At 36.4% G+C, this 144,179-nt stretch overlaps 2 protein-coding genes across 4 annotated transcripts; one reads left to right on the forward strand and one right to left on the reverse strand.

Annotated features, from left to right (window-relative positions):
* Positions 1–9,024: 9,024 nt before the first annotated feature.
* On the reverse strand, positions 9,025–38,158 carry COIL (coilin). Of its 3 annotated transcripts, XM_074261854.1 has the most exons (8): positions 37,463–38,158; positions 36,740–37,116; positions 23,032–24,115; positions 21,275–21,361; positions 20,328–20,375; positions 18,265–18,334; positions 17,914–18,002; positions 9,025–16,834 (listed from the first exon to the last, which is right to left on the reverse strand). In XM_074261854.1, exons 2-8 carry the CDS (start codon positions 36,982–36,984, stop codon positions 16,751–16,753), a joined length of 1,707 nt encoding a protein of 568 aa, XP_074117955.1. In that variant the 5' UTR covers positions 36,985–37,116; positions 37,463–38,158; the 3' UTR covers positions 9,025–16,750. The 3 variants fall into 3 exon arrangements, 2 of the variants coding, with proteins under 2 accessions (XP_074117955.1, XP_074117954.1); XM_074261853.1 differs by having other exon boundaries at positions 36,740–38,158; XR_012481254.1 differs by lacking the exons at positions 9,025–16,834; positions 17,914–18,002; positions 18,265–18,334; positions 20,328–20,375 and having other exon boundaries at positions 22,499–24,115; positions 36,740–38,158.
* A 3,838-nt stretch (positions 38,159–41,996) lies between these two features.
* Positions 41,997–71,091, forward strand: SCPEP1 (serine carboxypeptidase 1). Its single transcript, XM_074261856.1, has 13 exons — positions 41,997–42,163; positions 46,858–47,006; positions 50,906–50,995; positions 52,170–52,325; positions 53,272–53,346; positions 57,148–57,220; positions 59,683–59,720; positions 61,487–61,615; positions 61,729–61,822; positions 63,125–63,238; positions 66,024–66,161; positions 67,481–67,644; positions 70,189–71,091. The coding sequence occupies exons 1-13, from the start codon at positions 42,103–42,105 to the stop codon at positions 70,255–70,257; spliced, it is 1,350 nt and encodes a 449-aa protein (XP_074117957.1). The 5' UTR covers positions 41,997–42,102; the 3' UTR covers positions 70,258–71,091.
* Positions 71,092–144,179: the final 73,088 nt, after the last annotated feature.

Genomic DNA, 144,179 nt, shown 5'->3' on the forward strand with positions numbered 1-144,179 from the left:
AGTCTTACCTATTATCAAAATTGATTTCAAAGTTTCATCTTTTAATGCTATTTTGTAATAAGTTTATGTATTTGATCTTTGAAAATGGCTTTTCACATAAATAGGTGCTGGCAAATACTTATATTAGTCCATCAGCATATAGTTTTAATTGTGCATATTTATTGGTTAGAAGGCATTTGTAGAATTCTATTTGATTTTTTTCTTGATATTTGCCTTTTACCATGTTATTAATCACTTCCAAATGATAGTTAAATGGGAGTTCCTCAGTTGCTTAGTTTAATGGATTTTGAAATATGCATATTTCCTTTACAATTATATTGAGGTTAAAATTACTACTGGAACTGTAGTTTGAACTCAGAAAATATGTCCAATGCAAATTTGTGTGGGAATGGAGATCTCAGTTTTTGAGAATATGAGAACTGTTTAAAGCAGCTTGCCATTTCTTGTGAATTCAAGCAATGCTAATTGTTCTAGAATTGACTTTACCACAGTATAAGTTTCACATATAAATGCTGAGTTACTTTGAAATTTTAGACAATTCATTAAGAAACATTATCAACTCTGTAGCAAAGGCTAATTATTTCCAAAGCCATTTAGTATTTTATAAGAGTGGTTGCAGATAATTCTCATTCACAAAATTTTCTATATTAACCCTGAACTAAAAAAAAAACAAAAAAGTAATAAATACCTTTTTTCCCTCTTTTTTTGGGTAGGTTCTCTGTCAATATGATGTGTAGGCCTAAGTGTCAGAGCTCTGTGACTTCTTATGTAAGGTCCCTTCTCCACTCCCAGAAAATGCCATTACAACTGCTATTTTGTGATATATAATCATCGTCAAGTCTTTCAGTGGTCTTTGCCACTCAATAAGAGTGAGAAAGAGATTAAAGGAAGTAGAATAGGTAATGAGGAAACCAAATTATCACTCTTTGCAGATGATATGATGGTATACATAGAGAACCCCAAAGATTCAACTAAAAAGCTATTAGAAATAATCCACACCTTTAGCAAAGTTGCAGGTTACAAAATAAATCCACATAAATCATCAGCATTCTTATATGTCACTTATAAAGTCCAACAGTTAGAGTTACAGAGAGAAATTCCATTTAAATTAAGTGCTGATAGTATAAAATATTTAGGAATCTATCTGCCAAGGGAAAATCAGAAACTATATGAGCAAAACTACAAAACACTTTCCACACAAATTAAGTTCGATCTAACCAATTGGAAAAATATTAAATGCTCTTGGATAGGGTGAGCAAATATAATAAATATGACAATACTACCTAAACTAATTTATTTATTTAGCGCTATACCAATCAGACTCCCAAAAAACTATTTTAATGACCTAGAAAAAAATAACAACAAAGTTCATATGGAAAAACAAAAGGTCAAGAATTTCAAGGGAATTCATGAAAAAAAAATCAAATGAAGGTGGCCTAGCTGTACCAGATCTAAAATTATATTATAAAGCAGCGATTACCAAAACCATTTGGTATTGGCTAAGAATTAGACTAGTTGATCAGTGTATAGGTTAAGTCCAAAGGACAAAATAATTAATAACTCTAACAACCTAGTGTTTGACAAACCCAAGGACCCCAGCCTTTGGGATAAGAACTCAATATCTGACAAAAATTGCTGGAAAACTGGAAATTAATATGGCAGATGCTAGGCATTGATCCACTCTTAACACCATACACCAAGGTCAGGTCAAAATGAGTTCATGACCTAGGAATAAAGAATGAGATTATAAATAAATTAGAGGAACATAGGATAGTTTACCTCTCAGACTTGTGGAAGAGGAATGAATTCATGACCAAAGAAGAACTAGAGATCATTATTGATCACAAAATAGAAAGCTTTGATTATATCAAATTGAAAAATTTTTGTACAAACAAAATCAATGCAGACAAGATTAGAAGGGAAACAATAAACTGGGAAAACATTTTTACAGTCAAAGGTTCAGATAAAGGCCTCATTTCCAAAATATATAGAGAATTGACTCTAATATATAAAAAATCAAGCCAATCTCCAATTGATAAATGGTCAAAGGATATGAACAGACAATTCTTGGATAAAGAAATTGAAACTATTTCTAGCCATATGAAAAGATGCTCCAAATCATTAATAATCAGAGAAATGCAAATTAAGACAACTCTGAGATACTACCACACACCTGTCAGATTGGCTAGAATGACAGGGAAAGGTAATGCAGAATGTTGGAGGGGATGTGGGAAAACAGGGACACTGATACATTGTTGGTGGAACTGCGAATACATCCAGCCATTCTGGAGAGCAATTTGGAACTATGCTCAAAAAGTTATCAAACTCTGCATATCCTTTGATCCAGCAGCGTTGCTACTGGGTTTGTATCCCAAAGAGATCTTAAAGAAGGGAAAGGGACCTATATGTACAAGAATGTTTGTGGCAGCTTTCTTTGTGGTGGCCAGAAACTGGAAACTACGTGGATGCCCATCGATTGGAGACTGGCTGAATAAATTGTGGTATATGAATATTATGGAATATTATTGTTCTATAAGAAATAACCACAGGATGATTTCAGAAAGGCCTGGAGAGACTTACATGAACTGATGCTGAGCGAAATGAGTAGGACCAGGAGATCATTATATACTTCAGCAACAATACTGTATGATGAACAATTCTGATGTACGTGGCCCTCTCCAACAATGAGATGAACCAAATCAGTTCCAATAGAGCAGCAATGAACTGAACCAACTACATTCAGTGAAAGAACTCTGGGAGAAGATTATGAACCACTACATAGAATTCCCAATCCCTTTAATTTTGTCCGCTTGCATTTTGGATGTCCTTCACAGGCTAAATGTACACTATTTCAAAGTCCAATTCTTTTTGTTCAGCAAAACAACTGTTTGGTCACGTATACATATATTGTATTTAATTTATATTCTAACATATTTAACATGTATTGGTCGACTTGCCATCTGAGGGTGGGGGGAGGGGAAAAATTGGAACGATGGTATGGCAATTGTCAATGTTGTAAAATTACCCATGTATATATCTGGTAAATAAAAACTATTAAAAAAAATAATAACGCCACTGTTGTGACCTAGGATATTGGAAAAATGGTGGTATTTTTGATAGAATAAAGAAAACTGAAAGAGATAAACATTTGGGAAAAGATAATGAGTGCTGTTTTGGACATTCTGAGTTTGAGATGCCCATGAGAAACCCAGCTGGAAATTTCCAATAGAAAGTTGGGAGGTATGTGGTCAGAATTTAGGAGCTGAGGTTGGATATAGAAATCTGGGGTGTCATTTCTATAGGAATGCTATTTAAATCCATGAAAGCTGATGGAATTATTAAGTTATAGAAGGTAAAGAGAGAAGAGAATCCTGGACAAAACCTTAGGGTATAGTTAGAAGATTGATATAGTTGATGAGCCAGCCAAGTAGACTAAAAACAAATTGCTTCGAACCAGAAGATCACTGTACACTGCAACAACAATACTGTATGAGGATGTATTCTGATGGAAGTGGAAATCTTCAACATAAAGAAGATCCAACTCACTTCCAGTTGATCAATGATGGATAGAAATAACTATACCCAGAGAAGGAACACTGGGAAGCGAATGTAAATTGTTAGCACTACTGTCTATCTACCCAGGTTACTTATACCTTCGGAAACTAATAATTAATGTGCAACAAGAAAATGGTATTTACACACATATATTGTATCTAGGTTATATTGTAACACATGTAAAATGTATGGGATTACCTGCCATGGGGGGAGGGAGTGGAGGGAGGGAGGGGATAATTTGGAAAAATGAATTTTAAAAAAAATTGCTTCAAAAATAGAACCAGGTAGAAAGAGCACCAGAGGAGTAGTGCAATGAAAAACCATAACAGAGAAAGTATAAGTACCAAATGCTGCCCAAAAATATCCCAAAAAAAGGAATGAGAATCAAGAAAAAAATAAATTTTACAAAAGATTATTGGTAATTGGAAAAAGCAGCTTCAAGTTGAGTAGAAAAGCCAGATTGCAAAGAATTGAAGAATTGTGGAGAAAAGAGGAAGTAAAGATAAAAGAGTAGGTAGATTTCTTTAGTTAGGTTGTGAAAGGGAGGAAATCATTCTCCAGATTGGAAGGTTAGTTATCTTTAAGGACCATCCTAATTTATTAAGCAAATTTGAAGGAGGTAATCTGCAGGACCTCCTATAGAGCGTGTTCTGTCGATTTCCTGTTCTGGGAATTTCAGAATGAACTTGAACAGTTTTGCAAGGAAGAGTTTGGGTGTTTTTGTTTTTGTCCCTTTTGGCATTATATCTATGATTTTATAAAAGTTTGATTCTAGAATATCCCAACATTATATCTTTATACAAACTGAGTGGTAAAGCAATTAAATCTGTAGTGAACCAGGTTGGGAGGAAAATAACAAGAATCTTAAGAAAAGTCCAACCACCAAAAATAACCTTCAGATGCTGCTCCAGTCTTTTCCACTCTTCCCACACATACCTATCTGGAATAGTCAATGATTAGATGTGACACACAGACATTATTAGAATTTCAGTATGTTTTTCATAAGCATTGAAGTAAATAGTGCCCCTATCATTTTTATAGTTTCAGTGATTTGTTCCTTGACCCACTCATCATTTAGGATAACCTGATCTTAAAGCAGGTTATTTAATTTCCAATTTTAATCTATCTCTCCATGGTCTTTATTGAATGTAATTTTATTGCATTATGATCTAAAAATGATATATTTAATATATCTGCCTTTCTTTATTTGATTATGAGTTTTATGCCCTAATACATGGTCAATTTTTGTGTAGATACCCCATGCCACTGGAAAAAAAAAAGGCATATTTTTCTTTTCTATCCCCAATTTTCTCCAAAGGTTTTTAAAAATTCTATTCATCTTCTTAAATTCCTTCTTCTTTGTTCTTTTGGTTAGATTTGTCTATTTCTGAGAGGAGAAAGTTGAAGTTCCCCACTAATATAATTTTACTATTTCCTTCTATTTTCTCACTTCTTTAAAAATGTGGATTCTGTAGCAGTTGATGCATATATGTTTGGTATTGAAATTATTTCACCATCTGTGGTACCTTCCTTATCTCTTGCTTTGTCTCAGATCGTGATTGCTATTCCTACTTATTTTTACTTCAGTGGAAACATAATAGATTCTGCTCCAGCCCCTTACCTTTATTCTGTTTGTATTTCTCTGCTTCAAATGTGTTTCCTATAAGCAACATGTTGCAGGATTCTAGTTTTTAATCCACTCTGCTATCCATTTCCATTTTATGGATGAGCTTATCCCATTCCTATTCACAAATGTAATTATTTTGTATTTCCCTCCATCCTGTTTTCCTTCATTTATCCTTCTCTCTTCTTTTCCCCTGTTTCTCTTCACCAGTGTTTTGCTTTGGACTATCATCTCTCCCAATCTGTACTTATTTCTATTTTTTGTTTAGCTCTGGTTTTTACATCAGAAATGTTTGAAAGTCCTCAATTTCATTGAAATACTCTCTTTTTTTCATAAAGGATCATACTCAATTTTGGTAGGTGGGTTGTTATCATATTGTTTTTGCTCTCTGGAATATTATATTTCAAGAAGCTCTCTAATATAGAAGCTGTAAATCCTATGTAATCCTGCCTATGACTCTATGATATTTGAATTGTTTCATTCTGACTGCAACATTATTTCCTTGACCTGTGAATTCTGGAATTTGGCTGTAATATTCCTAAGAGTTGTCATTTTGGGATCTCTTTCAGAAAGTGGTCAGTGGATTATTTCAATTTCTGTTTTACCCTCTGGTTCTGGATATCAACATAATTTTCTTTGATAATTTCTTAAAACAGGATATGCAGGCTCTTCTTTTGATCATAGCTTAGTCCAATAATTCTTAAGTTATATCTCCTAGATCTATTTTCTAGGTCAATTGTTTTTCCAATGAAATATTTCACATTTGGCAGGCTTTTTTTGTAGTGGCAAGAAACTGGAAACTGAGTGGATGCCCATCAGTTGGAGAATGGCCGAATAAGTTATGGTATATGAATTTTATGGAACATTATTGTTCTATAAGAAATGATAAGCATCAGTTCAGAGAGGCCTGATGAGACTTCATGAACTGATGCTAAGTGAAATTAGAACCAGTAGATCATCGAACAAGGCAAGATTATAAAGTGATCTATTCTGTTGGATGTGGCTCTGATCAACAATGAGTTGATTTGAGCCAGTTTCAATTTTCAATGATGAAAAGATCTCATCTACATCCAGAGAGAGGACTGTGGGAACTGATGTGGATCACAACATAGCATTTTCACTTCTTTTCTTGTTGTTTGCTTCAATTTAATTTTCTTTCTCATTTTTTATTTTTTGATTTGATTTTTCTTGTGCAGCAAAATAACTGTATAAATATGTATGCCTATATTGGACTTACAAATATTTTTACCATGTTCAATGGATTATTTGCCATCTAGGGGAGGAGGAGAGAAATTGGAACGCAAAGTTTTGAAAATGCCAGTGGTGAAAAATTATCCTTGCATATGTTTTGAAAATAAAAAATTTCACTCACTTTTCAGGACTGGAGAAGAATGCTTGTCCAGGTGAACCAGAACTTCCAAGATCTAAGTTAGTTCTCAAACTCTATATTACATTTGTATATACTTTGAAGTTAGTTGCTTATTGTATCCTATCCAGAGAATTGAAACTCTCTGAGAACAAGGATTTATTTTGTTTTTGGCATTGTATCCACACAAGATAGTAGATAAAACTATAAATCATGAATAAAATACACATATTAATGGGTCTTGGCTACAAATTGAACTAAATTTAATGGCTACTCAAGGGATCTAAAAAAAAAAAGAAATATTTCACATTTTCTTCTAACTTAAATGTTTATTTTATTATTTCTTTTTTTCTTTTCTTTTCTTTGTTCTTCTTTTTTTTTTTTTTTTTTTTTTTTTTTTTTTTGCTGAGGCAATTGGGGTTAAGTGACTTGCCCAAGGTCACACAGCCAGAAAGTGCTAAGTGTATGAGACCAAATTTGAACTCAGGTCCTGCTGACTAGCTGCCCCTTTATTTATTATTTCTTGATGTCTCACAAAATCATTAGCTTCCATCTTCCTAATTCTGATTTTTAAGGAATTATTTTCTTTAATTAGCTTTTCTACTTCCTTTTCCATTAGCCAATTGTTTTCTTCGTAAATTTTTATACATCTTTCCCTATTTTTTGTGCTTCCTTTACCAAGATGTTGACTTTTTTTCCCCATGATTGTCTTGCATAATTTTCATTTCTTTTCCTATTTTTCTTCTACTTCTCTTATTGGAAAAATGATTTTTGAGCTCTTTAAGAATTTTTTTTTGGGGGGGGGAGAAGAAAAAGAGGGCCTGAGATCAATTCACATTTTTCTTTGAGAATCTGCAGATAGGCATTTTGACATTATTGTTGTCTTCTTTGTTTTGTGTTTTGATTTTCCCTGTCACCATAGTAACTTTCTATGATCAGGTCCTTTTTGTTTTTTGCTCATTTTCCAGGCTATTTTGTGATTTTTAAAATTGAGCTCTGTTCCTGAATTTTCTGAAAGCTATGATCAAAAGAAGAGCCTGCATATCCTATTTTAAGAAATTATTAAGGGTGTGTGGGCAAGTCACTTAGCCCCAATTGTCTCAGCAAAAAAAAAAAAAAAATTATCAAGGAAAATTATGCTGATATCCCAGAACCAGAAGGTAAACTATAAATTGAAATAATCCATTGACTATCTTCTAGGGGTGAAGGGGGGGGTCTCTCTCAAGCTTGTTGCTCTGGGAGAGAGGGGCCTCTCAGATAGACATGTGCTGGGGACACGGGATCTGGCCTTCTGTGTAGGGCTGGGGGGTCCTGATCACTGGTTTGCTGTACCAGGGCCATGGGGTCTGACCTGTGCCTGGACCCAGTCCCTTATCCTTGCCTAATGTTGGCTTGGTTGGCACTATCTGCACTGAACTCTTCTGCCTCTTTACCTGAGACAGACCTTTCTTGCTGATCTTCTAAGTTGTCTTGAACTAGAAAATTATTTCACTCCATCTTTCCTTAATTTTGCTGCTTCAGATTATTTTACCTGAGGGTTGGGGGGTGGTGGTGGGAGGGGGTGGTTAAAGCAATCAGGGTTAAATGACTTGCCCAGGGTCAAATATGTCTGAGGCTGAATTTGAACTCAGGTCCTTCTGACTCCAGATCTGATGTTCTATTGAGCCCCCTACCTGCCCCTCCAAAATTCATTTAGAGACATTATTTTGTAATTAGTTAGAGGTAAATTTACTTAGAGGTAAAATTACTCCACCATCTTGGCTCCATCCCCAGCTCTACCTTTCAAAAATATTTATTCCTAATTTAATTTTTAAAATCTTTTTTTTTTTTAGTACAATTTGAAGGATCACCTCACACCTATCAATGTGTTTTAAATTACATCCCCTTATTATTATTGAGATTGGAAATCTTCTCAGATAATTATTTCTAATCCTTCTTTTATCTTTTTGTTCATTTATCCATTAGGAGCATTGTTGGGCATCTAAAAAAAGCAGTCAATTTTTAACATTTATGAAACACTTTCTGTGTTGGGCACTGTGCTAGGTGTTAGAGATAAATAAAGGACACAGTTATTGCCCTTAAGGAGCTTATAATTGAACAAGAGAAAACAATACACAAAAGGAAAGAGAAAATCTTAGTGGACTTGGAACAGAAAGTAGAAGATAGGAGTGAACAAGTATGTTGGAAAATCCAAAGAATTGCAGCCAAAGTCTGGGTATGGAGTTCTCAGCTCCACCCTCTAATTTGAGGGATTCCTGGAGTCTTATGAAACAGATGAGATAGGAATAATAAGGCTGATTTGATTCTGTAACATTATGAGTAATCATGATGAAGAAATACGGAGTTTTAGTCAAGTGGGAAAACAAAATACAGTGTTTTCAAAGACAAGCAACAAAGTTTTTTTTTTAAACTTTTTATTTTCAAAACATACTCATTGATAATTTCCAACATTCATACTTGCAAAATCTTGCTTCAATTTTTCTCCCTCCCTTACCCCCACCCTCTCCCTTAAATGATAAGTAATCCAATATAAGTTAAACATGTACAATTCTTCTATACATATTTCCATAATTATCATGCTGCACAAGAAAAATCAGATCAAAAAGTAAAAATAAGAAAGAAAACAAAATGCAAGTAAGCAACAACAAAAAGAGTGAAAATTCTATGTTGTGGTCCACCCTCTGTTCCCACAGTCTCTCTGGGTGTAGATGGTTCTCTTCATCACTGAACAAGTGGAACTGGTTTGAATCTTCTCATTGTCGAAGAGAGCCACTTCTATCAGAATATATCCTCATAGTATTGTTGTTGAAGTTTATAATGGTCTCCTGGTTCTGCATTTCACTCAGCATCAGTTCACGTAACTCTCTCTAGGCCTCTCTGAAATCATCCTGCTGGTCATTTCTTACAGAACAATAATATTCCATAACATTTATATACCATAACTTACTCAGCCATTCTCCAATTGATGGGCATCCACTCAGTTTCCAGCTTCTTGCCACTATAAAGAGAGCTGCCACAAACATTCTTGCACATGTGGGTCCCTGTCCTTCCTTTATGATCTCTTTGGGATATAAGCCTAGTAGAAACACTGCTGGATCAAAGGGTATGCACAGTTTGATAACTTTTTGGGCATAGTTCCAAATCGCTCTCCAGAATGGCTGGATGTATTCACAATTCCACTAACAATGTACCAATGTCCCAGTTTTCCCACAGCCCCTCCAACATTCATCATTATCTTTTCCTGTCATTTTAGCCAATCTGAGAGGTGTGTAGTGTTATCTCAGAGTTGCCTTAATTAGGCAACAAAGTTTGTAAAAGAAGATGTCTTCCTGACAGCATTGCTATTTTCAAATATTTGAAGGGAAGAGGATTTTGGACTTACCTGGTGGTATTGTAACAGAGAACAATCGCAGGCCCATCAGTGGATGGAAGTTAAAAAAAAGGTAGGGATCACTTTAATGTAGAGAAAATTTTTAATAATTAAACATGCATTTAGTTAATTGTCTCCTATATAAAAAGCACTCTGTTAAGTGCAAGAGACATAGAAAACTAAATGAATTAGTTAGAATTGTGAAGTAATCAACTCCCCAACTGTGGAAGTGCTTAATAAGCATCAAAATGTTATAGAGGGATTTCATGTATCTGGTGAGCTAGATAACCTTCAAAGTCCCTTCCAACTCAAGTATGACATGATTTGGAAAAGGAAAAAGATATTCTATCCAAAGTCCAGATTGATGAAGTTGTATTTTGGAGTTAGCCAAAATACGAGAGGTTGGGGCTATAGAAATAGTTAAGGCATTATCAGTCTAGTCAAAGTTGTAAGAACAATGACTTCTGCAGCCTCCCACTCCCCACCAAAAAAGGAAAAAAAAAAAAAAAAGTTTTCACAGAGGGACAAACCAGAATGAGGGAATTGACAACTGGACTTAGGATTGATTTATTCCTGTGCATTTAGAATGTTATTAACTCAAAATGGGAAAGGTAACAAAAAAGAATGACGGAATTAAAATGGTACATATATTAGGGCAGATAATTTAGGAAGGATCTCTTGATGTTAAAAGGGTGCAAGTTTGAGGAGGAAGGAAAAGTACATAATATCATTCATTGATTTACAGACTCTAGACAACATTTCTCAGCCCAGCATTCAGTGTTCCACTAATCTGATTCTACTTCTACCCAGCCTTCTCTACCACTATACCACCAGGAGAGCTCTCCACTTAATCAAGATAGTTTCCTTGCTGTCCCCTGAACCTATTATCTATTATGATTATTCTGATAGTACTTTTATTTAGTCTGCCTGCAAATACTATCTTCTCCCTTCCTTTCAACATGTTCAACTAAATTGCAAATCTGACTCTTATACAGTCTTCCTCAACATCCTGAGTTCAGTGTTCTTTTATTTCTCTTTCCACCTAATTTTGCATTTGGCTGTCGTGTAATGAAGATTTAAAACTTACATGTCTGAACGGGGCAACTAAGTGATGCAGTGGATAGGATGCTGGTTCTGGAGTCAGAAAGATTCCTCTTTATGAGTTTAAATATTGCCTCAGATACCGTGACCCTGGACAAATCACTTAACCCTGCCTGCCTCAGTTTCCTCACTTGTAAAATGAGCTGGAGAAGGAAACAGCAAATCACTTCAGTATCTTGGCCAAGAAAATCCCAAATGGGGTCACAAAAAGACAGACATGACTGAAAAATGACCAAACAAAACCAGGACTTTTCCAAAGAATTGATAAGCACTAGTTGCCTGCTATGTGTTAGGCATATAAATATATAATATAAAAATAATAATGAAAATAGACCTTAGTGAATTTATATCTATTGGGAAGAAACAGCATCTAAACACATATACAACCAAATACACCATGTATACACACACACACACTATAATGTAATTATTTGTAGGTGGGAGTGGGGTAGGAGTAAATGAAGGTCTTATGTAGGAAGTGGCAATTAATCTACATCATTGCTATCCTTGAAAGGAATCTCCTTGGAAGGTTATGTGTTTATTTTTAAAATACCATTGCTTAAAAATCTGTTTGCAGATCCTCTTTGAGAATTACCTTATGAGCCAATAAGAACATCACATATAAAAGTTATACATTTTCTTTTCTTTACCAAAATCAGTACCATCAGTTTCATCTCCCCCAATCTAATCCAATCCAATCTCAAAAGATTAACAATTGAGATGTTATTCAAATGATTTTAAAGATAATTTTAAAAAAAGAGGGATAGAGGAATAGAAAAGACAAAATATCTCTCTTCTTCTGTGATTGCAGGAAAAGATGTGATTAGGAATAGGTCTAAAACAGAAGGGTTAAATACACAGCTTGTAGGTGGGCCTTGTTGAGTACAACTGATCTAGAGTAAAAACTAAAAGGAAAATATTTAACAAAGTAAATAAAAATACAATAAAACATAGATAGCATTGTCTTTTAAAAACTTACCAATATGCAGTCAACAAGGATCTTTATGGAAGGCTACCATTCTATTTGAGTTTGACACCATTGCTATAAACCCTTATATTTGGAACATGCACTAGTAAATCCTTGAGGAATACTACTAATTGGGAAGTTAAGAAGGGCTTTGTTTAACTTAGTGCCTTTCCTTTAGATTATCTTCAATTTATCCAGCATATACATCTTGTCTGTATTAAGCTATTTCATGCTGACTCCCCTTATTAGATTATGAGCTTCTTAAGAGCAGCAGGAAGTTGTTTTTTTGTCTTTCTTCCTATCCTCAGTGCTTAGCACGGAACCTGGCACACAGTAGGTGCTTAGTAAATGTTAGTTGATTGACTGGGAAGGTAAAAAGGCAACAAAACACAGGAAAGTGTCAGGTGGGATATGAAGTACTGGGAAAAAATAATGATGCACAGAGAAAATTTACTGAAAATTTGTGGGATAGAACAGAAGGCAGAAAGGGACCTAGAGAAACTGTAGTTCTAGGGACTGACTGGCCAAAAGACTTTGTATATACATAATAGTTTTAACCACAGGGTGGAGAAAGTATTACCAGACATTAGCCTAAGAGAAGAATTAGGAGGATATACTAACTTTAACAGATGGACTGGGAAAAATTGAGATGGACAGAGTCACAAGGAGGCCTTCTTGGCTAAAAGGTCAGACAATGAAAAAACGTCTGAGGGACCTTTCCATAAGTCACCAATCTTGACAAATGAAAAGGAAAATGTAGAAACAAGCCAAATTCCTGAAGTATGTGCTTGGAAAGAAATTTGACCACTGCAACAGTTTATTGACAGTATATTCTTCTCCAAGTGAAGGAAGTCTAGATAATAAATCCTTTCTAACCCAATGAAATAACTCAAGTAAATCGCTTTCCTTTGCTTTTTTTAATTGAAAAAAATTAACAAAGCAAATGCATGAATACAATTCTCTCCCAAACATTAAGCAAATCATTGATACACTGGAATATTTTTGTAATTTTTGAGGTCTGTTGAAAGTAAGATTGTATACTTTAACAAAGTAGTCACAAGGATGCCCATTGTACGGAATCTGAGTTTTGTTGCCATGTAATGTATGTAATCCACATGTATGTAGTCTATGTTATTATTCTTTTAGATTTGCTTTCTTTGCTCTTCATCCATCACACAAGTTTTCTTCCATTACTTATAATTCTTGAGTTACAATTTCTTAAAACATGATAATCGTCAATTATTTGCATGTTACATAATTATTCTAATTAAGAAATAGAATAAATTATGTAACATGCAAATTGTGTGTTTCTAATTGTTTGAATTACAAAAAATGGCTGCTTTGAATAGTTTTGTTATGAGAATCTTTTCTTCCTGTTAATGACTTCTGAAAAGAATGATTTATTGCACCCCCTATTTTAATCCAGCATTAGTTTAGTGTGACTCCATACGGTAATGATAGTCAAGTCTAGTCAACTAATATAAGTATAGAAATTATATATATTAATGCATATTACATATGTATATATTTTCATATGTACATATATATATATACATATATACGTATACATATATATGTATATATGTGTATATATATATATGGACCTTCTCAGTGATTTTTTGATTTTGCTATTTTTTAGACTTGACAATTTTGGATGATTAAATGGTGGATGAGTCAAAAATGTATCAAGAATTCTGTAACTTTTGTTATGTAATTTTATATTACTTTCTAAAAAGGATGGTCCAATTCACAATTCTGTTATTAAAGAATCAATGTGCTTATTTTCTCAGTATTGCCAACGTTAAATTTTCCCATTTTTTGCCATTTTGTAAATTTAATGGATTTAAACTACTTCAATTTTAAAACTGTATTTCTCTATATATTCACCAATGTTCTAGTCTGAATTCTTCACATTTATAACTGTCAATTGCTGACAATCCTCACTATAGAATCACAGATTTAGAAGTAAAAATGACCTTAGAAGTCATCAGTTCTAATCCCTTTCTTTTACAAATAAATAAATAGAGGACCAGAGAGGTTAACTTGTCTATTGTCATAAAGAAAACAAATATCAGAAACAAAAGGTTTTTTCTTTTCATTTTTGTCTTGCTGCTGTGATACCCATATGTGAATTTTTGTTGTTCAGTCATATCAAGCCTTTCACGACCCCAGGTGGTTTTCTTGGCAGAGCCATTGGAATGGTTTGCCATTTCCTTTTCTAGCTCATTTAACAGATGTGGAAACTGAGGCAAAGAGGGCTAAGTGACTTGCCCAAGGTCACAGAACTAGTGTTTTCTGAAGCTGAATTTGAACTCAGAAAGAGGAGTGGGCTAGCATCCTATTTACTGCACCATCTAGCAGCCCTCATAGATAATCACAGCCTAATCTGGAGCTTGAGGGGATCTGGGAGAACATAAAGCCCAACCTCATTACTCTACAGAGAAGGAAAAACAGGCCCAAGAGATTGGGGTGACTTACTCAAACTAGAGACATGTATGGACTTGAACCCAAGCCCTCCTTCTCTAGATTCAGTCATTTTTGCAGATGATATTTCTGTTATTAGGAGTCAGTTATAGAAGACTTCTGCTCGATTGTCTCCAGATGACAAGATCAACAAATCAATTTATTACTGAAATTACTAGATATAGTTCTGGCTCCTTGATAAAGTTCTATAGTTACAAGGGTAACAATGAACATGCTTAGAAGTTTCAGTCTTATGTAGCTGCATTGTCTCTCAGGATAAAGTATTTTGGGGATTTAACTTCCAGTGTTTGTCTCTATCTAAAACAACTGTAAGAATGACCATAGGATTCTAGCTCAGGCAAAAAAAAGGACAGAGACTAGTACTGGACTGGATGAAAACTTCAAGAATATACCCTAAAGTTTAAACTTGAAATCAGGGGTGGCTAAAGATTTAGTTCTATTTTAAATGAACATAGGAGTGAATCTTTAGAGATCTTTGCCTATTTTTTGAGGATTACAAAGAAGGCAATAAAATAGCAGTACAATAAGCAATTTGTCAAAAATCTTCCAAGAACAAACAGGTTTAGAGATCACTGAAACCATAAGTAATGGCGGTGAAGGGAATCTTGTCATATGTTAATAGGGTTAGGCAGCTGAACTTAAAAAGTTGTTTTTAAAATGTATGATCATTAATTAAAAAAAAAAAAAACTGTTTGGATTTCACAGTAGACACACACAGAGTGAAATCCAAACAGTTCTAAATGTTTGCTGACTTCTTGAACTAGTATTTTCTTAATACTGGGAAAATATAGCTATTAAAGCTTTTTTGCTGTAGAATTAAGAAACAACATTTTGACAGTTTGGTAATCTAAAGTCCTTGGTTTCACTTGAATTAAAGACCTAGTCAGTTTTTAATAACTGAAGAACTTAATTCTTTAAAACTAAGATTAAATGGAGGAAAGCTTTCTTAATAAAAAGTGTCCCTGGATTCATCATGAATCAACTCAAGAGAAGTAATCCTTTTCCTTCCCCTGGACATGACTGAAATAATAGAAGTACCTTTGTTTAATTCAATTAAGAATTTTATCTCTTAATCCATCTTTGAGGAAACAGAGAGGAACTGATTGGAAGACATGGGGAAGAGAGAGTGAATGATTTTAGAAGAAATGTCTATGTGGGTCCAATGACATTACTGTTGTTTTGTTTAAGCAAAACAAAAACACTATCCCTAAATTTTGTGCTTTACTTTATCTTGCTGTGATACTTTTGTCTTTTGGTTAGTATAAGATTAAGAGAATATTGCTTGCATTGGGGACAATTTCAAATTTTAGGAGAAACTTGCTGATTTCTTTAAAATGTTACATATTTTAAAGTGTTACTAGAATGATACCTATAATCCAGTTCTTCTTCCAAGCAGGAATGTTGAGTAATAATGCATGGTCTCTGACAAGCTTATGGTCAAAACAGAGAGGACAGAGTTTTTCTTCTATGATACAAATAGGAAGGTGGTCATCTTCATGATGAAGTCAAACATCTAGATTGTTCACGAAATCAATCTAAATCTGATGCCATAGCATTTCCCATGCTAACTATTTCATAGTTGAGAACTAGTTCTTTCCAAATTCACATTTCCAAAGTTTCTTATGCTAACTTCTTCAGACAGGGTCTCATGAATTCTGTACTCTTTTTCTCACAGGAAATGTGAAAAGTTCACAGAATTACTCCCTAAATATCTGAAAACATTTATATAAATACTCATTATCTCTTGAGATAATCTGTCTATAAATGAAAATAAAGTTTTAAAAATTTTTTCAATGGACAGAATTATTAGGATGGGGACTTTGCTTTAGTGGTTTAAATGCTACCCAACTGGCATATTTAAAAAAAAAAAATAGTCTCTTATATTACCACCCAAGTGGCCAAATAGTTTATTAACTTCATAACATTCAATTGTTATGTCAAATTCTGTTATGAAAGTTGTGCCACTTCTAGGATTTGAAGGTAGGATTGAGGGAAGAAATTACATATCAGTGATCCTAAAACTATGATTAATTTAAGATAACTATCACTTCTGTAACATACAATGTTTTAAAATGACTACTTTTACTATTAAGAGGTATATTTTTCATAAAATACTTAACATAAAAAATATACTAAAAATTTTATTCTATGTTGTTGAAATATTTTATTTAGAAAAGATCCAACCTATAGTCATTTTCACAAGGTCATAAAGCAAACAAAAATTATAAACTATTTGAAACTATATATTTAGTCCTTCATATACACTGGGTGGAATGATAAAGGTCAGGCCTGTTCTGTACTTGGAGTGTCAGTGTGAGGCTCAATAATTAGTCTTGGTTCGATCAGTTCTTTCCAACAAATAGTTATCTGGGAAAAACAAAAGACAATCAATATGGTGATATTATCTTTCCAGCAGACTACTTTAGTGAAGTAATTCATTAGCAAATATAGTCAACTTTCATATGACCAAAACAATGAAGAAACATTTTTTTTCTAGTAGCTAAATATGCTGGCTGAGTAATAATAAAGTTTATGTACAAAACAATAAAAAAACTAAAAAAACTCTCTTCTAAATTAAGCACAGGGAACATATCCTAGCTAAACTCTATCTCACCAGAATATTTTGCATATAGTAGGGACTTAACAAAACTTGGACTAAATTTATCTTTAATTACTCAGAAGGCTCTTTAGAACCTTGTTCCTCAAACAGAGGACATCTGTTCCCCATGGTTATCAGATGGCAAAGTAATCCCCTTTTTTTGCCACTCTGCATCCCATAGATCTGTCCTTCTTTAAAAAAAAATTCATTTTTTGTCACAGTAAAGCATGCATTTATCAATATATATCAGCTTTCCTAAAATTACAATGACATTGGCTTTATTAATGATGTCAGAAGCATTACTTAATAGCAAAAACCCCAATAACCGTAAATGCATAAGCAGTACATAGAGGAAATTTATATTGCCTATTATCTACTTAAAATTTAAATTTCCAGAAATGTACTGCAGTAAAATGTCTATGTAGTAAAATAAGAAGTACAACAGATTGGGCTAGTATATATTCATTCCAAATATGTATCCTGAAAGTTGAACTTTTAAAAAATAAAATGAGAGCTTTCTACCTCTTTCATAAAATATAAAAAAACCTATGTGTTTGACTATTTAACTATTTAAATTTGGGACAAAATAAGGGTTTACTATTTATGAAGTTCACTTGAAATATAAAACTTTAAAATAGAGCATTGTCTTAATACTCTTAAAACAGCAATCTTCCTAGTTTAAGCAAATAGAATAGAAAACAAATTATGCTTAATAGAATTACAAAATAACATTATTAACAGAGAAAGTTTACCACAACAAAAATTGTGTCATTATGTTTAGAGTAAAGCATTAATAAAAATTTTTTAAAAAGAATGATACCAAGTAGCTCCCAGAATAGAAGCATACCCTTTTATCCTGTGATACTGCATACTCTACCACTTCTGTTCCATTTTCATTCTGGTACACCAGATCAAACTTCCCGGGCTCTTTGACCACTGAAACCATAGGTAAAGGGGAGAGGGAGAAGAGGGGAAGGAGGTAAGTCTGTGCAATTTCTAGGAAATAAAGATATTCTGCTAATTTCTATTTTCTTCATTTTACATAGAACTGTCAGCTAGTTAGTGTGAAGGGAAAAAAAAAAAAAAAAGACAGTACAATTCTAATGCCAACAAGATCATTCAAAATTCAGCAATCTCTATGAAAGTTATTCAAAAGCACTATAGAAACCCACAGCCAATTGGCTCTAAAAGGACTTACCTGGTAAAGATGAAAGGATTTCTATGTCTACTTCCTGAGCATCAGGATTGTAGTTTATTATTTTCCCCTCCTTCAAAAATAAAAAAGTTCACATCAAAGTAGTTTAGTAAACATCCCATTTCAATGACACTGGCATACCTCAATACAAATAAAACAAAAATTCATTTAAGTCAATATATGTTTACATCCGGAAGATTAGAAACAAATGAAACATCAGCCAAATGTTGAGAAGCTATGTACTCATTTCAATAAGGTGTCATTACTATCAATCTCTTTGGAAAATTCTCCAAAACTGCTTTATGAGCAGAGGATGGTAAACTATAGGAAGAAACAGGGAGGCAGCAAAGTTGTGGAATTGATCTCATATATTTTTTAACCTGTACATTTCTTTCCTCACAAGATTCCATCTTGTGTTCTCCCCCAAACATATATTCTGGTACTAAATGTTAGCTTTCCTGTAGTCGTTAACAATGACTGGCCACTAAGACTATGCTGATTTATTCTGCTCTGGCCAGGAAATTGCTACTACACATGGCATGGTGGCAGTTGTTGGGCAGAGAACTTTCTAAATAAAAATCTGCAGGACACACTAAAACACTGATGACTCCTCATTCTTGCATGGGGGTCTCCATTACAATATGACTTGAAAAATTAACCAAAATTGTCAAGAGAGAAAAGAAAAAGAAGAAGAGGAAGAAAGACAGAGAGCCAGGGAAAGGGAGTGGGGAGAAGAGGAAAGTTTTTATCAAGATTTTATTAAACATCAAAATCTTGAAGACATGTCCTGGAATTTCAAAGTCATCAATTTTTTTTTACATTTTTCATAGCTATTATATAAGAATATAGCATAATTGACATTTAATGCACTGGAAAAATCACAAGAAGCATAGTACTAAGTGCATTTGCTAAAAAAGTATACTATTATACCTTAGAAAAACTTGTAATATTTTTTTTTAAAGCAGATTCAAGATAATCAAGTATAAGCAAATCAACATATTATTTCCTGACCATTCTGGTTAAATCAAAGTTTTACTAAAATGTAATATATAATCTGCCAATAGAAAGTCTCAAAGAGATATTAAATAGCTCAGTTTCAAAGAATTATAAAATGACAACTCAAAAGAAACACGTTAATGTAACTATCATTAGTATAATTATGTAAACTGTAATTTTAGAATTATCTAAGTTTTTTAACAACTTTTACTTAACTCAGGTCAGAGTTCATAATGGAAAAACTGTGTTCTAAAAATGTGAAAAAGATTGATAAGGCTAATTCCAAAAAATTCTTTCTTTGGATGAAAATATTCATCCTTTATGAATTACATGGAAAAATTCACCCATTACTAGACTTAAAACAGAGATGGCTCCTAAAGAAAGCAAGCCAGTCATTTTGTTGATAAATTAATAATTTTTTCATTCATCTATTAATTATATTCCTCAGCTCAATCTCCTATATTGTCTATATCTATTAGACTATAAAGAATTGGCATGAAAAATAACTGTAAGGATATGTATACATATATTGTATTTAATATATACTTTAACATATTTAACATGTATTGGTCTACCTGCCATCTTGGGGAAGGGGTAAAGGGAAGGAGGGGAAAAGGTGGAACAGAAGGTTTTGCAAGGGTCAATGCTGAAAAATTACCCATGAATATGTTTTGTAAATAAAAAGCTATTAAAAAAAAAAAAAGAATTGGCATGATATAGTAAATATAGCATTGGATTTGGGAGTCAAGGGCCCTGAATTTGAAACTCATGGCAGACAATTATGAGCTATGTTCACTGGCAAGTCACGTTAGCTTTGAGTCTCTCTCTAAAATGGGGATAATAATACTCAGATCACATATTTCGATGGTTATCAGGAGAAAGTCCCTTTTAAATTTTTAAAAGTTCCATATACATGTGATTATATTAAAGTATATATAATAACTAAAAACACCAAGCATCTTGAAGTATTAAATTCTATAAATATGGTTTATATATACAAAGATTAGTTTTTTAAATCATGTGTTCTAAATACCTTTCCTTTCGTCATACAATTTTAAAATAAGTAGTACCTTGTAACTAGACACATCAGGAGAATAATCTGCTGTCAATTCCAAAAGCTAAGAAAGATAAACAAACAAAAAGATATATAACTGTTCAGTTTTAAAATTTTTAAAATGCTGCTAACATGACAAGAACATTTAGCCACTCCACTGTGGATAACACAAGATGAAAGTTAAAAGGTTTTCCATATCACTAAGTAATATCCATTTGCCATTGATATAACATATAGGATAGAAGGGTAAAACACTGAAACTAGATATGGAAAAAATGGAATCCAGATTATGGCTGTTCTGGATCTTCTCATTTCTAAGAAAGGCTGTCTTACAACTTCTTACTTCTAATTTCTCAAGGCAGTTAGTAGTGTCAGAATGCTGATCTCTCCTACTTCATCTGCCCTACCAACATCTCTAACAGATGAATGAGTGACAGAGGTGGAAATAGGAAACAATTTTAAGCTATTTTGTTATGAATTCAATAAACACGAAGTTCTTCACTTTTTGTGACATGGCTTCCTTTGAAGGCTGGTAAAACCTGTGGACTTTTAAGGATCATTTTTGAATAAATAAAAATAAAATATATAGGACTGCAAGATCATTTATACTGAAATTTGAGACTGTTAGTTATTTTAATTGTGTCCAACCCTTCATGACCCTAACTAGGATTTTCTTGGCAAAGAGTTTGCCTTTCCATTTTACAATGAGGAAATCAAGGCAACCCGGTTTAAGTGATTTGCCCAGAGTCACACAACTAGGACATGTTTGAAGCTAGATTTGAACTCATGAAAATGAGTCTTTCCTGATGCCAGACCAGACACTCTATCCACTGTGCCACATGATTATAAAAATATATTTTTTTAAAGTTCACAGACCCCCCCCAAAATCAATGGTTCTGAAATTTAGAACCCCAATGATATATTCTAATTGGTAAGACCATTTAGATGTTAGAGGAAATATACCTTAAATGCAATCTTTTCCCCCACCTGTGGGGGTGCTGCTAATTGAGGAAGTAGACTGTAGTCCTTCTGGGGCGTCTCCACTGGATTCTACAAAAGCAATGGTAGCTATGAAGAGATGACCCCTATTACCAAAGCCAACAAACTACATTTATTCCTGATAACAATCTCTTCCCATCTTTCCTAGAAGACTGCCAGGACTATCATCCTGTACCTTTCTTAAATCCTTAATTTCTCCACATTTAGTGGTTCCTTCTCTGCTAAGAATCATACTCAAATCTCTATCACCCTCTCATTAGATCATGCCTTTCCTTTAAGTTTTTTCCTTTCCTTTCCTTCTCAGCCAAATTCCTATTAAAAAGCTGGCCACATTCATTGCCTCCTTCTCTCTTCAACCCTTTGCAATCTGTCTTCCAACCTCATTACTCAATTAAAATTGCTTTCTTCAAAGTTACCAATGATCTTAGTTGCTAAATCTGATGACATTTTCTCAGTCTTCATCCTTTCCAATTTCTTTGCAGCAGCCTCACACTACTCTCCACCTAAGCTCTCCTGCTACCTGTATGACTGTGTTTCCTCTCAGCCTCCTTTGCTGGGTCATTAACTTTATCATGGTGCCCAACTCTGCGCATACCAAGAGAGGTTCCAGGGTTCTCTATGCTCTTTTACAGGCTTAATTAAAATTTCTATGACTCCCAGATCTATACAATCACATCTATCTCTTGGACTTTGGTCATGCAGCTGCAACTGCTTAATGGACATTTCCAATAAGAAGTTTAGTAAGCTTCTCTAACTCAACAAGTCTAAGACAGAACCCTAAATTCCCTCTAAATGCACCCTTCTTCCACATTTTGTTATTTTGCCAAGGACACCACCATTATTCAAGAGGTCTCCTAGATTTATAACTTTAATATTCTCTCTCCTCAATGTCTCATTCTGTCTCATTTCTTATACCTGATTAGTTATTAAACCTTGCTTCTCCCTCTACAACATGCTGGTTTAGGATCACCTCAGCATCTCAGTATGGATTACTGATAATTCTTCTAACTAGTCTCCTAGTCTCAAGTGTCTCTCCAATCCATTCTCCACACAGATGTCCAAATGATTTTCTTCAAGAAAAGGTCTAACCTTTTCCTAACTCCAAGTCTCACCTTACTGTTTCTAGAATCAATTGTAAACACCTTCTGTTTGGCTTTTAAAGCACTTCATAGCCTGATGCCCACCTACCTTTTCAACTTTGTTTTATATTATTCTTCTTCCCGCACTGTTCTGTGTCCAACTAGATGGGCCACCTTGTTGTTCTTCACCCAGGGCACTCCATCTTCCATTTCTGTGCCTTTGCACTGGATGTCCTCCATGTGTGGAAAGCACTCCCTCTTCACCCGAGCCTTTTAAATACTGATTCTTTCAAAACTCAGCTCAAATGCTTCTACATAAACCTTTCCAGATTTGCCTAGTTACTTGTGCCCTAATCCCCCAAATTAATTTCTATTTATACTTAAAACACACATACACACAGAAACACCATCTCCCCCCAATAAAATTTTTAATCCATAAGGGTAAAGTGTTTCATTTTTGTTTGTATCCCTAACACAATGGCTGGCATATAAACAGATACTTAATAAATGCTCAAATATTGACTGATTTCATTAACAATGATAAATACTAATAGATAAACTCCAGGCTCACCATGTGTCAGGCTGATTACATATGTAGGTAATAAAAATAAAGAGATAAAAGAAGAAAGGAAGGCTACATACCTGGATAATAATGGAAGTGTTTTTTACTACTTCATTTAATTGCTGCTGTTTCTGGGATTCACCATTAAACACATAATTAATGTTTCCCCCTCTCCCTCGTCCTCTGATTCCACGAAAACCCCGTCCCCTAGGTCCCCTCCAAGGGAAAATGTCTTCCCCTCTTCCCCTTCCCCTTCCAAAACTGCTGGGGTGAGGAGCTGCTTCTGCAGTCAGAGGGGTTGGTTGTTTCCCACTATTTCCCAATACTGGCTTATCCCAGAGATTAGAGTATCGCATCTCCTGTCTTGTTCCTAAGTGACTGTCTGTATCTGGACCATTTGCCTGGGAAGATCTTGGAGATCCTGCTGTTCCCATTGAGGGAGGAGCTGGCACTGGAGCTCTCTTGGGCATCCCACCCTGGTCATCTGAACTGGAACTGGAATCCAAACTAGAGGACGAGGCTTGAGTTCCTTTGGCCTTGGCAGTGCCGGTAACAAGTCTGTCTGCTTTTGGCTGGGAACCAGTTGACTTTGATGTGATGAATGACTCCTTCTCTACTGATTTTTTACCACCAAGGCCTGTCTTGCTGTGGCTATCATCTGACGATGTGGTAGAAGAATCAGATTCTGATGAGATGTCAGGCTTGGCTTTAGCAGACAAGCCAATATTCTTTTTCCTCTTGGTTTCAGCTGAATTATTTTTAATAGAAGCACTCTTCTGAACAGCACACCTCTTTTTGGTTCGCTCTGGCAATGTCTTTGCTTTAGAAGACTTTGGAGGCCTTTTCTGTTTCTTTTCTTCAGCTTTTCCTCCCTTCTCTTTCCCTGATTTTTGGGGGGTCCATTTTCCATTATTTTCACTTCCTCCTTCATTCCTTTTTCTCTTCTTGTTTTTTTTCCTTGTATCTTGATCTGGTTCCAGAGAAGAGGTTTCACTGATCTCTCCCTCTTTCCAATGCTTTTCTGTGTATTGATCATTTTCTGCATCTGACTCTTCTTCTTCCTCCCATGTGGTTCTCCTCTTTCGTGCTTTTTTATATGAATAACTGAGTCCATTACTGACTGCTACAGAGTTCTCAACAATGTCAACATCTTCTAATTTAACTCTGTCAAAAGAATAAAAGAAACTTAAGTCACTGAGAAACCTGTGACAATTTCTCCATATAAAAACGCTATTGACTACACAAATCCTAAATCAACATTGAATAGAAAATGTACCAATCTCCAAGACTCCAGTCATAAAGGCTTTCATGAATGTGATTTAGGTAATCAAGTCCTAATCTTCTAATGATGAAAAGAATAAGCAACTGAAATAATCACAAAGCTTAATATGAAATTGTCACTTATATTTGGCTTTGGACTGCAATTTAAAAAATCTCTACAAATTAATTTTCATATCACATATTTACCACAATATTAAATTCGTTAGAACTTGAGTACATTCCCTAATCAAACAGAGATAATGCAGAAAAATATACCATGACATTTTACACAAACATTTCACAAACAAGTTTCACTTACTATTTTACAATACTCAACAGGATCTACTACGGTCCAGATACTGCAATCCCTCTATATCATGGCTTCTTAAGTTTTTTTCCCACTCATGACCATTTTTTGCCCAAGAAATTTTTACATGACTTCCAGATACATAAGTATATAAACTAGGTATATAAATATTTACTGTAATACATCATAGTTCCATGACTCCCACATTCAATTATAAGACCCCAAGTGGGGGGTTCTATATAACCCACTGTGGCATATCACAACTAGAAGACAACCTTAGCATACCTTCTTATCTAGAGATCTCCTCTGAATAAGATGCAATTTGCATTTTGATTAACAATTTTTAATAGTCCATAAAGGATTGCAGAATTATATTTTATAAGTAAAAGAAGAAATATTAGTTAAAAATGTAAATGAACTATAGCTTACATTTATATCATGCCTTACAATTACAAAACACTTTGTAAATATGGTCTAATTTGATCTTCACCAACAGCCCTTCAAGGCAGTTGCTACAAGTATTATAATCTCATTTATGAACAGAGAGAAATCAAGAGATCAGCCTGGGTCACATAACAAGTAACTGAGCTAGGTATGAGTTTAGATCTTCTCATTCTAAATCTATCATTATTTCAACTAAAATGATAAATAAATGGATCACAAATATTCTCCAAAGAATAAAAAACAAATAAACAAACAAAAAAACACTAGAAGGCTATTATAAAAAAATAATAAATACACTGAGATAGTCATATAGGGGGCAGTAGGTGATCCAGGGGATAGAGTGCTGGGCTTGGAGTTAAGAAGAATCATTTTTATGTATTCAAATAACAGACACTTAATTGCATGACTCTGGGCAAGCCACTAAACATTGTTTGCTTCAGTTCTTTCCCTGTAAAATGAAGTGGAGAAGGAAATGGCAAAACTTTGCCAAAAAAACCCGAACCAAAATCCAAATGGGATCACAAAGAGCTGGACATGACTTAAAAGTGACTGAACAATATAAATTTATGTGTGTAGCATAGCCTCAAATTATCTACAATAATTCTCTAGGAATTCACAGTACATAAGTTCATAGATATAAACAAATCAAGAGCAATATAAAAGCAACAAGATTAATGAAATGAAGACTAAACTATACGATTTTGAAATATCTGTTCGAATAATAAACATGTTACTCTTACCACCGTACAAAAGTAATAAAGCTGTCCTAAATAAATTCATTTTCCAGATAATTCAATAAATAGCAAATATGAAGTCCTAGAAGCATAAAGATTTAAAGAATTCTTTAAGAACAATATGTATGTTCTGCATGATTGAAATGAAGTGTTGCGTTTCAGAAAACAGTGAGGCTAATATTAGTGGATCAGAGAGTATTGGGAGTCAGGGGAGATAAGGGGCATAAGATATAAGGAGACTAGAAAAGTAGGGAAGAGTAGTTTACATTTGAATGTTAAACAGGGAATTTTGATTTGCTATTGGATCCTAGAAGTGATAGAAAAATTAGTAAGTAGTAGGAGGTAGGGGGAGAAAAATTATATGGCTTGTGCTTTAGGAAGATCACTTTAACAGCTGAATGAGAAAGGAAAGGCTTGCAGCAGAGTATGGCAGCAAGAACAGAAGAGGGCATATATAAGAGAAGGCAAAATTGACAAGTCTGGCAATTGAGTGGGTCTAGAAAGGTTGAGAGAATGACGGGGATAATACCTAGGTTGCATGCATAAGGAACTAGAAGGGTAGTGGTTCTAATGATGAAAACACATTATTAATAATAATCAAAAATAATAGGGAAGTTTGGAAGGGATGAATTTTTGGTAAGAAAGATAAAGAGTTAAGCTCTGAAGGAATTTAAGATGTTTACAAGACATTTAGTTGAAGATATCTAATATTGATAGACACAGTTGCAAAACTGAAGGTCAATGGAAATGATGCTAGATTAGATTTCCTAGTTAAGTAGATTTGAGAATCATCAGCACAGGGATCCTAATTTTTATTAGACTTGATAAGATTAGATAAGATTAGATCCTTAATAAGGAATGAAGACTGAGAAAAAAAACCATTGGATTTGGCCATTAAGAGAAGCAACTTTGGAGAAAGCTGTGGTTGAATGATGAGGTCAGAAGTCAGAATGAAGGAGTTAAGAAAAAAATGTAAAGGAAGGAAATGTAGACACCTATTATACACTGCCTTATCCAGGACTTTAAGTACAAAAGGCTAGCGAGATATGGGATGTTAGCAGAGATAGATCACCCAAGTGAAGGTTTTTGAGGATGGGAGAGATATGGACATGTTTGTAAGCAGTAGGTAATAAGACAATAGATTCACATAGAAGATTAGTGAGAGAGTAGGAATGATAAAGGGGAACAATCTGCTAGAGAAGATAGATGGAATGGAATCATTTGTGCAAGTGCAAGGATTAGCTTTGGCAAAAAGAGCCAACTCTTTATGTGTGATGGAGTAGAGGAAACAGTGACAGAAGACACTGAAGGGATGTGAGATAAGAACAGAAGAAGGAACTCCCTGCAAATGACCTCCCTTTTTTTGTGTAAAATATAAGGCAAAGTTCTCAACAGAGAGGAGGAGGGAACATGGAAGGCTGAAGGAGGGACAAAAAGGTTTGGAAGAGCCTTTGTGGAATGTGTGACAGTGAGCTGATGAGGGACGTACAAGATTGTCTACAGCAGTGAGAATCCAAGTAAGCTACAGAACATAAATTTGTAGAAGATCCAATCATCATGGTTTCATAATCTTCAGTTTCAATCACCATGATGTGCACAGGAGTGAAAACAGCAGATGGCGTGAGTGATCCCAGGCTGAAGTTTGGTGGAGCAAGACCAAAGATACAAGGAGGAAGTTGCAGTGACTCCAGAGGTCAGGGAAGAGGGGAGATAGAAAGGATGGAGGGAACTGACAAAGGAGAGAAGACAAAGCTGGACCCATCTTTTTGTTTACATTTTTCTCTGTAAGCACAATGATTTTTACATTAGAAATAACTGAAGGAAAAAAAAATCTTGCAGATGATAACTTAAGACTAAGCAGGAAGAGAAAGAGAGAGTGCAGAGTTGCCCTTGATGATGAATTCAAAATGAATGGGCCCAGATGAACTAAACGATTAGGGTTTGAAAGAATCGGCAGATGTGACTGCTGAGGCACTGTCAGAGATTCCCGGAAAGATCATAGGAAATGGGAAATAGATAAGGTCAAATGGGCTGATTTTTCAAAAAGGGAAGAGAATACAACCTGTAAATTAAATGCCAGACAACTTGACTTTTGGTTCAGCAAATATCTAAAAAGGGAAGAGGTAATAAACAATCAAAGAGCCGGTATGGAGTCATCAAAATTAGGTTATGGCAACTTTTTTTTTTTTTTTTTTGGCTTTTTCAATGAGTGGGGGAAGAGTGGATGGGAGAAACAATTTAGAACTAAAAATAGAAATTTATTAATATAAAATAAAACTGGAAAAAAATTAGGACTAACACTATATTTCCTCTCTGGGTAAGATTACTGAATTAAAAGATGAGGTAGGGGCAGCCAGGTGGCGCAGTGGATAGAGCACCAGCCTTGAATTCAGGAGGACCTGAGTTCAAATCTGGTCTCAGACACTTAACACTTCCTAGCTGTGTGACCCTGGGCAAGTCGCTTAACCCCAGCTTCAAAAATAAAAAAAAGATGAGGTAAATGGTATAGAGATAGAATGTTTAGATTTTAGCAAAGCTTTTCATAAATTATTTTATACTATTTTTGTATTTAAGATGGTGAGGAAGAACTAATACATGAATGACAAAATCAGAATCCAAAACAATCTTTTTTTGTTGTTTTTTTGTTTTTGTTTTTTTGAGGCTGGGGTTAAGTGACTTGCCCAGGGTCACCCAGCTAGGAAGTGTTAAGTGTCTGAGACCAGATTTGAACTCGGGTCCTCCTGAATTCAAGGCTGGTGCTCTATCCACTGCGCCACCTAGCTGCCCCCCAAAACAATCTTATTTGGTTAAAATATTGATATCTAATAAAATATCTAACAAAATTAAATTCAATAAAGATAAACAGTTTGCAGTTGGGTACCAAAAAAAAAAAAAAAAAAAAAATCAACTCCAGAAACATAAAATTAAGCAGGAATAGATAGAAAGCAGTGAAAGTTTAATGGCCACAAGCTCAATGAATCAATAGTGTGAGATGGTAGGCAAAAAGGCTAATGTAACTTTGATCTGAATGAGAATTTTGTTGTTATTTAGTGATTTTGGTTGTCTCCATCTTTTGGGGATCCCATTTGGGTTTATTTTAATAACAACCCTATGAGAGAGATGCTCTTATTAACAGATAAAAACTGAAACTGAGAGATTAAAGAACATTTCCATAATAGCCAGTATATGAACAAGAAAGGATTCAGATCCAAATGTTCCTGACTTAAAATCTATTTGTGTTTATCACAACTTTAAGTCAACCTATTTCAATAAGCTGTTAACTTTAACACATGGGAAACAAATAAGAGTAAAGATATTAACCTTAACTTTCATCATTTCTTTTTAAATATATTTCCTCCCAATTACATTTATTTTAAAGTTTTGAGTTTCAAATTCTATTCTTCCTTCCCCTTCCCTGACCATTATCAGTTATCAGTGATACAATCATGTTAAACATTTTCATATGACTGTCCCCCACTTCTATAGTTTTATTTCTATTTCCTCCTATAAATCATTCTACTTCTCCCTTAAAAATTTAGTTGCTATACTATTTGCTTCATTGTCTATGGTAACTTTCAACAAAATAGTTTCCTTCTTTAGCTCTTTTAATTACATCTATTTTTGCTTTTGCTTTGTCTGAGATGATGATTGCTACCCCAGCTATTTTTGCTTCAGTTGAAATGTAATAGATTCTGCTCTAAAATAGGTTTTACCCTGTTTCAAATGTGTTTCTTGTCAACTCCCTCAGACTTCTGATGAAAACTGCCATCTGTATCCAGAGAAAGAATCATAGACAGAACGCATATGTAAAGCATACTGTTTTTTCTTTTCCTTGTATTTTTTCCCTTTTGTTCTGATATTTTTCCCCGCAACATGATTAATCTGGAAATAGGATATCAGATTGCTTGCTGTCTTGGAGAGGGGGAAGGGAAGGGAAGTAGGGAATAAAAATTTGGAACTCAAAATCTTACATAAATGAATATTGAAAATTATTTTTACATGTAATTAGAAAATACATTACTATCTACTAAATGGGGGAAAATGTGTTTCTTGTAAACAACATAGTGTAGGATTTTGGTTTTCAATCCTTTCTGCTGTTTCCATTTTATGGATGAGTTTATTCTACTCACATTTATAGTTATAATTGTATATTTCTTTCTAAGCTTGTCTGTCTCTCTCTCTCTTTTCCTCCTGACAATTATTTTGCTTCTTATAGCACTTCCTCAATCTGCATTCCCTTTTATCAGTTCCAGGACTCTTTCTAGTGTTTCCATTCCTTTTTAATCCCTTATAAGGTAAGATTTGTAACCAAATGAGTGTTACTTCCTTCCTAGAGACAATTCTGATCAGAGTAAGGGTTAAACTTCTTTTATATGAAATAATTTTCCTCATTCTATTTCCTCCCCCTCCTTTTTCCAATGCAATTTTTTTTCTCATGCCTTTACTTATTTTTTTTTTTTGGGGGGGGGAAATATCCCATGGAAGTTACTTATAGCTATACTCTTTGCCAAACTCTGTATAATTCTTATCAAAGCACCACGATATTTCAATTGTTTCTTTTTGGCTGCTTGCAGTAAGTATTTCTCCTTGATCTGTGAACTCTGGAATTTGACTACAATGTTTTGGGGAGTTTTCATTTGGGAATCTTTCAGGTGATCAGTGAATTTTTCAATTTCTAATCTACTCTGGTTCTAGTATTAGCAGTAAGTCACGAAATTCTTAGTGCTCTAGTCTAGCCAACACTATGCTATGCCATTCTCCAATTGATAAATGGTCAAAGGTTTTGAACAGATAATTTTCAGATGATGACATTAAAACGATTTCTACTCTTTTGAAAAAGTGCTCCAAATCACTGTTGATCAGAGAAATGCAAATTAAGACAACTCTGAGATACCACTACACACCTGTCAGATTGGCTAAGATGCAAGAAAAGATAGTGACCAATGTTGGAGGGGATGCAGGAAAACTGGGACACTGATACATTGTTGGTGGAGTTGTGAAAGAATCCAACCATTCTGGAGAGCAATCTGCAATTATGCCCAAAAAGTTATCAAACTGTGCATACCCTTTGATCCAGCAGTGCTACTACTGGGCTTATATCACAAAGAGATCTTAAAGAAGGGAAAGGGATCTGTATGTGCAAAATGGGGCAGCCCTCTTTGTAGTGACAAGAAACTAGAAACTAAATGGATACCCATCAATTGGAGAATGGTTGGATAAATTGTGGTACATGAATGTTACGGAATATTATTGCTCTGTAAGAAATGACCAGCAGGATGAATGCAGAGAGGCTTGGAGAGACTTGCATGGACTGATGCTGAGTGAAATGAGCAGAACCAGGAGATTATTATACACTTCAACAACAATACTGTATGAGGATGTATTCTGATGGAAGTGGCTCTCTTCGACAAAGAGAAGATCCAATTGATCAATGATGGACAGAATCAGCTATATCCAGAGAAGGAACACTGGGAAATGAGTGTGAACCGTTTGCAGTTTTGTTTTTCTTCCCAGATTATTTTTACCTTCTGAATCCAATTCTTCTTGTGCAACAAGAATATGATTCTGCACACATATATTGTATCTAGGATATACTATAACATTTAACATGTATAAGACTGCCTGCCATTTAAGGGAGGGGGTTGAGGGAGGGAAGGGAAAAGTTGGAACAGAAGTGAGTATAAGGGACAATGGTAAAAAATTACCCAGGCATGTGTTCTCTCAATAAAAAGCTATTAAAAAAACAAACAACAACAACAACAACAAAAGAGAAATCAGAAAAAGAAAAGTTTAAAAAAAGAAAGAAAGAAAGAATAGTGTAACCTCTCAGATTAGCTAAGAAGACAGGAAACAATAATGACAAATGTTGGATGGGGTGTGAGAAAACTGGGACACTAATACATTGTTGGTGGAACTGTGAAAAGATCCAATCATTCTGGAGAGCAGTTTGAAACTATGCTCAAAAAGTTAGCAAACTGTGCATACCCTTTGATCCAGCAGTGTTACTACTGGGCTTATATCCCAAAGAGATGCTAACGGAGGGAAAGGGACCTGTATGTGCAAAAATGTTTGTGGCAGCCCTCTTTGTAGTGGCCAGAAACTGGAAACTGAGTGGATGCCCGTCAATTGGAGAATGGCTGAATAAATTGTGGTATATGAATGTTATGGAATATTATTATTCTGTAAGAAATGACCAGCAGGATGATTTCAGAGAGGCCTGGAGAGACTTACATCAACTGATGCTGAGTGAAATAAGCAGAACCAGGAGTACAATGATTAATTCTGATGGATGTGGCTCTCTTCCACGAGATGATTTAAACCAGTGCCACTTGTTCTTCACCCAGAGAAAGGACCATAGGAACTGAGTGTGGACCACAACATAGCATTCTCACTCTCTCTATTGTTGTTTACTTGCATTTTTGTTTTTTTTCTCAGTTTTTTTTTCTTTCTTCTTGATCTGATGTTTTTTGTGCAGCAAGAAAACTGTATAAATATATATACATATATTGGAGTTAACATATATTTTAACATATTTAACATGTATTGGACTACCTGCAAGCTTGGGGAGGGGGAGAGAAGGAGGGGAAAATTTGGAACAAAAGATTTTGCAAGGGTCAATGTTGAAAAATTACCCATGCTTATGTTTTGTAAATAAAAAGCTTTCATAAAAATAAATAAAATTTAAAAAAGAGAGAGAGAGAGAGAGAGAGAGAGAGAGAGAGAGAGAGAGAGAGAGAGAGAGAGAGAAGCTATGGATGACGCTAGTGAAGAGATTAGATTCAGGGAATCAAAATGATGAGATTAGGGTTCCTGGTGGTCAGGGAATTAAATGATGAGGTTAGTGGCAGATTCAGGGAACCAAAAGAAGAGGTTTTGCTCCCCTAAATCCCCTTTAGGAATCTGTGCAGGGTAGGGAGTTGTGGAAACCCCCCCCCCCTTCTGACGGCACAAAGGTCCTTTGTAAAGGAATTTATGAACGGAAAAGCTAGGCTGATAAAAATAAATTTATTATAGGCATTGGGAAGTCAGCCTTTGCTATGCATGAATAGAAAGGCTGAATTCCTTAGTGGCAAGGTCCCTACAGAGAGAGATATAAAGTCTTGTTAGGGAAATAGGTGAGGGAGATAAAGAGAGGGTACCGCTGAAAGAGAATATTATTTCAGTGGGCAAAGGTTTCCTTGTCATACCATGGCATGGCAGGTCCTCTGTGAGGATTGGGTTTAAAGTTGGCTCTTTTTATAATAGAGGCCTTTGGCTACAAGCCAAGGCCTGCTTCAGATGAGGGCTGGTGGGTAGAGTTTGAGCTGGAATTGAATAGAAAATCTTACAATTGAATGCATGTTTCTTTAATTCAATGGACTCAGCTTGCCTCACCTAGATAATACAAGGAAACTGTCCTGAGGCCAGAGGCTAGAATTCAAGGAGACTTGCTCCTTCAAGGATTTTAAGAGAGTATTGGGGCTCCCTTGTCACTAGGGTTGTTAAGTCTGGGAGGAAAAAAAAAGGATGGTAGGACTCTGGACAGTAATAGTGAAGATAAAGAGGGGACAGTTTGGGAGAAAGATAATAAATTCAGTTTGAGACATGTTGAGTTTAAGATTTCTGTGAAATATCTGATTCAAGATGTTCAATAAAGCAGTTGAAGATCTGAGATTGGAAATCAGCAGAGAGGGCTGGACAAAAAGATCTAAGAATCATTTGCATAGAAAGAATTAAATCGAAGGGAATTAATGAGATCAACAAATAAAAATCATATATAGAGAAGAGGGTCCACGAAGAGCCCTGGAGGGCACCCATGGTTTAAGGGGCATGCTTAGACAAAGATCTGGCCAAGAAGACTGAGGAGCATTCAAGTAAACAAGAGAAAAGCAGTGTCCTAAAAAACTAAAGAGGATAAAGTTATCAGGGAGAAGAAGATGATTGACAGAGTCAAATGAGTCAAAGATGAAGATGGAAAAAAGATCATTAGAGTTGGCAATTAAGAGATCACTGGTAACTTATGACAACGTAGTTTCAGCTGACAAAGGAAAACAGGACCAAATGGCAGAGAGTGAGAAGGAAAAGAAGCACCCCTCACAGACTTCTGCAATACAAAAGAGAAACAAAGGATTAAGGGAGTTTTTTGAAGCAGCAGACTTGGGCAGGTTTGCTGGTAGAAGGTAAAGAGCGAGCGGACAGGGAGAGAGAGAGATTAGTGAGTGGGGAAGGCAGAAGGGATAATATGCTGGAGAAGATCATTTGTGTATGTTTGCCTAATAAGGAGAAAGGCCAACTCTTCATGTGTGATGTTTTTGTTTGTCCTTTGTTCTCCTGAAGAGGACCAATGCTGTCACAAGGGTGATGTCTCCACTTATGAGTGAACTGGACTTAAGTAAGGCAGAGCTGCACAAAGCTGTCAGATTCATTCTCTTCTCCAGTCATGGAAGTTGACTGGCAATGGCCTGGCACGTGGTGGATAATCCTAACCTTTCTACATCAAGGTCTCTCCCAGGCCAGTTTGTCTGAGGCAATGCCCTTTCAATGACTAAGAACTGGATAAAAATTCTGACAGCCTCTGACAGAGGTGTAGATGATAGTGGCAAAAGGCAAGACTGATGTGAGATGAGGGAAGAAAAAGCTCTTGTCCAAAATTTCAACTTTTTCAATAAAATGTGAGGCAAAGCTGTCAGCTGAGAAGGTTGGGGGAGGGACATGAGAGGTTTAAGGAGAAGTCTGGAAAAGCTGCTGTAGTGAATCAATTAGGGAGGCATGAAAGGATCACCTTGCCACAGTGATTCGGGATCATGTAACAAATTTGTAGTGAATCCAGTCAATACAATTTTGTTATTTTTTTTCCATCCTCGTTGAGCAGCAAATGAATAGGAACGAAGGCAGCAGACTATGGGAATAATAAGAGGCTGAGCTTGCTAGGGCAAGACTATTAATGGCATAAGGGAGAAAGAGCCTCAGAGGACAATACAGTCTGCAGGGGTTCTCTAACTCCGGCCCGGGCCACATGCAGCCATGAGGACGTTTATGCGGCCCGCCGGTTCTGGCAAATGGGCTGAGGGCGCAGACAGTGTCCGGCCCTCCCAGTCTGAGGGACAGGGAACTGGCCGCTACTTGACCGCTGGTAGAGGTTCAAGATGGGAAAGAGAGGAAGAGTACAGATAGAAACAATCTGAGGAAGAAACGAGGAAGGAGGATTGAAGATTACCACGAAGACAAAGAACAGGGTTAGGTGATGAGAGACAGTGAGACAGTAGAATGAAACAGACAATTAAAAGAATTTCAAAGTTCACAAACACAAAAGTAAAACATGTGTGGGAGACGGCAAGATCAAGAATATGAACATCTCTGCAGATAGCTGAGCTGGTCAAGAGAAATTAATAAAGGAAGGAGTATCACAATGCACTATAAAGTCTTCCATTATGAGGGCAAGAATTAGAAAAAAGAGAAGAGTCAGGCACTGAATCCTTTAAAGAAGGGTGTTGGGTTCTTACTAGGGGCTAAGTCAATACTTAACAATTCTCTAGCTCAGGGTTCACCCCTTTAGTTCACACTTTTAAAAGGAGCAAGTCCATTGGCTGTAGGAGTTCCCACAAGCCCCTGGGAGTACCCACAAGCCCATTCTCTGGGAGGATAAAAGAAGAGGCAGTCTGGAAGGAAAGAGTCTGGATTGGGTCAAGAACAAGACTTCCCGGGAGAACTTCAGGGAAGCTGGAGGAGATTCAGAGCCAGGATTCAGGAACAAGAGGATTCAAGATTCTACCTTTGCTCTGGCTGGAGGTTCCAGAAGCTTCCCAAGAAACCTGCTCCCAGAGAAAAGGTTTTACAGAAAAGAGACCTCCTCCCAGAGAAGGATTACAATTGAGAGACAATGGAACATTACAGAAGGGGAAAGAAATTGTTCTGGGGGTTGGTAAATAATAGCTATCAGAATCTTGACTGGTTGATGAGTGTGAATTAAATGACCCTCAAAACAGATGAGATTACTGAATGATGGTGACGGGAGAACATGGAGTAATGGGGAGCAAGGAGTACTCTAACTTCCTTATCAAGATCTGAATTATGAATGAAAATGTAATTAACACCAAAAAAAAAAAAAAAGAAAAAAAGAAAAAAAAGCAAGGGAAGCTGCATTGGCGGTTTAGTTAGAGAAATGACCTCAGTGTGTAGGGTTTAAGCTAATTAAGTACCTCCTACTTACAAGGGGTGGGTGAAATACGCGCTGGTCAGGAGTCATGAAATCCAAGCCTAGCCTCAAACAGAGTTGCTTTGTGACCCTGGACAAAACACTTAACCTTATTTGACTCAGTTTCCTCACCTGTAAAAATTTCCTCACCTGTAAAATGGGCTGGAGAAGACAATGACCAACCACTCCTGTGTCTTTGCTAAGAAAAAAACATAAGTGGGGTCATAATGAGTAAGACAGGGCCGAACAACAGCTAGAGAATGATCTCCAGAAAGCAAGGCACCAACGCGGGATTTTAGCAGGGCCCTGGCGTCAGTTAGAAGTGGGGGCGTATAGCAGGCTTGCGTTCTATCACTGAAGGAACCCGGGGCATTTAGTAGAGAAGGGCCGAGGAGGGCCGCCACTCCCCCTACGACCCAGGGCCTGGAAGGGGCGTGGCGGGCGAAAAACTGAGGAGGGAGAGCAGGCTGGCAGAGGGTCGAAGGCTGATTAAGCCAACCAGCAGTTAGAAAATGTAAGACACGTGCTGCAGCCGGCTCCCACGCCCACATTCGCGGACTTCCGAATCTAAGCCACGTCCTCACGTGCGCGAGTGTTTCCAAGCTGGACTCGGCTCCAGAGCGTCCCTACCGCGGCTAGAGGGGCGGGGCGCCGCCTCCCCAAAACACATGGCCCCGGGGCCTCGGTGCAGGTGGGGGTAGGGAAGGGAGAATGCTACTTATACTTTAATGGAGGAAGGAGTCCCAGAACCCGAACACGACGTGCGGAAACCGCTAAGTGCGCACCCCCCCAGCCAAGTCTGCGTTCCGCTCTACGAAGTCGGTACCAGAGGCAGCCTCCCGCTGCACATCACGCGCACGCTCACGCACCTGAGGCAGTCGTTGTCACGCACTAGGCGCGCGCTCTCGGTGGGGGGGAGTAACCCCCCATCCAGGTAGAGCCCCAACGCCGCCCCGGAGCTAAAACCGAAGCGATGGCGGATGAGGCTGGCCAAGTCAGTGACCACTCGGCATTTGGTCAGGTCAGCCAGGAGCCAGAAGACTGAACAACGCGGAGAGGAAGGTGGCGGGTAGTCGAAGTGGAGCCGCAAACGAACAGTCTCGGAGGCCGCCATCTTGCGCCGTGCTCGACGGAAGCCGGGAGGCCCCGGCAAATCTCAGCTACGTGAGGACGTCACGGCGGGCCCCTCGGTTGCCTTGGGGATGATATTGCCATCTTCTGACACCATATGGATACTGCAGGCTCTCTAAGGGAGAGAATGACAGGAAAGAAGGCGGGCTCTTTGGAGAGCTCCCCGTAATTGGAATGGCTAGGAAACTAAACCTAGAGAGCTCACGGTCTGCACTCGGATGATCCTCCCAAAGAAACTAACACAAGTATAGACTATCCTAGTCAGTTCTAGAACCGATGATTTTAGTGGAAAGTACAATGGGCTAGTTAATGGCTCCTTAGCAACCCTGCAGCCCCGTATTTATTAGCTGCGAGATCCTGAGCACCCCCGTCTGCCTCAGTTTCTTCTACAGAATGGGTATAATAACAGTACCTACCTCCTGGAGTCGTGAAAACCAAAAGAGATAACATTTGTAAATTACCTGGCACTTATTAATGCATATTCCTTGTTTTTCCTGCCCTTAACTTTCAAGTCTTGGGTCCCGGTTTTCACAGCGTGCTTCCAGCCTATTACCACAATGTTACTTCCCTCCCAGCACCTGCACGTCAGACCTTCCTGCTGTCTCTCACACGCGGAGTTTCAGCTCTCGCTCTAGCACGCATGCCTCGCGTTCACTTGCTCATCTCTCCCTCTTAGAATCCCTGATTCAGGGCTTAACTCTGAAGTCCACACTCTCATCTGGGCTCAGACATGTGGGAGGTGGGGTTGATGAAGGATGAGGCCCAGGGCCAGATGCACCCGCTGAGGGCGTTTATGCGGCCCGCCGGTTCTGGCAAATGGGCTGAGGGCGCAGACAGAGTCCGGCCCTCCCACAGTCTGAGGACAGGGAACTGGGCCCTATTTAAAAAGTTTGAGGACCGCTGGATGAGGATATCGATGAAGAGGTTAGGCAGGAATAGGTGGGGCTCCTCCCTAAAGCCGGAGTTCGCTATACCCGGAGGTTATGGTGGTAAAAAGCTTTGACTTGAAAGAAACACCAAGAGGGATTTAACTTCATTTTGGCCCAAATAGATTCACTATTGAATTTTAAATTCAGAAATTGAAGCTGGAAGTAGGTTTGTAAGCTGCCTCAGCCACAAAAAAAAAAAAAAAAAAAAAAAAAAAAAAAAGAAAGAAAGAAAATTACATTTGCCATTCTTCTTCTCAGTTATCCAGCACTGACCCATGGGACTTGCCTTCCAGTTACAGAGATATTTCAAAGGTTTGGGGAATCACAGTGATTTTATTTCTTAACCAGTTGTCCTCCACCCACATGCTCCACATAGTTTTCTCTTTTTAGAAAAATGATGACCTAGAAGCGATCAAGAAGAGAGCATGGGTTTATCTCTTGCCCCAGAAAAAAAATTTTAAATAGTCTTTAAAAACATTCCAGAGACACCAGGCTCTTCAGTCCATGTTGGCTAATTGTACAACACATTTTCATTCACACGTCTGGTCATTTGCAAAGATTTGGAGTTGGGAGGAACTTTCAAGATCCCTCTATCCTCTCTTTTTACTCATTGTAAACTGGACATTAAAGATCTCCAGCTGTTTATCTGAGAGGAAACTGGGAAAAGGTAGAAAGGCCCCTCCTTAAACATGGAGTTAAAAAAAATCTATGCTCCCAGGTGCACAGAATCAGCAGTGTTTCAATAGGGAAGTTAATCTGACTCAGTTGTCAGAGCAATGAATCCGCCAAACTAAAGAAATATGCTATTTTCTTCTAATCTAACTCCTCCCCCTGATAAAGCACAAATTCAGGTGTAACAATTTTGGGGGAGACAGGAGGCTGAGGAATGTCTCCCTAAGAACTCCCCCAAGCCCTCACGGGAACTTCTTTCATCATTACCCATTCAAGATCAACTGGTACTAGAAATTACTTTTCTTTCTACAATATCCAGCCCAATTAGTTTCTCAGTCTCAATCTCTTCTTTTCTCAATCTACCCTCCAGCACGTTTATCAAATATTCCTGAATTATGTCTGAACACATCACTCCTCTTTAAGAGGCTTCTTATTCTCATACCAAAAACATTGTTTGACATTTATATCCCCTTACAGTCTGTCCCTAGCTTACCTTTTCAGATTTATTACATATTAATTCCTTCCTACATATTTTACTGGCAGCCAAACTGGCCTTTCCCATGTTCCCTATATATGACATTTCATCTTTTTTTTTTTTTTTTTTTTTTTTTGCTGAGGCAATGGGGGTTAAGTGACTTGCCCAGGGTAACACAGCCAGGAATGTTAAGTGTCTGAGATCAAATTTGAATTCAGGTCCTCCTGACTTCAGGGCTGGTGCTCTGCCCACTGCGCCACCTAGCTGCCCTGACATTCCATCTTTCTTCACTGTACCCTGATACTGGATATGTCTCCAGAGCTTGGAAAGCTCTTAGTCTACTTAGAATCTCTCACTTCCTTCAGAGATCAATTTCCAGGGCCAAATCTTATAAAAGACTTTTCCTTATTCCCTCCTGACTTCTATTTGCTTCCTCACACCCCTGGAAAAACTACTCTGTATATACCATTTATATGCTTCAAAAGTCACTTGTCACCTATGTGAAGCATTTGTATAGTGGCTAGAACAACAACTCTCAGAGGGTTCCTTGGGATTCACAGGGTGAGCAATTAGTGAAATTGTCATTGTTGTGACTGGTTAGTGGTTGCTGTCCTTCCTTCTCTAAGAACCAAAATGACATTAGTATTAGAGTCAAGTTACAGGGTGTTTGTGACTGATCAGACCAACATGAGCTCAGAATGCTTTTCCACAGGGTGGGCACAGAGCCCCCATAGACATTGGGCATGGCCTCTCTAACTTTGCACACCTCAAGTTTTTCTGAGCTATTTGGAGTCTGTTTTGCTCATAGAACACAGCACCTTTTCTAATGAGGGCACACCATGCTGGGTGGTCCTGTGCCAGTGTCTCTGGTGTCACAAAATCAAATTTAAAGTTCTGAAGAGAAACCTTGGGGGCATCGAGGTGGCATAGTGGACAGAGCACCAGCCCTGAAGTCAGGAGGACCTGAGTTCAAATTTTACCTCAGACACTTAACACTTCCTAGCTGTGTAACCCTGGGCAAGTCACTTAACCCTAAATGCCTCAATGAAAAACAGACAAAGAGAAAGAAACCTAGAGAGTATTCTTATATCACTTGTTCTTACAGGAAAATTTATAAATTTTTGGGCAGCTAGATAGAAGAGTGGAAGGAGCTCTGGGCCTGGAGTCAGAAAGACTCCTTTTGTGTTCAAACCTGGTCTCTGACATTTCCTAACAATGTGACCCTGGGCAAGTCACTTAACTCTGTCTCAGTTTTGTCATCTGTAAAATGAGATGGAGAAAGAAATACCAAAACAGTCTAGTGTTTTTGCCAAGAAAACCTCGAATGGGGTTACCAATAGTTGAACACACATGAACAACACAAATAACTTAGCCACATATTTTATTTACCCACCATACTTAGTGTGGTAAGAATAGAATTCAAAAAAAAGAAATAAATAAACAAAATTCAACTATTACACATGAATTAAGCCCATAACAGATCAAAGTTTTTGCTCACCACAAATGAATTAAAAAAAACTGTTCTGATGATAGGAAAACTGTCCATTTGAGGCTCTCCAGGACTTTGTTCACTCCAAAGTTCAATGCATAGGGATTGGTCACAGAAAAGAAAATTGTATCATGGACAAAATAAGTTGGAGAACCACTGGAAGAAAGAGCTAGGTAGATCTGAGTTTTGAGTTCCCATTCTGATACATAATAGCTGTGTGACTCTGGACAAATTCCTAAACTCTCAGTGCCTCACCCTTCCAAGATTCTAAGATGAAGAGCAGATGCTGTTCAGTGATCTGCAATGGTAGAAGCAATCTCTTGAGAGAGTCCAATGAAACAACAGATCTATTAAACCAATCAATAAACATTAAAGAGAAAAAGGAAACAATCTCTGTCCTTAAAGAGCTTACTTTCTCTGGGTCTAGGAAAGTGGGAAAAGTATGCAAGTACTACTCCTACACCTCCTACTCTTGCAATTTTAGTTATCCCTTCTACATCAAGGGACGTAGGGAATATTGGGGGATGGGGGAGGAGGATTAGCTAGAAATTTTTTTGGTCCTCTCTTCTTTACCAGAGAAGTTTTGATTATTTTTTTTCCCCATTTAGGGGATATTTACAATACCTTACTGTAAAATTTGGGTTAAGTATTTGCACAGTATCATCTGCTGGACTTCACAAACTTCTGTGGCTTCTGCAAACTCCAAAATTCCCATTTAAATTCTTATGCCAATCCATATTATATTAAAACCACAATGGGGAAAGTTGAGAAGTGGAAGGAATAAGAGCACTACCAAACATTACATCCTACTATTACGCATTTGATCATAGGATCATACACATTTTTTAGAGCTGGAAGAAACCTTAGAGGCACTTGGGTCCAATCTTTTCATTTTCTAGATAACTATGGCAGAGAGAGCTAGAAAGTATGAGGCAGGATATGAATATACGACTTCCTGATTGCAAGTCAGCACTCTTATCTTGTACACCAACTATATACACATACACACACACACACACACACACACACACACACACACACACACACAAGGCCATTTCAGTGCCGAGGTCAAGGTTTCTGTCTCAAGAGTCAGAGACAGCCAAGTTTTACACATCCAGGCTTAAAAAGAGAATGAGATCTAGGGCCCCTTGTGGGTTTCAAGCATCCTTGAATGTCCTCTTTCCTCGCCCTCCCCTCCCCCACCCCAAATACATTTGCAAAAGAGGGGTGGACAGTTTATTTGCAGTTCTTGAAGCCCAAATCTCTACTCCACGCCCACCCACCTCAAGTATCCCCCGGAGCTTAACTGAGGCTTTTCCGTCACCCGCCTGTAGTAGCCGAGTGCAAGGGCCAGAGGGAGCTCTGGAGAAAGCGTCCCGACATCCCAACCAAAACCGGTCCTCCCCAGCCCCAGTTTTCTCCTCCGCCCATCCGGTAGGTCATATGATCGCTGGGTAAAACTGCAGTCCTCTGCTGCTGTCGCCCCGCTGCTGCTGCTGTCGCCCTGCTGCTGTTGCCGCCGCCGCCGCAGTCCTCATGGAGCTGGTCCCCTGGCATTGGCCTGCCCTGCTGCTGCTGCTGCTGAGACTGAGCCCCGGTAGGTCTGGCGCGCTCTTTGCTGCTGGTTCTGGCTCGGAAGAGGGAAGTTGCTGCTAGTCCTTCTCTGCCCTTTAGCTGCTTTTCACCTACTGTACTTTTACGGGAGTTAGACTGAAAACTAGCTCCGCTAAGTAAGACTCGCCTTGTTCGGGGAGGGAGGCAGGAGACCTGAGCTCCAGCCCCACTTCCCCGGGAGAGTCACGGTTTCTCCCATCTCTAAACAGGGAGGTCCATTATGTTTTTACTACTTACCCCCCTAGAAAAAGAACTTTGTAAAAACCTGAAGGCATCCCTAGTAAATGAGCTGCTCTCAGGAGACCCGGTGGAAAGAGCCCTGAACTTTAATCACAGGGCATGAGTTTGAATGCTGACTCTGTCAATGTTATCTCGTTACTAGAAAGTCACTTCCTTAGTGGACCTCAGCTATCCCATCTGTAAATGGGGATGGGGTCTTAGATGAGTTCTAGATCCCCATCTCTGATCTTCTGAGAACCTGAATTCAAGTCCTTTTGACATATTCCAGCCTCTACTGAAGATAAGTCGCTTGAAGTTTTTTGGGCCTGTTGTTTAACTATCTGTAAAAAAAAAAAAAAAAAAAAAAAAAGTATGTATGCTCCCCATCCCACGGGGTTATTTTGAGGGAAAGCCATAGTGGTTATTCTTTCTCAGTGTGGAAGAGCTGGTAACTACATGCTCCATAGTTACAACTCAGGACTGAGACTTCCCTTTTTCTGCTGGGTTTGAGTGGGCTGGGATAAGTGATGTTCTTTCTTTTCTCTCAAATCTTGAGTTGAAAGATCTAGAGGAAGAAGAGATCTTGTCACCTCAAGACAAAAGAAAATTTTCCACCTCTGTGTCTCCTTAATGCTCTGAGAAGCAGCGTGTGTAAGATAGACCTTGGATTCCAATCCTGCCTTGGATACTAGTCATGTGATCTGAACAAGTCACTTACTGTCCCAAGGCCTTCAGATAATTGTACTAGGGATTTTCCGTAGTTAGAAAACTGGGAGTCCCCTCCATTTATGAAATCTTAAGAACCCTTATTTTATTCCCACCTGTTTACAAACAACATCAAAACCCTCATTCTTAAATTTCTCTTGCTTTACAAAGGCGTAGTTAACACAATTTATTTCAAGAAGCATTTTGGATTTAGCCAAAGCTTTGGATCATTTTTAGTAAACATTTTTTGTTGTCATGGACTAAGTGGTTCATGGAGAGAGACAGACTTGGAATCAGAACTTTTGTGGTACTAATCTGAGGCCAGATATGAACTCAGGCCTTCTTGACTCCAGGCCTGGCACTCTATCCACTGTACCTACCAGCTGCCCGCTGATAGCGTCCTGTCATGGATAAGGGCCTAGACTTGGAATAAAGAAGAGCTGAACTCAAATTCTGCCTCAATCACTTAGTAATCTCTGAGCCCTACTTTCTTCATCTATATAATGGGGATAGTAACATACCCTATCTCTCTAGCATCCATGTGAGGTTCAAGTAAGATCATGTATGTAAAGTATTTGTAAATCTTCAAATGCTGATGTATCAAATGGCAGCTGTTATAGTATCTGCAAAAGTGGGGATAAAAACTAGAAACTCAGGGCAACAAGATAGCACAGTGGATAGAGCACTGGCCTTAAAGTCAGGAGGACCTGAGTTCAAATGTGACCTCAGACACTTAAGGCTTCCTAGCTGTGTTGTGAGACTCTGGGCAAGTCACTTTAACCTCAATTGCCTGGAAAAAACAATATACAAGAAACCCTCTATCTGGATACTTCCTGCCATCCTCCTGATGAGGGCCACTTTCTGTTCCCCTTAAGTTGTCTTTATTCTTATCCAGCCTCACTCAACTACTAACGCTTCCTAAAAAAAACCTTGCCACATTCCCTCCTCCTCACTCAATAAACCGTGAAGACTCCTCATTATCTCCTGGTTCAAATATAGAATTCTGGGCTGTAGCTCCTTACTTCTCAGCCCTCATAAACCTTCTTTCTAATTGTGCCTCTGGTCCCTGAACAAGATATTCCAGCTCCTCCTCTGGCCTTTTCACTAGCTACCCCCCATTTTTGCACACAGTCCCTCCTCCTCTGTCTGCTGGCTGTCCTTGGTTTCCTTCTCTACTAAAACCCCACCTTCTCCAAAAAGTCTTTCTGGTCTTCCTTAATGATGTCTTCCTTGGGAAAAGTCCTGCCTTGTGCCCTATACAGTAAGTGCATAATAAATGCCTTTTGGTTGACTGACTTTTCTGTTCCTCTGTTCACATTTTCGCCTCCCTTTACTTAGCTCTCCTCATATCCAACATCAGCACCATCTGTATGTTCTTTTTCTGCCAAAGAGACATTACAGTGTAGTATGGAAAAAATGCTTCCTAAATTTACTAATTATACTTTTTGACTCTCAGTTTCCTAATCTATAAGATGGGAATAATAATGCTTATTTACTTTATCTCATAGGGTTTTGGGGTGTCTCAAAAAACAGTAAGTGAAGCCTTTTGCACATTCTAAAGTGCCGATGTCAATTATCATTATTATTCTTTCTGTTACTGAGTGAAGGTTTGGAGATAAAGGGATTAAGAAATTAAAAAAACAGAAAAATCAAGTCAGGAATGGGACTTTAACAAAACTTCCTTTTGCCTTTATTTCTGTTCCACTTTCCACCCTTTATAAAAAGGCCATGATGATATGAGGTGAAAACATTTAATGGTATTTGGAAGCAAGTTATGTGTTCCACAAAAGGAGGTGTTGTAGGAAGTGGATTTAGCCTGCTACATGAAAATTTAGATTGGATTTACGAAATAGCTTAACAAAAAACCGCAGGTTTTTAGATCAAAAACAATAACAATAAACTGGCAAATATACTTTGGAAGGTTTAGAAAAACTAATGAAATCCTAATCCATTGAACTTAGTTTTGGTCCTACCTAAAGTCTTTTGAACATCAGCAATTCTTAAGTTCAGGTTCTATCATTGAGGTGTGGGGAAGAGAAATTTTAGAATGCAAAAGCACAATTGAACTATGGTCTAAATGGCATAGTAATTCCAAAGTGAATGTAGCAGTGACTTGGAATCAAAAGAATTGTTTTCTAGTCTTGTGTGCAGTGAGAGAGAGAGGGAAAATAAATTTATTTTATGTACCAGACTATGCTAATTACAGGGGATACAAATACAATTAAAAAAAAAAAAAAAAGGCAATTCTTGCCCTCTTATATTCCAATGGGAGAGAGTAAATAAAGAGGCAATTGAAAAGAAGATTGGAGGACAGCACAGACTAGGGGACAAGGGAAGGCTTTGGGAAGTCATGGCCTGAATCAGGTTTGGAATGAATATGGCTGACTTGGAAACTATTTCAAATGGAGATTTGGGGACATGGTCATCAATCAGATAAATAGATTACCGAGGTGAAACATGGGTTAGCTTGGAGATAGAGCTGTGGACAGAAGACTAGAAGGTATCCAGAAAGTCAGGGCCTGAGACAGGTTTAGAATATGTGGCTTTGGCCAAATCATGGAACATTCTTCAGTCTGTTCTTTAAATAGTAATACTAGTATTTTCCAATGTGAAGTTCAAAGGTCAGTTTAAGCAGTTTTTGTTGTTGGTGGTGGCTTTATTTCTATTGTCTTGACCTAATCAAATTTTTCTCCCTACTGCTTTGGATATAGGGGTGGAGATGGAGACAGCTAGATAGTGCAATTGATGGAGAGCTAGGCCTAGAATCAGAAAGGCCCAAGTTTAAGTCTAGCTTCAGACATTCACTAGCTGTGGGACCCTGCTTAAGCGACTTAACTCTGTTTCCTTGCTGTAAAATGAGCTGGAGAAGGAAATGGCAAACTAGTATCTTTGCCAAGAAAAACCCAAATAGGGTCCTAGAGTCAGGAATAACTAAACAACAAAACTGCCGTACACCAAGAGCATGATGGGATTCTGATTGTTGCCCCAGCCCAAATCCCCCAGAAATCCTCAATCATTAGCTGACAGATGTAGTCTACATGGTTTGTAATTCCATCGTCCATCAAGTTTAGGCATCAATCAATAAGGAAATAGCACCAACAGGATGTAGACCAAGAACCACAAGCTTTAACAAAGTCATTACCATATATTAATACCACCCCTCCCCGCAATGGGCTTTTTTGGGTGCATTCTAAGTGACCACAGTTCCCTCTAGGCTTTAGGAGACCCCCATTTTAGCAAATTCCTCCCATAACCTCAATCTACGTATTTTGGGATGTCCTCGGATTGCATATATATTTTTGTCTTGCTTTGCTGGACTGCTAACTCCAAAAAGAGTGCAGGAGTTCCAAGTGCATGATTTTCAATAAGTATTAATAAATTCCTTTTATTTGATTTGGAGAGGACCTGAGTCTTGATTATCTGCTTGAACCCCAAAAAAGTATATTCCTAGGTTAAGTGACTTATCAGGAGTTACACACTCAGAGGGGCTTGAACCAATCTTCCTAATCTCAAGGCTAATTCTCTGCTCCTACAAGCTGCTTTTTATATAAAATATATGGGGAAAGGAGAAGAAACTGTTTGCTACCATGATGAGACCAGCACTCTTCTAGTAGTATTATTGGGGGAGGGAGAGTGTAAAGCTAAAAGTCTGAAATCTGGGGGGAAAAAAAGCCCAAGTCAATGTGTTCTATGTGAGCACTGTTCAGCAAATGAGAAGATAAATAAATAGATAACTGTACCTTCCTCTTTTAGGCATTGCTCTAGTTCAGCCAGTAGAGCAAGGCAAGGAAATCTGGGATTATGTGACAGTCCGAAATAATGCGTCCATGTTCTGGTGGCTCTATTATGCCAACAACTCCTGCAAAAACTTCACAGAATTGCCTCTGATCATGTGGCTTCAGGTAAGAGGGCCCACATACTTCTAACTAAAGATGAGCTAAAGCTTTTTGTTTTCCCCTGCCCTAATCAGGTGCTTTGGTTTCCAAAATAAGAGGGGAGAAGCCTCAACAATGGATGGAGAGCTCTTCATTTCACAGGACATTATGGGGCAGTAATCACTTGGGGTCCTAGCTATTGTGGTTTCAATTCTTAGCTCAGCCGGCTATGGCAAAAGCTATGGTAAAAGCTATGGCCAACTTAGCCGTGGGACTTTGTGCAAAGAATGAATTTAGTCCCAGATCTTGTGAATTTTTAATTTCCATTTTTAAAAGAACTTTTAAAGGCCTTTCTGTTTAAAGTGCTTTTTTAAAAAATGAAAATATTTTTATTGGATTACTTGCCCTCTAGGGGAAAGGGTGGAGATAAGGGAGGGAAAAATTTGGAACACAAGGTTTTGCAAGAGTGAATGTTGAAAATTATCCATGTATATGTTTTGAAAATAAAAAGCTATAATAAGAAAAAAATAAAATTAAAATGTTTTATTGTTAAGTTAATAATAGCATGGAGCAATTGAAGAAAATGAGGAATGAAGCCAAAAAATTCATCCATTATGGTGCAATGGAAAAAGAATTTGAGATCTGAAGATATGAGTTTCTATCCTACTTCAATCACTTACTATCTCATGATCTTCCTTATTTGTAAAATGAGGGAGTTCGACTAGATTTTAGGTCATTATCAGTCCTAAATCCATGGTTCTACATTTTGAGGGAAGAGTATAAAACTTTTTAAAAAGTTACCCTGATGATTTATTTATTATGTGTTTCCTTAAAGTCATCAAAAGCATTTTGAAATAGATGGCCAACTGTTGGTTGAAAGATTGTTGCTCCTTGCTTCTCCCAGTTCCCCTTAAGGCATTTTGTTTTAATTATAGGATAAACCCTGCTCTATTGGAAAATTCTGAAGATAGCATTGTGAGAATGACAGTGGCTTCCCTCTTCTAGGAATATTTTCAGTTTCTTTCTTTCTCACTTCCTGCCTTCCTCCCTCCTCCTTTCTCTTTCTTTCTCTTCTTCCTTCCTTCCTTTTTCCTTTCTACTTGTGGAATTAAATGCTTTGTCTCCTGTTAAAGGTGTTTCCCACAGGAGGGTAGGGCAGGACCGGATTGAACCTTTCCAAAATAATAGCACCTCCCCCATGAAGTCCTCTGGCCACCAGGGTGGAGAAGAGAAATATGTTTCTGGGTAGAGTTTAGGATTGTAGTCATGCTGTAGATCATGGGATACCTAGACATGACTTTGCCCCTGTCATCAGTACTACTAGTAACCAATGTAGCATTCTCTCTAGATATGAACTAAAAGAAATAGAAATCAGAATTACAAAACTCGCCCTTTCTTTCAGTATCATAAGTTGACCCAAACCATCTCATGAGCTGATGAAGATTAGGCAATTTATAGAGCATTATTCTTCCAGAACAATCACCATACTTGAATTCTCTGATAGATTAACAGATGATGCCCAGGTAGAATACCTGACAGTGGAAGTACTGAAAACTTCTCTGGGAGAAATGTCCTTGGAGTATATCCATTCAGAAAATGTTTCTTCCTCCTATCTAGTAACACCCTGCTTCTCTGGGGGGAAGTAGAGATAAAACTAACTGCATCCTAAGTCTAAAGAGCAGCTGAAAGCCAGGCAACTGGGCAATAAACATTTGTAAGCTATCTTTTTTTTTTTTCCCCTGAAGCTGGGGTTAAATGACTTGCCCAGGGTCACACAGCTAGTGTTAAGTGTCTGAGATCAGATTTGAACTCGGGTCCTCCTGAATTCAGGGCTGGTGCTCTATCCACTGCGCCACCTAGCTGCCCCTGTAAGTTGGAAAATAGCACTTTAAGGATTCAGAGTAGTTTACATATAAATAGGTGCTAATAATCAACTTTTCTCTAACATCTCAGAGGACTGAAACTAGAATTAAATTTTAGTTGAAACAGGAGTTATATGAACATGCAGAAGAATTTTCCCATAAGGATAATTTGCAGTTCTAGAATGGCACCTCTTGGTGGTCTATAAGAACAACCTTAGAGACTTGGCAAGAGGGGACTTGACCATCTGATTAATGATTAAAGTTCTGCCTAGTTCTGGGATTCTAGAATCCTGTAACATTATATCATCACTGAAATACTAGTTTTCATTAGGAATTTTTAAGTTTTAAACTCATTCCACAACAGGCATCTGACTGGAGTGTCAATGTTCTGTTTATTCCTTTCCACTGAGGAGGAGTCAAAAATGAGTCAGATGTTGCATTTCTGGATTACTGGCAGGGTGATAATGCTCTTGATAGAAATGGGAAAATTAGGAAGAGGGATAGATTTGGAAGGAAAGATGATGAGTTATCTAGACATATCAAGTTTGAGATGTCTATAGGATATCTAAAGGGAAATGCCTAACAGACTATTGAACCCATTTTATCACAGCTCTCCCATGTTCTGAGGTCCCCTCAGCAGTTCACAGTTATTTTTGTCAACAAGGTTTTTCACTGTAAAAGTATGATTCCAAGGGTAGTATAGTGGAAAGAACAATGGGCTATGAGTTAGATTTTTGCTTGCAATAAAATTGGAACTTCCTAGGGCAGGATATATAGGATAATATGTCAGCTGCATATCAGAATATTGCTACTAATTTGACTGTGGAATTTGGGGATAATCAATTAACTTGTTGGAGCTCCATTTTCCTTCCCTTTTGAATGAGAGATTTGAACTAGTTCCTTTCTAATATCCATCTCAGGTCTTAAAACTGTATGCTTACTCGTGGTCATGCAGCAATGAAGTACTAGTCCTATTTGTAGCCCATAGCTCTAGGGAGCACTAATAAATATTTAAGGTCTATTCTTTTCTTAAAATAAAATTAGCATTAAGATATATTCATTCAGGTAGCTAGGTGGAGCAGTGGATAGAGCATCAGCCCTGAAGGCAGGAGGACCTGAGTTCAAATATAATCTCAAACACTTAACCCTTCCTAACTAGGTGATCCTGGGCAAGTCACTTAACCCAATTGCCTCAGCAAAAAAAAAAAAAAAAAAAAAAGACATTCATTTTTTGAACCTAGTTATTTCCATTGCAATATGCAATTTTTTTAAAAGTGAAGAGAAGAAAATAGATTTCTCTTTATTTTTATTTTTTTTAATTAAAGCTGTTTATTTTCAATAACATATGCATGGATAATTCTTTAGCATTAATCCTTACAAAATTTTGTGTTCCAATTTTCCTCCCCTTGCTCTATCTCTAGATGGCAAGTAATCCAGTATATGTTAAACATGATAGAAATATGTGTTAAATCTAGTATATGCATACATATTTATGCAAGTTATCTTGCTGTACAAGAAAAATCAAATCAAACCAGAAAAAAAAAATGAGAAAGAAAATAAAATGCAAGCAAACAACATTTAAAAGAGTGAAAATTCTATGTTGTGAACCACACTCTGTTCCCACAGTCTTCTCTCTGGGTGTAGATGGCTCTCTTCATCAAAAGATCACTGGAATTGGTCTGAATCATCTCACTGTTGAAGAGAGCCACATCCATCAGAACTGATCATCATATAATCTTGTTGTTGTGTACAGTGATCTCCTGGTTCTGCAAAATATTTCACTTAACATCAGTTCATGTGTATAATTTTTTTTAAAGAAAGTTATTGATATCTTCATTTTTTAATACACCCCTCTCCTCTTTTCACAAAGAATATGAAAGAAAAGAGATAGAGCAGTTCAGCAAAACTAATCAACATATCAGCTAAGCTTGACTATACTTAAAATGTACTACACCCACAGTTCTCTATCCCCCAGCTTTGCCTTCTTTTTATTTGAATTATTGTGACTTGGCTATATTTTTCATAGATTTATATATTCTTTTATTTTCTATTTATTTATTACAGGGGGGTCCAGGAGGTTCCAGCACTGGATTTGGAAATTTTGAGGAAATTGGTCCCCTCGATGATGAACTCAAACCAAGGAAAACTACTTGGGTATGGTAAAGATTATTGTGATCTGATCTTTTATTGTTCAGTTACTTCAGTTGTGTCTGACTGCTCTTGACCTTATTTGGAGCTTTTTCATCATAGATACTGAAATAGTTTGCCATTTCCTTCTCCAGTTCATTTTATAGATAAAAAGCTGAGACAAACAGGGTTAACATAGATTTGAACTCAAGAAGATGAGTCTTCCTGACTCTGGGTTCAGCACACTCCATTTTGCCACCTGGCTGCCCATTGATTTTATCTAGTCTCACCTTATTTGTAGACAAGCAGTTAAAATGAAAATCCGAGCATGTAATTTTAAATACTTCAGACACTGGAATGACTTAGTGAATCTTAATACACATTTCTACTTATATTTTATTATAGGACAGCTCTCTGATGGTAAAGGCAGTTTCTTTCCCCTTTTAATACTTAGAGGACCATTTTTATTTCCTTCCCAAGTCTCTCAGAGGCAGTGTGGTATTGTGAAAAGAAAGAATAGTATAGGTGGGACGGAATTTCAAGCCAGCTCATTGGTTACATGATTTTAAATACGTAGCCACCCTTCATTCTGGGCCTGAGTTTTCACAACTGTAACCCACGGGGCTTAGATCTGGGTATCTCAGATTTCAGCCAGCTTTGAATCTCAGATTCAGCCAAGAATCTTTAGAAATGTCTTAGAGCATCCTGGTTAATAGGAGTCTGACTCTGGAAGGCAGGAGGCAGAGGTAGGAGACAAGCGACTCTCTCATTTTAGTCCTTGCATATGTCACCACTGCTCTGAAATCACAGGTCAAATGGCTTAGCACAATTTCACATGGACCTTATCAGGTATACTCTGCCACTCACTATTTGTGTGGTTCTGGGAGAGTCACCTAACCTCTCTGGGGCTCCCTTTTTTGTGTAAAATAAAAGCAGCAGACTGGATGACCTCAGTGTCAGCCTTAGATCCATGACTCTGATCTGGGCTATTCCAAGGGGTACAGTTTTACCCTAATTTTCTTCTCTCCCCACTCACATCTGCCTGATGGGAAAAAGTTTCAAGGTCTTAATTGTGAGATCTCAGCTCAGTGGGAATGATTCATGATGAATCAGACTTTTCACGGGGTGCTAGCTGCTCAGAAAATATTCTGTCTTTCTGGTTGATGGTCTTCGCTGTTCATCTTTTCTCTTGGGCATACAGCTACAATCAGCCAGCCTTCTGTTTGTGGATAACCCAGTGGGCACTGGATATAGCTTTGTAAATCAGAGTGACGCATATGCTACAGATCTTGACATGGTGGCTTCTGACATGCTGGTTCTCCTGCAAAATTTTTTCGATTCTCGGCCAGAATTCAAGGTAAGCAAAGGTTCTGCAATGGTCAACTCTGATACAAGTGGAAGCAATATGGCTTCTTTCAGAACAAGTATGTCTTTCCTTGAGGATGAATTTTTGAAACACCCAATCCTGTGACATAATTTGGGGCTAATTTCTGCAAAGATTAGGATATCAATTATTGTTAAAATTGACATTAGCTTGACTCAACTCTCACCCTAATCAGGTTTTGATTGCACCTTAATTAGAGCTCAGAAGAAACCAGAGCAGCTTTGTTTTGCTAACATACATTATAAAGTAGAATGAACTTTGTTCATTGAAAAGACCTTTGGATATGAGCAAATGTGAAAAAAAACTCCTTCCCTGGGGAAAAGAAAGACAAACTCCTTGGAGATCATATTTTTCTTCTAATTTCATTATGTTTTTAAGCAGTGACAAAAGCTCACTTTAAAATCTTTCCTGAGAAAAAATAAGAAATCTATAGAGGAAAATTTATCAATCTAATATTCTGTAATGGCTACAGTCTCACTTTTGACTGTTCCTTTTTTCTAGTAAGTTAATATCTTTTGCAAATATGCTTACTAATTTTTTGGGGAATTTTTATTGATGATTTTAAGCAGGAAAAACTGCATGAAGATTAGAAAAAAACTATAACAAGAAAGTAAAAGCTTATGGGACTTAATGACAAAAGATAATACATACACTGTTTTTAATTATTTCTGAATCCTGAAATAAATTTTTGATCTCTAGTATTTTATATTACCTTTTATTCTTGATGATTCTATGAAATATACAAAGGAGAAAATAAATGTTCTTAATCATTCAGCATGCTAAAAATTATGTAGTTAAACAAATCACAGAATGATACAGTAAAAAGCATATTTTAATAAAATAATTACATCTTATGTAATTGGAAAAAAAAAAAAGACCCATGGAATTTTGACTTTTCTACAATTTTTTTCTCTGCCAGACTATTCCATTCTATATTTTCTCAGAATCCTATGGAGGAAAGATGGCTGCTGGGATTTCCTTAGAGCTTTACAAGGTAAAGGGAGAAGACTTGGCTTTTGGTTTCTGGCAGATGCTTAAGGAGGATGCACTTTGCATACTATTTTGAAACTTGATGCATCTTCATTGAATGGTTGAGAGAATTCTACAGGCTAGGTAACCTGAACTCTTGTTTCCATTCTACTATGTGATTGTAGGGTAAGTCATTTATTTAACTCTCTGAGCCTCAGTTTACTTATCTGCAGAATGGGAATCATTTTTACATTTCATGTATGTCATACATATATCAAGAACACCTGAAGATCTTTGGGCTCTTCTGAAGAAAGATACCCTATAAATTAAACTATTTCATCATTGTTGCCAATCAGGCATTTCAGTACAATCTCTTAAACCAGTATTTGCTAATACGTATGTGTTTTGTATACCCATGTTTTCTCCCTCAGTAGAAAAGAAGTTCCTGGAGAGTAAAGCCATTTTTTTCTTTGTAATCCATAGCATGCTAATAAACAGTAGGTACTTACTAAATACTTATTGGTTGGTTGATTAGTCAATCTAGGTTTTTCTTTAAACATTTTTTAGAATCAGTCATACAATGGAAAGGAACCGGAACTTTATATTTTAAACACCTTTTTTTAATATCATGGTCAAAATGGCATGGTACCCTAAATAATTAATAATGTTATTTAATATTTCCTAATCTTAATATTATGATAGGGATCAACAAACGAGCATTTCCTGTACCTAGAAGAAAAAGGAAAAGAGAATTACATATAAAGTTGTAAATCTTTACTACCTACAGCCCATGGAGTTTTTGTTTTTTAATGTTTATTTAAATTTAACATGATGGTTCTAATAGTTCTTGTCTGAATGTCTCTTTTCTCTCCTGACCTTTCCTTTGCTCTTTTCCCTTAAAAAAAAAAATGATTCATCAGCACCTTTTTCTCTTGATTTTTTTTCTTTTTTTTTAAGCATCACTGTCACTATTCCCTCTTATAGTTTTTTCCTCATTCCCCAACTGTCTTTCCTTATAACAAATAAGTAGAGTCCCATAAAACCAGTCCATACACTGTAGTTTAAAATATTTGTCTCATTCTATATACCTATGGTTCATCATATCTTAAGTCACAGGTGGAGAAGTATGCTTTATCATCAGTCTTCTGGACTTAGGCACTGGATCATAAATAATAATTAATAAGTTTTTCTTTACCATGTTATAATCATAGAATGAATTATTCATCTATTCAATTTTTATTTATTCAGTTTTTCTCATTTCATTACTTTGTATCAGTTCACAAAATTTCTCAGGTTCTGTGAATATCTATCACTTTCATATACCATAATTTGTTCATTCCTTCTCCAACTGGTGGGTACCCTTTAAAAGTTTCCAATTCTTGTTACAACAAAAGTCCTGGAACTATTTTTGTGTATATGAGTCCTTTGCCTATCTTTGACATCTGGGAAGTAAATGCAAAATAGTGGTGTTTCTGGTCCAATGATTATACACAGTTTAGTGATATTTGAGTCTCGTTCCAATATTCTTTACAAAGTGATTAGACTATATTATTGTGCTACCAGTAGTGCCTTAATGGGCCTGTTCTTACATAGTGTCTCTAATATTTGTCATTTTCCCTTTTTGATCATCTTTGCTAATCTTATGGGTATGATGAGGAACCTCAGAGTTGTAAAATTTGCATTTCCCTAAGTATTAGAATTTGAAGCATTTTTTAAAAATGATTATTAAGAGCTTGAAGTTCTTTTGAGAACTACCTGATCATATTCTTTGGCCATTTAACTACTGGAGAGCAGATTTTTTTCTTACATATTTATAATAATTTCCTATAAGCGTGTCCAAAACTCTTCATGAAATTTGTGTAATTTAAAACTGAACTAGGGCACTGCATATATCTTGAATACTGATTCTTTGTTAGAAAAGTATGCCACAAATATTTTTTCCCCCAATTTGCTTTTTTTTTCCTTATCCTAACTGCATTAATTTTGTTTGTGTGAAAACTTTTCAATTTTACATAAACAAAACTGACTCTTTTCCCTCTCGATTTTTGCTGTCCCATATGTGTTTATTTAAAAGCTGTTCCTTCTATTTTTAAAATTCTATTTTATTTTACTTACAGTTTTAGATTTTCTTCCTTACTCCATCCCTCCTCCACCCATTGAGAAGTCAAAAAATACAATATTCATTACACATAGTAAAACATATTTCTCCATTAACCATATTTGAAAGAAGAAAGGAAGGAAGAATAGGAATAGGGAAGGAAAAAAAAAGGGAGGGAGGAAGGAAGAAAGGAATTGAGCATCTGTAATTGTACTTTGGATGACTGTGTTTGAATCCACATCTCCCTCACTCCAAGTCCAGCCCCTTTGTTAGACTGGTTCTCTGTCCAATGTTAGTATCTATGATGCATTGGTGTAGGCAGTGGTCCTCAAACTTTTTAAATAGGGGGCCAGTTCACTGTCCCTCAGACTGTTGGAGGGCCTGACTATAGTAAAGACAAAAACTCACACTCTGTCTCCACCCCTCAGCCCATTTGCCATAACCTAAGGGGCTGCATAAATGTCCTCAGCAGCCGCATCTGGCCTGTAGGCTGTAGTTTGAGAACTCCTGGTGTAGGGGCTTAAGCCGTCAAGGTGGTTTTCATAACTTTTTGTTGCTGGACAATTACCCTGCAGCCAGGCTTGGTGCTGAGCTCTCTGATCTTCGCTAGACCAGTTCTCAGGTGACACATGTACATCTATGACTGGGTCCAGCCTGGAAGGCTCTTCCAGTGAAGGCTTATTGTTCTCATCTCTCTATCACAGTGATAATTACAGCTTATATTTATGGGGTACCTTATAACAACAGTAATATATTTTACAAACTGTTTCATATATACATTACCTTTTTCAATCCCTGCAGCCACCCATAAAGTAATCAGTACAAATGTTGTTTTATAGGTTAGGAAACTGAGGCTCAAAAGAGATAAAGTAAAGTCCCATAAGTTGTAGGACCTGGATTCACCCTCAGTTCTTCTGAGGTCAGCACTCTTTTCACTACATCATAGCTCCTATGTGAATGTCCATCAGATCTATCCATTGGCATTTATGAAGCACTTATATACCCAGCACTGGCCACGCTTTGGGGATACAAATACAATTCCTATTCTCAAGGAACTTGCATTCAATTGGGAGATAAGACATTTAAGTGTATGGAAAATAAATCCATTGTCATTTAACGTAGGGTAGTAAGAAAAGGAGGGCTTTAGTGTTGGGAGGATCAGGAAATGTTTGTTATCTTATGCAGTGCTTGTTCTTATCTGGGGGAAAAAAAAAAAAAAGATTCTCTTCCCAGGTGAGAAAGGAACAAATTGTAGCAAAGGCAAAAGCAAAGAAAAATTTTATGTACTTAATGGGAGAGGATAAAGACTTCTTTCTCTTCTTCTACCAAAGAAAGGACGACTGGATTTTAAATTTGCCTGAGTGTGAGAAAGATCTGCTGGAAAGGACTTCATAAGGTCATCTAGGCCAGGAAGAAAAGAGCAAATTTGCATACTAAATGAGATGCTTGTTTATTTTTACATAAAGAATTGAATCTTGGTGGAATTTGTGATGCTTTTTACTGTTGCCAAATATTTTGCAATGCCTACATTCAGTTACTTGATCCCAGATAGCATAGCCAGCCACGGATTAAGTAGCTTTGAACTAGTCCATCCCATTCATTCACTTTACAGATAACAAAATTGAGGCCTAGAGAAGTTAAGTAGTTTGCATAGGTTCATTCCGAGAGTAGCCAAGACATTCTGAACCAAGGTTTGTCCTCTGGCACTTATATACTTTTTCCCCTCAGGCTATCCAAAAAGGAAGTATAAAATGCAACTTTGCTGGTGTTACCCTGGGTGATTCCTGGATATCTCCTGTAGGTAAGGTTTCTCCCCCATTTCCCATGTCATAAGTTTTTAGTTGTGTTCAAGCCCATGACTAGCATGATATCTTTCTTGATTCTGACTATTGAAGAGGACAGCAGCTTTTGACCCATTGTCCTCCTTCTCCAATATTAAAAAGATTTCCAGAGCTGGAACAGAAATTTCCATTTGTTTTAGAAATTGCTGCTTAGATGCATAACAGATGATCTTTTTTCATTCTTCCATTTATTAGCTTCCTTCTCCCAGTCACAAAAAAGTTAGCTGATTTTATATTTAATTTGAATACTGAAGAATTGGAGGTGTAATTTCTAGAGTCTGTAGCAAATAGATTTTGGTTTAGTGCTCTTCATATCCCTCCTATAACTAAGCCTGTCTTAAGAAAATATAGTAAATTCACTTAAAAGATAGCTTTATGGTTTTACATAGGACGTCTATATGTTTTGAATAATGAATAATTCTTTACCCTTATATTTTCCATTTCTGAAATAGATTGAAAAATCACATGAAATGAACTGTGAATCACCACTAAGATCTATTTTTTTTTTTTTTTCATTTGGAACTCTTAAAAGGAAATTAAGTTTTAGTGACCTTAAAATATGCCTAAGACCTGAAGGGCTTCCTGCTTGATCATAGAACTTTTGAATAAAAGGTACCTCAGAGATCATCTAGTCCAATTTGCAACCTACAGCACTATACCTCTGAACATTTCCAGGGATGCTTGCAAGACATCCCATCCCACTGCTGGATAGCTCCAGTTGTAGAAAATTTATTCTGTTTTGAACTAAACTCTTCCAGCTTTAAGCTACTACCTGTTTTTATTGGTTGTGCTTTCTAGAACTACATAGAGGGATTGATTTGGAATCTAATTAAAGGAACTAGAATCTCCTAATCTCATTCCCCCATGACTGTTCTTCAACTATTTGAAGATGACAATCACATAGTTGCCTTTTTCCCCTTTCCCCTTCCTTATATCTCTCCCAAAGTCAACAAATTGTCCCTCTAGCAGGTCCTCAAGTAACAAGGCCTTTAGTTTACTGCGTAAAATCTGGCACTTAGACTCAAGACAATTCCAGAGAGTTATGGAGACTGAATGTAGATCAAAGTATAGTATTTTCACCTTTTTATTGTTGTTTGTAGCTTGTTTTTTCTTTCTTTCTTGTATTTTTCCCCCTTTTGATCTGATTGTTCTTGTGTAGCATGACAAATATGGAAATACATTTAGAAGAATTGCACATGTTACTTGCTGTCTGTGAGAGGAGGAGGAAGGGAGGAAGAAAAATTTGGAACACAAGTAATGAGGGAAAGGAAAGGGGGAACCCCATTTGTCAGTGCATAGATCCCATGAGGCAGTGTCCCCTGTAAAATGAATTTACAGGCCCGAAAACCTAGATTGATAAATAAAAGGTTTATTGTAGGAATTTGGAAGTAAAGCTCAGTTAGAAAGACACCAGGGCCAAAGGTGGCCGCTGGCGGCAGGGACCCTTACATGGCTGGAGGATACCATGTGTTGGCTGGGAGGGCTCCTGCAAAGAGGGCGTTCCAGCTTGTTTCTTTTATACCTAGAAGATGATGGGCGGTACCCAGTTCTGGCGGGCTTTTCAGTTAGCTCAGATCAGGCGAGGGCTGGGGGAAGCTGAGCTGAGGGTGAGGTCTGGGCCCGGATATTCAAAGGGTGCCTTTGACCAGGATTTGTGAATCAAGGTCAGTCATGGGTTGGGCAATTAGGAATCTTAAAGGGACCCTAACCCTCATCACAAGGATTTGCAAAAGTGTGTATGTTAAAATATCTTTGCACATATTTGGAAAAATAAAAAGTTATTAAAAATAGACTGGCACCTACTATTGGACCCAATATTCTAGATGTGCATAAGATAGCAAGGAATTTTCCTAGACACTGACTCTTTGAATTCCTGAAAGGTTTGTTTATTCTTCCTGTTTAAAATTACAAAAAACAAAACAAACCAAACAGTTTGCAAAGTGAATGTCAGTCATTTTGGTGTTTTGTGTTAGATCTGCCTCAGCCTTCCTTAATTAGTTCATTCTCTGAAACAGTAGCCTTGGAACATAGGGAACAAACAAGATATAGGTCAAGCATGTGGGGATGAGCAAATATTTAAAACAATTAGAAGACTGGGAAATAGGCAGAGAAGTCACAACTTGTCAATTACCTTTCTATAAAGATACTTAATTATTTATGACGATGTTTATTAAAACATGCAATTAACTTCTGCTATTCAGCTTTGGAGCATGCAACACACCCTATCCTCATCTTCTAACCACAGAGAAATTCATGAGTATCACAGGGAGTATGATTCTAAGTTAAGGAGACAGGAAGTTATGAAATAAACATTTCAAAATTCTGTTTAGGGGTGTAAGATTGGTTTGGCTTTTTTTCTCTTTAAAACAAAGCTGCAACCTAACTTACTTTATTCATTCTGGATATATGTGATTCTTTTTAGATTCTGTGCTTTCCTGGGGACCTTATTTATATAGCATGGTAAGTATTACTTCTTTCATTTTCTTCATTACGTCTATCCACTAAATTCCTTCAACTGGAAATATTAAAGTCTGGAATTGTGATTGTATTGAATTATCTTTAAATTTCCATTTCTTTTATCAATCTGACAACCAGTTTATTTAATTATTCTTAGGGGCTAAAAGAGATTGGTGATTCCTTTGTTTTTAATGAACAACCAGTTTCCTGGATGCATTAGTATATAAATCAGATTTATCATTTTTCCAGTCCCATGAACCACTTTTCTTGCTTTAACAGTCCTTAATTGAAGGCAGTTGTCACCAGTTAAATACACTAAACTTATTTTATATTAAAATTCTTCCCTTGAGAGAGTTTCCTTTAATTGATGCCCTTTATTTTTTACATTATAGTCATATGTAGGAAGAAGCTTCTCCCATTCCTCTGCTGCTACTACCACCCTTACCCCCATATTAAAATCTCCCTAGTACCTAAAAAAAAACCGTTGAAAACAACCAAAACACTGAACCCTCCCATTGATAATGACATGTAGTCTTGTGCTCTCTATATCCTTCTACTTCTTTGAAGGGGAAGGAAGCATGTTATATGATCAATTGGGAGGAACCAAGAAGTTCCTTTTAGTTTTTGTTTCATTTAGATTATTTTAGTCATTGTATATATTTTCTTGATTTTTTTTTCTACCTTTCCTCTGTGTTAGATGATCAAAGTGTGCCCATGTCTCTCTAAATTCTAGAATTTAGTCATTTTTCATGGCAAGATAATATTGCATTATCTTTATATGTCCCAGCTCATTTAATTATTTTACAATTAGCAGGCTCTCACTTTGTGTCCAGTTCTTTACCACATAGAAAAATGTATTTATGAATACTTTGGTATATTTGTTGTCTTTGTATTCACAGTGCTTATCCCTATGTCTGAAATAAAGCAAAGGAAATTTAACAAATTGCTTGTTGAGTGACTAACTTTGACCTACTCAGGATATATATTTCAGTAGTGAGATCTCTAGATTAAAGGATATGAACAATTTAGTAATTTTCTTTAAATAATTCCAAATAGTTTTCTGGAATGTTGTGCCAATTCACAGTTCTACCAATAGTATCTTATCTTCCCATAGACTCTTTAATATTTAACTAATTTTTTTTGTCACATTGTCATTTTTTAAAAATGTGAAGCAAAAACTCAGAATTATTTTAAATTACATTTCTATTATTAGTGAATCAAATAATTTTTTTGCATCATCATTTAACTTGCATTTCTTCTTTTGGAAACTTTATTCATATGCTTTGACCACTTATATCTTGGATGTTAAAACTCTTATCAGTAACATTTGACATGAAAATTTCTTCCCACTCAGCAATTTCTCTTTTATTCTGCTTTCATTGAATTTTATTTTTATTGATTTCATATATTCAGAAGCTCTTTTAATTGAGAGAGTGTGTGTGTGTGTGTGTGTGTGTGTGTGTGTGTGTGTGTGTGTATACTCTTCTATTACTGTATTGGTAAAGAATTCTTCCCCCAATCACAGATCTTAATGATAACGTCTTCTATTTTCTATTATTTTTGTAAAAAATATAACATTTTATATTTAAGTATCTTTATTCCCTCCCCCCAAATTCCAGACAATTGCCTAATATTTATTTTTTACATTTTTATTTTACTATGATAAATAAGATTTTCTGTGAGATCAACAGGATCCTCATTCCCAGAGCATAACAAAGGTTAGACTTTTAAATTAACAGTGCTCTTTTCCCTCTCTTTTTGTATTCTAGTCTCTCCTAGATGACAAAAGTCTAATAGAGTTGACAAAAATTGGAGAGCAACTTATAGATGCTATGAATAAGGGACTATTTGAATGGGCTACCCAGCTGTGGGCAGATGCAGAAACACTTGTGGAACAGGTGAGAAATCTGTTTATGAATCAAATAAGCTATCAGATACAGATTCAGAATCTAAAGAAAAAAAAAACTACAACAAACAAGTAAGAGTAGCATGATTTCTAATTTAATTTCAGGACACAGATGGAGTGAACTTTTACAACATTTTAAATAAAAATCCCCCTGAGTTTGCAAAGAAGATGAGCCAAGAATTCACCCAGCATCATCTAGGTGAGTTAGGCCTGGTGACCTTAGAGCATACATATTCTGAAAAAATAACAGAGACTGTTTTTGTCTTTGTATCCCTAACTTATAGTAGAGTGCCTGGGATTCAGTACTTATTTAATAATGTTTGTTGATTCACTGACTGATAGTTTAGTACTGCAATGGGAAATAGATTTGGAAAATTTCTGTCTGCTTTAAGCCCATTATTATTTACTCTTTATCTAGCTTAAATGTTGTATTGATGCACAATTTCCAAGCTGAAAGTACATTTCAATTGAGTTCTCACCTCTTTGCAAATTAATTGAATTTATAGGTATGCTGTTTTTTGCTAATTCTTTTTGCTTCCATTTGTATCTCCAATGCTTAATACAGTGCCTGACACATAGTAAGTACTTAATAAATGCTCCCTGAATTGGCTTCTGGCATAAGACTGTAGCCTTCTCTGCCTCCATTATTAACTAGTAAGGACCCAAGTCCAGGATTTAGCCACATCCTGAATCTGACCTCATAGTTTTTTTTTTAAACTACATTTCATTCCATTTTGGTATCTGGTGTGTATGGGTATACACATAGTCTTATGTGGTGCTCAGGGTCTGACTCCCTGTCCCCTTTCCCCAGCTCAAGTTCTAAATACACTGCCAGGGCTCCCAAACTCTGCACAGGCACTAGTATGCACTAACTTAGACTTTTCCCAGATTATTTCTGCTATTAACTTAATGATCTCCTAGGAATACATACATGAGCAGAACAAATTCTTTCTGTTCTACTCCATTCAGAGATCTCCCAAATTCCAATCAGCACATACCAGCTTCTAGGCTATTTCTGATGCTCCTCACTATTCCCATGGATTGCAAATCCTCTCTTCCCTCAATCACTTTCCACAAATGTCCCTCAATGGGTCAGCCACTTGTCTTTTCTCCTCCCAACCCCACAGCATCCTTGTTCCTAACTTCGCTTCCCTTTGAGCATAAGCTCAAAAAACAAAGGAAAATAAGCAAAATAAACATAAACTCAAATAAACAAAGGAATGGAGTTCACTTTCCAAAAGTAACAATTATCTCTACTTTCACCTTGTATTTCTTTGGGGGACAGCCAAGATACTCCCTTTACAAGCATAACTTCTTTCACCAAAATTCTAACCCTACCATGACAGGGTCTCTGAAACTATGAAACTTTATATTGATGTTTGCAACTTGATATTTCAAGTAGTTTCACCTTGGAGTTTTTGTAAGGAAGAGGCTATCATACAATTTTTCCTTTTGGATTTCTTTTTGGTTCAGTGATTAATGCAAAGTGGTTCTGTTTCAGTTCGACTTGATAATCGCCATGTGAGACAGTTACACAACAATAAATTAAGTGCACTCATGAATGGACCCATCAGAAAGAAGCTCAGAATCATTCCAGATTTCGTCACGTGGGGAGGTATTAGTTTGTATTATTAGGTTCTGTTTGGAGAAGATAACTTACATTTATGTTTATGAACTTTAAGATTTGCAGTAAACGTTTTCCTTCAATATTTTATCAATGCTTGTTGCTTAATTCTCAATATCCTCCCCAACTTTGAACCTGCTTTTGTAACAAAGCAATAAGAAGTACAGGTTGAGAAACTCGTCAAGTCTGGCAATATATGCAACATTCCGCTATCAGGAGGTTCCTACCTCTACTGAAAAAAGGGATGAGTAACATGTTCTCCTTTCTCCAAAATTGATTTCTACTTGAATTCAGCAAGTTTTTAATGTTATTTTCTCTATTATTATATTGAGTATGTATGTTGTTTTTGTGATTCTTCTTTCTTGACTTCATAAAAGTCTTTCCACATGTATCTGAATTTCTCATACTTGTTATTTCTTATGGCACAATGATATTCCATTACATTCATGTGTCACAATTCATTTAGTAGTCCTCCAACTTGTGGGAAACCCCTTTGTTTCCAGTGTATTTGCTAACATAAAGTATGTTATCACAGGTGAATTTTTTTTTTCATGTACTTTTCTTTCTATAATTGCCCTTCTTAGAGCATGTGCTCCTAGTGAGAACTTTGAGATAAATGGTAGAAACAATTTCATCATTTTTCTTGCATAATTTCACATTTTTGTTTAGACCAACTTGTTACTGTACCAAAAGTGTATCAGTATGCCTCTTTTTAAAACTCCTCCAATATGGATTGAGTTATTCTTTATCATATTTATTAATTTATGGCAGATAAGGTAAAACTTGAGTTGTTTTAATATCCATTTCTCTTATTAAGGCCTTGAAGCATTTTTTCTTATAATTATCATTTGCATTTCTGCTGTAAATTCTCTGTTCAGATCTTTTGATTACCTATCATGGTCTTCATCTTATGTTTATGTCCATTGTCTATGTGTCTTAGATAAGCTTTGATCAGCAATATTTGATACAGAAGTAAAGATTCTTTTCCCCACTTGACATTTTCCCTCCCATCATTTATCACAGTGCTTGGCACATAATAGGCATTTAAAATGCTTGTTGACTTCTTATCCTAGCTCCATTGATTTTGATCTTGCAAAAGCATTTTAATCTTATGCCAAAAAAATTGTCTGTTTTATCTCTTATGACCACCTCCTTGGCTAAGAATTTCTCCCTAAGCCCTTGATGTGAAGTCTTCTTTCTTCCAATTCCATGTTTTTATGGTGTGATCTTTTTTATTTAGGTCACATGGAAGGTGATTGTGATATATAGGATAAATGCTGATTTAAATGTAATTTTTCTGCTAAATTGCTTTCAAGTTTTGCCAGTAGTTCTTGTTATCATACTTTGCCCAGTCATTTATCTTCTTGGGCTTATCAAAGTAATGATGACATTTTTGTTCTTCTCTTTCTCCTCCTCTTCCTCCTTGTTTCTCCTCTTCTCCTTTTCCTTTTCCCTCCTCCTCTTCCTCCTTTCTTTATAAAACTTTGTGATATAAATTGTACAGCTATTTCCTTTAAAAAAATTCCTTTAAAAGGCTGATAATCATAATGGTGTGTATTTCTATAGTGCTTTATATTTCTTATAGTGTTTAAAAATGGGGGTGAAGACTGACCATAAAGGCTGAGAAATCATTGATTTGGCCCTGCAAAGGCAAAAACAAGTGACAGCAACCTCCCACTGCTTGAGTTCTTTATGTTGAAAATTTTGTATAACTCACAAATATCCAAATGGACTCATGGCGGGAAAAAAGGTTCCCCACCCCTAGTTTACAAGAAGAAATTTTTAAAAAGTGCTTTCTTCTATTTGTTCACTTTTTATCCTCTCAAACATGTAAGGAATTCCCTTTTCTACATACAGATAGTATGTAGGCCTAGAGGATATAAATGATTTGCTTGGGCCACACAACTAGTGCAAAGCCAAGATCCAAATTCAGAAGTTCAGTCTTTTCAATGCCCAAGGTTCTTTTTTCTAGTCCATTTTGCCTCTGGAGATCATCATTGCCCCTTTCTAAAGCTCTTTTTAAGGAGAAGCTATGGGTGGGGCTATATGAATTGGATTAGTTTATTAAGGTTTTCTAGTAGTGGCTAGCACAAAATGACTTATGGAGACCTTAAAAGATCTGTCTTCTGAGTTGTTATGTGACATCAAGCAAACTGCTCTCCCGAGGTCTAGTTTCTCTGTCGAAGATGATATCATGAAATTTGTCAAGTCATTACCAGGCATTTAGATGAACTGCCGGTGGTTCCTTTTTATACTTGCCCTTCTTTTCCTCCATCTTTGGTTATCAGAGGTGCAGTGGATCAGGACCAAGGCCAGATACCATAGCCTGAGAACTTAATCTTTCCATTCACTCTACAGCTGTTTTTCTGAGCTTCAGCTGGTTAACTCTTACACTGCCCATTATTTCAGCCTGCTCTCAGCCATAGTTTACTCCCCATTCACCACCACACCCCTTCCAGTTCTGCAACCATAATGAAATCAATACTGGAAAAGGTGTGCCTTTCCACTGCCCAGTAACTTTCCAAACCAAAATACTCCTCTCCTGCTATTTCCTTGTATTAGAATCTCTCCATTAGATTGTAAACTCCTTGAAGGCAGGATTATTTAATCTCCAGGCCTTAGCACTGTGTATAGTGTACATATAGGAAACATTTAATAAATGCTTATTCATGTATTAAATCAGGGCTTTTTTAACCTAGTCATTTTGTCATATATTCAATGACTTTATTTTGATTAACTCAAGTCTAATCCACTTTTCTCCTTTTTACATATGCAGAACAGGCAAGTTTAGTTTTCAAGAATATGCAGAAAGACTTCATGAAGCCTGTGATTAACATTGTAGATGAACTACTGGAAGCTGGGATCAACGTCACAATTTGCAACGGGCAATTAGATCTCATAGTGGACACCATGGGTAGGCAAGGTTGGGGAAAACAGGGGAGGGGAAGGCAATGAGATCTTAAAATGGACACCCTGGTGGGGTATAGGTAGCATGAATGGGGAGGGGTAGACATTGTGTATAGGAATGGTTGGGGAAGGTGGAGAGAAAGAGATAAAATAACCTGGAGTTTTATAAATTGTCCTGAAAACAAACAATGAAAATTCACAGAATAGGCAAGTAGAAAAGATGACATTAAATTTGTTGGGAAACTAGTTATCTGTTATCTGTTGGATCTTCCCTGCCAGTTGGCTCTTAAACCTTGTGATGAAGGAGTAGGACTACTTGTCTGTGCTCCTTTCCTCTCCCATCCAGTCTTTCAAGTCAAGTCAAAAAGCATTTTTTAAAGCAACTGCTATGTGCTAAAACACAATGGGGCTACAAAGTAATCCCAGTTGTCAAGCAGCTCCCATCTTAATGGGGAAGAAGGCAACTAGGAAAGTCTTACAGAAGGTGAGACCTGAAGGAAATCAGGGCAGTTCAGAGGCAGAAGTGAGGAGAGGGGGCATTTCAGGCAAAGAGAACATCCACTGAGAACATAGCAAGTCAGGAAATGGCGTCTTCTGTGCAAGAAGTGGGAAGGAGGTTGTGTAGTACTTGGAAAGGAGCAGAGTGTGAATACGTAGGAAGGGAGCAACTTAGGAAGGACTTTAAGCGCCAGACAAAATTTTACATGTGATCTTGGAGGTGAAGAGGACATTGAAGTTGAATGAATGGAAGGCAGAGATGAGAAAGGCATGGTCAGATATGTGCTTTAGGCAAGTCCCTTGGGTAGCTGAGTGGAAGATGAACTGAAGGGAAAGAAAAAGGGAGAAGTCAGGAAGTGTAAGGATGAATAGTATTTTGCTTCCACTCTCACTTTTTATGGCCAATATCACCGATGATAGAGAATATAAAAAAGAGTAAAGTGGAAGAAAACTAGAAAGACAGGAGGAGATCAGATGTCCCTTGATGGGAGAAGTGCCCGACAAACTACTATTTTCATTCCATCTGCCTGCTCTCTGTGTACTGGAAGACAGCTGGCTGTACTGGTGCTGTCACCTTGTCCATATAGTTATTTATGAGAGTCTCTTAATACTATATCAGGTGGTTAGAGAAGTATTTGACTCTAGCAGTTTCACAGAAAAATGAACACTTGTGCTTCTCTAAGCAGAGAAGTGCCGGTGCAAATAGAATTGGGTGGCCCATGTCTATGGGTTATAGGCCCTTTGTAGCCAGTCACTGACAGCGATAGGAGAAGGTCTTGTTGGAGACAGCTGATAACATCATTTCTTTGTCTTCGTCCTCACTGATAGGTCAGGAAGCATGGTTGCGTAAACTGAAATGGCCTGAGTTTACCACTTTCAATCAGATGAAAAGGAAGCCTCTGTATGTTAATCCTGGGTCTTATGATACATCTGCTTTCTATAAGTCACATAAGAACCTCGCTTTCTACTGGATCCTCAAGGCTGGCCACATGGTAAGAAAAACACAGCTTTTTTTCTAGATTGAAAATCATGTGGCCTCTAGACTGGCATATTGGAGAAGCAGAAGCCCAGAAGGAGAAAGCTGGCCTTGGGCTCAGGAAAACATAGGGCTTCAAATAGCTCTCCTAACGTGGGCTGGCTCAGGGACACAGGCCGCGCTTAGAACCCTTGTGCTTCCCTTTTGGAAAGTTCAAATGACATAATGTGTTAAGGGTTTTGCCAATCTTCAAATGCTCTGTCAGGAGTAGCTATGCTGAGTTATGTGTCTTTCTAGGGTAGCTAAATGATGCACTGGATAGAGTGCCAGATCTGGAGTCAGAAAGGCTTGAGTTCAAATCCAGCCTTGCACATATATTAACTGTGTGACCCTATGCAACTCACTTAGCCCTGTTCTGTCATCTGTAAAATGAGTTAAAGAAGGAAATGGCAAACTTGCCAAGAAAACTCCAAATGGGATCATGAATATTTGGACATGATTGAAAATAATTGAACAAGAACAAAATGTGTCTCTCTAAGCTAATTAGTGCTAGGATTGGTGATGATTCACTTACTGAAATCTCATCATTAGAGAGTCATAATTGTTGAAACTAACAAGCCACTAGGTAAACCACCTGGTAGTTATTTTGTACCTTTTCTATATAGAGATGGATAGATAGAGAGAGATTATTTTGTACTTTTTTAATATAGAGATAGATAAATAGATAGATATAAACGTGCACCCGTTGTTTCCCTGGATAAAATAGGCACTCTCAGAGAGTTCATATCAACAGTGTCTGACATGTAGTAGGCATTTAATAAATGCTTATTGATTGAGAAGGTGAATACAGTGGAGTTGAGTAAATTTGTGAAATCAAATATTTTCCTCCTAAATAAAATGTGTTATGTGCTGAGGGAATAGGAATTTGGGGTAGGTAAGGGGAAGAAGAACTGAGGGGCACCAAAGAGAAGGAACTGGCCTGGGTAGAATGGGGGAGTCCCAGGAGAATTTTAAGCATTGAGAATTCTGGGATGCAGAAATAAATTGGTGTAGGTTACAAAAGGAATCACCAGGCAGTGGATAAACTCAGCACAATTTATCACTGCTGCTGGAGGAAACCAAATAACATAAGTTATTATGAGTTCTTTACATGGAAAAGACATTGGGTACCTGCAGACCAATTCAAAATTTTTCTAATTTTCCATTCCTTAAATTATTTCCATTGATTTTTCTTCAGATAATTTCTAGATTTTCCATGACTTTTAAAGTAGAACACTAAGTCTTCCCTCATACTCTTCCAAGAGTAGGAGTTTCTCCATGGGAAATTTGACTTTGAGTATGCCCTCAGTATTATTTTAATGATTAATATCCTACTGTTTCATAGTATTCCTTTTGCCTTGACTGATATAATCTGAAAGTGATAGCATTAAAACATTAAAGTTAAATGCTACCCAGAGTGGTTCAGAAAAACCTGGAAAAATTTATATAAATTGATACAAAGTGAATTGAGCAGAGCCAGAGATCATTGTACCTGTGCATAACTGTGTACCAACCTATGCTACAACTATGTTACAGCAAAATTGTACAATGATCAACTCTGAATGACTTAGCTATTCTCAGCCATACAATGATCTAAGACAGGTCTGAAGAACTTGGAATGAAAAATACTGTCAACCTTCAGAATAAGAACTAATGGAGTTTGAATGCAGATCAAAACACACTTTTTAAAACTTTCTCTTCAGTTTTTTTGGGTTTTTTTTTTTTTTAAGGGGAAAGGGTTGTTTTTGTTTTTGTTGTTGTCTGTGTTCTCTTTTTCAACATAGCTAATATGGAAATATATTTTGCATGACTGCACATATGTGATTTATGTCAAAAGACTCCTTTTCAAGAAGGGAGAGGATAAGAAGACGGAATTTGGAATTTAAAAATTATGAAAAATGAACATTAAAAGTTATTTTATATATGATTGAGAAAAGAAATAAACATTAAGAATAAAAAATCAAATGCTACCCTAATATTACAAAATACTGACATAATACTGTTCTGATATCTGAAATTAAGTAGCTAGCAACTGCCTCTAGAACCTTATTTCACTTAAACTTGTTTTTTCATTTATATGCCTATACTTTCTTTCTTACTTTGTTTCTTTCTTATTTTTTTCCTCTCCTCCCTCCTCTCTCTTTTCTCTCTTCTTCTTCTCCTCCTCCTCCTCCTCCTCTGTCCCCTCTTTCTCTTCTCCCTGTCTCTGTCTCTCCTCCTTGTTAGTACAACCATGAAGTAGTGCAAAGAGTGCTATATTTGGAGTCACCACCTGTAGTCACATCTCAGTTTTTTCAGTTCTTGTGTGACTTTGGACAAATCACTTAACTTCTTGGTCTCTCCATTTCCTATCTTCTAAAGTTAGTCAATTTAAATGGCCTCCTAGTTCCTTTCCATTTCTCCATCTAAAAAAAGCGTGTGTTGTCTTGGATATTATCCCCGACCCCAATTTCCCAAAATGAACCCAACATTCGCAGTGCCACCATAAACACTAATATCTGGAACTCTGTTTTCTTCCCAGATTCCATCAGACCAGGGGGAAATGGCTCTGAAAATGATGAAGATGATAACAGGACAAGAAATGAATTGAAATGGAAGTCAGCTAGCCTGGCCTCAGTAGCCCAGCACAGTGACACCTTGCTGAGTTGGGCAACAGAATAACCACTGAAGTGCAGGAGGCCTTTCTTTTAGACATCAAAAAATGAACTCTTTATTATGATCTGTGAAGCTTTGAATCAACGGACAGTTCTTCCTAAATTAAAGATTTTGCTGTGGCTGAAAGCCTCCCACAACTACCTTCCTAAAATGCCCTATGTTTAGGGTTGGGTTTGGGGTTTTTTCTTTTATTTCTTTGGAATTTGGGGGGGAGCAGTTGGCCTTTGTGGGGATTACAAGATGCCTAAGACCTTTTTTTATGGACCTGTTTTTGTCAAGATGAAGTTTCAAGTGTTTTTGTACTTCTTTAATGTAGCTAATCCTGATATTGTTTTTAAATTTGATATCTTTAATTAGTTATCCAAAATTCTTCCATTCCATCAAGTCATCATTTCAATACTGAAATCCACCCCTCAGACTTTTGTTTACATTTTAAAAAATATCAGCTGCTGCAGACACAGACTTCCAATCCAACAAGCATTTACTAAGCACCTACTATGTACAAAGCATTTTCTGACACTTAACAAATTTTCTATGTGGACCTGAAGAAGGAGAACAGACTCTTAACTTCCTCCTGTCTATTGAAGAAAGTTTTAATTCTGACATCACTGAACCATCACCAGCCTGGGATTCAGCCTCTCCTGCTACCTCCTTCCTGCCTGTCCTCTGTCTGCCATGACAGCACTCATCATTAGAATCTGCCCATAATCCCCATTTGATCTCTCTTCGTGCCTTGACTGTTAAAAATAAAAATGAAATGAGGATTTCACTACTTTGATCTTTTCTTTAACAACAATCTGTCCTCAGGTACTCAGGCAGGTGTAATTCTTATGTCTTACTTCATTGTTTGGAATGATAGGTTTCCCAGGCTTGCACTTCCAGGTAGGACTGATGCAGTATTGATTAATATGTTCTCATAGAACTCATTATCTTTCTCCTCCAAACACATTCTCCCAGAACCATAATCCCAGCATTATCTTTGATAATTCCACTTTCACTTACTCACTTTCTAGATCCATTCAGTTGTCAAATTTCTTTTTTTTTTCCTACCTCCACAAAACCTTTCATACCTATCCTCTTGTCTATTCCTATCCACTCAGGTGGCTAGACCCCTGATTCAGGTACTTAATTACTTCTTAACTAGGTTATTGAAACAGCTTCTTATATAGTTTCCCTGCCTCCAGTCTTTTCCCCAAACCAATTTATCATTCACAGAGTTGACAAAGTGTAGAGGGCCAGAACTCTGGAGAAGTATACTTGAAACAAGGTGTTAACTCAGTAGAATTGATGAGATGATGGTTCTCTAGTTCACATCTATACTTGGTACTTAGTATGGTGATGTAATGGTTCTCTAGTTCACACATATTCAGTATGCTATAATAATATAATTGTACTAAGGTATAGAAGGACTGAGAAAGACTGGAAAAGAGATGTTTTATTTTTGACCAGTCTCATGGTGGCTGTCCTGCCTTCATAACTTCTCCACTAAGACCAAGGACTCAGGCTGATCCTGGCTAGTCTAGACTTCCCCACAAAGTAGTTTTCCTAATGCACAGATCTGACTGAATAAATGCCAGTAACTCCCTATTATTCCTAGCCTCTAGGATCAAATGTAAAAGTTTAGTTTGACATTGAAAGCCCTTAAAAATCTCTCCTAATCCCAATCTTATCACTGGTTACTCTCCATATAGATTAAGACTCTGACAATTTGCCACCTACTTTCTCACATACAAATTTCCATCTCTCATCTCCATGCCTTTGCATCAGCTGTCTCCCATGCCTGGAATGTCTTCTGTCCTCTCCTTTGCCTATTAAAATATCTCCCTTTCTTCACAGTTCAACTCCAGCTCCAGATTCATCTACTTGAAGCCTTTCCTGATACAATTATTAGTGCCTTTCCCCCAGTACTTTATATGAATATATGTATATATTCAGATTTATCATCTTATCAATCTATCTAATCTATATATATCTTATTATCAATCTATATCATCCATTTATATATATATACGTATATATATGTAAGTGTATATATATATAATTTATGTATATCTTATCATTTGTCAATGTACTTATTAATATATCTATATCTTATCTGTCTTCTTTTGTTGTAAATGCTGAGGGTAGGGCCCTTTGTCTCTCTATCTTTGCTGCTTTTCATAGTGCCTAGCACATAGGTTTTTAATATCTGTGGGTGGATTTATTATAAAGTTTATTTTGTTTTGCCAAGTGAGGAACACTTGAAGTTATACCTTGCAGAGAAGATTGTAGTTTATGTAGAATATGGTAAAAGACAGTTTATTTCCATTTCAACAAGAATGTATTAAGTATCTGCTAAATGTATAGGACTACTTAAAGCAGAAATAACACAGACAAAAACAAAACACACCCTAACCTCAAAGCTCCAAGCCCCAGGAAATCTTTTCCCAGGAAAGTGAAAACTCTGAAGTTGTTTTGTTTTATTTTGTTTGCATTTCCAGTACTTAGAACATAGTAGGTACTTAAATATCAGTTCATTTGGAAATAAGCCATTGATTTTACATAAACCAAAATTTGCCTATTCAGCTTTAGTTTTATTATAGGACTTCATTAAAATCTAGCTAACCTTGTAAAACAAGCCTTGACCTCAAGGGGACATTCCTAGGACATATTCTGGATCTCTCTTTCTCTCTCTGTGTTTCTTTTCTGTCTTTTTCTGTCTCTTTCCCCCCTGTTCAAGCACTAATTATGTGCTTAATAAGTGTTTGTTGACTATAATTATTTTGTTAAATTTCATACTGAAAACAAATTATAATAAATTGCTGGTCATAAGAAAGCTTTTGAGACTGATTGGTATCTTTTTTTAATTAAAATTCAATTTCAATTATGTTCAATTCTGTGTAACCCATTTACATTTTTCTGGACAAAGATACTGGAATTCCATTTCCTTCTCCAGCTTATTTTACAAATGAGAAACTGAGGCAAAGAGGATTAAGTGACATGATCAGGATCACACAACTAGTGAGTATCTGAATCCAAATTTTAACTCAGAAAAATGAGTCTGCCTGATTCTGTGGCTAGCACTCTTATCTACTTCACTACCTACCTGTCCTTGTCTAAAGTCAACTGTAATTGTTGCCTTAGGTTTTCTGGGTCCTTAGAAAGAAAGAAATCTTTATTCATTTATTCATTCATAGTACTGATTTTTATGATTCCTAGAAAATGAATCTTCACTGAACCTGTTGTAATATGATTTTGTGGTCCCCCTGATTTTAGGGGCTTCTGTTCTAACAATAAGTCAGTAGTCCTAAATCTTCTGACTTTGGAGTCTGCCTCAGGAAACTCCCATGTCCAAATCTGTCTGATTCTGAATAGACTGCTCCTCAGTCAGATACTTCTGGCCTCAGTCCCACAGATCAAATTCCCGAGACAATAGTGAATAGATCATTCCTCAGTTCATTGCTGACTGTCAGATGGATCATCTGTTGGTCTTCTGGGTCAGAGAATTAACATGTCAATGATAGAAAGTTGGATAAAGGGGTCTCTTCTCTCTTAGGACTTTGGTAACTTCTTTTGGAATTTAGTCCACTTGTAATGGCATTACAATTACAATAAACTTTTCCATTTGACTAGGAAATGGTTCAAATCTGCAAATTCTTTTGAGACACTTCATGACACCAGTCTGTGACCCCAAATTTTTTGGATCCCTTTCCCAACCTTAAGAAATCCATGGAAAAATTCAGATTCAACAACTTTTAAGGTCACTCCTCTAGAAACTGTGCTTGGAATTAACACATTAGACATAGTCAGTAACCTCCCTAGAGCACCAGAACCTTTCTGTCAGATCTGTACTGCCCTTAGTTCCAGAAGCCATGACTATGTGATCTTCTTAAACACTAGTGCCCTCCTTCCCAAAACTACCGTTCAATTTAGCTTCTTTGTATTTAAACTATTTTCTCTTGCATATATATATGTGTATATATGTATATATATATGTATGTATGTATGCATTCCTCTCTTAGAATGTAAGCCCCTTGCAAGTAGGGATGGTTTCATTTTTTTATACTGGTATGCAGAAGTATGCTGATCAATGTTTAACAGGCAGGTCCCCACCAAAAAAAAAAACCAAAGACAAAAATAAAAACTATATACAAAAGACACTTCTTAAATTTAAACTGCATCATTAACATGTTCTCTATCTCTTTCTTCAGTCTAGACAATCTACAAATCAATACATTAAGCCTTGATTTATAGCATTTGTAGATTTCTGAGGTGAAATCCTCACACTGAAAATGCAATAGTCTGTTCTCACAAGCTAATGAGAACTGGCTCCAGGATACTACTTATAAGTATATAGCACACTGCCTAACACACAATAGTTTCTGAATAAATAGTTCTTGATTGATTGAGCGATGGGATTTCTTTGGATCTTGTTTTTCCACTGGTAAAATGAGGCATTTGGACTAATGATCTCTAATGCTCCTTACAATTATAAATGTGTGATCCTTTCTTGGTCTTTTTTCTTATTTCTTCACTTTCCTCAATTCACTCTACTCTGCCTACAATTTCTCACAAATCTCTTTTGTATTATTGTGTTAATTTATTTTCCCCCAATTACATATTAAAAATATTAATTTTTTAAAAAATCTTGAATTCTAAATTCTTTCCCTCCTTTCCTCACTTCTCCCCTCCCTGAAATGGTAAGCAATTTGATCTAGGTCATACATCACAGGTCTCTTTTGTCCAGACCTAGATCTTCAATCTGCACATGAGTGGTATCCCATTTGTTTCCCTTCCTACTGTTCACCCACAAAAATTACTTTATCGAATTTCCCCCTGTCTGACTCCATTCTGATGGTACAATCTCCTCCTTGATGGTAAACAACAATCCTGACCTCCAGGAGAAATTCCTCTGTGACTCAGGACCTAGTATATTATATTACAATTTGAGGTTTGTATATTGATCCTGACATCTCTGTTTAGAAGAATAGTAAATCATATCTTTGGCTCCCATGTATTTTAATTGTTGTTTAAGTGAATTCATTTAGATAATGTCTTCCCATTGGTTACAGGGTTAAAGGTTTCTCAGAAATGCCCAGATCTTTGAAAGTCAATTGAGAATATGGGTTCATAAATCATAGACTGCTGAAGAAAATCATCTAGTCCATTCCTCTCACTTTAGAGATATGGAAACTGTCTCCTATAAACAGAAGATCGTTACTTAATAGGCCTTTAATAATTGCTTGCTGTTGTTAGTGGCAGAAATAAAGGGGAATGATGGATGTCTGTTTACCTCAATTTAAGTCAAATGCATTACTGCCCTAACTTTAGTGTGAGTGCTAAAAATCATTTTTGGTCTTGATTTATGATTTCATTGATAAAAGAACTTCAGGTGAGGAAAAACCCTCAAACAGTGCAGGATTTTTAGAGAATTGTTTGGGTCACTGAGAAGTAGTGATTTGATGGGCTCATATAACCACCAGGACTCAGAGATGGGACTTGATAAAAATAGATATTCCAAAATTAAATACAAGAGAAATAAATAAAAGATATTTCACTGCTACATAAAATATGTGGATAACTAAAGCAAAAGCCCTGATATTTGGGTAATTCAAACCATGGAAGTTAAAATCTCAATATATAAAGGGAAACTTTTTATATCCTTTTTGTCCTAATGGACTTTCTTGTTATAAGGAATCCCAATAAGAAACTCCAACTCAAGCAGATTGACAACAGTTCCGCAACTCATAGTTGTTGCATGTTGAGAAATAATGGCACAGAGAGACTAACTGATTTGCCTGGATCACACAGCCAGTCACAGACAAACTTGAACTTTGGTTATAGAGTCACATAAGCATTGCTCTCTGTATACTACTACATCCTGCTACATCTCTTGACTCTTTTCAGTTAATGTAGCTAATCAAATGGATTATAAAGTGTTGAATAGCACAACATTTTTAAAAATTAATTTTATAATTATAACTTTTTTTGACAGTACATATGCATAGGTAATTTTTTTTTTTTTTTACAACATTATCCCTTGTACTCCCTTCTGTTCCAAATTTTTCCCCTCCTTCCTTCCCCCCACTCCCCTAGATGGCAGGCATTCCCATACATATTAAATATCTTATAGTATATCCTAGGTACAATATATATGTGGATAGCACAACATTTTTCTTTCAAAGAGCTACATCTAACACTAATTCCAATAGCCTCTTCTATGCAGGCTATCGTTACAGTTACTGTGGCTTTAAGAGTCATATGGAATATTGAGGATTTGGCAGATGGGTTAATAGTTTTTGAGAGACTGAGAAGACAGAGTAAATGGAGACAGTTAGGAGCATAGGATAGTTTCCCTCTCAGACTTGTGGAGGAAGAAGGAATTTGTGACCAAAAGAGAACTAGAGATCATTATTGATCACAAAATAGAAAATTTTGATTACATCAAATTAAAAAGCTTTTGTACAAACAAAACTAATGCAAACAAGATTTGAAGGGAAGTAACAAATTGGGAAAATATTTTTACAGTTAAAGGTTCTGATAAAGGTCTCATTTCCAAAATATATAGAGAACTAACTCTATAAGAAATCAAATCATTTTCCAATTGATAAATGGTCAAAGGATATGAACAGACAATTTTCAGATGATGAAATTGAAACTATTTCCACTCATATGAAAGAGTCTTCCAAATCATTATTGATAAGAGAAATGCAAATTAAGACAACTCTGAGATACCACTGCATACCTGTCAGATTGGCTAAGATGACAGGAAAAAATAATGATGAATGTTGGAGGGGATGTGGGAAAACTGGGACACTGATGCCATTGTTGGTGGAGTTGTGAAATAATCCAACCATTCTGGAGAACAATTTGGAACTATGCCCAAAAAGTTATCAAACTGTGCATACCCTTTGAGCCAGCAGTGCTACTACTGGGCTTATATCCCAAAGAAATATTAAAGAAGGGAAAGAGACCTGTATGTGCCAAAATGTTTGTGGCAGCCCTTTTTGTAGTGGCAAGAAACTGGAAGATGAATGGATGCCCATCAATTGGAGAATGATTGGGTAAATTGTGGTATGTGAATTGCTGGAACTCTTGTCTTCCCAGAAATCAGCCGGAGTCAGGCTAATCAAAAGTCTTTATTCTTAGTCTTTTGAGGTCCCCTTTAGGGGATTAGAACTAGTAATCTCCACACCTCCTTCCTCTCTCTCCACCGCCAAGAGAATGACTCAATTTCCTCCTCCTCCACCCCTTTTTTGGCCCACCAATCGAGCCAGCACAGAATAGTTGGGGAGGGTCATCCTTCAAACATGTTAATAGAGAATTGTCCAATTGGCAATTAGTCTCACGTGCTCCGTTATCCAAGTGCATTTGCTCAGTTCTAGCCCTTTACAATGAATGTTATGGAATATTATTGCTCTGTAAGAAATGACCAGCAGGACGAATACAGAGAGGCTTGGAGAGACTTACATCAACTGTTGCTGAGTGAAATGAGCAGAACCAGAAGATCACTATACACTTCAACAACAATACTGTATGAAGATGTATTCTGATGGAAGTGGATGTCTTCAACAAAGAGAAGATCTAATTCAGTTCCAATTGATCAATGATGGACAGAATCAGCTACACCCAGAGAAGGAACACTAGGAAATGAGTGTAAACTGTTTGCACTTTGCACTTTCTTCCCAGGTTATTTTTACCTTCTGAATCCAATTCTTCCTGTGCAACAAGAAATTCAGTTCTGCACACATATATTGTATCTAGTCGAAAAGAAACTATAAGAAAATAAGAGGAAAAAATAAGAACAAAAACTTTCTTGAGAGAATTGTTTAACTTATACCACAAAAGAAAGGAAATAAGCATTAAAATGCTAAGCGTTTTCATAACATTTGATCATCACAGCAACTCTGTGAGACAGATGCTATTATCATTCCCATTTTACAGTAAAGAAAACTAAGTTAAACAAAGGTTGAATCTTGTCCTTAGTCACACAGCTATTAAGTGCTTGAGGCCTAGGGTCAGCTTTGAACTTAACCCCAGCACTGCATTCATTGTACTATTTCCTCTAGACACTACATAGAAACATTATAAAGAGAAGTTATTTTTTTCAATGATTCAAGATATTTTAAAAAATAATTTTATTATTTTCAAAAAATATGCAAAGATAGTTTTCAACATTCACTCTTGCAAAATCTTACACTCCAAATTTTTCTCCCTCCCTTTCACCCCTTCTTAGACAACAAGTAATCTAATATATGTTAAATATGTACAATTATAAAGAGAATTTAATGAGATATCTATTAAGAGTAATGGCTTAAAAGAAACTAGAGAAGACAGAAAGATGAAGAGAATTTCTTTCCTGGTGGAACTGTTTTAACCTTTATCTTATAAAAAGGATAATGAGAAAACTTGAGAAGATATTTTAATTGGTATTCTGAGTGAACTAGATGTTTGGACTGTATTTTCTGAAATGACAAGGATTCATCTGCAGTGATTGTTTGAGATGACTCTGACTATAATCTTTCTCACAGCTGAAACATGGTAAAAATAATCATAAATTATTGTAAATAATTGCCCATTTTTGTGTCTTTGCTTTGTTAATAATGTATTCGTAACGTAATACCATCAGCATTTACTTATTCTTAGATTAAGGGTTTTGATATAGAAATATGAACATTAATATATGAGGAGTTTCTCAAATTGATTAAATAAATAGGAGAGTTAACACTGTACTAGTTGGAGAGCTAATCTCAAAATCAAAGAAACCTACTTTCAAGGCCCTGTTCTGACACATAAATATTGTGTGTTCCCAAGTAAGTCATCAAATTCTCAGTGCTTTAGTTTAGCCAATACTTTTAAGAATACAAGTTACAGGGGGCAGTTAGTTGTTGCAGTGGATAGAACACCAGCCCTGAAGTCAGGAAAATCTGAGTTCAAATTTGGCCTCAGACACTTAACATTTCCTAATTGTGTGATCCTGGGCAAGTCATTTAATCCCAAATGCCTCAGCAAAAAAGAAAAAAAAAAAAAAAGGAATATAAGTTGGTGTGATAGATTTGGTTCTTTTCAAACAATGAGGTGATTCAGGCCAATTCCAGTTGACTTGTGATGGAGAGACTTATTTGCATTCAGAGAGAGGATTATAGGGACTAAATGTGGATCACAAGATAGTATTTTCACTTTTTAGCACTCTCATAATTCTGAATTTTAGGGTAATATTCAAAGTGTTCCCTGGATTACCCTAAAATTCAGAATTATGAGAGTGAATAGGGTTTTATATATCAAAGCAGCGAGCTGACAGGTGACCTAATGTGGATAAAAAAGCAGCAGCACTGGGATTAGGGAAGCCTCTTGGGGAACAGAAAACCACAGTAATGCCCATGAATGCAATAATTCTAAGTAAACATGGCAGTTCTGACTGAGTATGCCCCAAGGGTGATGATATCTGTAGTATGTAGAGGGCCAGAACTCTGTACAAGTATACGTGACACAAGGGGTTAACTCAGTGGAACTGATGAGATGATTGTTCTCTAGTTCACATATATACTTAGTACTTAGCATGGTAATGTAATGATTCTCTAGTTTACACATATTCAGAATACTGTAATGATATAGTTGTAATAGGGTATTTAAACTGAGGACAAAGTCAGACTCAGCGGAGACTGATTGAGACTGGCAGACTGCTAGACTGCTGGAAGAGACTGGGTCAGACTAAGACTGGGTTAGATTATGACAGACAATAAAGACTTTGGACTCTATTCTTGTCCATTCTCATGGGGAGAATCCTGCTGAGACCAAGCCCTTCCTAAGGACCTCCAGAAAGCTACATTTTGATGCCCCAACAAGGACTTAAGGATCTACACTCAGCAGTTCAATTAGAGAAGTTCCCATGACCTGGAAATAAGGTGAGTATAAAAATAGACAAGCAGGAAACTTTGGTAAGAGCTAACTAGTCACTTTCGCTTTTTAGCTGAAATGGGGCAAATACTAAGAAAAGAGTCTCCCCCACCCTGAGGAAAATATGCAGAATGCATAGTTAGGTTAATAAAGAAGCAAGGTTTGTTGGTAACTTAGAAGCAGATCATTGGACTCTTCAATATATTAGAGTATACATCTCCTTGGCTCTCTAAGGAAGAAAAATTAGAGCCAGATATGTGGGAACTAGTGGGAGAGCAAGTAATTGAATATTGTGAAACCATGGGTCCTGATTCAATTCCTGAGAGAGTTTCTAGAAGTTCAGTACTCCAACATGATCAATCAGCTGAGAAGAACCTGATTGGGGAAAGAGATTATAATTGGGGAGAATAGAATTATATGCAGCTGGGACTACTGAGATACCCCCCTGAAGAGGTGAAATCTGTCTCTGTCGGGCCTATGGATTCTTTGCCTCCAGGCATAGTAGGCTTGACCATTATATCTCCTGAGAGTGCTTACAAAACAATGTCCATCCACACACTGATTTAGGAAACTGGGGAATGTGTAGATAATATCCCAGTCACTAATACAGGTAAACATATTACCCAGGAGAAGCAGTAGCATCAGATTTATTGATACAGACTCTTAATAAGCAATCTGATGATATTTGCCCAGATTTTGACTCTCAACAACAGAATCCAGGAATATTCTGGACTTCAACTGTTATAGATCGGTCGATCAATGCTCACTATCTAAATAAATAGCACACCATTGAAAGGGTTGGTAGATACAGGTACAGATCATACAGTCATTAGAGGTGCCAATTGGTCCTGTCACTGGCCAAAAATTAAGGCCTATATGTCTGGCGTAGGAGGATCAATAACAGCTGAAGTTAGTGCTACCCCTTTGAGATGGACATTTGAAGGTGAAACAGGAGTTTTTACTCCTTTTGTAGTTGGAAAAATCCCTATCAATCTATGGGGAAGAGACATCTTACAACAGTTAGGATTATAATTGAGTACTTCAGCTTTTTAGGCAGGGCTGCTGTTGAAGGCCTGCCTAAACTTTCACCTATTCCCATTCAATGGAAAACTGATACACCATTTTAGGTAGAACAGTGACCCTTAACTAGTGAAAAAATTCAGGTCTTATTAGATATAGTACAGGAGCAACTTGACCAAGGACACTTACAACCTTCTCTAAGTCCTTGGAATTCCCCTGTATTTGTTATAAAAAAAGAAATCTGGAAAATGGAGGATGTTGACTGATTTAAGAAAAGTAAATAAATAGGTGGAAACTATGGGAATTCTTCAGCCTGGATTTTCATCACCTACTCAGTTGCCTAGAGAATGGCCTCTTTGGGTTATAGACATTAAGGATTGTTTATATCCCTCTGAATAAGGAGGATATGAAAAGATTTGCCTTTTCAGTTCTCAGTGTTAATTTAGCCAAGCCTTATAAAAGATATGAATGAACATAGCCCTACTATGTGTCAAATGTATATTGCTGCAGCTCTTACTCCAGTAAGAAAAGCATTTTCCAAAATTATATTATTATATTACATGGATGATATCTTAGGGTGTGTACGTGAAGAGCAAATGTTAGAAGCATGTCTATAAAAGACCATACAAATTGCATATAACTCCAGAAAAAATTCAAAGACATGCTCCTTTTCAATATTTAGGATTTGAAGTATATTCTAAGGTGCTTACAGTACAAAGACTTTCCTTAAGAACAGAGAAGTTGAATACCTTAAATGACTTTCAGAAATTGATAGGAGATATCCAATAGATGCATCTAGTGTTAGGCTTAACTACCTATCAATTACAACCATTTAAGACATTTATAACATTTTAAGGAGAGATGCTGCTTTAAATTCACCACACCAGCTTACAAAAGAAGGCTCAAGAGGCTTTGAGAGAAGTGTATCCAGTGTGATTGAAAGAGTTACTCAAAAACCCTTGGAAATATCAATTTTCGCTACAAAAGAGGCACCTACAGCAGTCCTTCATCAAGGACACAGTGTGATAGAGTGGGAGAACCTCCCAGCACAATTATACCAAAGCCTTACTCCTTACTAGTGCTTGTGGCTAGAATCCTATTAAAGGCCATTAAGTGAGCAGTACAATTATCTGGGATAAGCCCTGACAAGATATATACCTTTTATACCAATGCACAAAATTAATGTATGCTATGAAACCATCCCAGAGTGGCAAATTTTTATTGACCACAATTCCAAATTTTACACATGGGTCTCCATTAAAGATATCCTGACTATTACGTAATTGGCAATGGATTTTTAAGGAAAAGGTCTCTAAGATTCCTCTTAAAGGACCAACTATTTTTACAGATGCATCCAAACATAACATTTGTGCTGTATACTCTCATGACTTAACTATAAAGAGATTAGTCAGAACTCCTTTTCAGTCCACTCAGCAGAATGAATTGTATGCAATCACTTATTATCCAGGAGATATAAATATAATATCTTATTCAACTTATTCAGTAGGTGTGGTACAAAGAATTGCCACAGCCCAAATAAAAGTTGTAGCCTCTAATATATATTAGCTCTTTAAGGAACTTCAAGAGCAAGTGAGAATGCATCCAGGTAAGATTTATATCTTGCATGTCCACTCTCATACTGGACTTCCAGATCCTGTTTTTTTAATGGAAATTCAAAGGTAGATCACCTTCAAACCATATTAGCCAATATTCCTTTATTTCACCTAGCCCAAGAATCTCACTCTAAATATCATCATGCTTTTCAAGTATTACATTTATAATTTGGGATAACAAAAGAGGAAACTAGGAGCACAGTAACAGCCTGTACAGTTTGCCTTCCTTTCCATGCTCCTATGCTCCCTCCAGGGAAGAACCATCGTGGTTTGAGACCCAATGAAATTTGGCAGAAGGAAGTGATCCATTATAAATCTTTTGTTCGTCTGTCTTTTATCCATGTTGTAGTAGATACCTTTTCAGGATTTACTTTTGCAATACCAGCCTCAAAAAAAGACTGACTGAGTAGTCATTAAATTCCTTATACAAGCTTTTGCAATCATGGTTGTGCCACAAGCAATAAAAACAGATAATGGACCTGCATATACTTCTAAATATTTTGTACACAGTATCAGATTTTACACACCACTGGCATACCTTTTAATCCTCAAGGACAGGCAATAGTAGAGAAGAGAAACAGAGACATCAAGACACACCTTCAAAAACAAAAGAAAGGGGAAGCCACAGGCAACTCTAGAGAACTTCTAAATTTAGCTCTTTATGAAAATAATTTTTTGATTTTTGATAAAGATGCACTAGATCCAGCAGACAGGTTTCATAACCTGCCAAAAGGGCAGTGTTCACTGCCAGCAACTCCACTGTCTTTAGATAATCGCCAGGTGATGTGGAGAGATCCAGAAAGTGGTGAATGGAAGAGACCAAATAGGTTAACTATTTGGAGGAGAGGGTTTGCTTGTATCTCTACAGATGGAGAAGGAATCAGATGGGTGTCAACAAGCCATATTCACCTTGTCCATTGGAGAAAGACAGAAAAGGATAAGACCCTTGAAATCAAGGAAAGGACCCAAGAAACATCAGATGGTTCTATCTCTGACTACAAGTGCCACTGAAAAAGCATGATTGTAAACATCAAAAATTGTTGATGAGACTACTTCAGGACTTCAAAAACTACAGGAATCACTGGATTCTCTGACATGTGAAGTAATGGACAATAGATTGGTTTTGTACTATCTCTTGGCTGCTGAAGGAGGTATATGTGTGATTGTTATTTATATATCCTGCTTCTAGGACTTATGGAAATCTTTTATAATTTCATGCTGATTCATATTGTTTGTTACATCACTACTTGCATTTATAATTCCTCATGTTGATTCATATTGTTTGTTACATCACTACTTGCATGTATAATTCCTCATGTTGATTCATATTGTTTGTTACATCACTACTAGCCTGTGTTATATTACTATGTGCTTCTGTAATACCTCCCATGCTGATGTATTTATGTATACCTATTTCAAGGCCAGAGGAAACCTGCTAACAATATCTGGTTTGGTGTTCTCACCTCCCTGAGAAGCCAGGGAGAGGGTGATCACCTCCTTTTTTGGTGATTTCACCTTTCTTCCAGAGAAGTCAGGGAAGACATGACCACCTATGTTCTAAAACAAAAGAAAGTGGGAGATGTAGAGGGCCAGAACTGTGGACAAGTATACTTGAAACTCACTGGAATTGATGAGATGATTGTTCTTTAGTTCACATATACTTAACACTTAACATGGTGATATAATGGCATTCTAGTTCACACATATCAGTGTACAGTAATGATGTAATTGTAATAGGGTATTTAAACTGGGGACAAAGTCAAACTCGGGAGTGGGGGTGGGGGGAGACTGGTTGAGACTGTCAGATTGTCAGACTGCTGGAGGAGACTGGGTCAGACTGAGACTGGATCAGACTATGACAGACAATAAAGTCTTTGAACTCTATTCTTGTCCATTCTCATGGTGTCTCTCCTGCTGAGACCAAGGCCCTTCCTGAGGACCTCCAGAAAGCTAGCCCAGACATGACAGTAGTACCTTAAGCAGAGAAGCACCATAGAGGATGTCATCAAAGATTATGTCATATGTCACCTCTTACATGTAAACTTCCTATTACTGGAGCTTTTAGTAGTAACATTCCTTCAAAAAAATATTGTATGTATTTTTCATATACAGTATACCTACTTATATGTGTATAATGCATTGGTATGATGCTAAGGGTTGTTCAACTATTCCCTATTTATTTCCCCACTTTACTATCAACTCATTGCCTGGATGAGTTTCCCATATAAACATTCTCTCTCTGCTCTGGGAAGTTGTAATAAAAGGATCTATATTTTTTTCTATTTTTAGCTCTGAATACCCAGCCAGAAACAATACTCTGGCAAAACACTTCAGTTTTAAATTTGTCTCTTTTTTTCTTTTCTTTTGTTTTTTGGCTGAGGCATTTGGGGTTAAGTTACTTGCCCAGGGTCATACAGTTAGGAAGTGTTAAGTGTCTGAGACCAGATCTGAACTCAAGTCCTCCTGACTTCAGGACTAGTGCTCTACCCACTGTGCCACCTAGCTGCCCTGTCTCTTTTTTTCTGTCTCTGGAAATGGCTCCTCTCAATTATCTCCTTTTAACTACAATCACACTAAGTATATCCAGACTAGCAAATGCTTATAGCTAACACTGTTTCATAAAGTCAAAATAAATATTAAGAAAAAAATAAATTTTTATGATAGAATTATGATAGAATACTGCTTCTAGGGGAAACAGCAATAATTGGAAGGTTCCCTGACTTCTGTTATAACAATGTCAGTTCTTCTAAAGTTTTCTGGCTTTGGAATCTATAATCCCAAGGTTCCCTCCATGCCCCCCAACCTTGGAGTATTATTGTTCTGGCAACCTGTCTGTCAATGATTGTAAAAATTTTCTCACCTAGGGATATAACAATATTTCTTCCCTTAGACTTTAGGGAAGATATATTAGTGATCCTGAGACTCTAGAGAGTCTTATGGCTTTGGAATCTGTGATCATGATATCTCCCCCACCATCCCCAACCTTAGAATACTATTATTCTGACAATCTGTCAATGATTCTGAAGTCTTCTGGCCTTAGTAATAATTCTAGATCTGCATTAGGGATAACTAAATTCCTGAGACCACTTCTCAGTTCTACCTCTAAGCCATAAAATTAGTATATCTATAACATGAAGAACAAGATAAATTTGTCTCCTTGGTCTAGGTTCTTTGCTGTTTTCAAATTTAGCCTTTTTCAATTGGCTACAATTACAATAAACTTTGCCCCTCGACTTGGATATGGCTTCAAGCCTGCAAATTCTTTTGAAACACCTGCAATACTGGTCTGTGACCTCTAACCTTTTGGGGTCCCTTTCCAACTTCTACATTTGGTGGTCTGAAATGGGGACTGGTTTGAGTCCCTCCTTGTCAAGGTAAGCCCCGCAATTTTTTTCTCCCTCAATCCTATAGTTGTGACTCACCAAGCCACTGGGAAAAGGCTTGTGTGGTGGTCATGAACTCCATACTTAGTAAGTTTTCCTTGACTTGGGACACCCAGACTTGGAAATTCTTGCAATTTTTGACAAAATTCTAGGGATGTTTTGCCATCTTTTCACCTTCTCTGGGACACCAGAGGAGATGAAGTGCTATAGGATGGTTTTGGGCAAAATTTTATGGCTTTTGGCAAAGATGGGTCAATTAATTTTAATGTAATTTTTATCTGTGTCTACATCTCCATGCAGAAAGTCTGTGTCATGTTTGCTCTGTGAGCTAGATTCTGTTACCTCAAAAGATTTAAATTGAAACCAGCAAGAAAAAAACTTCTATGCTGTAGTTAGGATTCTGGGAAGATTTCTTAAAAAAAACTAACTTTTTCCTGGAATTGGAAGGTTCCCTGACCAAGCTGGGGACTACACAAAAAGTTAATTAATTAAAATTAAAATAACATCTTAGTAGATTCTCAAAGTTTTGAGAGCTATGATTAAGAAGTTTGGCAATTAGTCATTTTAAGATTGCAAGAAAAATTCCTGAAACATTAGGGATAATTCTAGGAATTTACACCATTCTGAAAGAAAAAAACAAATTAGGTAAATAGCAACTTTTTGCTAACCCTTTCTTGACTCCTATCTTGTACAGAGTCCCTTCTGCTCCTTCGGGAAGGTATCCTAGAAGGTATTAAGGGGGTCTCTTCCCTCCATTCCCCAGAATCCTGAGCATATCTCAGTTGTGGGGATTGCTAACAAGATCAATATAGCCCAAGTCCCTATGTTTGCTAACTCTTCTCATCTCAAATCAGATTAAGAAAAGAGAATGCTAAAGTATTATAGGGAAACTCAAATTCTGCCTCACCTGTAAAAATATTGTATGTGGGGATCCCACAGAACCTTGCCTAAACACCTTCCTAACCCAGCTTAGGGTAATTGAGATCCATGGCTTCAAAGCCAGCCTTCCAAGCCAGCCTTCCCTAAGCCCTGGCAACTGAAACTACCGTTAAAGGGGGATACTAGCATCAGTCACCCCAGCCTTTAGCAGGTCCTGTCCAGCAACTGCCTAGAAATAACCCAGGTGCCCCTGGCAGCACCCAGCATGGCAGTGTGAAGTGAGAAAGTCAGTCAGGCTCTGCATTTGGTAAGCCCACCATTCTCTGTTTCAGTTGTGGATATGTATTAGCTTATGAAATTTATGACAAAGTACCTTATCTCTGCCCAGTTTTATGATTTGTAAAGAGAAATAATAATTGTTGTGAAGATCACATGGTTGCCAAAGTGTTTAGAAAAACATGGTATACTGCTTTACTGGATATAGTTGCTTTATATTTGATAACTTTATATGTTTTTAGATGTGACTAACAGATAAATAATTTCTATCTCTATGAAAAGTAATTTGGACATTTGTTATTTGAGATATGATAGTAAAAATAATTTTTAAATGACCTCTAATGAAAGCCCACTAAAGGGATATGTAAATTGTTAACTATTTGCCCTGATAGTATTAGCAGAAGATTTAAGAGTTTGGGAACTTTAGGAAAACAGAAAAACAGTTTGCTACTACTAAAAACTCTGGAACCAAACAGCCTGGGTTTAAGTAATTAGAGTCAGACTTCTGAGGGCCCTGTCAGTAAAAACTGGCACCTTTTTCTGGCTCACAAAAGAGAAATGATTTGTGTGAATTGGAAAATAACCAAATGGCAATTCAGTTTGTCTAGAACATTTAATCAGAATCTAAGGAATTTCATTAAATAAAGTTAAGACCATTTAAAAATCTGTTCTATCTCAACTTTAAGAATTATCTTGTTGTCTCCCTAAAACAAGAAGGAAACTTATTTAAGGGAATAGAAATCTGGCTATTAGGATTAAGTTATTAATTAAGTTATTTGGAATTATTGTCATCATGTTAAACCTAAAATTGGTAATTACTGTGTGTGGAACAAGAGGGATGAGGTGAAAGCCTTACTAATTCATCTCCAAGTATGAGGTATGCAATATCTTTCCCCCCTTTACAGAGTAGGGGGAGGTATCAAATAGCACAACTCATGAAAACATTAAGAATAGTTGGGGTACGTTTGCACTATTGCCTTTCTACCCAGGTTACTTATACCTTCGGAATCCAATTCTTACTGTGCAACAAGAAATTTGGTTTTACACACATATATTGTACCTAGGATATACTGTAACACATTTATTATATATGGGATTGCCTGTCATCTAGGAAAGGGAAGAGAGGGAGGGAGGGGAAAATCTGAAAAAGTGAATACAAGGGATAATGTTGTAAAAAAAAAATTGCCCATGCATATGTTCTGTCAAAAAATATTATAATTATAAAATTAATAATAAAAAAAAAAAGAATAGTTGGGGTGATATGTGACCCTGGGCAAGTCACTTAACCCCAATCGCTCAGCAAAAAAAAAAAAAAAAAAAAAAAAAAAATAGAATGGTTGGGGTGGTCAATAGCAAGCTCAGTCCTTTTTCTGAAGTCTCTGTCAATTCCCCTTAATTTGTAAACTTGCCAGTTTTCTTGAAACCATAAGGGTAAGCAAGGTCATTAGCCCTGAAAAAATGAGCCTGTTTAGTAATTATAGTTTCTAAACAAGGAATATGTTTACTAAGAATCTATAAGCTCATATCATGATTGATCCTTTGCACTAGGATAAATTTATGTATTTATTTATTTTTTTACATGTTAAAATATATGTTAAATCTAATATGTGTAAACATATTTATACAATTCTCTTGCTGCACAACAAAAATCAGATCAAAAAGGAAAGTAAATGAGTAAGAAAACAAAATGCAAGCGAACAACAACAAAAAGAGTGAGAGTGTTATGTTGTGATCCACATTCAATTCCCACAGTCCTCTCTCTGGGTATAGACAGCTCTTTTTGTTACAAGATGTTTGGAACTTTCATCAGTCATCTTATTGTTGGAAAGAGTTACACTCAACAGAATTGATCATCATATAATATTGATGTTGCCATGTACAATGATCTCCTGGTTCTGTTCATTTCACTTTGCATCAGTTCATGTAAGGCTCTCTAGGCCTCTCTAAACCAGGATAAGTTTAAACATATAAAAGATGTTAAATAAAATTTTCATATGTGTAAGTAATGGTAAATTTTGATAATGTATCTGGCCCTAAGATATGACGAGTAGAATTTGCCATTAGAGATAAAATCTCTTAATACAATAATTGATCATTTTTGGAGTTTTGTATTTGGTTGCTTGATCATTATGTCAGTGACCCACCATTTGAGAGAATGCCATAAATTACTCAGAGTAATGGCTCCCTGAATTGTCATAGGTGGACATCTTATCTGGGCAATTGCTTAGAGGACACCCTAACCTCTGCTTAAAGTGGGATCTTTCTGACTCAGTTTGCCAGTTCTGTTTCTTTGTTTCCCCACCTGATTATTCCTGAGTCTGGCTATGAAATGGAATTATTACTACATGATTGGTTGTGAAAAAGAGGATGCTTTATCCTGTCATGTGCTCTCAGGCTGAAGCCTGATTGATACTATCATAATTATGTCCCTGCTTTTTTCCCCTTATAGCAAATTTCTGTAATCAGAGCAAATGGTCAGTAGAAACCATGAGCCCAATATAAGTATTGCAGGGGATACTGTAATGGTTTTCTACCTTAGATCTTAAAGATACTTTCTTTTGCATATCATTGTACAAAGATTCACAATTTCTTTTTGCCCTTGAAGGAGCAACTCTAAGGAAATCTAACCCCCACCAATTAACATGAGCAGTCATGTCCATAACATGGAGGTAGCTCAGGGCTTCCATGACAGCCCTCACATATTTGGACAGGCCCTGGCTGTCCAGTATGTAGATGATATCTGCAGCCCTATTTGAGAAGTTTCTCTGGCTACAGTAATAAAAACCCTGACCCAGGGCAAAGAAGTTTCTTTGTCTAAAGGCCCACATTGCCTATTAGTCTGTTAAGACCCTTAAAACTAATCTCTTGCCCTAGCCTTAGCCCTAAAGCCTTTTACACTGAATATTGATGGAAAGTGGGGCCAGGGCCTAGGGGTCTCCACTCAGTCCCTGGGACTCTATCCCAGAACCCTTGTTTACTTCTTTGTCTTCAAGATGACCCTCCTGCCTTAGAGCAGTGGCTGCCATAGCCCTTCTAATTGGGGACACCTCTAAGCCTACCCTAGACCAACCATTGTATGTTTCTAACCCCACATCAGGTTCAGAGCTGGACTCATGTTTCTAGAATTAAAATCGCTACTACTCCTGTTACTTCTCCCTGAGATATTCCTGAATATTCCTGTGAACCTATAGGGGACCTGAAATTGCTCTTCTGCAGGAATCTTGGAAACACACTAGATAGAGAAGGGTGAAATTGTCTGTGTCCTTCTCTCCCTCATTCTAGCTTTCTTTCTTTCTTGTTTTTTCTACTTTTTCCAGATGTACTTTTAACAACTGCTTCTGGTTTCACTCTATGGGCTCCTGCCAGTGGGGAAATAATTCCTTGATCCTTAGTCAGTCTAGGGAACTCCAGGGGCAGTAGGGGCATTCAGGATTGTTGGGTGTGCATCCTCAAGGCAGTCCACATGCGACCTGATGTAATATTTGCTAAGACCCCATTCCCAAATGTCACCATCCCCACCCTGGATGCCACCCCATTTGTACTAGCTAACCCCTTTAGGGGAATAACTTTAACCTGACTAATCCCTATTTTATTGCTGGAAAGGATCTGTCACCCATATATCTCAACACCTATATCACAGGTACAGTAATGACCCATAATGGCCGTGTTTACAACCCAGATATTAGGACATTGATTTGTACCACTAATACTGTCAGAACAAGTAAGTTCTTTGCCTACTTGCCTCACACCTGCCACAATTTCACTTCACCAACTTGTATTAGCTGTTAGGGTGGGTCAAGGGCTTGCTGTACCTACAACTATGAACCATCCCTTGAAATAATTGTAGGATATCCATTCAAAAATTATTCTGACAAATTCAGTCATAACACTTCTATGCTATCTTCCTTGAAGCTGCTTCATAACCTTCTGAGAACTAACCTTCCTATTAATAGATTTATTTTCTCCAGACTCCAAGCTATGAACTTCCAATTATTTGTTCACCCAGAATACCATCAGCTAACTGATTCTGACATTCATCATCCCCTAGATGCTGCTTCTGCCATCTTCAAGTTGTGTGCTTCCTCTCCTCAGTTTGAATCTCACTAAGCAAGGACCACTCTACGCCCCTTATCAGCATGAAGCAGTTCCAGAAGATGAGATCTCCATCCCTTAGTCCCAAATAAATTTGGGGTATGACTGCTTGAGAGGGGAAATGATGGAATATAGCTTCTAGGGGAGACAACAATAATTTTAAGATTCTCTGACCTTAGAGTGCTTCTGTTCTAACAATTTTCAGAGATTCTAAAGTCTTCTGGCTTTAGGGTAAGTCCTAAGATCTAGGGCTCATTTATGTGGAAATAAAATACTTACCTTGTGCATTGTTTGTTTGAAGTGCAAACTCAAAAATAGCTTATATTTATGTAGTTTTACTTTATCTTACTTGGTATTTAAAACAATTCCCTGAGATAGGAATGCAAACATCATTGTTACATTTTACAGGTGAAAAAACTGAGCATCAGTAAGAAAGAAATACCTTACCCAAGACCACCTACCTAGGAAATGGCGCAGTTTTGATTTAAACCTAGTCTTTTAAGTTACTGGTCCCTCATTCTTCCCACTGCACCAGGTTGCCAAAAAAAAAAAAAAAACAAAACAAAAAAACAAAACAAAACAAAACAAAAAAAAAAACGAACAGCTGTATCTTTTAGCTGAATTGGTCAAAACCAGATATTTCTCTAAGGTGAAAACGAGAGACAATAATCAAAGATTTTTTACATTGAAGACAGTGAGAATAGGAGCAGCTTTTCAAAACTTTTAGAGTTGGACCCTGGGTTATTTCTTTTGTCATTTAAATAGTTGATCTGACATTTAACTCTAGTTTACAAATCAAGGCTTAAAGAGACCTAAGTCTCTTGGACAATATTCTATAGGCAATGGTGCCAGAATTAAGTGGATTTCCAGCATTAAGAGAAAGAAATGATAAAAGATGCTTTTTAAAAATTGTTTTTATAACCCCCCCCCAAAAAAAAAGAATGAAGGGTAAACAACAACAGTGAAAATACCTGGAGGCTTAGCACAGTGTCTAGCCCATAATTAGTGCTTAATAAATTAATACTCTATCTACCCTAAAAAAAAATTGTTTTTATTCTTCCAAGATATTATCCTTGATCATGTTTATGGAGAATATCCTTGAATCTATTGATAATGTTTTTCTTTAGATAAATAATCTGTTGGTCAATGATAACTAAATTCCGGAGACCACTCCTCTGGGCCATAGAATTAGCATGTCAATGATAGAAAGGTGGATAAAGGGGTCTTCTCTCTTAGGACTTTGCTAATTTCTTTTGGAATTCAGCTCACTTATAATGGTGTTACAATTACAATGAACTTTGCCCCTTGTCTAGAAAACGGGTTCAAGCCTGCAAATTCTTTTGAGACACCTTGTGACACTAGTCTGTCACCTCAAACTTTTTTGAGGTCCCCTTCTCAACCTGAACATCAAGAAACTTACAACCTAATGGGAAGACAAGACATATATGTTAGATATATATTTTTAAATTATAGCCTTTTGTTTTCAAAATATATACATGGATAATTTTCAGTCACCCCTACAAAACCCTGTATTCTAATTTGTTCCCTCCTTTCCCCCTACCCTGTACCCTCTACCTCAGTCAGCAAGTGATCCAATATATGTTAAACATGTGCAATTCCTCTATATATATTTCCACAAATATCATGCTGCACAAGGAAAGTCAGCTCAAAAAGGAAAAAAATGAGAAAGAAAACAAAATGCAAGCAAACAATAACAAAAAGAGTAAAAATACTATGTTGTGTTCCACATTCAGTTCTCACTGTCCTCTCTTTGGGTGTAGATGGCTCTCTTCATCACAAGACCATTGGAACTGGTCTGAATTACCTCATTGTTGACAAGGCCATGTCCATCAAAATTGATCATCGTATAATCTTGCTATTGCTATGTGATATGTTACATATTAAAGAATAATGCATGAGATTTATCCATTTTCTTGGTTTCACTCTTCTCATCTCACCTCAATCAGCTAGATTTAGGGTATAAAAATTCAGATCCACACTTAGAAGAAACTACATCTGGAATCCTTACCAAAAATTATTCTAGCACCATTTTTCTGAAGACACCCAACACCTGTAATCATGAAAACCAAAATTCAACAAGAATCCAGGCTCCCAAACTAGTTACCATTTATTAAAAATGAATAATTAGCATCAGTGGAGGAGTTTCCACAACAAAAGCTCCCTACCATGAAATTTCTTCCCCCTCCTCACAAAAAGCTTTATTTTTGAGAGTGAAAAATATTTCCTTCTTTTCTGTGACCTTTTTCTAAAGCATCATCTTTATAATGACAACTTTTAAAACAATGAAATTATTAATTATGTATTTTTAAAAGTATTTCAAGAACTTTATATATTTAAATTTTTTTATTTACTATGCATTTCTTTTCTTTTCAAAACAAATTTAGTATTTATTTTTAACATTTTTTTTTAAGTTCTAGGTTCCCCCCTCTCTCTTGGTCCTCCATTACCCATTGAAAAGGCAATAAATATGACATCAATTGTATATATGAAGTCATGCATAATATATTTCCAAGTTAGCCATATTGTAAAAAAAAAAAAAAAAAAACCAAGAGAAAGAAAATGAAAAAAAAAAAAAAGAGTATTTCTTTTCTCTCTCCCCATCCCACATTTAGAGGAAACAAGAAAAACAAAATCTTTGTAACAATGCATATAGTCAAACAAATCTCCAGTTTGGCTCTATCCTAAAATATCAATTTCATTCTGCATCTTGAATCTATCAGCTTTATATCAGGAAGTGGGCAATATACTTCATCATCTGTCCTATGTATGTGATCTGGGGTAGCTTAGGTGGCAAAGTGGATAGAGCACTGTGCTTGAAATCAGGAAGATTCTTCTTGAAGTGTTCAAATTTGGTCTCAAATACTTAAGTCACTTAACCCTATTTGTCTTAGTTTCCTCATCTGTAAAATGAGTGGAATAAGGAAATGTCAAACCATTCCACAATCTTTGCCAAGAAAATCCCAAATGGAGTGAAAGTCAGATATGACTAAACAAAGATTATGATCAGTTATTGAACTGATGAGTTTTTAGATTTTTCCAAAGCGGTCATTAAGTATTTAAATATCTCTTATGTATCAGGTGTTATGCTGGGCACTGAGAAAAAAAAAAAAAAGAAATGGAAGAATCTCTGCTCTGAGGAAACTTAAAATTGTATTAGAGGAGATTATTTGCACCCCTAAAAATTATGTAAGAAATAAAAATAAAGCCATTTGGTGAGAAGTTCTAGATCAAGAAAGGCACTAGGTGGCAGTACTTGAGCTGATTCTGAAAGGAAGGTAGGACTTAACAAATAGAGATGAGAAGGAAGAGCTTTATAAACTCTTCAAACAGCCTATGCACAAAAACAAAAATAAAGATTAGAAGGTAAACAGAAACTAGCTAATCTATAATCTCACTTTTACCTGTTCTACCTGGTGTTATGGGTGGTAGGAGAGGGGAACAAGCATTTATTAAACACCTACTATATGTCAGACACTGCTGAGCATTTATTATTACTGTCTCATTGGATCTTCACAACAATCTTTGTGGTTGTTGTTGTTCAATACTTTCAGTCTCTTCATGACCCTACTTCAGGTTTTTTGGCAAAGATATTGGAGTAGTTTGCCATTTCTTTCTCCAGCTCATTTTACAGATGAGTAAACTGAGTTAAATAGTGTGAAATGATTTGTCCAGAGTCATTCAGCTACTAAGTGTCTGAGGCTGGATTTGAAAGGTCTTCCTGACTCTAACGCTCTATCCACTGCACCTCCTGGCTGCCCCATTTTGCACCTGAGGAAATTGAGGCAGACAGAGGTTAAGTAAGTTGCCCAGAGAAAGTAGCTCTTAGTGTCTGAAGTGAGATTTGAATGCAGGTCTTCTTGCCTCCAAGCCAAATGCATCTCTATCTAATGCCCGTCTTAGTTACCTCAGGATCACAAGTGGCCTATTAGAGAATGGGGAACAGATAGCTACTTGGATGACTAATTAGATAAGTGGTTGGGTGGATGGTTGGTTAGCATTAGATTTTCTATCAAAGATCAAATCCTTAAATAAGCATTGTAGAGACATTGTTCTTTATATAATTTATCTATTCTAGTATTGGCAATGCCTGCTATGTTAAGATTAATTTTTTTTTTAATATACCACTTTTGTGTCCTGGAAATGATTCAGTTCTATAAAAGCAAAAGATAAATCTAACAGAACTGCTACTGATGGCAGAAAAACATTTATAAAGCCCTAACAATGCCTTAATTATACCTCATGTTGCATTACAAATTTGTCCATGGCAGCTGTAGTTAATAAAAATTATCCCTTATCAATTAATCAAGAGGCATTCAGCTCATCTCTCTTCTACCTTCTCTTTTGAATTAGAAGAATACCCACTTAAGGCTTTTAAATCCTTTCAAAGTCTGAACATACTTTCAAAGATAACATAAAAGGTATATTTTGAGAGGTAATGGAATGGAGCAAATCACAACTTCCCAGGGATCCAGGCAACTCTTCTAAGTTTCTGTATTACCCAGGAGTTGTAGGAGGGATTTCCACACATGGGATTTCCACATACTGATGAAGTCACAGGTCAAGCTTCCCCATTTACTCTTGTTCAATCATGTCTGACTCTTCATGATCCCATTTTGAGGTTTTCTTGGCAAAAGTACTGGAGTAGTTTGTTCTCCAGCTCATTTTACAGATGAGGAAACTAAGGCAAGCAGGGTTAAGTGACTTACCCAGAGTTACACAACTAGTAAAGGTCTGACACCAATTTTGAATTCATGAAGATGAACATTTCTGATTCCAAGCCCAATGTTTCATCCACTGTGCCACGTAACTATCCTAGCTTCTCTTACACTTTCCTTTTCCAAAAAGATGTTATTAAACAAAATTTTGAATTTACCAGAAAAGTATCAGGTAAAAGATGCCCTGGGATTAATCAATCACTTGATGGAACATGGAGATTTTCTTGTATCATGGAAATGGAATTTTGCTAGAAGTCATGGTTAACAAAAGGAAGTTATTTAAGTTTCATAGTACAGGTCCTATAGAATAGAAAAGGTCCTATTAGTACTGTTGCCAGACTTCTTTTTTTTTGCAAGTAAGTTATTCCACACAATTAGTATCCAGTAATAAGGCCAGGATTCTAATGAAAAATTATGTTCTAAGTCAAAGAAGTTATCTAACCATAGCCTAAAAAAGAACAATTCTTAGAAAAGCAATAATCTTACCTTGTATAATTGGCAAAAACAGAATTGTTCCTGCTTGGGCTATCCTAAAAGGAGGATGGGAATAACCAATAATTTTTCATTTTATTTTTTAAAATTTTAAAATTTAAAATTTTTTAAATTGTAAGTTTAACCATCTCAATAAATACAATGTAAGATCAAAAATTTAAAATTACAAAACAAATAAAAAATGAGGTAAAAACAATAAAAATATAGATCAGCACTATTTACATGAAATTTTTTAAAAAGTAACATTATTTTACCATCTGTGTCCAGAGAAGTATAAAGACTGGATGCAGATCAAAGCATACTGTTTTCATCTTTTAAAAAAAATTTGTTTGCATTTTTTCCTCATGGCTTTTCCTTTTTGTTCTGATTTTTCTTTCATAACATGACTAATATGGGAATATATTTTAAATGATTGTATACGTATAATCTATATAAAATTGCTTGCTGTCTTGGGGAGGCAATGGTAACAGAGAGAAGGAGGAAAAAAATGGAACTCAAACTTTTACAAAAATGAATGTTGAAAGCTATCTTTATATGTAATTAGAAAAATAGAATAGTATTAAAATTAAATAGAAAGAATGAAAGCAAAAACAAAAACAAAACATTATTTTAATCTAACATAAAATTTAAAAATAACAATACTATCAATTTAGGTACTGAATGTAATGTCTCCTTCCAGTTTTATTCCTACTTATTGTCAACCAACGGTTATACTTTAGTTTGTTTTTCTTCACATTACATATCTTTCAATATTTATTTAGTTTTCTTATTCTATTATATTGACATATACTGTGTTTTGCAGGTTGTTGTTGTTATTGCTTTTCAACAAAATTTCAACCATTGACACAAAAGTTGTTTCTAGGATGGTTTTTTTCATATTATAAGTCAATAGGGGAACAACCCCAGTGGGGGATGCCATCCCTTCAGCACCACCACCATTTATTAACAACTGCCAAGGGTCTGGGCAGCCAAGGCAGAAGCAGTGAAGTATCCTGAGGGAGACACAAGAAGTGGTATATGTGAGGCAGGAGAGAGTTCAACTATCATAGACCTAGAAGTGGCTACCATGGACCCTAAAAATCTCCAAGTTCTGAGGCCAGCTAATCTGTCCACTATACCATGTTGCCTCTTGAATAGACATAAATATATAATGTGTATGTATATATGAATCTGTATAATATAAAAAGTCATTTATAATTCGATGTAATATAATATTGTCTATTTCTCTACAATCCCAATAGGATCAACTTTTGTCCCTTTTTCTTATTTTGACTGATCTGATGTTTGTTTAGTTGTTACTTCAGATTTTTAAAACTTTTCTCTCTCCAACTATTAAAGACTCTGAATAAATTGTAAATGATTATTTGTAGGATTTCATGGTCCTTTAAACTATTTCTAGCCTGACTTCCTGGAGGATTATTCCCTACATAAATAATTGGGTGAATGAATTATTATACTTGGTGCTCCTTCTTTTGTAAATTGACTCTTTATATCCTTTTACCATTTATTCATTTATCCAGTGTTTTGTGTAAAGACTATTCTTGTAGGAAATCAGGCTGGAAGCCATATCCTCCAAGGAACCCAAAGACATCTATCATCATAGAGAGACAACAGAAAACAAATTTACCCTAGAGTCTAGCATGATACGTTTTAAGTTATCTAACAGGCTCCACTGTTAAGGAAATAATAAAAATACTCTTATTTTCAAGTAATAATATTGATATGCAGAACTTTAGGAATGGCAAAATACTTTATATAAATTATCTTCTTTGATTTTCATAATATCCTGTGAAGTAAATATTCTGAGAATTCTCAGAAAAGATAAGCTGACCCATGGCTACACACTAGAGGTGAAATCCGAATCTACATTTTCTTGACACTTTGTCTAAGAATCTATTCTCTAATAACAGGTCTTAAACTTTTTCCATCTGTGACCTCTCATATGAGAAAATTTTACAAATCCCAAGTATATGGGTATATAAAATAGTTGTGCAAACCAAACATTTACTGAGAAGAAATTATAATTTCATGACTCCCAAATTCAGTTACACATTTCCATTTAGGGTCATGAACTACTGTTTAAGAAGCTGAGTTCTATACCATGCTATCTCTCAAAAGTGAAATGATAAAAAATATATTAAATAATAAATAAGTATATATTTTAAATTGTTTATTAATAAATAATATATTTAATATATAATTGGGGAAAAATAAAATATATATGTAAAAATGGCTTAAAATTTCAAAATATTGTAATATTGTTTCATTTTAGCTTTCATCAGTATTGCCTAATATAAAATAGGTAGCAAATGTGACATTATCCTTATTTTGCCCTTGGGGGTAACTGGGGAAGATTAACTATTGTGTTTCTTCAAGTTTCTTCAAGGTAGAATCAAGACAGGAAGTCTCTTGACTACCTGTCCAGTGTCCTTTTCATGCAAAGTAGACCATAATGTCTCCAACTGTTGTAGGAAAAATTTAGGTAGTATATATATGTAGGTATATAGTTATCATATATATGTGTGTGTATGTATATAATATATTGCATGTATTTTATATAATATATAATTGAAAGTACTGTATTATATCTCTGTACTCTCTTAGCTAGGTCTAATTACTATGATTTCATGACTCAGCCTGAGCTGTTCTCTTATGTGTTCTTTAAATTAGTCAACAGCCTCTAGATGCCCAGGCAACTCTCTTAGACTATAAATTGCAAAGGATTTTCTGTCTGTTTTGATAAAAAAGAGATTCCTCCCTGGGGGAGAGCTCTAAGGGAAATTACAGATGTGAGTTTACTATATGAATAATAATTTTGTATATTTCTATAACCCTTTAGAATTCGCAAAGTAATTTACTCATTTATAACCCCTTTCTCTCAGTTCTTCTTTATGAATCTGCCTCTACTAGAATATAAACTTCTTGAAGGCAGCAGCTATTTTGCTGCCTTGGAAATTTATCTCCTGAGTTTAGTACAATGTCTAACATATCAAAGGGTTTAATAAATGCTTTACCATCATCAATATATATTATTTAATTTAACACCCACAACAATCCAGTGAGGTATATATGGGAGGTATTGTCATTCCCATTTTATAGATAAGGACACTGAGGATCAAAGACATTAAATGACCTGCCCAGAATCACACAGCTAGAATATAAGGTAGTATATGATCATTTATTGTAGGAAGCCTACAAAAGATAATTGCAGAACAGCTTTCCCATTGCAACCCTACATTTATATAGTAAATTAATAGAGCATTTATATGGTAAATTAATAGAGCCTTTCACAACCATTATCTCATTTGATCCTTATAACAATTATGTAAAATAAGCAAGGCACATATTATTATCCTTCTATTAAAGCTCAGGAAATTCTAAAATGTCAGAGCTGAAAAGGAGCTTAGAGAGTATCTTGCTGGTATTTCCATGTTACAGAAGCATTCCCACTTGCACTGGTAAAGGGAATTTGAAGACCTTCATTTCAAGTAGAAAATTGAGACCCAGAGAGATAAAATTAACTTGCTTATGATCATCCAATGTATCTAGCCAGACCAAGAACTCAAGTCTTCAGAAAACTCTTTTAGTGGTTCTACAAGTTCAGACTTAAGATAAAGCACTTCCTGATGGAGAGTTTGGGAAGGCTGAGTAGAGCACCAGGGGAGAGCCCTTTCCCAATCCTGTTTTTGCAATAATAGTCTAGAGAATTTCATTTTATCTCGAGAGATGTCACAAGATTTTCAAAGCAAAATTAAATTTAATTGGCTAATTAAAACAGTCCTCCTCTGAAGCCTTATTTCTATGCCTCATTATAATGTGAGGGTAACCCTGGCTTTTCACAGGCTATGCTAGAAGAGCACAAACCATGGTGGGTCCCATCCAACAAGCTTCAAAGACTTAAGGTGAGAGCCAAGTATAGAGCCAAGCCTCTTGTCTAAGGGCTCAATCTTGAAATTCAGAAAAAGAAGTCCACTATTAAGTTGGCTAATGGATAGATTCCTTTTCTGTTCTTTTTTTTTTTTTTTTTAATTTAGGAAAGCTATTTTTTTTATACCAAAGAAATAATAAACACAAAAAGTACACATGTACTTCATTTACAAAGACTCTCCATAGGACACAGTAACTTAAAAACTACTATTATCCTCACCTGAGAATGTTGAGACAACATCAAACAGTTAGTAGGATTGTGAAATAGGTATTATTGCATTTCATTTCAATTTTGCAGTGTCTTCTTCAAAGGCTATATCTTCTGCCAAGCTAGTCAGGATTAATCTGACTCTTTACAACTGACCTCAGTGTATAGCTACTATGGTGTAGAAGATTGGGATTTTCATTAGTGGAAAGAAGGAAGGTCCAGACTGAAAAAATCCCAGATATATGGGATTTGAAGAAAAGTAATTAAAATAATAAATACATGGGATACAGTTCTTTGGCAAGGCAGAGGTAGTATTGTTTACATTCTTATGGCAGATTACTCAATTGTATAGAAGTTAGGGAATCTTTGCCAGCAATAGAAAACCCTTCAAATGCTAACTGCTTATTTCAAGTATGCTTGTTGCATCTGAAAAAGAAAAACAATACAATGAATTGACAAAGATAGGAAATTCAGAAAGCCAGTGTAACACAGTAAGATTCATGTCACAGTGTGGTATAGTGAGAGAGCTGTGGCATGGAAGCCAGGAATACTCTGCTTCTGACACATACTGGATGTATCAATTGGGCAATCATTTACCTCTACTCTTCTTAGGCAGATGGTATCAAACTCAAAGAGAAACAGGCCCCTACAGCCAAGGGAATTTTTGATGATTCTGGAAGAGAGAATGAGGCTACCTCAAATCCAATTCACAAGCAAGTCAAGATATCATTGATAGTCTTCCAAAATGGAGGAAAAACAACAAAGAAATAAACCTAATGTGCTACTAAAGGATTCCTATGAACAGTATATTGATTTAGAAAACCACATATTAACATTATCTATATTTTATTGTATTTTTATTTATTTTGTTAAAATTTTGTTAAATTTCTCAATTGCATTTTAATTTGATGTGGATTGTAATCATAAGCACTGTGGGCTACATGTTTAATACCTCTGTTCTAAGCTATAAATTCCAGGTAAGTACTAACCTGTTTTGGTAGAAGTTTTCTCATCTATGTGTGACTCTTACTCAAATTAAAATCAAAGACTCTCAAGATAAAAAGAAAAAAAGTATTAATTATTATCTTGTGAGAAAGGGTAACTCCCAACAGACAAATTGTCAGTAGAGGAGTGCAAAGCACAAACTGCAAAACACAAGATTATATAGACCCTAACCAGAAGCCTCCTTTCCTTTTCTCCATTGTCTAGGGATATACAAGCTTATACTCTAAATATGAAAATCTATCCCAGAAACAAAAGAATACAAGTAAATAACAAACTCTTTACCTGTTAAGTATTTAAATGCTAATTAAGGGGTAGGGGCAGGAAGGGAAATATTCATCCAAGACAATCAAACTCAACTTGTTATTGCAAAGTCTTAAGTCACAATTAGAACATAGGTGAAGCCACAACTTTATGAAAGATCTTCACTCAGTTTTTACCACTCATTTTGATACTATTTGAGTGGTCTAGATCCCTGTGGTCTAGAGGTTAGTGGCTATGAGAGAATTATCAAGAATCCCCTTTAAATCTGCCACAGGTTCTAGGAGTGAAAGAATTCATTCAATCCTGAATATTAGTTACAAAATGAAAGTTTATTGTTAGATAGAAATCAGTTTATCCAGAGACTGACTTCTATAGTAGCAGATCTATGGAAAATGGAGTTTTGCACTGAGAATGCAGTTCTCAGTGGACAGAAAGTCCTGGCAGCTGAGTGAGCTGCTGAGGTCCATCTGAAAAGACCTTAGTTGATGGAAGCTTATTATATTGGCTATCTTAGTGGGGATTGGGAAGCCTAAGCATATCAGAACCAGTGAGGGCTGGAACAAGCCCGGATCTCCTATTGGAATTCAAAGGGATACTTTTGACCAGGATTTGTGAATCCAAGGCTCTGGCATCCTGGACTGGGGAGGATATGCCTCAGCTAGGAGGGGCTTCTTCTGAAAGGAATCACAGATCCATAGGAAATAGTTTCTTAAAGGGACCCCAAACCGCTTCCACTTGGAAGTTCTATATTTCAATAAAATCATAGCGCCAATCCTTATCCTGAGGATTGTGAAGATGTGGAAGGAGCTAGATCTAGAGTGAGTGAGAAAAGGTTTGGATTCCATTCCTATCTCAGAAAATTCTGAGCTGTGGGATCTGACCTCTATTGCCTCCTCTGTAAAATAGTAGTCATATTATTCTAAATGAGATTCCTGTTGTATCCTTGAGATTAATATATCTGTCTTCTATGAGTTATCTTATCAGGCAGGTGCATTGGACACAGAGGAAGCCTGTTTGCTGAAAGGAGCCAGTCAGGGGCCTGCATTGAGTCAAATAATATGCTCCCAGATGCCTTTGCTGGTGTTCATTGGCCTTGCTGAGTTGTTCCCCCTTCTCCCAAAAATCTAGCCCAAATCAGACTTGTGTTCCTGTTCTGGTAAAACATCCTGCTTCTATGTCCACTTATTTTTGGGAAAGATTATCCTTTCTTTTTCTCAAACCCTCTCTGAACCTCCTCTTTGTGATTTTCAAGCATAAATCTCCCCTTCTTTTCCTTGGCTGCGAGATATGGCTCCCTTGTATGGCCTTGGCACTAGTTTCTCATTTTCCTCCTAATAAAACTTTTCTGCTTTCAACTCAGCTTGGACTCCTTTGCATTCTTTAGGAGTGGTCATGTTAAAGAGTTAAGTAAATTTCTGCTAATTTTTATCTTCAGGTTCAAATGGAGAATATTAATCAAAGCTACTTCTAGTCTAATCCATGTTGTTCCTTAAGGGTTATAATCCATATTTTTTCTCTCTTTTTTTCTCAATAGTATTTAATTTTTCCAAATACATGTAAAATAGTTTTGTACATTTGTACATTTATTTCTGTAAGATTTTGTCACCTTCCCTTTCCCATCTTGCCACCTCAATATAGCAAGTAATCCAACATAGGTTAAACATGTACAATCTTTCTAAACATATTTCCATATTTGTCATGCATAATCCATATTCTCAATCAGTCTAAATTTAGGTGACAAGCATTGTGTCAGCTACGTGCTAAGCAATGGAGATATAAAGAAGGGCAAAACAAAGTAGGACCTCCCTAAAAGACCTTCCTTTTGCAGTGTTCCATAGTCTAAACATAACTGGGTTTTAAATGAGAAGAACTGATTCCTAGTTCTTCTATTTACTTATTACCTTTATAAATCTGGTAGTCTATCATTTCCTTTCTTGAGACTTCATTCTTTCTATCTGCAAAATTCAGGGATGGGTCAATGCACAATCTCCATGGTTCTTTCTGTCTGCTAGGTGAAAACTGCAACCAAGAGCTGAAGTAGACATTGAAATGTCTCTTAAAAGACATCTGGTTTTATCATTCAGTACTAGACTAGTTTTGAGCAATAGAATTTAAAGCCTAAACATTATTTTTATCAGTGATCTGAAAGGAAATCTTTCTGAAGATATAATAACTCTTGTGCCTGGCACTCAATAAATGATTGTTTATTATTGTTTAATATTTATTGAGTGAGTGACAGATATATTGGTGCTTTGAAATAAGTAAAAATAATAATAGCTAACATTATATAGATTTAGAGCTGGATAGTCCAATTCATTTCTTTTTTTATAGGAGGAAACTAGATTGAATGACTTATCTAGTGTCTCACAAGCAGTAAGTAGAAGAGGCAACATTCAAGTCCAGATCCTTTGATTATGTTGGCTATACCTTGTCAGATAGCTGTCTGAAGGCCTCCAAAGCCTTCCTCCCTTATCATTTGGTGTTTACTTAGGAAATCAAAATAATTTTAATGAGTAACATAAAACATCGTAGACAGTGAGGCTGTAGCTGAAAAAAAAATACAGAATGTTAAACTGGAAGGGACCATTATTTAGTCCAGGACTTTCATTTTACAGAGATTCTAAAGGCCAGAAAGGTACAACAATCTGATAGTAAATGTTGGAGTCAGAACTTAATCCAATTGAGGTACCACTACACACCTCTCAGATTGGCTAAAATAGTGATGAATGTTGGAGAGAATATGGGAAAACTGGAACATATATTGTTGGTGGAGTTGTAAACTGATCCAACCATTCTGGAGAGCAATTTGGAACTATGTTATCAAATTGTGCATACCCTTTGATCCAGCAGTGTCTCTACTAGGCTTATATCCCAAAAAGATCACAAAGGAGAAAAAGGGACCCACATGTGCAAAAATGTTTGAAGCTGCTCTTTTTGTAATAGCAAGGAATTGGAAACTCAGTGGATACCCATCAGTTGGAGAATGGCTGAACAAGTTACAATATATAAATGTTGTAGAATATTATTGTTTTATAAGAAACAATCAGCAGGATGATTTCAGAAAGATCTGAAGAGACCCACATAAACTGATGCTCAGTGAAGTGAGTTGAACCATGAGAAAATTGAACATAGCAACAGCAGTATTATATGATAATAAATTCTGACAGATGTAGCTCTTTTCAACAACAAAGTTCTATCTTATGATGGAGAGAGCCATCTGCATCCAAAGAGAAGACTGTGGGGATTGATCACAACATAGTATTTTCACTTTTTTTATTGTTTGATTGCATTTTATTTTCTTTCTAATTTTTATCCCTTTTTGATCTGATTTTTCTTGTGTAGGATGATAATTGTGGAAATATGTATAGAAGAATTGCATATGTTTAATATATATTGGATTGTTTGCTGTTTAGGAGAGGGGGTGGAGGGAAGGGAGGGAAAAGAAGTTTGGAACACAAGGTTTCCCAGGAGTGAATGTTGAAAATTATCTATGCATATATTTTGGAGAAAAAAAAACTTAAAGAAAAAAAAACCTAAATTCAAGATCCATGGTTCCAATAATGATGTTCTTCCTATCTTATCACACTGAGAATCTCAAAATCAACTTTACTTTTTGGCAAAGCAATTGGAATTAAGTGATTTGCCCAGAATCACAAAGCTAGTAATGTTATGTGTCTGAGGCTGGATTTGAATTCAGCTCCTCCTGACTTCAAGGTTGATGCTCTATACAGTGTGCCACCTAACTGCTCCTATCAGCTTGTTTTTTTTTTTTTTTCAAATACCCATGCTACTATACTCTGTCATTAGCAAAATAGTCAATTCTTTGGTCATTAATTTGCCAAAGAGAGGACTGACATTATATTAGCTTTGACCCTATAAATTATGTTTCCTTTGGAGTAGATAGGACTCTCTAGAGAAGTGGATACGAAAATCTGTTTTCCTTTTCCAAAAATGGTTGTTGGCTCTCAGGTGTGGTATTTAAGTCTTTTTTTTTCAATTTGTTATTCTGAATTTAATGGGCACTCAAGAAAGAGAACATTTCCCTGTAAATAGAACAGAAAAAAAAGATAATTATATATGAAAATGTGAATCTCCATCAAGCAACCTGTTTTTTAAAGTATATAATAAATTCAATATACCTTTCAAAGCTGTCCTATTTGCTTGTTTCCTTCTAATTTTTTTTCTATTCTCTTCTGAAACTTTAACAATGTTTAAATGAAACTTTATTCTTTTTAAAGCATTAAAAAAACCATGGGTAAACTAAGCCTATCATGGCCATTTTGAGGGTCACAGTTAATTATATATTTCCTTTAAAAGTCAGGCAGTCTCAATCAAGAGAACAATCTATATCATATCTCAGTTATTTTCATATTATTTTGGACTCATGTCTATATAAGTGCATACTATATATGCATATATATACACAGATACTTCTGTGTATAAGTGTGTATATAGGTAGGTATATGTATGTGCATAAATATATGTATGTTTTGTGGTATATGTGGGTATGTGTGTGTATGTGCATATATACATATATATCTATGCTTAACTATAGCCTATTTGGGTAGATGGAGGGATGAAAGGGAAAAAAAGAATAAAGCAAAAAGTACAGAGAACAAAAGAATAATTTACAAGGAAGCAAAGAAAAATGGACAGTCATAAATATATTTTCTATTATTATATATGCTTTCTTGAAATGGAAATTTATTGTTACATCTTTTGAATCTTCCCTTTTCTATTCTGCTGGGAACATGATAATGTTTTGTTTTGTTTTGTTTTCCTTTTTCTTTCTTTTTCCTATTTTCTTTTTTCTTGTTTTATATCTAGTTTTAATAAATAAACATTTTTTAAAAGTCAGGGAGTCTATTGCAAACCACTGGCTTGAGAAGACTTTTCTGTTAACTTCTCTGACTTTTCTGCTAACCTAATCACAGTCTAATTGTTCCTCAGCATAGTAACCTCTCTAGATCCTAAGCTTTCTCCTGATGAATTTCCAAAAGCCCTGAGGAATCATTGGCTGAATGAAAAAAGATTTTGATTGGATGAACAACTATTCTCAGGGGAGGGTTCTTCAAGTTAATTACTTTCAAACAGGTGCCTGTCATTACCATTGGCAGGAAAAACTGCCAGTTATTACTAACTGTACAAACTCCAGTTTGGCAGATTTGCTATTGAAAATATAAGTCAGGGCTTGTCTAGAGCCTTTGGAAAAATTGTGGGTAGGAATTAGCCATTCCTACAATCCCACTGTAGTGCAGGGGAGAGTGCCAACCTCTTCTCACCCATATTTTATCTAAAGAAAGTCACTTTGTTTTTCTGGGAATCAATTTAATTATCTATAAAACAAAAGGTTTGAATTAGGTGGCCTCTGAGTTTTCTTCCCCTAAATGTATGAGCTCTTACTTAAGAAATTGAACTCTCTGATATACATGAACTGATACTAAGTGAAATGAGCAGAACCATTATACATTTAAATAACAATACTACATGATGATGAATTCTGATGGACCCGGCTCTCTTCAACAATGAGAGGATCCAAATCAGTTCCAATTGATCTGTAACAAACAGAACCAGCTACAGCCAGCGAAAGAACACTGGGAAATGAGGGTGGATCACAACATAGCATTTATACTCTTTCTGTTATTGTTTGCTTGCATTTTTGTTTTTTCTTCTCAGGTTATTTTTTACCTTCTTTCTAAATCCAATCTTTCTTGTGCAACAAGATAACAGTATAAATATGTATACATATGTTGTATTTAATGTATACTTTAACATATTTAACATGTATGGAACTACCTGTCATCTAGGGGAGGGGGGGAAAGGAGGGGAAAAGTTGAAACAGAAGTTTTTGCAAGGGTCAATGTTGAAAAATTACCCATGCAGATGTTTTGTATATAAAAAGTATATATAAAAAGAAAAGAAACTGAATTCTCCCACCTAAGCAAGTACAGCCTCTTTGTGCCTAACTTTTCAATTTTTCTCTGCAAAGAGGGAGACATTTTCCAGATGAGTTTTCCCCTGAGAAGGAGAAGGGAAAAAATTTATGCTGTTCATTCTTTACAAATGGAAAAAATTAGAGCTGAGAATTGTTTTCAGTGTTGAGTGATATATTTTAGGAAAAATAGAGATAAGCTAGTGAGTATCTAGAGAAGAGTGACCCAAATGGTTAAGGATTGGTTGGAAGAAGCAGAGCTAGATAACCTGAAGAAGACTGAGAATAACAGAGAATGACATGATAGTTGTAGATTAGCATCAAGTGGATTTTTTTCTTCTTTCTACTTTTCTCTCTCCTTTCATCATTTAATAAACATTTATTAGGGATATTAATATGCTGTCAAATCAATAAGCATTTGCTAAATGTTTATTAAGTATTAGGTATTGAGCTAAGCACTAGGGTTCCAAAGAAAGGCAAAAATAAAGTCCCTGCCATTAGAGATGCATAAAAAGCAATATATAAAAAATTATGTCCAAACAAGATATATATAGGATAAATTGGAGGCAATCTCAGAAGTCAGGCATTAGGAATAAGGGCAACCCAGAAAAACTTCCTGTAGAAAGTAGTATTTGAGCTGAAATTGAAGGATGTCAGAGAAGCCCAGAGGTAGAGATGAAGAGGTAGTGTATTCCAGGCATGGGAGGCTGCCTGTGAAAATGAAATGAATCAGAAGATGAAGTGACATATTCCTAAAATAGCAAGCTCACTGTCACTGGATCTTAGATTACATGAAGGAAATTAAATAAAAGTGGGAAAGTAGTAGGAACCAAATTATGAAGATTTTAAGAGCCAAGCAGGATTTTATATTTATTCTGGGAGATAATAGGGAACCATTGGAGGTAATTGGGGGAGGAAAAAGGTGGAATGGTCAGATTTGTGCTTTAGGAAGATAATTTTGGTAGGTGGGTGGAGTATGGATTGCAGAAGGGAGGGACTTGAGGCAGGAGAGATCAATCAGCAAGCTATTACAATAGTCCAGGCCTGAGATAATGAAGGGTTGGACTAGTGTGGCAGCTGAGGGAGGGCAAAGGAGGAAACTTATACATAAGGGAGGTGGAGATGATAGGAATGCCAAGATGTAGCAACAGATTATATATGTATATGTATATATAGAGTAAACATTGGTAAATTGGTAAATTCCTGGGACACTGGAAGGATGATGATATCTTGATAATTATAGGGAAATTGGGAAAAGAGGAGCCTCTGGCATTTCCTTATCACCTTCAAGATCAAATAGAAAACCCTCAATTTGGTTCTATTCAAGATAAACTAATAAAAGGGAATGTTCTATGTGTCCTTTATAATGCCTGGTGCCATGAATTCATTTGGTCCCCAATGGAAACTTATCTATAAAATTAAAAAAAAAAGAAGAGAGAAGATGTTCTTATTGATTTAAGGAGTAAAAACTAAAAAAACAATGGATAATTAAGACTATGTTAATATAACATGTATTAGTTAACCTGAAATATGTTAAGATACATGTTAATTATCTGACAAGAGTCAGGAGAGTGACTTTGGCCTGTTATCTCAGATAAGGAATCAAAGGATTTATAGAGGTGACTGTTTTATGTTTCTTGTTTTTGGTGGGGGACAGGTAGGTGCTTACATTGGATAGAGTGCTGGATCTCAAGCAGGAAAACTCATCTACTTGAGTTCAATTCCAGCCTTCAGACACTTTCTAGCTGTGTAACTTTGGGCAAGTCACTTAACCCTGCTGGTCTCAGTTTCCTCATCTATAAAATGAGTTGGAGAAGGATATAACAAACCACTCCAGTATTTTCACCAAGAAAACTCCATATGGGGTCACAGAGTTGGGATTGATTAAAAAACAAAAATAAATTTCCCCCTTCAAATTCTGATTAACATAATCTATGGAAAAGGGAGAAAAAAGTTCACTACACAGAGATACTCACAGAGGAAAAAAGGTTTATTAATACAGCAAACAAGTGATAGTCATTAAATTTCACTTTTCATGACAATGATGGGAAGTCCTTCCAATGAATATCTTTTAAGAAGAAAAAAATTTTGTTTCACATATAACAAGTAAAAGTCTAGGATTAAGACACCAGACATAATGCAAGGTAATTAAGGTAGTCCTGCCACAAGGTAGTCAGTGTTAAAGGAAGAATTCAAACTCAGGTTTTCTAGATTCTAAGCCCTAGTTTTCCAGTTTTCTTTTATGGGTTTTATGTGGCACAGTGGATAGATCAATGACCTGGAATCAAGAAGACTTGAATTCAAATCAGTCTCAGACATGTACTACCTTCATGACCTTGGCAAGTCTTCCTCAGTTCTGTCTACTTCAGTTTCTTCACCTATAAAATGGGGATAATAGCATCCACTTCCCAGGATTGAGAATTAAATGAAATAATATTGCAAAACATTTAACAAAGTACCTGGCATGTAATAAATGCTCTATAATGTTAGTTATTATCATCATTGCCATATTCATTTATCACCATCATCATCATCAAAGAAGTTAGGCCAATTTTGTTGCAAAAGGAAGAATTTTTTAAAATAGCAAAGTATATAAGTTTGTCTCATGAATGCAACTATCAACAAAATGAGGAAGGAACTATAGGAAAGATTCCATTTTAGTAGCTAGTTCCTTTATGGCTGATTAATGGGAACGAAGGTCAAGAATTACACAAGTTGAGACCTAAAAGTTCTGACTTGAACCACTAGAGGGAACCACCACACTGATGAGATCACTGCTCTCAAGTATTACAATTCCCTTAGAAACGTGGGCAAAGGTATATTTTATTTATATTACACAAACTAGGATATTTATGAAACCACGGAAAGAAAATGTGATACAATAGATAGAGCAATGGACTTGAAGCAATATCACATTATCATAGACTTATACCTGGAAGAGACCTTAGAGATCATCTCATTGCCTTAGAACCCCCAAAATTTACAGATGAGGAAACTGAAGCTGAGAAATTAAGTGATTTATTCAGTAAAAAGTGTTAAAATCTCACAGAACTAGGAAAGCTGAACTCAGGTATGCTAACTCCCATCCTACTTTCTTTCCTGGGTTCAAATCCCAGCTCTAATAATTTCTACTTATGTAATCTTGAATAAGTCACTTGCTAAATAAGTCCTTGCAAATTCCCAGGATTTACTAAAATCCTAAATGGGATATAATCTGTATTGATAGAGGGATTTCCTACACTAGGAATTTTCCCATGCTCATAAAATCACAGCTCTGTATACAATGACAAGGCAAACCGTTGGTATAGTAATTAGAACACTGAGCAGATAGAAAATACAAATCTACTTTGTCACTTTTAGCTCAGTTTTTTCATTAGTAAAACAGATTATTAATAACATATATCTCTTGATGAGGATCAAATGAGATAATATACACAAGACACTTTGCAAACCTTAAAGTCCTTTAATAAATATTAGCATTTTCATAGTGAAACATACATTAAAGTGAAATTGTGTTTATGAAAAACAAAAATTTTACTTATTTATTGATTCCCCCTTATAAATAGCTATGTGATGGTCCTAATGGGATTAGTAGTAAAATACACATACAGATATATACATACATATATATACACACACATAATCAATCATTCAGGAAACATTTATTAAATACCTATTTCTAAGTCCTGGAGATACAAAAAAGAGGCAAAAGATAGTCCCTGGCCTCCAGGAGTTTACACTCTAATTTGAGAGACAACATGCAAACAAATACATACAAAGCAAGCTATGTACAGGATAAATAAAAAATTATTAAAGAGAGAAGGCTATAGAATTAAAAGGGATTGTTTAGTGTGAGGATTCAATTTTTCCATTCAGAAAGAATTCTAGAAAACCTAAGGTTTTTAGAGGCCATACCTAATGGTATTGGATAGAGCAAGGATACTATTGCAGCAAAAGATTATTTCCCAACTCAGTCTGTCTCACAGGCAATTGTCCAATGGTAGGACTCAGGGTCATAGATCTAAAGCTGGAAATGAACTTAAAAGTCATCTAGTCTTGGAACACCAATACATTGTTGGTGGAACTGTGAAGGGATCCAGCCATTCTGGAGAGCAATTTGGAACTATACTCAAAAAGTTATCAGACTGTGCATACCCTTTGATCCAGCAGTGTTTCTACTGGGCCTGTATTCCATAGAGAACTTAAAGGAAGGAAAGGGACCCAGATGTGCAAAAATGTTTGCGGCAGCTCTTTTTGTAGTGGCAAGAAAATGGAAACCAAGTGGCTGCCCATCAATTGGAGAATGGCTAAACACATTATGGCATATGAATGTTATAGAATATTACTGTTCTATAAGAAACAATCAGCAGGATGATGAACTGATGCTGAGTGAAATGAGAAGAACCAGATCATTATATATAACAAGAACATTATACGGTGACTAATTTTGATGGATGAAACTCTTTCCAATAGTGAGATGATAGAGGCCAGTTTCAATGATCTCATGATGAAGAAAGGCATCTATACCCAGAGAGAGGACTGTGGGAACCCGAGTGTAGATCATAACATAACTTCTCACTCTTTTTGTTGTTCATTTGCATTTTGTTTTCTTATTCATTTTCTTTCCTTTTTGAACAGATCTTATGCAGCAAGATAATTGTACAGATATGTTTACTTAGATTTAACATATTTTAACATGTATAACATATTCAATTAGTTGCTATCTAGGGGAAGGGAGGGGAAGGAGGGGAAAATTTGGAACACAGGGCTATGCAAGTGATGAGTGGTAAATGATGAGTATTAAATGATGAGTAGTAAATTGAGGAGTAAATTGTGGTCTAAACCGAGATGGTTCTGTTCTTTTTCTCTCTCTCCTTCCTTCCCCAAAGTAACCAATGGCGGGTTCGGCAGCAAAGGAATTTGCTACTTAATGCTGTATGGAAACATAGTCTTTATTGATTAGAATGGGAACACCGGAAAGCCGGTGGGCAAAATGGCTGCATGGTACAAGGCCATTTGCAAAGAGAAGATTCCCGTTCTCTCTTTTATGCAGTGATGTAGGGAGGTTCCTGAGAGTGATGTAAATTAAGATAAGGACTCTCTTGTTATCTTTTGGGGACAGACAGAAGTCTCTTCCCAAAAGGAATTTCCTGATGCCATTTGGTCTATCTGAGCAGATTAGAATGGGGGCTGTAAAACCCTGGCCATCTCAGATAGCCCAAACTAGTTTGACCAGATCTTGTATCAAAGGTCCAAATCCCAAAGGAAGTTGGAGATCAAACAAAGAATACCAAAGGGGCTACCGCCCTCAACACAAGGATCAATGTAGAAAAATTATCTATGCATATGTTTTCAAAATAAAAGGCTTTAATAATAAAAAGAAAGAAAGAAAGAAAAGAAAAGAAAACAACTCCTTAAAAAAAGTCATCTAGTCTTTACAGGGAAGAAGGTGGGGCTCAGAGGGGAAACTGAGGCCAGAATTATACAGGTAGTAAATATTAGAGTCTGGATTCAAATATAAGTCCTCTGACCCTGCTAAATCCAGGATTCGTTTTACTACAGCATGAATTTGAATTGGAGTCAGCTGATAATAGGATGGTTCCAGTGAAGGAGGAGCAAGCTACATCTGGAGGAAGCAGCCATGGAGAGATCTCTTAATTTCTTTATTGCCTCTCCTGAACGACTATTTCAGAAAAGCCCCAGCTTCACTTCATTCCCTACTCTCCTCTTCATCTCCATCACCTTAGCAACTTTTTTTTTCTGCCCTTAGTGTGCTTTTTCTCTTTCCTCTTCTAGAGCTGAAACCATAAACCAAGACCAAATTAATTTTGTATCTTCCTAGATGGGGTATGCCACTTTCCTTCCCTGTGAAGAGCTGAAACTCTTGAGTCAATGCACTGAGGTAGGACAATCGAGCAATTGAGGCTAATTACCAATTGGACAATACTCTATAAGAATATGCTTGGAAAATGGCCCTTCCCACTATCCTGTGCTGGCCCAATCATTTGATGTATACAGAGAACTGTGGGAGGGACTAGGAGGTGCAGTGAGACTAATAGGGTCATTTCTTTGAGAGAGAGAGACAAGGAGGTGAAGTCGCAGAGATCTTACATGTCCACTCACTTCATTTCTACCGATAAAGACCAAGAATAAAGATTTCTGCTTATCCTGACTCTGGCTGATTCCAAGATACCCAGGGTGCTAGCACGGTTGCTACACTCCCCTATCATCCTGTACAACATCCCTTTTGTGACCAAAGTAATCTTCCCTTGTCACAACCACTCCATTATATGTGCAATTTCCTCAGTATAATGTAAACTTCTTACAGAACCAGTGTACACAAGAACAGCAATGTTGTATGATGCTCAGCTGTGACTGTCTTAGCTATTCTCAGCAATATAATGATTTGAGATAATTCCAAAGATTTTATCTATTGACTTCCAGAGAAAGAACTAATGAAACCTGAATGCAGATTGAATCATACTATTTTTTTCATTTTCTTCATTTTTCCTGGGTAATTGTTTTGGGTTTTACTGTTTTTTTGTGTGTGTGTTTTGTTTTGTTTTTTTGTTTTTTTGGGGGGGTCATGTCTGCATAAACCATATCAAATTGCTTGCCTTTTCTTTTTTTTTCCTTTTTTTTTATTATAGCTTTTTATTAACAGAACATATGCATGGGTGATTTTTCAACATTGTCCTTTGCAATCACTTCTGTTCCAACTTTTCCCTTCCCTCCCTCCATTCTCTCCCCTAGATGGAAAGCAGTCACACATGTTAAACATGTTAAAGTATATCTTAAATACAATACATGTGTATACATCCATACAGTTTTCTTGTTGCACAAGAAAAATCGGATTCAGAAAGGTAAAAATAACCTGGGAAGAAAAACAAAAATGCAAGTAGTCCACATTCATTTCCCAGTGTTCTTTCTCTGGTATAGCTGATTCTGTCCATCATTGATCAATTGGAATTGGATTGGATCTTTTCATTGTTGAAGATATCCACTTCCATCAGAATACATCCTCATATAGTATTGTTGTTGAAGTATATAATGATCTCCTGGTCCTGCTCATTTCACTCAGCATCAGTTCATGTAAGTCTCTCCAGGCCTTTCTGAAATCATCCTGCTGGTCATTTCTTACAGAACAATAATATTCCATAATATTCATATTCCACAATTTACCCACCCACTCTCCAATTGAGGGGCCCATCCATTCAATTTCCAGTTTCTAGCCATTACAAAAAGGGCTGCCACAAACATTTTGGCACATACAGGTCCCTTTCCCTTCTTTAATATCTCTTTGGGATATAAGTCCAATAGTAATACTAAATTGCTTGCTTTTTCAATGAGGGGCAAAGGAAAGGATGGAGTAAAAGAATTTAGAACTCAAAGTTTTAAAAAATGATTGTTAAAAATTATTTTTACATGTATTTATACTAATGTGTGAGTGTGTGTGAATGTAAGCTTCTTGAGACTAACGACTGTTTCTTGATTTTGCATTTGTATCCTTAGCACATACTGTGAGCCTTGGTATGAAATAAGCATTTAATTAACTCACTTTCTTTTTTCCTTCCCCTACCCTTCTCCTACACATAATTATACTTTGGAAAGGGAGGCCCATTTATGGGGAGGAGTGATAACTGAAATGGACTAACATGAGATAGACAGCTCTGACCAGATTATTCAATTTAAAGCATCATCCATCTATTAGCCAGCTGGCAACTGATCCCACTAGACAGGCTAGTAGAGATCAGCCCCGAACCTTTAGTGAGGTACACTTTTAAGTCTATTTGCCACATCCTGGTACAGCCTTGTGGTTACAAATTTTGGGAATCACTGACACAGTTTCTCGTTTACAATGGGGAAGAGTCTGGATGAGAATGAGCACACAACAGAACCTGTCAGCATGTTTTGCAATGTTGTCCTGACTTTGTTAGACACACACTTCTTGGAAAGTCTAGGGTCTCCTGAACTGGGGGATGGGGCCCAGTCTGAACATAACACTTCCCTTAATTTAGTTTAAGTAACATTTTCCTATAAGCCTGAGGCCCTTTGACCCAGGGATGAGGGGGTCAGTCTTGTGTCCATTTCACTCCCCCCTTTTTATGTTCATAGTTGTGACTCATCTGAGGCCAACAGGGAATAAATCATCTTGAGGGTGAAAAGTTTTAGGGTCTGTAGTGACTGATACATTGAAGCCTTATGACTGGCCTCCCGGTCATTCAACCACTTACACAAAGAGGTGAGCAATTCCTCAATTACACCTGACCAATTTGCATAGAAGCAACAAGATTCTCCCAGTGCCATACACAATCTCCCTTGCTTCATGAACAGCAAGTCTAACCCATGGTGGTTCTGTAATACAACTTCTACTAGGTAGTCCACTGATTTTTCTAAATGGGTGATGAGACTCTCTAGAGTATTAATGTTTGCATCCACTTGGGAGCTAAGAAGGCAAATGTAGGGCCAGAGAAACTGAGGCAAGATAGAGTCAGACAGCTCCCAACATTCTATTAATTGGAGAGTTTGATTGACTGGACAGGACTCTATTCTAGAAGCATCCAGTGATGAATGTGAGTTCTCAATGACATGTATACACATATGGCTCAGCTACAGGGGTAGACCAAGGCAGGGGCAGGGTCAGAACATTGAGAATGGGAACAGACTATCAATCTGGTTCTGACATTGAATGTTCTGATAGGAGCCAGGAAGTCTGAAGTCCCCCTTATCTTGAGTCTCACATTAACTATTTATAACCTTAGAGCAAGTGGCCCTCAGTGTTCAATGAACCAAAGGGGAGGTTTGCAACTGAGGGGATTGAGGCAGAACACCCAAGGAAACTGAGGCAGAACAATTTAGGGAAACTGAGGCAGAACTAATTAGGGAAATTGAGTCAAGACAATTAAAGAGGACTGTGGCACAACATTCCACACACTCTCTCTCCTGAATAAATCAAAATAAAACTAGAAAAGAAAAAAATGCAAGGACAAGTCTCTTTCTGATAACCCCAGAGTTAACAGCTGTATAAAGGCTCCCTTATTGAAGCATGTCAGGCAGGTCCTCTGCAGTTGGGGCACCATCTCAGCCAGAGAATCCAGTTTGAGATGGACAGTTCACTGTGAGTTAGATGGTCTACAGTCATTTGTACACTTAATTCAGTCTCTGCTTACAGAGCAGCAGGGCTCAAGGGCCATTCAGAAGGGCAACCCTCTCCAGGGAAAAAGGGTAAGGTTTGGAGTAGCTTCACCTGTCCCTGCTCAGAGGAATAGACAGGACTGCAGAAAGGATCAGATTGCAGAGCAGATTATGCACAGTTAGACCATCAAGGCAGGCAAACCCCAAACTTTTAGATGCCTGATATCAAACTTCAAGGTCTTTTGAGATCGCTTAAATACTAAGGAACTGGAGTTATAGGACTGGAAAAACAGATCAGAGAGACTCCTAGTCCTAAGACAGGCATCTGATTTCTGCTTGTTTCTTAAAAAAAATAATACTAATTCCAAAAACTGAGTCTGCCGGGGCAATTCTAACAGAATAAGGGGTTCTAAAGCTAAAGCATCTGAACTAATGGGATAGAGGGCAGGGTAGAAGTGCCTAAGGCAAAAAATATACCAGTTTTCCCAATGTTCTATCTCATCCTCCCCCCACCCTTTTTTTTTCTCATGGAAAGGAATTATCAAATGACCATTCCACATATAAATCCTAAGAGTGAATCAAGATTCCTATACATATCAGACTAGCACAGTAGTATTTCCTAAAAATCCCTCAAACATAACAGCAATAATTATATAGGTTTGACAAATCCCATCCCCAATCTTTAAACACACAGTAACAGATGACCCAGTCAAGGTCTAACAGTCATCAACCATTCCCAAAGTCCCCCATTTCAGTCCATCAGGTGTGAGAGGACAAAGCTTCTCAGTCAAAACTGCATCCTGGCGAAGATAGTGAGTGACTCTCAGTCAATGAAGAGGTGGATGTGCCATGCTGACAATCAAAGCTGATCAAAGCTGATCTGGGTCCCAGAAGCAAGTCAATATAAAACCATATGAGATAAAAAGACTGGTTCACCAGACTACTGCAAAATGTGAAGATCCAGCAGCTTCCTATGTGAAGAGATGACTGCTTTATAGGACAGGCAATCAGCTGTAGTCATAAGTCTTAACAGCAATTAGGTCTCACAGACCACTGTTAATTGTCCTCTTATCAGTTAGAAACCTAAAAAACCCAAAAAAACAAACAAACAAAAAAACCCCACAAATACCCAATAATAGACAGATGACCAGGCTAAGTACTTATTTGCCTTAGCATTTAGGATACAATGATTACATATAATCAGACTGAAAACAGCAATGTATGACATAATTGAATTGCATTAACAATTCTATTGACCATTGCTCTGACCATAGAGATCAGTTACAGGAAGAAAAATTGCAAGAACATAACTATAGCATAACATAAGCAGTCAAAACTCAACCTTCAGCACATACAGGATAAAATAGCTTTAACCCAGTTTTATTCCAATCAATTGTCCCACTAACTGTCAGAGGGTGGAGTTTTAAAACTCCCAAATATCATTAACTAAGTAACTATAAGCCCAAGAAATATTACCTCCAATAACAGATTCCATTAACCTTATAGTGATAACAGTAAGAAATCTGTCCCAATAAGTTCACAACTTCCAGGTAGATATTTCATAAGTGAACATTATACATACAAATCAGTTTGCTTTTTAAGTACCCAATACAAAGAAAAATATCCCAAATTGCATATTTTCCATAACAGAAACATTTTCAAAAGGACAAAGAAAAAAACTATTATTTTTAGAGGTTCTTTAAATAACTTCAGGATGACCCAATACAATCAATTTAAAACTTATACAGAATGTCCAAAGACATCTGAATAAGAGAATCTGGAAGATTCTTAAAAATAGCAATTAAACTTTTAGAAATAATCCTACCAAAGTATGGATCACATTTATGACCATATTCCTCAAACAAGAAAACCATTACGTATCAAGAAACAAATAACCTAGTCAATTAACCTAAAAGTAAGCCTGTCCTATTAAATCACAGTTTGCTGCACTGGCAGTAACTTGAGTAAAAATAAAACAATACAAAACAAAACAAAACAACAAAAATAAAAACAGCAGGAACACATTTAGTGGGGTAAGGGGAGGAGAGGATTTCATGTGGTCACTCTTCCCCCACTCCTGCACTCCTGGACAAAAAATTTCTTCAGGTTCCCCACTCAATTTCTTACAAGGAATCCTTCTCAAGATTTAGCCCATCAGTTTCTATACTTTCGCCCAATATCAAGTTTCCTCCCAACTAGTTTCCCAACTTTCTCCTTCTCTCATGCTACATACTTAACAATCTCCAACAACTTTCTTAACTAGATGCTCCACTGCTAAAATAACAGGAAGCAGTGGGGGGGGGGGTGAGTTGCTCTCTCCCCCATTTCTTCTTTCTGCTGCCAAAATCTTTCTCTTACTTCCTAAAATCATACAAACCTTTAATTGTTCCTACAAATCACTCCTTCATAAATCACCTGCATTCTTTCCAGTTCTCTTCAAAACTTTTAAGATTCACAATATAGTGAATAGATAGATAACCCCATAAAGCATAACTTACAATGTTAACAAAAAACTGAATCAAACCAAGCTTCTTTTTTTTTTTTTCTTCCTCTGCCTGAGTGTTTGTCAGACCACAATTAGCATCTCTCTTATCTGTCCAGGCAGAGCTCGAATTGTTTTGCTCTTTCCCTTCCTCTTTATATTTAAGATTCAAATAAATTCCAAGATCTTATACTCAGATAAACAAATCTAGCATGCAAAGACAGTAGCAAAATTATATTTCCCATAATTTCAGAATCATCCCCAATATTCCTAATCAAATGTTTTTGTTTGTTTGTTTGTTTTTTCTTCCTGAGTTTCAATCAGATAAGGGTTTTATTGACCTCTACTCTAGCAGACTCTGAAAACTGCTTTAAGGGAAAAAATTTTCCTGTCAGTTTAAAATGGCCAAGTTCCACTTACAAATTAGTACAAGAGGTTAAAAAGTTTAAAATCACAAACAAATTTTCAAATAACCAATTCCCAAATTTCTTAATCATTGTTCTTAAAACTTAAAAACTGCTTTTAAATCAGCAAAACAGACTAGGGGCTTTTTCTAGGACCCCCACCCTCAGAGAGAAGTTTGTTTACCTTGAACATTTTTCCCTCCCAGAATCCAAATGGAGCTTCTCTAAACTTCCAAGCCCGTTTAGTGCATTTTCTGCCTTCACAGAGAATGCTTAGATATTCCATTCAAACTTCTTTTCTTTAAATGTTAAATGCTCTTCTATAGTTTTTTTTTTAAACTTTATAGTTTATAGTTTTTTTTAAACTTTCAAATCTCTTTCAATTTATGTTTTTATTTCTTCCTTTCTCTTTTTCTCTCTTTTCCCCACAAGACTGCTGCAGTTAGCCAGAGACAGAGAGAGAAAGATTTTTTTTTCAAACTTCTTTCCTTTCCTGAGCCACTCTTGAAAGAATTACTACTCTGAATATATTCCACTTCAACAATTCAGCCTGATATTTTTCTAAGCTTGCAACTCAGAGGCTGAATTCTTATCTCTTACAAGCTTGCTAATTTGTAACACAGAACAAAATGCAAAGCAAACAAATAAACACAGATACACACAGAGCTCTATTTTCACCTTTTACATTTTTAAAAAAAATTCTGTTGCTTTTGGTTATGAATCAGCGCAACAGATGAAAAATGGGCAATTTTATCTTAAATCTTTAACAGGGCTCTTCAACCAACAGACAAACAATCACACAGGACACATAGGGCAAGAATCACAACCAACAGAACAGACAGACAAATCACACAGAACACCCAGGACACAGACTGAAACCAACAGAACAGACAGACTAATCACACACAGTCAGAACACAGAACACATATTACCAGGGAACCAGATTAGACTGGACAATCACACAGCATCCTGTGGAGGTCAACAAGGGCTTTGATATTGCATCCAACTTAGCCACTTGTTTCAGGAGTACTCACCAGACTAGATGGCTGCAGGATAGTCAGGCAGCTGCAGGGGCCCCTCAAGATCTTATTAACCAGAATTGGCTTTTAGGATGCTCCATGCCAATTTTGAACTGAATTCAAAAATTTGGGTCTCACTCGCCTGGTCCACAGAAAGAGATTTCTGGAAACTGGGGCCAAGGAACATCTCTCCGTGGCCACCCCCTAGGATCCATAACCTCTTTCACCCTCCAGGGAGAGGGACTGGCTGTCAGACTGAGCCATAGGCTTATCTTGGTGGGACCTCCAAATGAAATGGACTGACAGGAGACAGATAGCTCTAACCAGATTATTCAATTTAAAGCATCATTTATTAGCCGCCTGGCAACTGACCCCACTAGACAGGCTAGTAGAGATCAGCCTTGAACCTTTAGTGAGGTACACTTTTAAGCCAATTTGTTACATCCTGGTACAGCCTTGTGGTTACAAATTTTGGGAATCATTGACACAGTTTCTTGTTTACAATGGGGAAATGTCTGGATGAGAGTGAGCACACAACAGAACCTGTCGGCATGTTTTGCAATGTTGTCCTGACTTTGTTAGACACACACTTCTTGGAAAGTCTAGAGTCTCATGAACCGGGATAGGGCCCAGTCTGAACATACCACTTCCCTTAATTTAGTTTAAGCAACATTTTCCTATAAGCCTGAGGCCCCTTGACCCAGGAATGAGGGAGCCAGTCTTTTGTCCATTTCAATAACAATCTAAAGAACAAAGAAAGATAATACTTCCATTTGTGATGGAGGGTTGGCCAGCCTTTCCTGAGGCCATCTCAGCTTCCCTAAATTTTTGTCTTTGTCTTTTCCTCAGAAGTTTTAGTCTCTCCTGCTTTTCATACCTGCCTTAAAACTTTGATCATGCTATGAGAAAACAGATGGTGGTATTTTTAAAAGATCTTGACCTTTCAGGGATCTGCCTCTTGGGTTAGCTCTGTCCATCTAGGGAGAGGGATGGGGCCACTTCAAATTGATGAGATTAGGGATGAGGAGCCAGCACTCAGTTTTTGCTTTTAGAAGTTGCTTAAATTTACATTGACTCTCCAAAATTGATTCTCCATTTAAAAATTTTCTGTCTCTCCTATTTGTCTCTTTCACCAAGGCCTTGAGGTGGGAGATAGACTTAGCAAGAAGAGTCTGCACTATATCTGGCTGCTCTAAATGTATCTAGTTATATGTAGTATAGACTTATTTATCTTCATGTTTCTCTCCCCTAATAAGAATGTGAGTTTCTATGGGGTAAAGACCATGTTCTGGCCTTATTTTTCTAAATTTCCTTTAATCCAAATTTGCCATATAATGATCAATACAATGAATAACCATACTGAGTCATGAGACCAGAACAATCTGATTAAAAGAGCTAATCTTACTAATTATAATGACAATGACTGGCCCTGAAAGAGAATTGAGAAATTATACTACCCTCCTTTCTTAGAGGAGTTGAGATACTACTAACCTAGAGACTGGAAGACTCAAATGACTAATGGACATAAAGCATTTTACAAACCTTAAAACGTTATATGAATGCCAGTTATTATTATTATTATTATTATTATTATTATTATTATTATTATTATTATTATTAATCTGCCATCATCAGGCCTCTAGATTGCTGCTGAATTAATTCCCTGAGCTTTCTTACTGCACTCCTGCTGAGACCAAACAAAATTTATAGAGCATTGCAGGGGTGTGCTAGTAAATGTTTAACTACTGGGCTCTCTAGGAGAAAAAAGGTATGCTCACACACTTCCAAGGTTATTGCTATGCATTTTATGCATAATTAACACTTAAGTCTATCAAGAAATAATAGACCAAGTCCTGATTGGTAGTGAATTCTGATTTCTTAGGGATAAGTGATCACTTAGCAAATTTAACAATTAGCTCTCCCCAAGGCAGTTAGAACTGATCACAGCATATCCCCAGTAGCCATAAGAATCTGCAGATACTCTGATTCAGTTATCTGTTAATTTTGCTAGGTAGCTTTTTCTCACTCTTTCTTTTTCCAGTCTTCATTATAAGAGATGACTTACTAGGTTGGAGTAGGAGGAGAAAAATGAAAGTGATATCCAAAGAAAATGTACTAATGAAAAATTATTTTTTTTAAAAGGAAAGTGCTAGAAGGCAGTGGCTTAGGGAAATCCATTCATTAACTGGCCTAAAAGATCTGTGTCCCTTCCACAGTGTGACTCTAAGTGAGTGTTAAATGAACAGACTAGCCAAGGTGATCTGTAAGGTCCCTTTTGATTGTAAGAGATGTGATTCTTTTTCACTCTTTGTCCACTGTGGGCCATGATATTTCTCCTGAGAGGCAGCTAATTGGTTCAATGGGCAGAGTGTAAGATCTAGAGTAAGAGAGAACTGAGTTCAAACTCTGCCTAAAACATTTAATAGCTTGTCAAGTCACTTGAATCTCTCTGGGGTCTCAGTTTTTCTCATCAATAAAATGATGGCCTTCTAAGGTCCCTCCAATTCTAACAGGATACTTTGAGAATTTGTTGGGGAGGGTTAACTCAAGCCTCATTTTAGCATATGTCCTTGTTCTTTTGTTAGCTTCCCCCTCCCCCCCTTGCCCAATCCCCTTTCCTTTTCCCTAGTAGTTAGAATTCTTCACTGTATGGCCCATTTCTTCTGGGGGTGAGGGGAAGCTTCTCCAACAGTGACTCAGAATTCTGGGGTCTGTTTCCCCCTACAAAGGGCTGTCATTGTTTAGACCCTAGAGGGTACCTTTATAATGGAACAGCTCAAGTTGTGTTAGATAATCTAGGCTATAAACATACTTTGTTAAGACTGAAGACAAGGTCAACCAAAAAGAAAAAGACCAAGTGCTGATTGATGTGGGTGATGTAGATACCAGATGATGGTAGGCACCAAAAGTTGGGGTTTGGTCATGTGAAAGATTCACAATGGCCATTCTCTTTGGCAAAAGGTAGATTTATTTAGGGAAGAGGTTATAGATAAGATGAACGGATACAAAATGCCAGGAATGGTAAATATGAAATAGAATAGGAGAGCATATGAAAGACACGTTCCTCAGGGGAACTCACAATAATCCAGTGGAGAGGGAGCATCCCATGAGGTTGGGGCATGTCCTTAACTGACAGGCTAAATCCTGAAAGAAACTTAGTACACCTGATTTAAAGCTATATTATAAAGCAACAGTCACCAAAACCATTTGGTATTGGCTAAGAAATAGACTAGTTGATCAGTGGCATAGGTTAGGTTCACAGGGCAAGATAGTGAATAAAAATAGCAATCTAATCTTTGACAAACCCAAAGATCCCAAATTTTGGGATAAGAATTCATTATTTGACAAAAACTGCTGGGAAAACTGGAAATTAGTATGGCAGAAACTAGGCTTGGACCCACATTTAACACCACATACTAAGATTAGATCAAAATGGGTCCAAGATTTAGGCATAAAGAACGAAATCATAAATAAATTGGAGGAACATGGGATGGTTTACCTCTCAGACTTGTGGAGGAGGAAGGAGTTTGTGTCCAAGGGAGAACTAGAGACCATTATTGATCACAAAATAGAAAATTTTGATTACACCAAATTAAAAAGTTTCTGCACAAACAAAACTAATGCAAACAAGATTAGAAGAGAAGTAACAAATTGGGAAAAAAAATTTTACAGTTAAAGGTTCTGATAAAGGCCTCATCTCCAAAATATACAGAGAATTGACTTTAATTTATAAGAAATCAAGCCATTCTCCAATTGATAAATGGTCAAAGGATATGAACAGACAATTTTCAGATGATGAAATTAAAACTATTTCCACTCATATGAAAGAGTGTTCCAAATCACTATTGATCAGAGAAATGCAAATTAAGACAACTCTGAGGTATCATTACACACCTGTCAGATTGGCTAAGATGACAGGAACAAATAACGATGAATGTTGGAGGGGCTGTGGGAAAACTGGGACACTGATGCATTGTTGGTGGAGTTGTGAAAGAATCCAACCATTCTGGAGAGCAATCTGGAATTATGCCCCAAAAGTTATCAAAATGTGCATACCCTTTGACCCAGCCATACTACTACTGGGCTTATACCCCAAGGAACTACTAAAGAAGGGAAAGGGACCTGTATGTGCCAAAATGTTTGTGGCAGCCCTTTTCATAGTGGCTAGAAGCTGAAAGATGAATGGATGTCCATCAATTGGAGAATGGTTGGGTAAACTATGGTATATGAATGTTATGGAATATTATTGTTCTATAAGAAATGACCAACAGGAGAAATACAGAGAGACTTGGAGAGACTTACATCAACTGATGCTGAATGAAACAAGCAGAACCAGAAGATCATTATACACTTCAACAATGTTACTGTACGAGGATGTATGCTGATGGAAGTGGATTTCTTCAACATAGAGAAGAGCTAATCCAATTCCAATTGATTAATGATGGACAGAACCAGCTACATCCAGAAAAGGAACACTGGGAAATTAATGTAAACTGTTATTTTTACCTTCTAAATCCAATTCTTCCTGTGCAACAAAAAATTCGGTTCTACACACATATATTGTATCTAGAATATACTGTAATATATTTAACATATATAAGACTACTTGCCATCTGGGGGAGGGGGTTGGGGGAGGAAGGGAAAAAATCTGAATAGAAGTAAGTGCAAGAGATAATGCTGTAAAAAATTACCCATGCATATGTACTGTCAAAAAATGTTATAATTATAAAATAAAATAAAAATTAAAAAAAAAAAAAGAAACTTAGTACACCAAAAGAGTGTTAGCTGCAAGGAGAAGTGGGGTTGAGAAGCATAGTGGAATTAGAGGAGATATCACATGGCATGGAAGAGGAGTAAGGAGAAAGACATCAAAAGGCAGAGTGCCATGGTGGAGTGACCAAAAGAAGGACAGCAGCCATGAGATGAACTATACATAGATTTTATATGGAAAATTTAACTTCTGGGACATGACTGGGATTTTTGACAGTTACGGTAAGATGAGGCTACCCAAGATCCCTACAAAGGATAGACCTCAGAAGTTTACTTGGATTTCTGACTGGACAACCTCCCCAGAGAGTGGGACCATGAAGCTAAACTGATTTCTATCAGAGCTTTCTCCCTGCTTGTTTCAGGGATTAGTTCTTTATTTTCTGTCCAACACACCATTCAGGAGCTCATCACTGATGAGACTTAAGGATATGTATATGGGAGTATAAAGACCCTCTAAAGGGGCTTCCCAATTTATCTCTACAATATGCTATTTTTGTCCATATAAGCCAGCATAGGACATGGACAGAAAGGTAAGTTATAGTTTATTTATCAACTATATATTCTTTCCTTCTAAGTTATGAGAATCAGAGAGAGAAACAGAAAAGAACATAAGTTGTTTCTTATTATCTGGGATAAGAAGTTGTAGACACATAGGTAGGAAAAGGCACTTAAACCAAGAAAGATATGCTTAAAATTGTTACAGAGGAAAGAATTTGTCATTTAGCATAGTTATTTATATTAGACTAAGTAGTATCTTCTTCAGTCAGTTAATCATCATTTTTAGACCTGTACAAAACAGGCTTTATTAGATAGGATTAAGAGGGAGTGTGTTTCTGGAACTATTGGGATCTTATGAGTTTTATTTTGTAATTGGAAAGCTATTGGAGGAAGGGAGATACTTAGAGACATCCAGAACTGTCAAAGAGGCAACACAAAAAAGAAAAAGAAAAGTTGCTAACCTTGGACAAAATGGAGTTATGTTTTCTTTAAAATTTACTTTTAACACTGCTTATTGTTAGGTTCTTACTAAGTGCTAATGAGATAATAAGATGTCAGGTTCTTACTAAGTGCTAAGTCGGTACTTAACAATTCTCTAGTTCACACCTTTTGCTTCCAGCCTTTAAGGGGAGTTTACCCCTTTGAACTTCTGGGGAGGAGTTTATATGTTTGAGAGGAGCAAAATCATTGATTGAAGTATTTTTCCCACAAGCCCCTGAGTTATCCCACACCCATTCTCTGGGAGGATAAAAGAAGCAACATTGGGCCTGGAAGAGGAGTCTACTCTAGGTCAGAGTTGGGATGGCTCTCTACAGGAAGAAGAGTCTGGCCGGGAGATTGAGTTGAGACAGCAGATCTCCTCCCAGAGAGTGATGGGCAGTTTCTGGAGACAACAGAACATTACATTCAATGGAACCAAGATAGCAGAGTCAGCTACCTAGCTGAACTCTCCCAACAGTTCCTTCCAAATATTTTTAAAAGAACATCTCAAATCAAATTTTGGAGAAGCAAAGGCAACAAAACTTTGAAGTGAGACACTTTTATGCCTAAGAAAATTAAGAGTCCATGGCAATCTCAATAGATTTTGGATAAAAAATAACATCTGCATCCAGAAAAAGAACTATGAAGATTGAATATAAATCAACACATTCCATATTCACTTTTCTTTTCTGTTTTTTTTTTCTCTTCCATGATTTTTCCCTTTTGTTTTGATTTTTCTCTCCTAATATGATTCATAAATTTTTTAAAAAAGGAAACTTAAGAGGTTAATAGAAGTCTGTGGCACTGGGGTGGAGGCTGTACCTCTATCCCCCCACACACATGGCAAGCAGCAGCAACATCTTCAGGAACTCTCAGTCCAGAGATGGATAAAAAGCTGTTATGGTGGCAGGGAAGAACAAAATATAAACTCAGAAGAATACAACAATATGAAAACAGTTGCCAAAAATGCCTCAAAGAAAAATGCTAATTGTATTCCAACACAAAGAGGAAGGGTGACAGGCAATGCTTAAACCTTACCCTTATCAGTTCAAAGAAAGAAAGAAGAATTTTTATATATACTTACTCAGTTGTTTACAGAAACTTACCTCATAGGGAGATAGATGTGGAAAGTATAAGAAAAACTGGGTGTGAAAGAGGGGGAAGAATAATAAAAAGGAGGGAAGATTAAAGGAAGCATTAGTTAGAAGCAAAGAAGACTTGAGAAGGGATGGGAGAAAGAAGGGGCAAGGAAAAAGAAACAGAAAAAAATGGGATGGAGGGAAATATATAGAAATCATAATTATGAATGTAAATGGGATGACTTCACTTACAAAACAGAAGCAGATAACAGAATAGATTGGAAACCAGAATCCAACAAGATATTATATCCAAGAGATCCACTTGAAACAGAAAGATACACACACAGTTAAAATAAAGGATTAAAGAAGAATCTAATATACTTCAGGTGGAATTTTTTTTTAAGTCAGGGGTATCAATCATGATCTCAGCCAAAGCAGAAGCAAAAAAATAAAAATATAACTAAAAAAATTTAGTTATGTACAATTTTTTGTGACCTTATTTATGGTTTAGATTGGTTAGATTGATTGTCCATTTCCTTCTTCATCTCATTTTACAGGTGAGAAGAATAATCAAACAGGGTTAATTAACCTGCCAAGAATCACACAGCTGGTAAGTATCTGAGACTAAATTTGAATTCAGGAAGATGATAATTCTTGATTCCAAGACCAGCACTCTATCTGCTGTGCCACCTACTTCCCTAAACAAAAACAAAACATAACCAAACCTAATTAAAAGATATAATCCAGGAAACTACATTATGCTAAAAGGAACTCTAGAAAATGAAGTAATATCAACATTTTTTGCAACAAGTTTCTCTGATAAAAGCTTCATTTCTTAAATATATAGGGTATTGAGTCAAATTTATAAAAATGAGCCATTCCCCATTTGATAAATGATCAAAGGATATAAATACATAGTTTTCAGTAGAAAAAAATAAAAGCTGTCTAAAATCATATAGAAAAATGCCCTAAATCATTATTGAGTAGAGAGATTCATTTTAAATTAACTCAAATTTGCTGGAGGACATGAGGGAGAAATTGGTAGCTAGTGAACTACTAATGGTATGGTTGATGGGTCCAGCAATTCTGGAAAATGATTTGGAACTATGTCCAAAGACTTATAAAACTGTGCATGCCCTTTGACACAATAACACCACTACTAAGTCTTGTATCCTAAGAAGATCATGATAGGGGGAACCTACATGTATAAGAGTATTTATGACAGGGGTAACTGGGTGCTGCAATGGATAGAGCATTGGCTCTGGAGTCAGGAGGACCTGAGTTCAACACCAATCTCAGACATATGACACTAGCTACGGAACTCTTTTTGTGGTGCCAAAGAATTAGAAATTGAGAAGATGCCCAACAATTGTGGGGTGGCCAAACAAGTTGTGGCATATGATTATGAAGGAGTACTATTATACCACAGGAATTGTTGAGGGGAATGTTTTCAAAGAAAAAAGCCCAAAACATTGCAAGAGCTATATAAGCTGATGCAAAATGAAGAGAAAAGAATGAGAGCTCATTGTGCAGAGTAATAGCAATATTGTAATGATTATGAACTGTGAAAGACTAAGCAACTCTGATTAATACAATAATCCAAGACAATTCCAAAGGATGCATGATTTAAAAAAATGTAATTCAATGCTGGAGAGAGAACTGATGGACTGAGTGTAAACTGAAGTATAATTTTCTTGAAAACAACAATGCCAATTCACTAAAAATTACTTCCACCCTAGGAGACTCACAAAGACTAACCTAAGCAGAAGCAACTTTTCTTTCTCTTCCTTCCTTCCTTTCTTCCTTCCTTCCTTCCTTCCTTCCTTCCTTCCTTCCTTTCTTCCTTCCTTCCTTCCTTCCTTCCTTCCTTCCTTCCTTCCTTCCTTCCTTCCTTCCTTCCTTCCTTCCTTCCTTCCTTCCTTCCTTCCTTCCTTCCTTCCTTCCTTCCTTCCTTCCTTCCTTCCTCCCTTCATCCCTCCCTCCCTTTTCTTCTCTTCCTCCTCCTCCTCCTTCTTCTTCTTTTTAACTGGTTTGATTTGATTTTTCTTATGCAGCACAATAGTTGTATAAATATGTATGCATACATTAAGTTTTACATATATTTCTACCATGTTTAAAATATTTTGGACTACTTGTCATCTAGGGGAGGTTGTGGGGGAAAGGAGGGAAAATTGGAACACAAAGTTTTGCAAGGACTAATGTTGAAGAATTGTCCATGCATATATTTTGAAAAAATAAAAAAAACTTTAATAAAAAAAAAAAGAAAGAGATTGCATGGAGCACAAAGTGATTTGCCCAAAGTCAGAATCCTGTATAAGTCCAAAGCAGGTCTTGATCCAAGGATTTCTGATTTTAAAGCCTCTCCTCTCTCAACTACCACCATTCTTCTTATTAAGCATTTAGCTAAAAATGTTTAGATGGCTAAACATAAAGCAGTTGGGGGAAGAAGATGGGGGAAAGTCCTGAGAAGAGAAAAATCACAAGATCTTGGAATTGTAATAATTTCATCTAGTCCAACCTCTTATTTTACAGAGGAAATGAGACTCAGAGAGGACCTGGATTGCTCTGCTGCTTCTAGCTTACTACGTATTTGACACCAAATCCAGAATTCTTTCCCTTATACAACAAACTCTTGCTCTTTCATTCACAATCATTAGATGATGGCTGGGTTTTCCACTACAGGTAAATCTGACTGCATTATTTATCTTATCTCATCCATCTTAGTTTTGCTTTGGAGACTGGTCTTACACAATTCCTATGGTAATTACAATAAAAACCAGCCCTGAGGAGGACTCAGTTTGGGGAAAAGAATTTGCTATTTTGGATGGGACTTGTCTGGACAAGTTAGCATTTTAAAAATTTTTCAAAGGGATTCTGAAGAAGGAAGCATGATTCAGGCTGTAACAATAGCTGCCAAGACCTTTAAATAGCCAAGTTCAATCCTGTTAAAAGTGCAAAGAAAGGTTCTCCAGAGACCTTAAATTAGGCTTTAACATCTTCCATTCCAAAGCACATATAGAAAGCTAGAACAGGGCTAAAGAGAGTAATGGAGGAAAGAACAAGGCTTCCTTCCATATGTTTATCAGTATAACCAATTCAATAATATTTTATTTTTCCAATTAAATGTAAAGATAGTTTTCAATATTCATTTTTGTAAGATTTTGAGTTCCAAATTTTTTTTCTCCTCCTTCCCTCTCCTCTCCCCAAGACAGCGAGCAATCTGCTATTGGTTAATCCATGCTTAATACTTTAAAACATATTTCCATAATTAGTGTCATCCTAAACATCATATCCATTGGATCTCTCCTCAGAGTGGCCCCATCCAATTATCCAAACAAACCAAATCTAATAGGTCTAAGTCTGATCTGTCAGTCCTAATGCCTCTCCTTACTCAGCAATACCTTGACTTCACTGAGGTGAGGCTTCTTCTTATTATACTGCAAGGAGCTTTCCTCAAAGAGGGCAGGTTGGGATTTGATTGTCAATAATTCTGAAACCTGTCCTCCCAGTCATTTAAATAGGAAAACATGCTCAGATTTTGTTCATGACTGAACATGGAAGTAAAGAAGAAGGAAAAACTGTCAATAGTTTGCTGACAGGATCCAAAGGCAGAATTAAGTAAGTGGTCCCTGCAAAGGGACAGAACTGCTAAAGAGGAGTTTATAGATTCAGAGCTAGAAAGAACCAGAGTTTATCTAGATTAGGCCCCTCCTTTGAACTGAGGAGGAAATAAAGGTCTAAAGGTGTGAAGTGTTCAAGGTCACACGGGAAGTAATTGGTAGGTCAGATTTATAATAATTAGGGTAACTTTCCCCCACTCTCAACTCAACAACCTATTTCAGTTCTGGCAAAAAGTCCTGGATGTCCCATCCTAGTTATAGCTCTAATAGAGGGAGTTTTCATACCAAAAGTTCCCCACACTGATTAAACAACAGGTCCAGAAACATACCTCACCCCTCCCACAAACTTGAATGGCTTTTATTTATATAATCACTTTTAGGTTTGCAAAACATTTTATATGATTTTCTCTTTTGCCTCAGCAACTCAATGACACAGATGCTATTATTGTTTCTATTTTACAGATGAGGAAAATACATTTCAGGAAGGTCAGATAATTTGCCCATAGTCACTGGAGATAGAAAATAGTAGAGTCAGAATTTGAACCCACGTCTCATGACTATAAATTCATTGTTCTTGTTCAGCTCATTAATGGTGGCTCTGAAAGAACTGTTAGCTGTCATTAATCTCACTACACTATGGGAAGCAAGAAGTAATCAGATCTGGGGCAGCTAGGTGGTGCAGTGGATAGAGCACAGCCCTGAGGTCAGGAGGATCTGAATTCAAATCAGATACCAGATACGTATTAGCTGTGAGACCCTGGACAAGTCACTTAACCTCAATACCTCCAAAAAAAAAGTAATTAAATATGAACCACAAATGACAGAAATGGGTCCCTAAGCCAGCAATTTAGAATCCACTATCTTATTTTCCTTCCAAACTAACAATATATTCCTAAGGAAAACTAGAAGAAACAGAGAAGACATGCATTTCCTCACTTAAATCCAATTCTCTTGCACTTAGTAGCATCGTTTCCCGAATATCTGGGTCTTTTTGGAGAACAAAGGACAAACTACAATCAAATGGAATCAAATTCGTGAATTGGATTTACATAACAATAAGGGATCATAGGCAGAATACACTGAAAAAGGGGAGTGAATTATCTGGAAACTCTGCCCTAGAGGTTTGAATCCTGGCAATTTGCCAGTTTAGTCTTTCAATTCCTTCCCCTTTTTACTTGTTTCAGTGATTGTTTCATTCTTTCAATCTCAAATATATTTTATCCCACCATAAATGACCCCAAAGATACAGTAACCTAAATGAAAATAGTCCTTGCCCTCCAGAAGTTTCCATTTAACCACTGAAGAAACAATATATACACAGATAAATAAAATCAAAGGAGTTACAAAGTAAATATAATAAAGTAATAAAGAGGTGGGAGTAAGATGGGAGAGGGAAAGTTCTAACAACTAGAAACACATAAGGAGCCTCAAGTAGGAATTGACTTTTGAACTGAGCCTTAATGGGGAGGGGAATCTACTAAGTATAACTCTTAAATCAAGGGAAAAAAAATATATGAAGGACTCATTGCACCTTTCCACTTTAGGAATATTATTTGGCAGATCAGTAGAGGAAAGAGTTTCATGCTTGGAATGTTCTCCTTTGCCTGCAACTCTTGGAATCCTTAGCACCTTCCAAGGATCTACTCTCACATAACAGTTCAGCAGAAGCCTTTTTGATCTTTCCTGTCATTAGAATTCTCTCCATGTTCCTCCCTTACTTTGTGTATATTTTATATTTTTCTAATTTGAATTCAAGTTACTTCCTCCCAATATAAATGCAACTCTTTTTAAAATTTTTTTTATTTTTTTATTCATTTTTCCAAATTATCCCCTCCCTCCCTCCATTCCCTCCCCCCATGGCAGGTAATCCCATACATTTTACATGTGTTACAATATAACCTAGATACAATATATGTGTGTAAATACCATTTTCTTGTTGCACATTAATTATTAGCTTCTGAAGGTATAAGTAACCTGGGTAGATAGAGAGTAGTGCTAACAATTTACATTCGCTTCCCAGTGTTCCTTCTCTGGGTATAGTTATTTCTTTTTTTTTTTTAATTTTTTATTATATATATATTTTTATAATATTATCCCTTGTATTCATTTTTCCAAATTATCCCCCCTCCCTCTATTCCCTCCCCCCGATGACAGGCAATCCCATACATTTTACATGTGTTACAATATAGTCTAGGTACAATACATGTGTGTGAATATCATTTTCTTGTTGCACAATAAACATTAGAATCCGAAGGTATATGCAACCTGGGCAGACAGATATTAGTGCTAACAATTTACATTCACTTCCCAGTGTTTCTTCTCTGGGTTTAGCTACCTCTGTCCATCATTGATCAACTGGAAGTGAGTTGGATCTTCTTTATGTTGAAGATTTCCACTTCCATCAGAATACATCCTCATACAGTATTGTTGTTGAAGTGTATAGTGATCTTCTGGTTCTGCTCATTTCACTCAGCAACAGTTGATGTAAGTCTCTCCAAGCCTCTCTGTATTCCTCCTGCTGGTCATTTCTTACAGAGCAATAATATTCCATAACCTTCATATACCACAATTTACCCAATCATTCTCCAACTGATGGACATCCATTCATCTTCCAGTTTCTAGCCTCTGTGAAAAGAGCTGCCACAAACATTTTGGCACATATATGTCTCTTTCCACTCTTTAGTATTTCTTTGGGATATAAGCCCAGTAGTAGCACTGCTGGGTCAAAGGGTATGCACAGTTTGATAACTTTTTGGGCATAATTCCAGATTGCTCTCCAGAATGGCTGGATTCTTTCGCATGGGTATAGTTATTTCTGTCCATCATTGATCAACTGGAAGTGAGTTGGATCTTCTTTATGTTGAAGATTTCCACTTCCATCAGAATACATCCTCATACAGCATTGAAGTGTACAGCGATCTTCTGGTTCTATTCATTTCACTCAGCATCAGTTGATGTAAGTCTCTCCAAGCTTCTCTGTATTCCTCTTGCTGGTCATTTCTTACAGAGCAATAATATTCCATAACCTTCATATACCACAATTTACCCAACCATTTTCCAATTGATGGACATCCATTCAACTTCCAGTTTCTAGCTACAACAAAAAGAGCTGCCACAAACATTTTGGCACATACAGGTCCCTTTCCACTCCTTAGTATTTCTTTGGGATATAATCCCAATAACAGCAATGCTGGGTCAAAGGGTATGCACAGTTTGACAACTTTTTGGGCATAGTTCCAAATTGCTCTCCAGAATGGCTGGATTCTTTCACAACTCCACCAACAATGTATCAGTGTGCCAGTTTTCCCACATCCCCTCCAACATTCATCATTATTTGTTCCTGTCATCTTAGCCAATCTGACAGGTGTGTAGTGGTATCTCAGAGTTGTCTTAATTTGCATAAATGCAACTCTTTAAGGATAACAGTTTTTATTTTCATTTTTATATACTAAGAACCTGGCAGAGTATCTTGAACTAAGTAGGTACTTACTACATACTTTTTGAATTTAAGTTAATAACTTCTTCCAGAGAAGACAGTGTGCTGATTGATTGGATGCTGGAGAAACTAGAGGGAGGGAGATGATTTTAGAGGCTTTATGAAAATCCAACTATAGCATTAGGTAGGAGATTGCATTGGAAATGGAAAATAAGGGGTGACTAGACTATTAGGCATATTCCCAACTCTCCCACATGTGTAAATATTTTCAGAGTTGCACTCTTTGCAGTAGTAAAGAAATGGAAACAAAGTGGGTATCCATCAATAGGCAAATAGCTGAACAATGAGAAATAACAAATAGATGGAATTCAGATATACTTAAGAAAACATATAAAGTGATAAAGAATGAAGTAAACAGAATTAGAAAAATAATTTTCACAGTGATTCCAATGATGTAAAGCAAAAGTTTCAAACTTGCAGCCTATCTACATATAACCCATAACATCCAGGAGTAAGACTGAAACCAGATTAAAAAATAATTGAAAAAAAATAATAAAATAAATAAAAATACAATAAAATATAATGTTAAATTTTAAAACGAAATCATTATGTGGCCCATCAGATCCATTTCTATTTCATTTGGACACTGTTGATTTAAAGGAAAACAATATTGAAAGATATTATTTTCCCCCCCAATGCAATAACCTGTTGAAACTTCAAAGGATTGGTGATGAGATATACATCCTGCTTTTTAGCAGTAGGTGGTGGACTATAAGTATGAAATGAAGTAGATATTTTCAGACATGGTCAATATATTGATTTGTTGTGCTTGACTGTACTTATCTATTAAAAGGAGATGTTTTTATTGGTGATGGAGACTCTGGGGGAAGTGACAATAATATCTAAAAAAGGGTATTAAAACATTTTTAAAAAAGAAAACAAACTAAGAGATAGATACAAGAGATTTTCCAAAGAAAAGATTATTAATACATATTGATTTTATAATATACAGAGGAAAAAAAAGAGAGAAATAAGTCAGAAATGATCCCAAAGTCTCTAGTCTGGATAAACAGAATGAATGAAAAAAGGAAGAAAAATCAGAGAAAAGCATAATTGAAGCACATAAGATGAATATGCCTTTTAGAAATGCTGAATTCAAATTGATGGTTATTAAGATTCCTGAACCTCTAACTTGTAGTCTCCCATAAATTCACAAGACAATAGTGATCATGGCAGCTCTAAATTTGGAGATCATAGAGGATACTATAGCAACAATATTAGTAACAAAGAAAGCTATAGTAGAAAGCCACAATGTAATTGCAAAAAAAAAAAAAAAAAAAAAAAAAAAAAAAAAAGGATAGAAAAGCTAAGTTAAGGAGAGTTTATGCTTCTAATTGTAGGGAGAGAGCCTAAATTAGGTCCAAGCAGACCTCTTTATATGGTTTCTTTGGAAACTAATTCATCAATTGGGTCTTGCAAAATAGGAACCAGTAGTTCAGAACTTGGATATTATAAAATACATCAAGACAAATTATAGAATTCTGCTATCCAATTTTAAGCAGTGGTCACTCCAGGACTCAAACTGAGATATACCTTTAATTTAACCTGTCTTTATTTAAATAAAACTTCAGCAGAATGCCTCATCTACAATATGCAGTCATATTTGAGAGAACAGTAAAGGACTGAAAAGATAACGTTAACTTAATCAATTGCTTTCACTGCCTATGTGACAGAGTTGTCATTGCTGGTACTTTTGGTTTTCTCTGAACCTAAGAGCTCTGGCACCTTACACCCTGATATATGAGACTTCCCCAGAGACTCACAAAACAGAAGGGAAATAAATGCCAGGAAAGTCATCTAAGAAAAGGAGACTCCAATAGCCAGCTACACTTTTCTCACTTTCTTATTTATCTCCTTTTGGGTTGTGTATGTATGGTATTATATTCTTTTACAGTTTGCCTTAAGTGGTATACATAGTAAATAGGCTGGTAAAACACCCTGCCTCTAGCTGCTATTTGCCAATCATATGGCTCAGCTGCTCTGGCTTCCTTAATGTGATGACAGCTTCTTCCTTTTAAGGGCTGTATTCCTTACATTTCCTTGTACAAGGTGTCCATGAAGACCTTGCTTTTCAGAAAATGGCAGGAAAATGGCTAAAGTCTGAAAAGATGTCTTCTTGCCTACTAACTCTGGGCAATATTATTATTGCTCAAATCCTTCCACATTCTCTATTCCCAAGATCCCAAACAAGTTGATGGTTGGCCTGTCACACAAGATTTGCATGAGAACATACACACACACACACACACACACACACACATACACACCCACAACACAACCACACAGAGGGAAAAAAATCATTATTAAACCCTCTGATTCCAGCCACCACACTCCCAAATAAGTTGATGGCTGACCTGTCACATGAGACTTACATGAGAACACACACACACATGCACAGAGGGAAAAAAAAAATCATCATTAAACCCTCAGATTCCAGCCACCACACTCCTCTTCTGAGGCATCATCTCCCTCATGATTAACCAGTTCCATAAAGTAGTTTAATGGACCAACCTAAAATACAAGCCTCAAGGATCTGCTTTTGCCTATTTTTATCTATTTTCTGTAGACTGATTTAGAGGTGAAGAGAGACTAGCTGTGTTGTCAAGACATCCATGTTGTCCATAGATGTTGCTTGCTGGACTTAAAAAAATCTCACTTCTCTGATTTTCTAATGGAGAGATAATAGTAAATGTAAGTAGAATTCAGTTGAATTTTAAATTTAAAATTAAAAGTAGAATTTTCATAGTAGCACAGAATGAAAACAAAGTAAGTGATCAAGCAATGGGGCATCACTAAACAAACCGTTTAGTACATGAAAATAATTGAATAATGAGAAATGAAAACTATGAAGAATACAGACAAGCCCAGGAAGACTTACAAGAACCAATGTAAAGTGGAGTATACAGAAACAGTAATACAATATACATAATGACAGAAAAGTAAAGAAAAAGACAAACAAAACAGAACTCTGTAATTATAATGGTCAAATTTGGCCCTAATGCAGAAATGAGAAAAAATTATCTTTTGCCTGTCTTTGCAGAGGTGAAGTAGAACATTGCATATAGTTTCAGACTTGGTTAATATGTTGGTTTTGCCAAATTGCTTTTTGGCTCTTTCCTATTATTCTGGGAGGCTTTGTTGAGATAAGAAAGAAAGTGATATATTTGCAACTAAAGGTGATATAAAAATGTAGGTATCATAAACAAATATACACACACACATTTAAATTGGCTTTATTCTTTAAAATAGAGCTAGGTGACTAAGGTAAATGAAAACTGTTGGAAAGATAAAAAGAAGACAAGCTCCACAGAGAAAGATTTGGGTCTTTAGGGACAGGACAGAAGCCAGGAAATCTATGCAGTCACATCATTACCACCACCACCACCACCACCACACACCACCAAGAATTCTTTTAATTCAAGACAGAAGCCAAATGGGTTCCACAGCTAAGAAGCAGCAAAGAACAGATACAATGTAGAAGAGCAAACTTAGACCTGGCTTTTCTTTTGTTTTCTTTTTATTATAGCTTTTTATTTACAATATATATGCATGGGTAATTTTTCAGCATTGACCCTTGCAAAACCTTCTATTCCAACTTTTCCCCTCCTTTCCCCCACCCCCTCCCACAGATGGCAAGTAGACCAATACATGTTAAATATGTTAAAGTATATGTTAAATACAATATATGTATATGTGTCCATACAGTTATTTTTCTGCACAAGAAAAATTGGACTTTGAAATATAAGATAAAATTAACCTGAGAAGGAAATAAAAAATGCAAATGGGTAAAAACAGAGGGATTGGAAATGCTATGTAGTGGTTCAGATTCATTTCCCAGAGTTCTTTCACTGGGTGTAGCTGGTTCAATTCATTATTGAACAAGTGGAACTGATTTGGTTCATCTCATTGTTGAAGAGAGCCATGTCCATCAGAAGTGATCATCATATAGTACTGTTGTTGAAGTATATAATGATCTCCTGGTCCTGCTCATTTCATTCAGCATCAGTTCATTTAAGTCTCTCCAAACCTTTCTGAAATCTTCCTGCTGGTCATTTCTCACAGAACAATAATATTCCATAACATTCATATACCACAGTTTATTCAGCCATTCTCCAATTGATGAGCATCCACTCAGTTTCCAGTTTCTAGCCACTACAAAGAGGACTGCCACAAACATGTTTGCACATGTGGGTCCCTTTCTCTTCTTTAAGATCTATTTGAGATATGAGCCCAGTAGAAACACTGCTGGATCAAAGGATATGCACAGTTTGTTAACTTTTTGGGCCTAGTTCCAAATCACTCTCCAGAATGGCTGGATGTATCACAATTTGTTCAGCCATTTCCTAGTTGATTGGTAGAACAAAATTTCCATCAGTGGGCAGTAACGCCTTTATGATCTATAGAGAGAATTTCACACCAAGGCACTTCTTTCAACATTTTCTAATAGTTCAACTTCAGAAATGGATATGATCTTATCCATGGGAATAACATTAAAGATAAATTACATATTCTGCACTCTAAGGACTATGGGACCTTTAGATCTTATTTGCAGTTGAAACCTTTTATGTATGCTACTGTATCACCCTATTAGAATGTGTGTTTCCTGAGAACATCTATGACTTGCTTTTCTGTTTGTATCCCTAGGCTTAGTGTAGTGCTTTGCACATAGTAAAAGCTTATCAAGTCTTTCCTCCCTCCTTCCCTCTTTCCCTTCCTTCTTTCCTTCCTTTCTTCCTTCTTTCCTCAATTCTTTCTTTCCTGCCTTTCTTTCATCCTTTCTTCCCTGCCTTTTTTTCCCCCTATCAACAAGAATAATCTTGGGGACAAAAAGAAAGACAAAACTAGTTCCTATCCTCAAAGAATTAATATTTTAAGTTGGGAAACAACATGAAAGCAACTTATGTACATAGAAGATAGCTACTATGCAAATGAGAAGTAACCTTAGAAAGAAGTCAGTGACACTGGGAAAGATATCTTGCATCTGTTGGGATTTAAGTTGAGTCTTAAAGGAAGCCAGGAAGCAGAAATGAGGAGGGACAGGAGGGAGAGCATTTCTTTATTCCTTCATAGGTTTGACAGGGAAAAGATGTCTATAAGAATTCTGATTTAATCCCCTTCCCCCAACATAATTTGTGAAATGAGGGAGGTCCAGAAAAAGTACTACAAGAGGAAAGAAAACCCTCAGTTTGGGGGAACAAGGAAAGTTTCAGACAGTAGAGAACACCTGACTTGGGCTCTGAAGGGCCATCATCAAGCTAAAATGGAGAGGCATTCCATTTCACGAATGAGGGAATTCCATGAGTTGTCATAAAAAACGAATAGCACCAGAACGATGAACAAAGAATCTATTTTGGTTAAAAAATTGAATATATGAAAAAAGAATAATGTGAGATAAGAATTGAAAATGGGTTGGAAGGAAGGGGGGGAACATTTATTAAGCACCTACTATGTACTAGGCATTGTATTATGAACTAATTTAGAGATCTTGACAACAACCCTGGAAGATAGATACTACTGTTCAAGCATTTTCAGTCATATAGCTTGTGACTTGGTAAAGTACTATTATCCCTAATTTTACATTTGAGGAAACTGAGGCTAATCACATAGCTAGTAAGTATTTAAGATTAGATTTGATTTAGTGCTCTATTCACTGAACTACCTGGCAGTGTTTTTTAAGTCTAGTATTTCAATGTGTTGTAAACAAAAGTAATAAAAATACAAAACACCATAAGATAAGAACCTACAGAGGGGTATAAGCAAAGGGTCTTATGAAGTCCAAGACCAGAAATGTCATTACAGATTTGGCAGATAAGAAAAGGTGGCATTTGAGCTGGAAGCTAAAAGATATGGAATTCCAACAGTGGAGGTGAGGTAAGGATACTTAATAATTAGGGAACAGAATGAGAAAAGACATAGAGGTAGGAAAGAGTTGGAAATCTATGTTACACAGTAAATAATTAAGTTTATCTGAAATGGAAATGATTAGTATAACATATATCTATAAAGTCATGGGGGAGCCAGATAGTATAAGGCCTTGAGCTTCAGGATATAGAGTTTCATACATTTGACAGTCAAGCAGGGAGCTACTAAAAGACTTTGAAAAGAGGGATGGATGATATGACTTGATCTATAGCAAGGGTGTGAAAGATGTCATAGAAAAGCAATATAGAAGGGAGATTTGTTAATAAGCTATTAAACACATGATCATAGATTTAGAGCTAGAAAAGCTTATGGGGATCATTTAATTACAATCCCTTCCTTGATTTTACAGTGAGGAAACTGAGTCCTGGAAAGATTCAAAAGTCTTGAACACAATTTCATTGTACATTTCACTTTCCTGTGTTAATTTAAGATATAACTTACTGTCACAGTTGGAAAATCTTCCTCTCTGATAGGGTATTGAGCTTAGCCATACAGAATTAAGATAGGCCTCTCTGAGGCTAGACACATCAACAGGACATATCATCACTATGTATCACCTACTTGGTGAATTCTCTTTCTCTCTCTATATATAAAATATACTTGTTTTATTCCACAAATTAAAAACTAAATCAATTATATACATATATGTAAATAAATTTACTGTTTTTTAACTTATGAAACAAAATAATGATATTTAAAATTCATTTTAGAAAAATATATAAATAATTAATAATAACAATAACATATTATTTATGAAATAAAATAAGCATTTCCATAACATAGTATAATAAAAAATGATTGTACATGAAACAGCGACTATGTTATGTACAATTTACTATTCCTTTTAAATATATAATAAAGTTATCATTAGTACTTAGATGGGGCACATGAGCTCTTGAATAGCTATCTTTCTGGAGATACATCATGAAGTCCTAGGAACAATAATAAAAGGAAAAAAACAACAGGAGGAGAAAATCTCTACAGTTTAACCATCACATTTAAACTACTATAAATGTCTGCGATTCATTTCTCCCACTTTCCTTATACTACATGGAGCCAGCACAAGAGCCTATTATTATAAGCACTTAAATCTCAGCAAATGATACAAATCAGGACTTGCTTCATTATTTTATCGATTGTCTAGACTTAAGAAAGTGATAGGAAAGATGTTAATAATGCAGATTAAATTTAAAGTGTGTACTGCTAGAATTCCCCCCTTTAGAGAACTAGTTGTTAAACATTCAAGAACATATTCTTGAGTTTGTATTGAATCTTCTATAAAGGTTGAGCTAATTTTACTGGGGAATCTTGACACTGAAGGAGAGCAGAGCTGGATGAAATAGATACTGGATATCTCACCTCTGCCCCATCCCTTTCCTAACAAAGAGCCTGTACATGCATCAAAATAAATTCTTCACAACTTATTCAGTTATTCTGGAGAGCAATTTGGAACTATGCCTGAAGGGCTATCAAACTGTACATACCTTATTATTCAGCAGTGTCACTACTGAGTCTGTATCCCACAGAGATCAAAAAGAAGGGGAAAGGAGCCACATATACAAACAATGTTTGTAGCAGCTTTATTTCTGGTGGCAAAGAATTGAAAAATGAGTGGATGTTCAATCTGTTGGGAATGGCTGAATAAGTTATGGCATATAAATTAATGGAATACTATTGTTCTATAAGAAATGATGAACAGGCTGATTTCAGAAAAAACCTAAAAAGAATGCTGAGTGAAATGTGCAGAACTAGGAAAATGTTGTACACAGCAACAGCAAGATTGTGTGACAATCAATTATGATAGACTTAGCTCTTCTCAACAATTCAGTGATCCAAAGCAATTCTAATAAACTTTGGATAGACATTCCAATCTACATCCAGAGAGAGAGAACTATGAAGACTGAATGATGATTGAAGCATATTTGTCATAGTTTTTCTCTTTTGTTCTGACTTTCCCCCCCAACATAACTCATATAAAATATATTAAAAATGAATGTATATTGATTTTTCTTGTATAGCATGATGATTGTGGAAATATATATATAGAAGAATTAACATGTTTAACATATATTGGATTACTTGCTGTCTTGGGAAGGGGGTTGGAGGAAGGAGGGAGAAAAAATTTGGGACACAAATTTTTGCAACAGTGAATGTTGAAAACTATCTGCAAATATTTTGAAAATAAAGAAGTTTACTTAAAAATATATAAAAATGGATGTACATGTATAACCTATACAGATTGGTTGCTATCTTGGGAAGGGGGAGGTAAAGAAGGGAGAAGAAAAAAATTGGAACTCAAAACCTTACAAAAATGAAAGCTGAAAACCATATTTCCATGTAATTGCAATAATTATTAAAATAAAATATAAAAATCTCTTTTGAAAGTCAGAAATAAATTCTCCACAGTTAATTGTAAGATAAAATATTATATATGTGGAGGTAGTTTGTGAGTTTTAAAATCAATAATTTACTTTTTTTTAATAATTTAAATTACTTTGCATATTTCCTTCATACTCACCAATGGATTATAGCATGAAGTGACCTAGGTGAGGAATGGGTAGTATAAAGAGTAGGACTTTTTTATTCAGAACTTTAAGGTTTACAAAGTGCTTCCCTACCAACAACCCTGTCAGGATAGTAATATGTTTTAGCCCCATTTTACAGATGGGAAGACTGAGGTTCAGAGAGGTTAATAATTGTCTTGTTCATTGTCAAATAATTGATATGTATCAAAGGCTGTACTTGAACCCAGGTTTTTTTAATCCAAATCTAAGATTCCTTCTATTTCACCTTATATAAGTTAATGTGAAATTTTAAAATGTAACTTATAGTTCATCTACACGTGAAGGGAAAGAAGATAAGCATGTACTAAATATCTATTATGCAGACCATTTTATAAATGTGATCTCATTTTATCTTCATAACATTCCTGAGAGATAAGTGGTATTATTATTATTATTTTACATTTGAGAAAATGGAAACAAACAGAAGTTAAATGACTTGTTCAGTGTCCCACAGCTAGCAAGTGACTGAGGTCTAATTTGAACTTGAGTCTTCCTCACTCCAGATCCAAAGCTCTATCCACTGTACCAGCTAACTGCTTCCTGCAATTAACATAACTGATTGTCCTTGGAATGGATCACACTGCATTTCTTGTTCCAGAATGATCACCATGTCCAGATCTATTGTAATATAGGTATCTGAATGACCAAGAGGGAAATAATGTAATATATCATTTTGTAATATTTGTGG

This window comes from Sminthopsis crassicaudata, chromosome 4, assembly GCF_048593235.1.
Source record: "Sminthopsis crassicaudata isolate SCR6 chromosome 4, ASM4859323v1, whole genome shotgun sequence".
NCBI classification, from domain to species: Eukaryota; Metazoa; Chordata; class Mammalia; order Dasyuromorphia; family Dasyuridae; genus Sminthopsis; species Sminthopsis crassicaudata.

Coding starts and splice junctions, on each gene's coding strand:
- COIL (XM_074261854.1), bottom strand. CDS start 36,984: ATGGCGGCCTCCGAGACTGTTCGTTTGCGGCTCCACTTCGACTACCCG. Junction 21,362..23,031: donor ACACTTCCATTATTATCCAG/GTATGTAGCCTT, acceptor TTGCTTTTGTAG/AATCCAGTGGAGACGCCCCA. Junction 16,835..17,913: donor CAGTATCACAGGATAAAAGG/GTATGCTTCTAT, acceptor TGTTTTTCCCAG/ATAACTATTTGTTGGAAAGA.
- SCPEP1 (XM_074261856.1), top strand. CDS start 42,103: ATGGAGCTGGTCCCCTGGCATTGGCCTGCCCTGCTGCTGCTGCTGCTG. Junction 42,164..46,857: donor GCTGCTGAGACTGAGCCCCG/GTAGGTCTGGCG, acceptor TTCCTCTTTTAG/GCATTGCTCTAGTTCAGCCA. Junction 59,721..61,486: donor GACCTTATTTATATAGCATG/GTAAGTATTACT, acceptor TTTGTATTCTAG/TCTCTCCTAGATGACAAAAG.